This window comes from Lepisma saccharinum, chromosome 1, assembly GCF_977018435.1.
Source record: "Lepisma saccharinum chromosome 1, izLepSacc3.1, whole genome shotgun sequence".
NCBI classification, from domain to species: Eukaryota; Metazoa; Arthropoda; class Insecta; order Zygentoma; family Lepismatidae; genus Lepisma; species Lepisma saccharinum.
This window is the reverse complement of record NC_139229.1, coordinates 167,724,065-167,843,248: the sequence shown is the minus strand read 5'-3', so window position 1 is coordinate 167,843,248 and position 119,184 is coordinate 167,724,065. Positions and strand designations below refer to the sequence as shown.

General features: G+C 35.9%; 2 protein-coding genes across 2 annotated transcripts; both read left to right on the top strand.

Moving 5' to 3' along the window:
- The first annotated feature begins 29,871 nt into the window (after positions 1-29,871).
- LOC145986945 (uncharacterized) lies at positions 29,872-53,623 on the top strand. The gene is made up of 6 exons (XM_083121411.1): positions 29,872-29,909; positions 35,071-35,159; positions 36,772-36,905; positions 38,348-38,515; positions 39,763-39,999; positions 52,713-53,623. The coding sequence occupies exons 1-5, from the start codon at positions 29,872-29,874 to the stop codon at positions 39,967-39,969; spliced, it is 636 nt and encodes a 211-aa protein (XP_082977537.1). The 3' UTR covers positions 39,970-39,999; positions 52,713-53,623.
- Positions 53,624-91,079: 37,456 nt separating this feature from the next.
- LOC145989926 (uncharacterized) lies at positions 91,080-101,234 on the top strand. The gene is made up of 2 exons (XM_083125448.1): positions 91,080-91,145; positions 99,523-101,234. The coding sequence occupies exon 2, from the start codon at positions 99,539-99,541 to the stop codon at positions 100,598-100,600; it is 1,062 nt and encodes a 353-aa protein (XP_082981574.1). The 5' UTR covers positions 91,080-91,145; positions 99,523-99,538; the 3' UTR covers positions 100,601-101,234.
- Positions 101,235-119,184: the final 17,950 nt, after the last annotated feature.

The following is a 119,184-nucleotide window of genomic DNA, read 5'->3' as shown; positions in this document are numbered from 1 at the left end:
AAATTAATCTTTATTGAAACAACGTTCTGAAGAAATATCGCTTTTTTCGATTTTCGTAATTTAAGTTTTACGTTATAATCGTTGTTATCGTTTTTACGTTATTTTCGTTTTACTCGATTTTCGTTATTTTTAGTTTTTTATCGTTTTGACAGTTGGCAACTATGCTTGGAGAAGATGGCTGCCTTTTTGTTTACGCTGTCAGAAATGATCGTGGTTGTTTTTTAGGTTACAAATAAATATTTAAGTAATGTGCAGAATAGAATTTTATTTCACAAGGTAAGGGAAGGTATCAATTATACAGTTTTATTCACGGGTTAGTTACATTTTCCTTGTTTATAAAAACATTTGCTCACAGAGGTGAGAGAGATTGAAGTTGTGTCGGCCTTATCTGCGTTTTGCCGTTTGCAAACACTTGAGCTGGGATAAAAATTTTCTTTGTGATTCATAACACAGTTACAAATCATATCACCATCAAGCCCAAAGTTCATGTGGCATATGTGTGCCACTTTTAACGAAAGTTCTGTTTTTGTTCTGGGAAAAGAACGAATGCATTAAATATAGATGGTAGTTTTGCATGTAAATCACTAAATGATAAGCCACACTGTAACAATTTTGGATAATATTGTACATCGTGAAAAAACTTTCTCAATTTTCTTACTTGTCTCAAACTTATTCCAATGTTTCTTAATTCAAACCACTGCTTCCAGCTGTGTTTCACTTTTCGTTCGCTCTTTAGAATTTTAAAGCGATTAAAAATATTATCGAGAATATATCCTAAATTAAACGCTTGATGGGCTGAGTTGCTGTTGGCCTTAATAAATGCATTTGAGGCTCTGCGACAATTTTCTATGGCTTCATTTAACAGTAGATTATCGGGTACTATATAGGTGTTTGACTTACATCACGATCCTTCTTGAGAAACCCGACAAACGTTTCAAAATAATTTCGTACAGAAACTACTCATCGTTCGATATTGAGAGTTTTGAAACGGACGCTAAACATTTTCACTGGGACAATATTAAGCACTTGGAGAGTATTGACAAAAAAGTAAACTTTCTTAATAATGGTATTAAGACTATTTTCCATAAGCGTGCCCCTACACGTACTGCACGAATAGCCAAGAAAAAAGTACCGTGGGTAACCGACAATACCAAACTATTAATGAAACTTAGAGATAATGCTCTCAGAAAATATAAACTGACGAACAATCCGTCACATTGGGATTATTATAAAGAACTGCGGAATTTCACCACGTCGGTTATAAGACAGGAGAAGAAAGCCTACCTCTCGTTCCACATCAATAGAAACGTTCATGATTCGAAATTAATGTGGAAAGAGATAAAGAAATGTGGCATTTACGGAAAGGTGGAGCCGAGTGTCCCACACTTTTTAAATGATCCGCATCTGTTAAACACCCACTTTATTGACAGCGCCAGTCCCTCTAACCAAGAAACCGATCTCATCCTCGAAGAGTGCGAACGCTTCCTTACAACTACATTTACTGAAAACGGCGACACCTTCTTCTTTCGACCCATCAAAGAAGTAGAAATTGCACAACTCGTGTCCAAAATCCGTTCCAATTCCTGTGGCACAGACGGCATAAACCTAAAAATGATAAAGCTAATTCTTCCACACATTCTTTCACCTCTGACTCACTTGATAAATTTCTCGTTAGATAAGAACACCTTTCCCCTTGCATGGAAGGAGGCTAGAATCCTGCCCTTACCGAAGAAACGACACGTGACCGACATGAACGACTTACGACCAATTAGTATATTACCTGTCTTATCAAAAGTTATCGAGAAAGCAGTGTACAAGCAGATAGAAAGTTTTGTTACCAAAAATCAAATATTGCCTGCAGTACAGTCTGGTTTCCGACCTTCCCACAGCACCGCAACGGCGCTCATGAAAGTAACAGACGACATTTTACAAACACTAAACGAATGTAAGGCTGCAGTCTTGGTGTTGCTTGACTTGTCCAAGGCGTTTAATCTTGTATCTCATCAGCTACTCCTTTCAAAAATGAGTTACTACGGTTTATCGCCGGGAGCAATAAAATTGTTCCAGTCTTACCTTACTGGGCGAGTGCAATCGGTGACGCTTCCCTCAGGAGCTACATCGACTCCCCTTACGATACCCTCAGGGGTTGCGCAAGGAAGTATTCTAGGCCCTTTTCTATATTCCCTCTTCACCGCCGACCTACCCCTAAATGTACGACACAGTGTACCTCATTGTTATGCAGATGACACGCAGCTGATGATGCCAGTAGACCCCAAAAATGCAAAACCAGCAATTGGTCTCCTGAACCGTGACCTTCATGCTATTTACAAATGTTGTAAACTTAATGGTCTTGTAATCAACCCCTCTAAATGCTGCTTTACATTAATTGGTTCTAGCGCTGCCTTAAATAAAATTCAAATAAATGGGTTATCAATTAATATTAATGATGAGAGGGACCCACACTGCACAACTGTTAAGAACTTAGGTGTGATATTTAATGAGAAACTTGACTGGCAAAACCACGTAACGTCTCAGAGTTCAAAAGCTTATGGTATACTTAGATCACTATATAAATCATCGCACTTACTTTCGACTGATGTTAAATTGCGCCTTATGCAAGCTCTAGTTCTTCCAATTTTCGATTACTGTGACGTTGTTTACGGTGTTAATTTAACAAAAAAGAATGCTAAAATTGCACAAAAAGTACAGAATTCTTGTATACGTTTTGCATTTAGCTTGAAACGAAGGGATCACATACTGCCTTATTTAAATGACGTTAATTGGCTGAATATGACACGACGCAGAAAACTACATCTGGCCTGCACAATATTCAAAATTCTGCAAACAAAAACACCCACATACTTATACGACAGACTCCAATTTAGACACGACATACACAACTACACGACTCGACACTCTAAGAAACTTAATCTGGACAGATTCTCAAAATCCATATTCCTGTCATCCTTCAAAGCTGCTTCTGCATATTGTTGGAATGCGCTGCCACCAGATGTTACCTCATGTGCGACATATAACAGCTTTAAAAGGGCAGTAACAAAAGTACTTCTACATGAGCAAGGACAAATCCTCAGTACACATGATTAGATTCAGCATGCTTACGTTGAAATCAAAACAAAAAATGATCAGATTCGAACCCAAGATGAACATTTTGATGTGTGTGAATGAGAAAAATTGTTTTTTATCTTTTTAGTGTGTTAATTACTGAAAAGTGAAAATGTAATGGAATTCGTATGTTATAGTAGTAATTGTATTTTGTTTGTTTTATTGTAGTAGATTTTGCGGGTTAAGTGGTAGAGCAGCCACAGGCTGAACTTCGCCCATGAATAAAGAAATTCTAAATTCTAAATTCTAAAAATACACTAAATAAGTCTTAACTTTGTATTTTGCTAATATGTTCTATTGAAGCAAGCTGTGTAATTGCATGTTGTTGCCCCCTTCTAGTTTTACATGTGTAACACTGTTGTACTTATAATATGAAAGCTATGTATGTAGTTTTTAAAGTTATCTAGTTGTATGGGGTAATCCTGTAAGTTTATTAACCCAATTTGAAAACTTAATAGCATGTTGAAGATTGAGGCATTGATGAGAAATACCAATATCTGTGAAATGAAGTTAGGAATAAATAAGGTTTAAAGGGCATTGTTAATGTGCGTTGATTTCAAGTTTATTTGCTTGAATATTGTATATTATTTGGAATTTTGTCATTATTCATACCAATTTTGTGGATTCATGATAATGTGCATACATCTTTATTATTTTTCGCTGTGAACAAGGATGCTTATTTTTGTAATTGAGGCTTAATTTTCCCTGTTAATTTACTAATTTCTCTTATGCTGTATATCCATCCAGTTTTCTATGCTGACGATTTTCATTTATTCAAAAATATATTTACTAGCTGCTAATTTTGCTGAAATAACTAGAACTAGTCCAGAATTTCTGATATAGAGTTGGGCTAATCCATAATGTTTGAAGTAAGCTGCTTGGCTAGTTATGAGGATTAGGTTGAAGATGTCATTTGTACCTCCATACAGGATGTTTGTTTCTTGACAGTTACCTAGGTTTAGTGAAATATAGATTCCAAGAAATATTTTCCACAATGAAATAGATACGAACATAGTTCAAAATTAATTATTCTTTCATACAGGGTTTCTATAAATTACTTACACAAAAGTAACAGTTAATTGTGAAGAAAGTGTATTTGTAACGGGAATGTTTTATACATCAATGAATACAGCATATCTTCATATTTTCTCTACAAGTGTTCAATATGTGATCCTTTCATCACACTGCAAATGTCCCAGCGGTATTAGATTTCCTGCCAAACCTTTTGAAGCATGTCTGTGTCGATGGTCGCAGCTGCCTGTGTTATTCGGACCCATAGCTCATCGACGTTGCTGGGAAGATGGTGGGAACAAATACACTTTCTTTATGTAACCCCAGATAGATGAATCCATGGGGTCAAATCAGGCGAACAAGGTGGCCACGGAATCGTTCCTCGACCAATCCAAGTCTGTACTTCACGATTGAGGTAGGCGGTTACTTCTTTAAAAAATGCAAATCAGCACCCACATCTTCACGCAATTGTGACATTAGATAATTCTCAAGCATGTCCAGGTATGATATGCCTCTGACAGATAAGCAAAGGCTCACACCTCCAGTGGCAGCGTCTGAAACTAGCAACTGGAAGCAAATGACGTGCGACAATAAACTTGAAGGTATATTGTATTCATTGATGTATAAACCATTTCTGTTGCACATAAATTTCTTCACAATTAACGGTTACTTTTGTATAACTAATTTAGAGAGACCCTGTACATTGTGTATCGAAAAACCTGCAAAAGCTCTTCTCTCAAATATATTACGATAGAATTCTCCATTAAAATTCTAATGTTTGTGATTACTTGCATATTATGACCTGTAATTACCAAATGTCCCCATTTCTTATTCGTAAATACCCATGTCATGGACGTTTAAAATGTTATAGTCTCATTTGAGTTATGCATTAAAGTTGTTTCCCACTTCGGGAGTGGTGTTATCATGTGAAAGAGGCCATGGAAGCATCACTTGGGTTTTAGCAGAAAGCTCATTTTAAATTGAGGAAAATTAGAATATGCTTTCCAAAAAATGTCGCTTTAAGTCTCCATATGTTGAAAGCAGATCACGTGTACTGCCACAATTCTAATTATCCACATTGGTATTATAGGTTGTGTAGGTACATGTTTTTATCTAATGTTTCAATTTTCCATGCATAAGTCCTTAGGGTACAAAAGTGCAGTTAAAAATATTTTAGTTAAAGGAAAGAATGAAGGTGATTGATGTGGCACCACTATGCCAGCCTTCTTTATATTCTTTCTTATGTATATATTACTTGAAAGTTTAAATGTTGTGTGCAAGGTGAATAACAGATACAATTGTTTAGAAAGAATTTTCACTTAACTGACAGGAAAGTTATAACATACTGTTGTACTAATGTATATTTAGAATATTTGTTGATTAGTGTTGCTGAGAATAATCCTTGAATTGTTTTAAAAGAAATTTGTACTCATGATAGTGTAAGGAAGTGCAGCTTTACAAGCATGAAACATTCATATTTAGGAAATTATCAGTAAACCAGCTAGAATGTGGATTTTATTCAGATCATTCTAGTGATATATGGAAGACTCACTGAGAAATTTTGTGAATTGTCTGAAATTTCAATTTTTGTGTCGAAGAATAGTGTGTGCACAGCATATTTACTTTCAGGTGCACAATGCAAGCATTTCAATTGACATGTCTGCAACAATATTTTTTGGAGACCTATAAGGGTATAGGGAAGGGGGGCATAAGTTGATATACCACTTGCATCACTGCTGTTAGTAAACAGTTTCATCTATTGTTTTGCCCTCCTATAGCTAGGGATGGCTGGAAATGAGTAAAAAGTCTTCTTGTAGTTTATGCTACCTTGTTTTGTCTTTTTTGGATTTAGCCTTGTTTGCCCAAGTAGGTGGTGACTCAAATCTAGCAAAACACTGTGATTTTTACTCTGACCAGTGTTCAGCATTTGCAAGCCAACAACGGTTTAAAGAAAATTTGGTTAACATATAGTTGACATGGGTCTGGGTCATTCCTATTGTCAGAGCATAGCTTTTCTTTGTTTATCTGTAATAGAAACTAGGTTGTGCAAGAATTCAAATTTTCTTCTTGCTTGCCTTGTTTCTACGTCTGTATATGTGATCACAACATTCTTTTGTTTACGGAAAAGTGAATCTGCTGTGCTACATTTTGATTCCTATTTAATGGCAAGCTTTAAGACAATATTATCTCAAGTTGCTGCATTTCGTCTTGGAAATTGGGCTCATTTGATATGGAATAATGAAAGTTCCAATAGAACTTAAAGTTGGCCATTTCATGTTGTGAACATGCTTAATGGAACAGTTTATTTCCTTTGGTCATGTGAACTATAATATTCCCATGGATTAATACTCAATTTACCTTCACAAATTATATATTTTTATTTGTTATTTCGGGAATCTAACTAAAGCTCATATTACATGAAATTAGCTTTATCTTGGTCACACCCATGGTTTAATTTATTGAAATTATCATTCAACGCAAAATTTCTTTGTACCCACAACGTTACAGCATTGCCCTAGATTGAATTTTTGCATTGTACAAAATATGATGTAACTTTTAGGATCATGCTCCTAATGACATCCCCATTGATAAAATATGCAATTAGATTCACAAAACAATATGAAATGCCTGTGTTTTCCATGAAGTGCACATCTTTTTGCAAAATATTTGCCACATCTCACATGCACATAACATGGCAATTGAGGTTGTGTGTTTGCCTTGCATTTTTGCGTATCACTGTTGTCTGTTACATCCTTGCCTTAAAGAAATTCATGCAAACTATGTACACACACATTCTTCTGTTCTCATTTATCACACAGAACAGTCTGAAACATTTTTCCCACCACTGTTTTGTACCACAATTATAGCATTTTTAAATCTTATTTCTCAATAAAACATTGCCACCCCACACCCCCATCACCCTTACGTCCTTTCCATGACAACAGACTGTATAGGCTGGACCTCTTTCCATAACAAGCACATTATACAGAGATGAAATTCAGGTAGTTCTATGTAATGCCACAGCACACTAAGAAAGGAGGCTCTGGAACATGAAAACACAGCCAGTACATGGGATTTGTTTTCTGCATTGTATCCTTTCATCAGTTTTGTCTAATATCCCTATTGTTTCGGTGAGCCAAAACTGACAAATTTACTTTTAAATTCAAGTATACCAACAGAAATTAGTTACTGTCCTATGAAATGTTCCTTCTTGATCTGTAGCTGAACGAGCTGCTAATGCGTGGCAATACCATTTCAAAATGCCAAATTACATCCTTCCATGTGTCAATTTAAAATTTTGCAGACAACCTCGTGGAGGGAGTGGCATCAGTCTACTTCAGACAATACCTAGTTCCTTCTCTATTCCCTTGATTTCTGATGTACTAGGTTCGTTCAAGGTTGACCAGATTTCTATTGCGAGGGGAAATAATGGAAAGTCCTACAAGCACCATACTAAGCTGGTTTTTCAAGTATTTCCACAGAGCATCCAACCACAGTTGTCGTTCCCTGAATCCTTGGGCGTAGAAGGAAGTTGACTGCTGTCTTAACCACTGCAGGACATCTTTTGTGTCAGTGCTTCATCGTTCTTCAATTTCTACCCTCTTGTTTGCCTTTCCAAGGAGCTCAAGCAAAACTGATAATCTAATCACTGAGGGCTAAGTCCGGAGTGTACGAACATAACATCAAAACCTCCCAGTGCATTTCAGTGAGAGTTGTTGCATTCAAATTGACTGTGTGGGGCTGGGCATTGTCATGATGAAGAATGACATTTTCAGATAACATTCTCAGTATTTTTGTGAATTGAATTCCATATGTCATCCTTGATCAATGTGCAGTAGTACTGGGCATTAATTCTGACCCTTACTCCAAAAAAAATCCATATGAATAACATCTTGTTTGTACCAAACATGTCCATGTGGTTCATTCATCAGCAATTATCATTCTTTGCCAAACTACTGCAGTTCTTTTCCTTTTTACATTACTGATGCTATCTATATAGCAATCTTTGAATTTTTTAAAAAGTGTCTATTGAAACTCCAAATTAGCCCTCCTTTATAAGGAGAAACCATTTATTTCGGCAGGAAGTGAAGCAATTGCAACCATCCTCATTCATTTAGGATGTGATTTTTTATGTAAATTTTCACCCCCTTCCAAAATTGTGTTGATGTATGTGTGTGTTGTCAACAGTGTGGGCACTCAGATTTAAAGGAACACAAGCATATAAGTTCTCGGACGAAAGTAAGCAACCTGCTACGTAAAAGAAAAGTACTTTAGAAGTTCTGATTCTTTAAATCGATCGCTCAAATTTTTTAATTCAATTTTCAATACTATTAATTCTGAATTTAGTAGGAACTTAGGGCAGCAGCTTAATTGCTTATTTGCTGTTTTCCTTTAAGAACCTGAAGCCAAGAAGGTAGCAGCAGTGAATGACCCTTGTGGTGCTCAATTGGCTGCGTTAAGGCAGCAGCAACAACAGCAACAGCAGCAGCAACAACAACAGTCACAGTCACAAGGTGCAACAACGCCGCAACCAACGCAAAACCAACAGACACCACCACAGGCTGTGCAGGCTGCCCAACCTCGTGTAACGGGTGCAGCAGTCCCACATGCCGGCCTTGGTGGTGTCCAGTCAGAAGACATTCGGGTCCCGGACAAGATGGTTGGCTTGAGTGAGTATGCAAATGATTTTTTTTTTAATCCTCTCCAATTTCAGGGTAGCTTTGCAATTTCTGCCTTTTTTTTTTTTTTTTTGCAAAGAAAAGGACAAGTGATTAGTACCTGATAATTTGAGCACCGTTGTTTGTTGTCCAAATTTGTTAGCTCAAATCGTGGCTTCATAAAAGGAATATATGCTGTTCTATACATAAGATTGGTTTGATTTACATGCTTGACAGATCTGTTAGTAGTTTTCCTCTTATTTTTGTTACTTTTGAATATGAAAAGTATTACTGCTGTTTAATTAGCTGCACAGGCTGTTTTCCTTTAACTCTGGATGAGCATATGAAGACCAAAATATTATAACTTCCAGCACACTTAAGAAATTCCCTGTTGAATTTCTTGTGAATATACAGAGCAGATGTTCCATTCATATACCATAAGCTCGTCAAACAAAAGGTAAATTTTGGTATTTCCTCAAACTGTCGATCTTAATGTGGCTTTTTCTACTTCTCATAGTGCTAAGAATGTTAACTCACTCATAAATACTAATATTTCAGTCGTGCTCGGGAGCTTATAATGAATATTGTACATCAACGGAGTAGAACGGAAGGTCCAGGAGGAGGTGGCGGCGGTGGCGGAGGAGGTGGAGGAGGAATGTCTGATATGGGAGGAATGGGCAATCATGCTCAGGTAATCACACTGGTAAGTTGTAGCATTCCTCTGGGATAAGATGTCTGCTGTATGTAATTTAATTTTAGTACGTAAGATAAGTGTTTGTCAAAGGGCGTCCCTTTTATGATTTCTTGCTGCTGTATGACCAATAATTTATGCATATGTTTTTGGTGATAATCATTAATACTATCATTACTCGGATATTTCTTGAAAATAGAGATGGGATGGATTGGCACTTTATCTCTCTTCTGTCATCGGTAACATTGCTAATAATTTTATCTGCCAGATATATCTTGTACATCGCCTATAACTGCGAAATTCTAATTTTAAAATTATTATGGATATAAAGGTTTTTGAAAGTAAAAGGGACAAACTTTGGCAAGCCTTTATAGATTATATTTAGCACATTAAAAAAAATATTACATTTATCCTTAATTCAGTACAAATAAGACCAGAAAAAAGTTTTCTCAGGTTTACCAGCAATCTTCAGTTTTCATCTATAATTGATATGACATGGAAAGTACACATCTAACCAGGATCAAATTATTTTCGAAAAGGCTACTCCTAGTGTGTCCCATTTGAGCTGCACGAAATTTGCTGTCCGCCATTGGATCAAGTTGCACCGAAAGGTCTGGGCAATTTTGAAAAGATATCCAAAAACCTGAAAGTCTTGGCAAAATGAGGGGGAACCTTGTTCATAAGCATAATTGAAACAGTAATACATTTAATTAAAACATTTTTTACTTGTTTTGTTGGAATTGAGAATTAGTGATATTATGAACAAATTTTGCCATCAATAAGAATTATCACATGCCTTTCAACATGGAGCCACAGTAGTCTAGTCAGTTGGAATTTCTCTGGCCTTGTCCCAGCAGAAAGTAGCTCTGTGGCTCACCCAGCCTCAATAAATGGGTACCCCGGGGGACGTAAAGGTGGTTGGAGCACTGTGCTGATCACCTCCAAAATCGCAAGAGGTCAATGTGTGGGGCCCTATTGCCACATCCGCTAAATGTTCCTTCATGGCACAGTACAATATGCACAGGAAACTTTGTACTACCTTTCAACATAATGAAGCTAATACTTATTCACGTGTGTACATGCTAGAGGACACACTCTCCGAATGCTGAATTTTTCATTATCTTGTTTTCTGTTTCCTGGTAGACCGAATAGCAGGTAGTGCCTAATAGTGTCTTCAAACCTGTAAGTACAGTTTCATGAGCTGAACGTACACATGTAACCTCTAAAAATATGAGAGGGTGTTTTATTTCACCTCATTTCTTGCTCAAAATTTTCTTTTACACTTCATGTATATCAACACTTTCATGAATGTCCACATAACAGCATAAGATAATTTGAAAAGTATGAAAAACGTTTGTGCTTCAAAGTCTTTTGTCGTTTAACGTCCTCTTCTGTCCAATGTTTTGAACTTGTTTTCCACATTCTTCCTCAGGAGCCCCGGGTGTTATTGGGCTACTTTAATTCCTGGAACCTGGAAATAGGTCCAAATAAGTATGTATGTACATCCTTAGATTAGGTTTAGAATTCTGATGGACAGATTACATTAGGCACAGTTCATTACACTCTCGCAACAGAGAACAGGAACAATTATGAAGTCACCATCTTCCAAAGAACATCATTTTTTTTTTATTTAGCCATGAATCAAAAAGGATTTTAATTGTTTTGGTCGTGATCCAGGATGGTCCACAGCAAGAACAAGAGAAACCTCTGAGAATTAGTGGAGATCTTCAAAAAGTAGAGGTAAGGATACACCATGTGATTCTTTAATGATCGGTCTAGTATGGTTGACATCATATTTTAGTCTCGTTGTTCAACTGTGCATAAGCCGGTTTTCCCACTAACCTGCAATGTCAATTAAAGGCTGTACACTTATGGATATGGAACTTTTTACAAGTTGAACAGTGATTTGCGACTAAAGTGTTAAAAATATGCTTTATGTAGTAACTAGGGCTAATGTCATATTTCCACTTAACCTTTTGACGCCCAAGCCCTTTTTCAATAGTAAGCCTCGGTTGCCCAAGCCGATTTTGAGCAAAATGCAGAGTTTCAATTAAATGAGTGTAGTTCGGAAGCTAATTGCCCTAGAGAGATAAGTGATATACCGTTGTACGCGCAATGAACCAGAGATTCAGACTATATGAAATTTTTGCAAATTCGGCGTATATGTGGCGGGGGGGGGGAGGGGGCTAACTCTCAAAACGACCTGGACACAGCGTCTCGATCGAGACGCTTGGGCACCTAAAGGTTAAAGCTTATCACAGAATTATATGTGGGGGAAGGGGGTAGGATACATTGTCTTCAGCCTGTAAATTGTAACAATTCAAAATACTTAAAAATTTAATAAATTATCATTTTCTGGGGAAAGAAACTTGAGATAGCAAATTATTATACTGAAATGAAGTACATGCTTACCTGTGAAACTGTTGGAATTACATGATAGAAATCTACCAGCTTTGGTTGGGAATAGTCCTAGTTTCACATACTTCCAATGTATTACAAGTTCCATGTCTTCCCACAACGATGTTAGAAAAATAATGAAAAATATGAAATTTGCAGTTTCCATAACATTGACACACTATGGAAGTGTTGCAGGACATTTCTCTGGACCAAGATTCTCAGATTTGGGGAAAGTATTAGCCTATGTTGGTGTCACTTTCAGATCCTAATACTCGGCCTTCTAAAATTAAATTAAATTCTACATAGTTTTTCGGAATTAATTCTATGAAGTATTGTGTGGCATTTTTTTTTAACTTGGAAAAGTGTTTACAGATATCAGTGGTTAAATTTTAAGTAATACATCACCATTGGCTCAGACTTAATTTTAAATTTCTTCACCCCGGTCCCTTGAGAAACGTAAAATTAAGGTGTAAACAGAGTTGGGGTAAGTGAAAACACTACAGAATTATCTGGAAATTTGATATATCTAAGAAAATGTTTTTACATAAAAAGCAGGAACTCTGTTATAGTTGTTAAACTGATAGGATGTGTTAGATAAGTATTATAACTTGTACCAATAAAGCTGCAGGTCGACTTATAATAGCGCATTTTGTTTATCAGTTCTTGAGGTCTGAACCAATGCAAATTCTAATCAATGCTTATGACTTGGGCCCAGGACTTGGTTATAACATATTTTTTATTTGGCATCAGATCGTGTACTGGGACGAGATCTTTACATATCTGATGAAAATCATCTGAAGTAGACCAACTTGATAAAGCATATTTTTACATATTTTACCAATTTTGCTTCTTTACAAATTTCTTCAATTTTCTCGTAATAAGACATATTTCTGTATAATTTCGTAATTATCTTGCATATACTGTTGTTTTATAATTTAATTTTTCTTCATACATTTAGCACAACTGATAGTTCATATTATTGATGCTAGGATAAGAAAATGACGAATGAAGAATTTAAAAGCAGTTGCAGTCTTCTTTTACCAACTGAAAATAGAACAATAATACCCCCTTTTTTATCCCGCTGACAATTAATATTCATTGAAACATTATTGAGGGAAGATGTTATCTCATTGTTAGGGGCATGCATATTTCGTTTTTAATGAAAAAACTAAATTTGAAAAAAACATTGTAGTGTTAATTTTTCATGTTTTTGAAAGGTGTGAGATGCATTTTGTGACCATATTTTGTCACGAAATAATGCGAAATGAACTGCAAAAAGCGAAATTAACTCTTAAACACGAAATTCAGGGTTTATTCACCGACGCGACACCTTCTGAAGTCTGAAATAAACTTAATACTCTGGTAACTACATAAATGTGATATTAGAAGTGAAATGTTAATTCTGTGGAATAAGTGTAGTTTTTAAATCAAATTTAGGATTATATTCACAATTTTAAAACCAATATGTCTTTTTATATACCACTTTTCATCCATTTTTTCACCGCTATAACACCGATATTTTATTTTATTTACTGCTTTTGAACCCGAAATTGACTCCGTTTTTGTACCGATATTTTGCTTTTTTATTTACCAAAAATATGTGCCTCTACTCATTGTTGTGCAGGATTCTGGCTTCATTTAATACTCCACCCCCAGCCTAGTCTATCTTCCCTGGAAGATACTGAATCCCATGTTATGAGAAATTCAAAAGTACTGTAGTGCATATTTTTGGATTTACTAGGAATATTTCTACCTTTTTCTGACATATTTTTCAATTTTTGACATAATTACATATATATTTTACAGTTTTATAGAACATAACGTTCCGGGCCCTACTTATGGCCGTACTCTTGCAGATGTTGCTTATGCCAACACTTCAGTATTATAGAAATATACGGTGAGTCACATAATTATTCGGACAGATAAGATTTCTGAATATTTACTGACGTAGTCGTGATATAATACGATGATAAATATATAATATTTATTTAACAAACAAAACACAATATGAGCACACTGTTAATTATCTTCAATTATGTTTAATATAATATATTAGTAAAATATTTTCATTAAACAAAACAAACATTGTTTGTGGGTTAAACAAAATTATTCGGACACATGGAAGGAGAGACAGGAAAACACGCTTGAAAAGCAACGAACAGAAATGTCAGTATCTGGTAGGCATCCCTTTCAATTTTAATACCTCGGATAAACGATTTGGCATACTATCTACCAATTTTCTGGTGTACACTGGCGATATGTTGGCCCATTCATGTTGAAGTCTCTCCTTGAGGTCTGCCTTCGAGGTTATAGGTGTTTTCCTCACTTCTTTTTCCAACTTACACCAGAGGTGCTCAATGACGTTCAAGTCTGGAGACTGCGGTGGAGGATGGAGCACTTTTGGGCAGTTGTACAATAACCATTCTTGTACTACGCGGGAAGTGTGCTTCGGGTCATTATCTTGATAAAACATAAAGTTACAAAGAATGCCCATCATTTCAGCACTAGTCTTTAGATTTGACTTCAGAATGTCAAGGTAAAGGTACCTGTCCATTGTCTGTTCGATGAAAGCCAATTTACCAACGCCTTGGGCCGACATGCAGCCCCAAACCATTACGTGACCACCCCCGTGCTTCACTGTTGCTTGCAAATTTTTCCCTCGGAGCTCCTCATTTGGTTTACGCCACACTGTTACCCTCCCATCTGACTCACAAATATTGAATTTACTCTCGTCAGTGAAAATTACCCGATTCCAACATGTCTGATCCTTTCCTAAGTGTTCCTTTGCGAACACCAGTCTTTTTGTCCTGTTTGGCTTACTTACAAATGGCTTTCTCCTGGCTACACGGCCATGATAGTTTGCCCTTCTGAGCACTCTTCGTATAGTTTTAGGATGACTATGCTTTCCACACTCCTCAGCTATCTCAGCACACACCAATGGAGCACTCATCTTTGTTTTTTCTTTAATTTTCCTCAAGATTACTGTCTCTTCTCTGGGGGAGAAAATTCTTGGTCTCCCTGTATGACCATGGGACTCGATCCTGTCTTCATCTTTAAATCGCTTAATAATATCTGCAACTGTACTTTTTTTCATTTTCAACATTGAGGCAATTGTACGGTAAGTTTTACCCTTAGCGTGGTGCCATATCACTAACTGACGTTGTTCAAATGAACTTTCCTTTCCTCTTCGCCCTATTTCTACATAGAAAATGTTCTTATATCACAACTTTGTTAAACAAAACGCGATCGTAATTGCTACAGAAACCTACAGGAAACCAGAGTTAATATATATGAACAGAGTATGAATCAATTTGTAAATCGAAATTGTCACTGTATCGCAAACTTACGTTAACATTTACTATGTGTCCGAATAATTTTGTGGCACTATTTTTGCAACGGTAGGGATTCATCCTTCGTTATATTGTTGCTGATGTTCGTTTTTTAACCTTTTATCGACCAACATGACATTTTTTAAACGAAAATCAACTTCAACGCTGTACACAGATTTCACTCCCTTCCCGCTCATAAACGTTAGAAATTTACTGTGTGTCCGAATAATTATGTGACTCACTGTAAACTTAACATGAAGAACATGAAATATTAAAATAAGAGTATTACTAGATGGTCAACTAATCCTGACTGAGCTTTGCTAATTTACATATTTCTTCTGTGCATTTGTGGGTGTAACATACATGTAGTGTTTGCAGAATGGGCTTAGTTTAGTGTTTTTTCCTGCATTTAATGCTAAACCTGGCCTTGCCTTGAATTACCAGAATTCATGAATAATTTTTGTTTTTATTTTTTCCTCTTCCAGTATGCAAAACAGCTTGTGTATGACCTGATAGCAGAGAAAGAAATGCAGGTAAATATTCACTTCAGCACTATTTATTTCGCCTTGTAATGCCTGATGAAAAAGGTATGACTTCTGTTAAAAGTTTTATGTATTGCTTGATTTACCAGCTAGGAATTTTACAGATTATAGAAGTTCGTCACCTATTTTTTTAGTCATTTTTTGTGCACTGCTTGCCTTTGGCATTTTTATGAAACATACTTATGATGTGACATTAAGAATGTATTTTAATGTTATTGAAAGAGCATAAAAAATCACTTGTATAGTAGATCCAGGCCTATTTGTCAATAAATGGATTAGTTCATATTGTTGAAAGGTGTGCCTGGAGGACGTGTATTTTGGGTGCTATGCAGTTATTCTTGTAGGGTAGTTGAAGTACACTTATTTTCACATCCAGATTGTTATAATTTGAATAGGTATAAAGGTTACTTGTATGCTAAGGAAATTTGTGGTTAAATTGTTGCTCTGAAGAATGTAGCTTTATTGCTTAATACTTGTATCATGTGCTATCTTTAAGAATGATGAATAACATGCTTGCTTTGTCTATTTGGTTAGCTGCATAAGTAGGAGCAACTTGCATAATTTTTTAAAAAAATTAGGGTGTTGTCCCCAAGTGTGTTACGTAGTGGGAACTGTAGTTATGGTTCCCAACTATCCCTTCTCCAATACCTGCATTGGATGTTGGGAGCATGGTTTGCTTTTGTCCTTTGATAGTTTCGTTTCTCATCAGGCCTTTACCCGTGGTCAACGTGGGCCAAACCAAGGATTCAGTGAATACGGAGGTGGTCCCGATTCAGCAGAGGTAGGGGTTATAAGTATTGTTCAGTAATTGCAGCCGTTTCATGTATTACATTGTTTCTCGGTAATGCAAATCTCCTTACATGCCAGAGTTTCCCACAAGTTTTCTGATGCTGAAGGAAGTTTGTTTTTGTTTTGAAAATTGATTTCCTTCCCATTGAAATTGTGTATTAGCATGTTCAGGCATCTGAAGGAGTGTTGTCTGTGGTGCAGTTTAATGTTCTGGCATTCATTTTGTGCAACACTCCATTCTGCATGTTTATATTCTCTAATTGTATAATTTATTTATTATCTAAGGAAACCCGTGCATGTACATTCAGAAGTTTTTGACTTAGGATTATTATGTGACTATTGATAGGTGCGTGCATGAAGTTAAGGATGCAATGCAACATTCAATTGATTGCCCATAAACCCTGACAGAGGTTTTTTTACATATGTATGTATAGCATGTAGAGATGACCAAACACAAAATTTTGTGATAATTTTCTATCCCGAAATTTGATATTTTCATATTCAGATTATACAATTATCTGAAATACCTGAATGTATTGATTCTCTGGACAGTTTGTTATTTATCTGTTTTGGGGCTCCTCGCATATTGTCATATTAATCCTACTGTATAGATTCTCTCAAAGTCCTCTTCTAATCTATCTGTTTATTCATTTTATGGTTTCTCAGCAGATTTTTTAAATGTTTACCTTTTTTTTAAACTAAAACAGATCTATATCTACATTACTAAGGTCAGTGTAAATGCAGTTTTCCACCGTAACAAAAATGTAAAAGGGTTACAGTTAAGAATGTAACATTGTTTGATGTCCTGATCCTTTACATGGTAATTATTTTCTTAATTCCAGACCATTCTTCCCAGAATAACTTGCTGAACTTGAAAAAGTAAATAGCCATTTGCAGACACAGGTTATCTCAATACTTTGATATCAGGATATCTGATATCCAGATAGCTGTATTATCCAAATTATCTGTTGCATCCGAAATGGATATCAGATATTTTGAAATCTGGATTTTCTATAAACAAGAATCCTCTTGGATAATTTCTTAAGCTCAACAATTTTCAAATACAGTAGATTCTTGATCATATATTTTTAAATCACCTAGAAAACCTTCAAAACTTTTGAGGAAATCAACCTATGGGCGTAACAGCCAAGTCCGGATATATTGAAAATATACCCAGATGCCTGGAAACTTAAAAATCCAGTTGTTTTTGTTTTTTTTGGCCAAGATTAAGAAATGGAAAGAAATTTGCACTTTTTCTTGAACCAGCTTCTTAATGGAAGATATTCTACACAAAAATGTTAAAACGTGGTTGAAATGCCACCAAAAGATCTGCAAGTCTAAAATTGTCTAAATTACCTGTAGAAACCCAGGAATTTAGTTTTGTCAAAATAAGTAGGAAACCCTGTTAAGACCTTAACATATGGAAGGTTTTGTTGTATTGACACCATTAGGGAGTAAGGGGAATGTAAAATGGAGAATCCATGTGAATATTTATTGAATGCAACAAATAAGCTATTTCACAACTTCCTCCTTTTTACTTGTTATATTAGTGATATCAGTTTATTTTAAGAAATAGTGTAAGATGTTTTATTTTAAGTGGAATGCTACTTTGCATAAAAGTAACCCTTCCCTCAACATGAAAATACAGTAAATACATGCATGTCATAACTGCAGTTTTATTAGTTCCCATTTTCATTTTGGACTTTTTTTTTGTCAGTCACATGGTCCGAGTGCAATAGTTCATTTAGAATGTGATTGTGAGATGTATGTTTGTACACACACACACTTAACATGCTGTATATGTAAACACGTTAACGGTGAATAAAAGTTGAATGTACGTAAGAGTAGTTTTGTCATTTTGCATTGTTTTATGTATTCATATGGAGCTGCCTCTGGGGCAGTTCTGATCTGAGTATGCGAGTGCCCTCCGTAAATTTCATCTTAATCATTCATTCTCGTTATTCTAGTTAGCCAAAGTTGCTTAAAAGCAATGCTAAACATGGCAGGAATGCACCTTGTACCCTTTGAACTCTCCAATAATAAACGTTTGGGTGTATTCTCACATTGTGTTTGTCAAAAACAAATGTGTGTCCCCAGAATGTTTTCGTGTATGTGCACATCTCGATGTACATCTGCGAGTTTACTCCTGAAGAACTGAAAGAGGCTCATTCATACCAGAGATTGGGATACCATGGTAGCTTGGGTACCAATTTGCCTGAGCATAAGTGGACTTCAAAGTAGGACTCCTGAAGGTGTTATGTCCCTAAAGTAAGCAATATTTCATAATGATACCTTTAAAATGGAGAAATCATGCCATCTTTGTCTTTGAAAGACATGCACCACTTAAAATATTTTGTTTGTATTTTTTTTAAATTTTACAAACAAATCTCAATGATTTGCAATTACAGTGGAAGACTGATTTTTCCAGATTTTAAATTTCTCCACATTGTTTTACTTTCAAGGTCCCAAAAAAAGGTGACATTTTAAAAAAACTTCCTTATATATTACATGTTCCTACATGCTAAGTTCTTTAGTGTGTCCCCTGAAAAACACAAGGTTGCCCTGTAGTAGGATAGCAATTTGTACTTGTACATGTAAGATTTTTTTTTTCATTTAAAGATTAAGATTACTATTTTCAGATTTACATGTTTGTCTTGTTAGCAGTAGCATGTTAAAATGTGATATACAGTGGAACCTCAATTTTTAAGTTTTTCAAGGGACCAAGCTGGGAAATCAAAATGCAGGGAAATGTAAAATCAAGGAAAGTTTTAAAACATTTTGTTATGTTGGGGAGTTTGAAACCGGAAACGTAAAATTGGGGTTCCACTATATATATATATACACATTGGAACTTTGAATTTATGTTCCCAGATTTTACATTTTCATGCATTATACATTCAACCTTGATGGTCCCAACATGCAAAATGTTATATAATTTTTCTGCATTTCAAGTTTTTCCACCCTGGTCCCCTGAAAAATGTAAAATCGATGTTCCACTCTATTAGGTATTGCTATTCTTCCAAATAATATGTGGTAGAGTACTCTACCAGATTATTATATTTTCTTGTTATGCAATTTTTAAATGTCAACTAATGCATACCCATGCCAAACAAAGTGCTTATGTGCAGAAAGATTTTTTTTTTTACTATAACATGTCTGCTATTTGCTCTGGTGATGGACAACTACATATAACCAGTTTCATCAAAACTTTAAAAATTATTATTATAGTGGTGTTTTGCTGGGCTTTTGTGTGTAGAGCTATGGGTTAATCACTATCATCTACGAATAGACTTAAAATAGGTGGTGTAGCATTTCATTTGTCATAGTCTATTGATAGCACATTTTCTAATTAGTTCTTTTTTTGAGGTGAAATGTTTGGATCTCCTACAAAGTTCGTTCACAAAGGTCTGTTACTAACATTCCACTGACTGCTTCTGTAGTGCATTTCAAAACACAGGCATCATTGGCATCTTGTAACACTGCATGATCTGTAGGAGACTGGACCACTGCTTTCATGCCACAAAATCCGCCAAAATTGCACCGCTTTTCTCGGTGTTACAAAACATGGTCGTTACAATGTGAAAAATCATGGGAAATGGCCAGACTTGTATGGTTTTTAAAATTATAATTAATTGCTCAAGAAACCAAACCTGGTAATTTGTATTTGCACCTGTTAATATATACATGTTATATGCAGTGACATAGTGAAAACATGTGTAATTCCATGGGGCTGTCCAAATTCACAGTTTTTGGGTGCAAACATTTTGGAAATAAGTGCGCATTATACATGAGTAAATATGGTAAATAAATTTCCTTTTTTACCCTACCCCTTGCCCCTTTCATCATCCCTTAATATTTGGATTGTGGAAAGGGAATAACTAAAAAAAAAAGCATTCAGTAACAATTGGCTATTCCCTAACTACACTGCTCAAAATAATTAGGGGATCACGCAAAAATAAGTAGGAGATCAGACCAGATATCAAAACTCATGTAGGCATACTAATACCAGATCCTTTATTACATTCTGAGATTAGTTACAACAAGATATGCTGTCATGATACCTGATGTTAATGACATTAGTGACATGTGACACGATATGACAATTAGAGCATCAGTAGGACATCACAAAAAAGGGCACAAAAACAGACACAAACACTACAGCAGCTCTCCTCTAGTACGGTGTATGGTCTCCCCTAACGGCCAATACTGCTGCACACCTGCGTGGCATGCAATCAATGAGCTGTTGGGGGATACGTCGCCACTCTGCCAGAAGGGCAATTTCCAGCTCTGCACGAGTTGTGGGAGGTGCTGATCGAGCTGCAACTTGTCGGCCTGGTGCATCCCAGATGTGCTTGTTTGGGTTTAAGTCTGGAGAGCAAGCTGGCCAGGGCAGACGCTCGATACCCTCCTGGTCCAGCATGTCGTCCACCAACCCAGCTCGGTGTGGACGAGCATTATCATCCATGAAACGGAAAGAATCACCAATGGCACCAGCATAAGGCACGACATAAGGTCGGAGGATCTGGTCTCTATACCTTCGAGCTGTCAAGGTGCCTTCGCGGATGATGTGCAGGTCCGAATGTCCACCAATACTGATTCCTGCCCACACCATCAGTCCACCGCCACCATATCGGGAGCGTTCGTGCAAAAAGCTGGGTTGTTTCGTGTTCTGCGTTCCTTCCAGATGAGAACACGCCGACTGTCAGGTTCCACACTGAATCGCGACTCATCAGAGAACAGAACGGACCTCCATTCGGTATGTCCCCAACCACGATGTTCCTCAGCCCAGTTTCTACGGGCTATACGGTGTTGTAACATTAATGGAACACACACCATGGGCGTACGTGCATAGAGGCCACCTTCATGAAAACGATTATGGACAGTTTGAGATTACAATCTGCATCCTGTTGCTGTTTGCCAGGCACATTGCAGTAGCGTTGCATTCTGCCCCCTGTTCCGACGGGCTGTGATTAAGAGATAATGGTCCTCCCTCGATGTTGTTGCTTGTGGACGACCTTGGTCTTGTCTTCTGCGAACACGTCCTGTTGTTTCAAAACGATTCCATAGTCTGGAAATCACACTTTGCGACACTCCAATGGCGAGTGCTAGATGGCGTTGTGACTGCCCAACTTCAATCCTTCCTATGGCTCTCCAAGCCATAGCTTTAAGTAAATCACGTTGGTATGGCATTGCCTTTCTCACCTGAACCTTTGCCGTCCCCAACTGAACTGTATCGCTAACCAGAGACGACTAGCATACAACTCCAGCACGCACACACTCCTCCCCTCTACCCTTTGATATCACCAGTGCAAAGGTTACGTCATGTTTAATGCACTGGAACTTTAGTTTACGGGTCTTTAGCAGCTGATTGTAGCTCATACAGGCCCTGACAACATATCTGGTCTGATCCCCTACTTATTTTTGCCTGATCCCCTAATTATTTTGAGCAGTGTAGTTTGCCCCACCTTACCCATAAATGAACATGCTTTGTTAAATAACATGAAAAGATGTTATCTGTATTAATAATGTGTTGCTTTTGTGTGATAAGGTTCCTGTCCCACGGGCAGCGGTGGGTGTTGTCATTGGAAAGGGTGGTGACATGATTAAGAAGATACAGACTGAGACTGGAGCGTGGGTGCAGTTCCAGCAAGATTGTGACGATGGCCCTGGGGACAGGAGGTGTCTCTTAACAGGGCAGCCAGACCAAATAGAACAGGCTAGGAGACGGATTGAAGACCTCATCGACAGTGTGTTGGTAAGCAGTTACACACCTCCTGTAACCATTGCGAATGAAAGCAGATGGTCTTCATTCTTGGGAGGGCAACAGTAGTGTCGGGGAGACCTTATTGTGTGTGCCACAAATTCAGAATTCGCATGACAAAAAAGAAAAGGAAATAAAGTGAGACATGCTTGTTGCCTCGGATGACACGATGGCTTCGAAATTTTGCTTCATGCCCAAAAGTCAGTGGAATGTTTCAGAGCTTTTTCATTTTGTTTCGGTATTGTCATCTGGAATCCAGAATGTCTGCCAATGATTATGGGAATGTGGTGAGGCAGTCCCTGAAATTTGATGTGGATGTACCTGGGGGAAGGGGGTAAACTTTTAGTTTGCCACATTACCAGTTTCTTTTCGTCTTTCTCCCTCCTTGCACAAAGATGGTTGTCTTCAACTCCACAGTTTAAGTGGTGCTGATATTTCAGTCTGAAATGTGTAGCCAGAAACAAAGTGAAGAATGGATTTTGGATCATGCTTCTGGTAAAGTGCTTCTGAGAATGGAAGGTAAGACAGTGGCTACTACTTCATTCCTGTAAGCGTGCAAAACTGTTTTTGATCATTATCTTATAGTGTTAAAGCTAGAATTAGCACTATAGTTATATTCTCCTATAACAACATACGTTAAGTAATAGACAATTACTAAAGCAAGCAAGCATGTCGTTCGTTATTATTGAAATAGCACATGATAGAGAGGTCGTAAAATATCATATAAATGCTTATTCTGAAGATCCAGGTAATGGAATAGTGGCATAAGTCTGTGATATTATATATAATAAACTCTAGTTATAGAAACTGAAGCTCTAGTAGTGTGTGGGCGCATGCACATGCATGTGTATGGCACAGAGGGGTGCGATATAATATGTTGGGAGTAAATTGAGTAAATAGATATACACATTATGATGTATCTTAGTATACATGTTATAGATTTTTTTTTTTAGTCCTTAAGTTAAAATAATGTAGGCTACTAATGTACCTGTGATTTATATCTAGTAAATAATTTTGCAGTGAAATACAGTGTTGAAGCAAAAATAATCACATGGTAAATACATCATTACCACTATGTGATTATTTGATCAGCTTGGTTGTATTAAAGACTTCTTGAAACTGATGCATGCCAGCTTTCAGTATTAAAATAATAATTTATTAACTTAAGGAGATTACAATTGAAGCAAACTGTATAAATCAGGGATTTTTGTTTTCTTCATTATTGTTGTAACAATTACAAAGTTTTTCTGTTGTGTGCTGTACCACAAAGCTGTTTTTTTAACAATGGTTGCAAAAGTAGAGCTTTATCATTAATATACCGGTTGAAAATATAAAATGAAACAATTTAAAAAAAGTATGCACTAAACTGATTTCCTCTTTTTTATCTTTATACATGTGAAAAATGTGATTTAGGCAAGAATGCCTAACCTGTGAAAGCCTCTTGGTAAAAAATGAGTAATGATGTATGCAGTTCTAGCTTTCTTAAGAGATAATGTGACATAAGATCATGATTGCAACATTGTCTTTATTGCAATAAATGCATTTGCACAAACATTGAACACAACTTTTAAATTATCTTGGAAAAAATTCAGGTGGGCATTGTTTGTTGTATATGTATTTCTTCACAACCTTCTTAGGCCTTGGAGAGAAGCGGTGTGGAAGGACTAATTTCTTCATCTCCGGATCATAAAGATATGCCCAAATTTCATAAGGTCACCAGATCAGGAGAGAACTTTTCATGATTGGCTACAAGCTCGTCCAACAGATTAGAGCAGATATTCACTCTTATCCACTTTATTTTGGGTGTCGACTGGTACCAACTTTGCAAACACTTTACAATCTTCTGTCACCTTCTGCATCTCATTGAGACCACAGTCCAGTTGTGCACAAAGCTCTAGAATTCACATGACACTTATCTTCTCCCCTGGCTTATTCATGGCTTCCATTATCCTTCTGTTAATGTTTGTACAAAAACATCCTCTGCACCTTGTGAGATGCTGTACTAAACTTGTCTAGTCTGGTGTGCACTGTAATACTGGGTAAATTACAAGAGTGCTATTCGGAAATCAAACTTCCCGAGAGGCATGAAATAAGGAAAACATATATTTGTTATACATGAAAGTTGCACATGTGAACTATTTTACAACATAATTGCCATCTAAATTCATCAGGCATTTGTCAGTGAACGCACTTTCTTCTGTATACCCTCGTTGCCACCAGGGAATCTGCCATTCTCAAACACCATCCATCAGCTCCTAATTTTGGTACCCATCTTGCACAAAACTTGATAACCCAGCCTCACAGGCTGTCTCATAGAGGGGGTTGCCCAATTTCAGGAAATTCTTGACTCTTTGTGTACTGTATATTGTGAAGTGGCAGTATTCGTAAACCATGTTATCCACTCATTCAAGGTCATCCAGCACAACAGACTGTCTTCCTTGTCCTCCTTAATCACACACATGAGTTCTTCCCTCTTGAAATTTCCGGCACCATTTCCTGACACAACCTTCACTCATGACTTTCTCTCCATGCATGACACTCATTCTACAAATGATTTCAAGCTTCCAGCTGCGCTATGGGCTTGCACCTGCAAAACCATATTACACCATTAACCTCGCGGGAGCATCTATTGTACCAGCAATGGTTTTCTGCCCACTACACACCAAGCCTAAAAACACTGTGACCAACCACTTGACATGCCGTGAGTCAACACGTGACAGCTTATTTCTGTTCATGCACCTTCATCAGACATTTTTACAATATTATAACTGCAACATTCATGAAACTAAGAATAAATGTCTGATGGAGGAAGTATGTGTTCTTCCGAAAGGTTGTAAAATTTTGGGTTTATAACCTTGTACGAACCATAAACTACAGGAGAAGTAATTCTACAATACAAGCAACAGCAATACGTATATGAACGTATTTTTCGGCCGATTTTCCTGGGAAAAGGGTCATTACTTGGAGAGGGTCGTTATATTCGGGGACGTAGAATCGAGACTTGACTGTAATTGACATTCATAGATTATCGGTTTTTTGTTTTTGCAGGATGACTGGAGTCCTAGAACTGCAAAGTTACTTTGATAATCTTTAGATACTTCTTAGAGAAAAAAAAAACAATTAAAATCTTGCGTTGTTGCTTCGAAGGACATTTCCGAAATGAGTTTGTTAAATGTAGTAACAATATTTGACATTCCAGTATGTCATATCTTTATATGCATATAAATTAGAGATTGGACGGATTAATCGGTATGGGCTGATATAGGCATATTGGTGTATCAATTTATCGATAAAATTACCGATTATTTTACCGATCCGATATATCGATTATTATCTGATAATTTAGTGCAAAATTTTGCCATTTTGTTGTAATTTTTATGGATAATATCCATGCCCTACTTTCCAAAAAAGTAAATGTCTAAATACGCAATTTATCTTGCACTGCAGTCACCTTGAAACACACACTTATTAAAGAGGTCAGTGAACCTTTCAGGTTCTTCAAGGACAATTTCTAATTTTATATCGGATCGGTAGAATATTGGTATCGGTAAATTTTATATCTGTACTTTACCGGTATCTGCCAAAATTTCATATCGACCCATCCCTTATATAAATAAACAAAAAAGAGAAAACTATTTGTATATTTGCCATGTGGTTCTGGTTTTGTTCCAAACCAGCCATCCTGAAATGGTTAAATTTGTTTGAATGTAACCATTTTAAGATGTAGGACCATATAGTCTGTTGTTCAGAGACAACAGCTGAACCTAAATAGAAATCACTCCATGGTCCTCTATGTTGGTGCCATTTTCTTGCTTCGGCATGGAGTCAAAAACACATGCAAAGTTGTCTGGCTGTTATCACAAATTGGATGTTTTTTGTAAAATTTTCCCAGAGACATGTACAATATTTGCGAATTATGTTCACTAATAACTGTTAACGATATTCTTTCCAGCGCAGGGACAATGAGATGGGAAGAGGACGAGGTCGAGGTGGCCCTCCACCACCTTTTGATAGAATGGGTCGCGGAGGACCAGGGGGCGAGTATGGTCCCGGACCAGGAGGGCCCGGTGGTTGGGACAGAAGACCAGGAGGAATGCAGCCACCCAACCAAATGGGTGACAAGCAAGAAATTACTTTCACAGTACCTGCAGCCAAGTGTGGAATAATAATTGGGAGAGGTGTGTAGATACAAATATTTAAAATATGCTGTTGCCTATTTCATACATGTTTGCAAAACATCAAAAAATACAGTATTTCAGAGAGGCTTATGATTGGTTCTGAACCTTTGGCCATTTTTGTGCATTCTTATGATTGGTTCTGAACCTTTGACCATTTTTGTGCATTAATGCCAATGTATAGAACTGAAAAATTTGTACTGTTATCATTTCTGGTCCCATTGAAAGGAAGGGGAGGGGGTTCGTGCGGCATTAGTTCTTTACTAACAATTCCAGCCATCCTCCATGAATGAAATGCATAGGAATATTGGGCATCACTTATGCTACAATTTGGTTATTGATTGGTAAGTCTGTAATGTATTGGTAAAACCCATTGCTGTAATATATCTATAAATAGGCTATAATGTAGCACAAATTTGCCATTTAATTATTTTTATGAATAAAAGTATATTTAATATACCTGTTCTTGTAAGTACCGTATTTATAAGTTAATTACATGCAATTCCAGAAAAGTTCACATTGTACATGCACAAACACGGTTAATACTGAAAAAAAAAAATTGTTCAGAGACTAAAATATAGTACCCTTACAGTGATCCACATATTTCTGATTTTGTTTTTTTGGCCAAATTTCACCAAAATTGTTGTTCTTAATGTGCATCATGAGATATTGAAAATTATTAAAAAATAGTTTTTCTTGTATGTACGCATTGCTTGCATTGTAGAATTATTTTCCTGTAGTTTACGGTTATTACAAGCATAAGAAAACAGTTTTTCGTTGTGACGTTTCAGATGTGTTCAAAATATTTTTTTATCTGAAATAAAAATAAAACAGACTGCTTCTTTTCACAGTTAGGTTGCTATATTACAACAATGTAACATTGACAACATCCATTATATAACGGATTCTTTTTGTTGAAAAAATTGCTAACCATTGTTATAACTGTATCTTTAGTCAATATTAAAATAAATGATTAAGGAAGCGTGTGTTCTCCTGAGCAACTAAAAATTGTTTTCTTATGCTTGTAATGACCATAAACTACAGGAAAATAATTATTAAAAAATGTATTAGGATCATGCCAATAGGGGTGTTGGGTTGAAGCCCAATGTGAAAATGGGATAAATAAATATGCCCACATGCCAATAGGGGTGTTGGGTTGAAGCCCAATGTGAAAATGGGATAAATAAATAATATGCCCACATTAGGGGATTATGGATTGTTACCAACAATGTTATTGGTCTTTGTGCAGCATCATGTAGACAATTAGAGAAATACTTGGAAAGAAGTAGCAGGCTCCAAATTAAAAAAGAAAAGGGCACTTGGGAAGCCCTGGCCTTTAGGAGGCTACTACTGCACATGGAGTTTCATTTTAGTTTAGTTTAAGTGTGTAGATGAAATTGTTGAATAAATATTGATGCAGAATCATAGTTAGATCAGTCAATAGTGGAGAGATCTATAATCTGTATGAAGAAAGTATCAAGCATTTCCACCTGTGACTTAGTCATCTAGTAGGACACTAGTAAGTGTCTTGCCTGCAGGAAGGCTATATCAGGGTACTGAACTTCTAAAGTTAGTCAACTAAATTTAATAACTTTTCAGTTTCACTGAAATGTCACTACATTATATCCACAGTAAGACTGAAGCAGATTAATCAGGACAATATTGATCAGTCTTTATCAAAAATTTCTGTAATCTGAAACTTTCTCACATAAATGTGGTTTTATTTCTCCGGTATAAAACTAAAATTGGCCTACATTTTATGATTTTCTAAATAATGGATCTCATTTGTAGGACAAACTTCCACCAGAGTAAGTAATTACACATTTGAGTTAACTAATAATTGTGGATTGTATTTTGGTGTGTATATTATATTCTGTTTACTATTCCTCCATTAGGTGGTGAAACAATTAAGCAAATCAACCAACAAACAGGTGCACACTGTGAGCTGGACCGAAGGCCACCACCCAATCCTAACGAGAAAGTGTTTGTCATTCGAGGTGCTCCAGACCAGATAGAACATGCAAAGAGGCTCATTACAGAGAAGATAGGAATGGTAACTATTGAAATCTGTTGCATGCACACACAACATTCCCCCAATCTTGAAACTAGCACACTATTGGCTGAGAAAATGCCTTGGTATTTGTAAAGCGAGATAAATTATAAGTTCATGGTGTGGTGCAGTAATATCTTTCAGGATATTATATTAAAAATTGCTTTGGTTTTGAATGTTTTTTCTTATTCTTGTGATATAAATTTCAATCTCTGCTTTTGTTAACATAAATTATGGTCTAATCCATGTTGAGGAAGGCACCAAATCTAAATTAATGTTGCAAGAGTAAGAACAATATTTGTATTAAAATATATAGTCAAATGTACCCGGAGTAGTTGTTTATGAGTAGTAAGTATAGTTACAATTCTAGAATAACAATTTCTTAATCATATTGTAGCAGTTGTTTGGATAACTTTCCAAACACACCAACATAAAGCTTTACATATTACGATCCATATTCCAGTTTCTTTGCACAGACTATTACATGATAACAGTTTTTTTTTTCCTTCCTCTAGAGCAGTTTCCTAATAGTTATTATTTTATATTATTTATTGTTTTATTCCTAGTGTAACAATTTTGAAATGTTTTGCATTATATTTTAATTATGGCTGAGCCTATATCCATAAAAATGCCAAAACTCTTAGATTCCTTCTGATACTGAGTCTTGAAAATGTAACAGATAATATTATTGTGTATATATTGCATTCCAATTATATGCATCAACTTGCTTTAAAATATTCAAGAAGTAGCATCAAAATATTAAAATACCCAGTATATAAACAAAAAAAATGCATTTTTCTCCTCAATGTTGGTGCAAAATAAATGAAAGCTTCAAATTTTGCACAATTTCAAGGATAATAAGACTGAAAATGCTGTGCAGACATTGGAAAAGACACAAATGCCAGGCATCAGTATATAAGTTGCAACGGATACTTTCCTCCTCCTTACCTATGCACTGGCATTGATATTGGCTCATCCCCAACTGCTAATTCTTGTAAAGGCATAAACTTCTATTCATATATTCTCCATAATGTTTTGTGCTTATTGTAAGAAGAGAACTGATTTTGTAACCTTTTTTTTATTACACATATTTTTGTTTCACAAGATACTATGTCAAAACATAGTGAAGATGAATTTTGTCACTACTTTAATAACATGTGTAACATGTAAAAATTACTTAAATTTTACTCATTATAAGAAGGTAAAATAGCCTTCAGCAATACTAAAGAGTCCAGAGGTATGCCGATTATGTATTTGTTACCAGTTCCTATGGGAGCATGAACAGGCTGCTAAATTGAAGCAGAATGTGTATTTTCAGTCCCAGCCGGGGCCTGCCCCACCTCCGATGCAGTATCTTATTGGTCAGGGTCCTGGACCTGGTGGGTAAGTATCAAGACAGTCAATGTTGTTACTTTGAAATTTACATGTATAATTTGGTAAAGGTGTAGTGGTATCATGTAGGTTCATATAATCAGGGTGGCGGCAGACCTGGGAAACCGGGAAAAGGCAGGGAATTTTGTTTTGATTTTTTTTATGTGATTGAATGAATGTACCAGGCATTTGCTTTGAAAGATGTTATGAAGCATTACATGGGAACAGGAAATCTTGTTGCTAAGTCTGAGCATCAACTTTTAGGTCTCTTTTATACACAACACAATTACAGTGCCAGAAACTAGTGATGGGAGGTGGGGGGGAAGAGATTTCCAGAGGGGCAGAAAAAAAAACCTCTAAATGTTACGTGGGAAATGCATTGAATTATCATTTTTTTCTTGTCTGCATGGGAGTAGTAAGGGCACAGGACTGTCAACAAATAGAGGGGATGGGGGATGTCGTAGTATGGCATTTTGTCTGACATTCTGAAGGAACATGAAAACAAATAAGGGCACTACGCAACTCTGTAATTTGTCGAATGTCGTGATACAGCATTTGTCAGATTAGCATTTTAAGCTCAAATGATGTTGGTTTTTGTTGGATATCGCCATCCGACTAACATTGAACTTCGACAAAATGTCTCACTACAACATCGACAAAAATCACATGCATGACACTCTTATGAAATTGATTGTTTTTGGATGTCTTCAGACTGCAACATCTGACGAAAATGAGCCTTGTACATCAGTTTGTCTGCTGTTCTACCACATTTCATTGAACAAACGTTTTGGCTCTGTTTAAGCATGCAATTTTTGTCGAACGTAGCAGTTTGATATTTGTCATTCTGCGACATCCAACAAGAATTGCATGCATTGCGCTCTTACGAAACAGATGTTTCTTGGATGTTCCAGTATTGCTTTTGTTATCGTTTACGACGTTGTCAGATGGAACATCCAACAAAAATCACATGCATAAACTGAGCCTTAGTCTGCTGCTGGAATTTTATTACTCTTCTTTCTAATTTAACCTAATTTAATGTAGCAATCCCTACAAAGGTTTTTTTTCCCCTTGTCTTAATACTGGTTTTGCACAACTTACAATGCATTTACAACAACATTGAAGTATTCTTTGATATCAAGATGAATCCAACAAATCAAGATATATATATGTTGAATAGTATCACAAATAGGTGAAACAAAAATCTGCATTGGTAAACGTTATAAAAATTTGACAAGTGCATGTTTTCTGCAACATTCATATTACAATTAACACCCCCCCCCTCCTCTGTCCTGTCTGTTTAATCTCATGAGAGTTGGATATTAATCTGTCACTGAGTCAAGGTAATGTGCAATGTTATGAAATAAAATACTAACAATAAATATGTAAAATTTTAATATTATAATTACACAAATCAGTGTTAACTGCATATCACTTTCTTCAGTAATTGAAATTTCTCTGCCAGCCCTGCTAAATTGTCACATTTCATCTACTGATTTATACAAGGGACATGCATAAAGTAAGTTCCAATTAGCAGGTACATTGCTTGATTTTTTGCAAACGTGATAAAAGTGTAAAATGTTAATTGCTGCGAAGTAGTGTTTATGAATGTGCAGAGATGTCTGGACACATTTTCCACCCATTCAAAATAGTGAAATAATGTGAATATGGCATAAAATGTGAATTGTTGGCATTCTTCACCAATTTTAAAAACTACTTAACGAAAAAATATCTTGAAATGTAACGTTCTTTTATTATTTTAGGCTTATAGAAACAAAATGTGCCATATTTGTGTGTATAGAACGTGCAAGATTTCCAACATTTTTATCCAATAAAATACCATAATTCATGTTATACATTGAAGAATACCTATATACACATTAAATCTCATATTTCCCACGATTTTTTTAACTTCTATCAGAACAATTTGCTCCACAGAGCAAAGTATCGGGGTTCTGACAGGAGATCAAGTGCATATCTACAGTCACAGGGGAGTCGTAACACCGGCATGTGTAGAGCGAGAAATAATGGTAAATATCTTTGTTAAAAACTGTCGCGAAGATATGTAGACAATGTGACCTACAAAATAAAATGATTGTTTAAAAGCACAATGGAAGTGTACGTTTTGCTATGTTTGCAGGAAAATGTTTTAAAATAAACACAAATTTTGGTAAATATAAAACTAAAAAAAAACGAAGATAATGCTAATTTTTGGTGCCGTAATATATCGGTATGTCATGTAAGATTGATTTCTTTAAAATTGTGGGTGTGTTGCTACATATGGTCATTTTGCACCCTTCATTATATATCGAGGAAAATCCGCTTATCTAAAACCCTTAGCTTAAAATTTAAAAGGGGTATGGAAAATAACTTTCCCAAAATAACCCAAGGTATCAAACTCTCACAAAGAGGCATAGGTTATGTGACCTACAATTTGAAACAGTACTTTGAAAACACCATGAAAGTATGAATTTAGGTATATGCCAGAAATGCACTAAATTGAAAATGTAAATGGGAAAGGGGGGGGGGGAGAATGGCACAAATTTAGAAAAAATAAAGATCCCTACCGATTAGGCATAAATAAAACAAGAATATCAGTAGTTATTTATTTTACTTAGTTGATTTAGTTTATAATTGTCAGGGGAAAATTTAATTTTTGTCCTGGAAGAGTCCGGGAATTTCATTTCTGCTTGTTTGTAGCCACCCTAATAGATAATTATGCAATTGATTTCATTCAGTGTGTGGAACCTTTTACTGGCATGATATTATTTTTAGGATAGAAAATATCATTTATTGTGTTCCCATTAATGCATAAAGTTTACAAACCCCTTTCATGAAATTTTTTTCATGGTTTTGGTATCAGTACAATTCAAATAAGACACAATATACGATACATTTTCATTTTTACACTGTATGTAAGAGATACAGTGCGTCCGGTAAATCGGACACTGTGCACTACGATCACTTCCGTGTGTCCATTAAATCGGACACTGTGCACTACGATCACTTCCGTGTGATAAATAGCTGTCCCAAGGAAAAAGTATTGCTGTGCAAAATATGTAACCAAAAGAAAATAAAACACTTAAGATCAGTCATGTGCAGTGGCGGATATTGGGTTCCAAAACCGGGGGGGCAGAGGGGGCAAGGTGCCAAATGTAGGGGGGCAAAGACAGTATATTTCCCTTTGCAGATTAGGTTTATAATAGTGCAGGTGCAAAAGTGACGAAAAATGGGGGGCAACTACCCCCCTATTCGTCGCCACTGGTCATGTGTATGTTTGCATAAATACATACACATATTTCGAAGAAACAATACAAATGGAAACATTTGCAATAGAAATCAACAAATATACACAGAATTGTTATTATTACAGTATAGAACACAGTGGTCCGATATCAGATTGTATCTGTGCACAACTGGAAATCTATCATGTAACCACTACTAGAGCTTTTTTGCCCAGTTCTTGAACCCAAACTGGATCAACTTTCCTCTAATGAACTGTTTTGCGTAGTGCCTCCCGTAGTAAGGAATCATACTCTCATCGATGGAAAGTATTTCGTCCACACCCCAATGCTGTTCGAAAGATGAGGAAGAAAAGTTTCTCGAAATATGGCCGTATCTTGTACAGACGATCGGACTCATCTATTTGTGAATTGTCATTCAAATTAATATTATGCAGAATAGTCTCAAACCGACCACAAGGAATGATTTCAGAAAGTATCGAAGGAGTATATTTTTCTTTTGACCAAAACATACGTCTGTTTGAATATGTTGTAAAACCTGACAACAAGAGACCACCAAGAACAACAAGAAGTTCTTCTTTCGTCAAATCAAGACAATATTTTTTTGCGAAGCATACAATTTGGATTGATTTGTTATAAGATTTAGCATGTCCTCATCAAAAAATAAATTATAAAAGTCTAATGGTGATTCACAGTTTCGTGCTTCTTCAGATGGTTCAATAGAGCAGCACTCAGTTTGTAATTAGATTGAAGGTAGACTTTTCTTCCACAAGGGTCTTGATTTTGTCTGAAGACGTATTCTACTTTTTTTTGAAGCACCAGTGTTATGTGTAGTGGTAGATGTAGATGCTACATTACTGGATGAACCTTCACAATCAACACAACTTCATATCTTAGTTTGCACCTCACAAACACTCATTAGCGTATTTCGCCAAAAATTGTTTAGTTTGGCCGCATGCTCATTATCAGATTTATCACTGTCTTCGTCTGTATCCTTGCCATCCACTGGTGGTGTAACATAAATGAGTTGTTCCTCCTCCTCCTCCATATCTTCATTCTCCATAGTAGTCAAAATTTGATAACACACACACACTAAAGCACAAACACGCACACTAATGCACAAACACACACACATTCACAAACTAATGCATAAACACGCACACATTCACACACTAATGCATAAACATGCACACATACATGCATATATACATACACACACTAATGCACACACACACACACACACACACATAAACATACACACACTAATGCACAAACACACACACACACACACACACACACACACACATACACATATATAAACATTGACAATGTCTAAACATCAAAGGTATCGAAAATTTTACAGGAAATGGAAAATCTGCATAAAGTGCTCAATGAGCACAGAGTCCGATATATCGGACACTATATTTTCTCTCGCAATAGCAGCTCAGGGATAAAACTAATGCACAAATTAGTGTTAACATTTTTTATTACTAATGTCTCTTACGCATATTTGTCAAAACACATCTCGGATAAATGTCAACTACTACATATGAATTGAAATTAGCTTTCCCGTTACGCAGAAACGTATTACAGCTCACTCTCCATGCTTCAATCCCCTACAATTTGGCGGGAAATTTTCAATGTTGCCAAACCCGTGGGGTGACATATGCATCACAGAGGTACCAAAGAACTAGATTTGATAAATATAACCAATTAAAGTGAAACAGTGTTACAGAAAATGCAAATATGTCAGTGTCCGATTAATCGGACACCATGCATTAATGGGTTAAATGAAACAAATTTTCAACTACATTGCATCCGTAATAAAAGAAACTTGTCATGTGAAACTCAATTTGTATAGATAATATTCTGGATTTCCTGTACTATACAATCAGTTTTCATCATTAAAAATATGTATTTATTTTGTTTTGTAGCCAGCAGCCACCTCCACAGCATTATGCACCTCAAGGTTGGGGAAATGCATACCAGCATTGGCAGAATCAAGGACATCCTAATGATCCAAGTAAGAATCTTTTTACCCTTAAGATTTATTTTTGATGAACAGGTAAATAAGTGAACAAGTAAAAATATATGCAAACAAAGAAGCGTATCACTGCCGTATTGAAAATGTTGAACTTGAAGTTAATGCTTCACCAAGTTCAGTTATTGTGTGCAACTAAGCATGGATATTTTAGAAATGTGTCTGAAATTTTACTTCGGGCACCTTTCATTTCTTGGCCGAAACAGGTAGAGAAGGCACTCGGCCAACAAAACACTTTTTTGGCAAATTTTATTGCATCTGCACGGGTGGGAAACATATGAAGCGGGAAATGGGAGTTACGACATTTGTAAGAACGAGATTAAATTTTTGCATAAACCTATATGACAAAGCATTAAGCAGGTTGACGATCTTTAGTTGGCCTATGTGACATTGATTATCTGTACAGTTTCCCTTTTTTATGAAGTCCTACAGGTCACAAGAAACAAGTTTCGAATGAAAGTGGTTACTGGAAGTTGTCTGCGAACAGGTCAAGAGTTTCTCGCTCACGGGAAACTGCTGAATCTCAAGCTCGGAGCTAGATAGGTGGGCAAGACTTTCAGGTGCCACGAGTCTTTCTTTTGGAACAATTCTGCGATCTTATCGCTCATTTCTCATCTGGCACTGGTGAATATTTCCAAGGTGGCAACCTGCCATACACATCCAGCGGACATTTTAGGCTGCTTCCCCCAAGTAGTCAGAAGCTCTTAGGACAAGGAAACATGTCAAGGTCAAGTTAAAAAACATCCAAGCTCTCTCCACATTCAATCTTCTCTTGTTGACTTATGCAGGTGTCTACTTCGAATTAAGCGAAACCAGTTTTTCCAAAGTGTCTTCTTGTAAACAACTTATTAAAAATTATCCGTATTTTGATTTATCTATACCCAAATACATTAAAAATCCTATCTTATGGGGTGGGGAATGGGAAACACTTTGGATTAAAGGTCATTATCATCATCCTTCGCAGTTTCCTGCCTCTTGCTGGTGGTAGAGTACTGCGATTAAAGAAGGGCTAATTTGAAGCAGCCAAGCTTCTTCCTTCAGTTACAACTGGCGGAAAGAATCCAAGGTTTTTTTTTCCATATAACTTTCTTAAGTAGCTATCAGACTGAAGTTTCATATGGCATGGGGAGGTTCACACTAAAATGACAAACGACACTACCTACCACAAACCGCTTACAAATGGGATATGTATTTTCCCCTACAGTATGTATAAAGCATTCACTGAGAATGGTCCAGTTTTAGTGACAGGCAAGCAGGAAGAGACAGCAGGAGCTTATTACTCTGGTATGAAGGGTTGCATTTATTTATGAATATTCGTTTTGAAAGTGGCAAGTATTGCTTGTTGTTTGCCACTTGTCACTTGGGTCTGAAAGCTACCTTAGAAGAGGGGCAAAATGTGGGAATCTGCTGTTTTTTTTCTTGGGGGGGGGAGGACAAAGTAGGGAGATATAGACTTTCATTGTATGTGGATAAAACCAAATATTTTTGTAATGATATATAATGCCTATATATCACATTGTTTCTTGGTAGTTGTAAAGATTTACAGTTTAATGTGTCCTGTAAATGTAATATGTAAGGAACTTTTTCTTAATAGATGCTGGTGGACAGGTTCAGATCAACCCACAAACAGGACAGCCTGATTACAGTTCGCAGTGGGCTGAGTATTACCGGTCATTAGGAATGCGTAAAGAGGCTGAAATGATAGAACAGCAAGCAAAAGCTAACAAGGTAAGACACCAGTTCAGTAAAGTCTGTAGGTTAAGGCTCTGCGGGACCTTTGATCACCGCCAGGGCAATTTTTCAAAATTTTTCTCCTTTCGAAAAACCACTTATCACATTCCAAAATTTGAAAAATTACGTAAGCTTAGAATTTCTTCTAGAGCATTAACATGAAGTTCCGTGTGGTTTGCTTTTGCTGTTATCTAGATATTATCAATAGTTTTGTGATTACATAAGTCTATTAATCTATGAGAATATTTTGATAATAGCGAAAGCAAAACATCCAAAAATTCATATCAATGCTTCGGAAGAAATTGTAAGCTGATGTAACTTTTCAGATTTTGGAATGTGATGGTGGTTTTTCATAAGATGAAAATTTTAAAACATCTGCCCTGGTGGTGGCCAAAGGTCTAGCCGAGCCTTGTTGAAACTTTTCAGTTTTAACAAGTGTGATTTGTAGCATGCACAAGAATTCCTTTTTAAGAATGTTTTCCAGTATTTAATCATGATTTACATGGGTGATAAAATTAGATTCTGATCTGATAGGGTCACAATCATATTTTATGTTAAACAGAAACACCTATCGGATTAACAATTCTGGATTCTAGAACTTGGACTTCCAATTTAAAAATAAACCAGTAAACAGCACAAAAATTAATCAAAATTTAGTTTATTCAATTTTTTTCATGTGAGATTTCAATTTTTTATCATAAGAAAAGAAAGTGCAGGTATTTTTATTTTCCAAATGGCCACTCTCTTTGAAATTCTACAAATAAAATACTTGTGGTCTTTTTAAATACAATTCTTAATTTTCAGATTATCAAAAGGTTCTTCTTAACAATTTTGTGAAACAACTTTTTCCTGGGGTAGTCCTACAAATATGATGTGATGATGTCCTTTAAACTGTGGATGCAGAATTGAATAAGCTAAATTTTGATGTAACTTGTTCTTACATAGGCCTACTGGTTAGTTTTTAATTTGAGCTCAAACTAGAGTTTAATTTTTAATCTGATGGTAGTTTCACGAGTATGGTAGAAGCGTGTACTTCCTGCTTTTTAAAATAAAAAAAAAGAACATTTCTGTGATCATCAGTCCAGATGTGCATGTGTTTTAACCTCTCTTTATTTTGTTACCCTGATGATGGGGAGGGAATCTTTCCAATTGTTGATAGCATTGTGGCTTTTTATTTTTCACCCTTTTTCTTGTTTAACTCATAATATTCTACATGAGGAATCTTCTCACTTTTGGGGTTTTGTTTAAAGTGTGATCCGAACCACTGTGAGTATATTCTCATATTTGAAGCAATGTATGACTACATTTGTAGTCTATATGGTAGAAAATTGTGCTTTGAAGTACATTTGCATTTGGAAATAATGTGCTTTTAAAGTAATTCACTTGAATTGAAAAGTACATTATTCATAGTTGAGTTCTGTTGCATTGTTCTCCTTCAGAGTATGCAACCACAGCAGCCTCAGCAACAAATGCCACAACCAGGCCCTCAGCCAGCTGCCACCCAGAACGGCCAACCAGATTACAGTGCTCAGTGGGCCGAGTATTACAGGTCAATTGGCAAAATAAAAGAGGCAGAAGCAATCGAAGCGCAGATGAAGGCTGGAAAGGTAAGTACATGTCTCAGGTGGAATCCCATCTTGTGAAACCGCAATGATATATTGTGTGTTTACAAAAAGAAGCATGTGCTAACTCTTACCACGACAGAGACTGAAGTTTCACCACACTTTAAAAACCACAGCACATGGAAGTGGTGAATTGTTAGTTTTAATTAATTTTAATTAAAGGGTAGGGGAGAGTGCTGTGGTTTTTTAAGTGTGGTGTAAGTTTAGTCTCTGTCAAGGTATGAACAGTATTGAAATAGAAATTCGTTGCCTCTTTTTTTTAAAGTGCATCCACACTCGTCAGAAGGGGGTGATATTTTCTTTTGAGCAAGTTTTCCATGTCTTAACAACAGTAGAATATTGCCAGTGTTGTCATAATATTATGCCAGGGATCCTAGGTTGGCCGTGTGTTTGTGTCCTTTTATCAGTTAATTTCAAAACAACACCATTGTTAGGTTTTCTTTTACGAGAACTATCAATAGGATCCTCTTGTCATCGAAATTTTGAAAGGCATTGAAGTCTCTTTAAATATTTGATATTCAGCCAATATTCATTCATGCATTGGAAATCAATTTGTCACATCCTAAGGTACATGTCAAATACTTTACACAGTTTATACTTCCATAGTGAAGTCTAATGCAATGACAGTTTTAACAATAATATAGAATAGGATTGAACTGATCTTATTACAGAAGAACTTTCAGGCATTCTGAGCTTTCACGATCGCAAATGAGCTCTGTAACACTTCCATGGTGCCTAATTATTCTGGAAATCGTTGCTTTTTTTGTGTGTGTAAACACTGAATTTTGTGATTACATAGCATGTATTTTCCTATTCTGATGTAATTCTTGAATATTTTAAAACAAACCTCCCTGTAAATTGAGACACATAATTGGATTGGAATACTTGCACACTAATATCAATCAATATTTAAACAACTTTTTAAGTTTTACAATTTCTAAGTACAGTAAAACCTCGATTTTTACATTTTATATTTTTTTTTACATTTACTGAAAAAAAGGTGGGAAAATGTAAAATCGATGACAATTTTGTAACATTTTGTTATGTTGGGACCTTCAAGATTCAATGTATAATGCGGGAAAATGTAAATTAAGGTTCAACTGTATCAGCAGGAATCTCTAAGAGTATTGACATTAGTTGAGAGTAGTATCGGATCAGCCGATAGAACCATTCATTCACTGATATTCCAAATGTACGCGCCATACTTAATTTGAAATAATTATTTTCTGTAGAGCGGTCAGCAGCCTGCGGCTGGTCAAGCTCCACAGCAACCTGTTGCTCCAGCCGCTGGACAACATCAAGGTCAGATGCCTGCTCAACCCTACCAGCCATATGGTTATGGTGGTTACTATGGTGGACAACCACCTCAGAATCAACCATACAATTATCCTGGTTACGGTGGCTACGCTCAGCATCCACAGGGTCCGGAGAATCAATGAACTCGTCGCTCAAAGATCGACATTTGTATTGTAAGTAAATATAAAATATCTTATTGAGTTTTGCTAGTATAACACTAGATTGCTGGAATGGAGGTGTTATGTATTACTTTGGAAAATAGGCACCATTAATAGTAAGAATTTTGGAATCAACAAAGCAGACATTTTTTGAAATGTCATCACATGCATAGCAGCTACGAATCAACCCCCTCCCCCTTAAAAATCAGTTTGTGGTTTATTTTCATATATAAAATAAAACTTAGTTCGTTAGTTGATGGAAGAAGAGGTCTGTCTGTTGGCTCATTTAGGTAATACAAATGATTATCCCTCATTGATGACAAAATAGCATTGTTTTCACAACTTTTTTATAGAGGGACCACAAGGGAAAGAACCGTGGGGCAAAAGTCTCTCAATATAGTGAAGCTTGTAATTTTCTTATTCAGGACCATTTGTTCTCGACACTCAATACCTGTTTTATGGCTTTTGGAAAATTTGTGACTATCCCTTGGCAATTTTAAAGCCACTTGCTTAAATAGAATATGTTTACTGTTCAATAAATCTATTTTCACTACACACAGGAAAAACTCTGGGCAACATGCATGATGGGCTTCAAGAATATACATGTTGAGATTGGGTGTTTAGCTTATGGTGCTTTGCAATGTGTTCTGTCAAAACACTATTGGTTTGCCCCTTTCGACCATGCTATGAAACTGAAACTCTGCAAAACTTTTCAAGAATCCCCTGGGGAAATTATTCATCATTTGTTCTGAAGCAAGTAGGTAATTCTGTCGATGGGATCTAGAAAACTTTCTCCATCACAGATTTTCAGAAAGCCACAAAACTTGGTTCCTTGCAGTGAAAGGAAATGTCATTTACAAAATATCAAGTGTGCTGAGCAGATACAGACATGGAATCCAGTCATCGTAGAACCCTCAAAGAATGCAACATGACACTTTTCGCGGAGTGTAACCTGTCTGTTATGCAAAATGTACCCTCCCCCTCAGCCAACATTGTCACAATGGTGAATTTCACAATTAAAAAATTGTTTCAATTATTCTTTTAATGTATTTCTTTGAGGGATGGGCCAGTATGAAATTTTGGCCGATACCGATATTCTACCGATCCGATATAAAATTATAAATGGTCCTTGAAGAACCTGAAAGGTTCATTGACCTCCTTAATAAATTGTTTCAAGGTGACTGCAGTGCAAAAGAAGTTGCATATTTAGACATTTACTTTTTTAGAAAGTAGAGCATGGAGATTATCCATAATTACAACAAAATGGCAGAATTTTGCACTAATATATCAGATATTTATACCAATACACCGATATACCTATATCTGTTGATACCGATAGAGTGCCAATTAATCGGTTCCATCTCTAATTTCTTTGAACATATTAACACAAAAATCAGGTGGTTTGATGTGATGTGGTTACAATGGAATACTTAAAAATAAGTTGTTTTTTTTAAATACTGTCAACAAAACTTTTAATTACGTTATTCAAGCACAGATACAGTTATCTGTAGGAAATTTTAAAATTGCATTGCTTCAAAGTGGCATAGAATCAGCCCTAAAAATTGCCCTGTAAAAATGCTTGATATTCTTCCGAAAACCTTGTTTTGTGTAAACCATGCATTTGAAAGACATTAATTTTATTGGAAAGTTCCTGAAGATTTTTCCCAACTATCAAAGTGCAGCTTGTTGAAAAATCCCTGCAAATATAACATAACCATTTAGAACAGAGAAATGCTTTTGTCGTAATAGGAAATGCCAGTTACAAAGACAATTAATAGTTTGCCGGCCCCTGTGGTTAGCACATCCTGCTATGATGCCAGGGGTCCCAGGTTCGAATCTTGGCCAGGGCCTGGATGTTTGTGAGTGTCCATCATATCAACACTCATTCCCATCTTTGCAAATTAGCCAAAAGTGGCACAAAAGCGTAGTAAAAGAAAGCAAACCAATCAATCAATTTAATAGTTCACTGCATTACTGCATCTATATATAAGGAAATGAGAAACATATAAGCACTATCAGAGGTAAAAAGTGTGTTTCGTTCATTAGAACTGTTAACATTTGCACGATAATGCTCTGACATTCTTGACCCCCGGATGGATCTTTTTCACTTCGTAACTCGAAAGCCATTGATCTGCAGATGTGGTAATATGTTTGGTGATATTTTGAAGTAAGGAAACACTCGCCAGTCTAAGGAATTTTTTTTCCTATTTACTTTTCAATGTATCAAATTTGACCCCATGCTAAGCATGCATTTTGATAGCATATTTTTACTTCAGTATTCATATATTATCAGAATGTATATGAAAATACAGGTGTGCCAGCTTGTGGTGTGTATATATACACATGTCTTACAAGCAGGAACACCTTTATTATACATTTTTCATGGGTCTGTGGCTAAAAATTTTGTGGGAAATGAAAATTTCAGGAGGATTGTCTGAACTTGTAGCTTTATTGGCAGTAGGAGGTTAACATGGGGCTACGTAAAATTATTGGCAGTAGGTTAACATGGGGCTACGTAAAATGTGAGATTGTGTAACAACTATACTGTATTTTGTTCATGCGTGTATGCTCGTGCTTATGTATTATTGCTTTCCACATTCTTACGCTCTTGAAACTGAAATTAAGTGTATTTGTACAAATATTGCCATTGTGTATAGATGTAGGAGGGTGTGAGTGAGTTTAGATAATTCACATTGTGCTCACAGCTGTTCCATTTGGAATGTGCAAATGAACGTAATTACCAGAAGATTAAAATAATGGATGCTTCAGAGTTGGTAACTATGATTATTGCAGGAAAAGTTGTTCAGCTGGCATTAAGTATAACTCGAGAGAATGAACTGTTTACAATTTAAATTTTCATATTTGCATTATCAACAAAAGAATGCATTTGCCTTAGCTTTCTAATAGAGTTTTCTTAACTTGGTGTATATTGCCAAATGTCCAAAATGAGTTTGTGTAGATAATTTTGGCATGGATCAATTAGAAGAAGGTTTTCTTACTGTGATAATGCTAGTCTGGTTGCAAGTCTTTGTATTGTGGGAGTGTTAGTTGGTGTTTCGTTAATTTAATGCTACAGCCACAGCATTTGTGTAGACATGGATAAAAACAACTCTGAAATGCTGCTATGGAATTTTTTTTCACATCTTGCATAATGCTTAATGTGGTTGCTTCTAAACAGTTGTGCAGCAGGTGAGAATTGGTAAAGATTTTGTGGGCAACTTGGCAGTTGCGGAGATCTAGTGTCATTCATGTTACTCACATCTTAGGTAAATTTGGAACCTGGTTTATTCGTATTGATGCATACTCTCTTGACGGTAGGTTTGAAATTTCATGGATCGTGGGTCCTCATTTGCTGTCGGGATCTCGTTTTTTTAATATGACATTGGAAATGGTATGTTCAGTAATTGCACATGGTAAGGAGGAGAAGAAGCTAATGGAATACATTGTGCAACATTTCAGATTTGTAGATCTTTGTCATTTTTGTGATTTGAAACATTGATATAAACTATACTCCATTGCACTACTATCCTTAAAGAGCCAAGGCTTCAGAGTTCTTTTTCATTTGGTGATACGTGGACACTGAATAGTTTCATTGCTGCTGTTTTTCTGACATTGGAAACTAGGGTTTCCCAATTTTTCTCTATAGCTTGTCAACACAAATCCTGGGTCCGTTTTTACTAGGTTGATAATTATTGTTCATATGTGCTATCACTATCATGTCTGGGTAGTAATAATGGGGTGGTTAGAACCCAGAAGTGTCTGTGACTGTAATCCATGGGTTTTCATTGCATTTTTAAAAATCCTTGACCCATGTGAATAAAAGTGCCATCTCCCTGCAATTGAGAGAACTAATTCAACCAAAGTAGATTGTCGCAGAGAGGCTACATTGTAACACACTGTAAACGTGAATATTGTGAGTTAGAGATGAAATATTCATCCATAATGTCCATTATGTTCTATCAATATATATATATATATATAATGTAGTGCTTGTGGTGAGCTCTTGCGTTAGGTTGCAGTAGGTGTCTGCATTCATGCTGACTTTATGAGTAAGGCTAGGATTTTCATGACAGCATATTTTTTTTCTTTTTGGTAAGGGTGATGTGTTCCCTAAATATATAGAACTTCATATTGTGAAGAAACTAATTCAATTAAGGTGCTTTTTAAGGCCAAAATTTGGCATATTTGGCTATTTATATGTGATGGAGCATATTTTGATGGATTTTCGGTCATATTCAGCATATTTCAAATTGAACTAAAATTTTTTCGTATGTGAAAATATTTCAGCATATAGCCTATTAGATGTTGATGTTTGAAACAGTCCAGTTATAAGGTCATATTTTTCAAATTCTAGTGCATATTTTGTAAAATTTTAGGTCATAAAAATCCTAGCCCTATTTATAAGTAAGGAAGTCACCCGTTTTTCATAGTTTATTTGTCCAAAGAGATTCTTTGAGCATGAAGAGACTTACCACATTGTTTTGTAAAATTTAGTGGCTATTGCTGGCATACTCCCTCAGGCCAACCTTTTCTTCTTCTTTCTTAGTACTTAACGAAAACTTACGTTAGAGGCAATTGTAGAATTTGATGTCTAGTAACAATATGACTCGAAAATCAGAGGAAAAGTTAACACTGCGAAACCAAAAGGTGCCAGATTCTGTTGTCAAGTTCTGAATGTTTTGAAAACTGCATTAAGATGATAGTGAAGATACACTGAATTTTGCAAAAGAGAATTGGAACAAAGTAACAATCATGAAAAATTAGAACATGAAGTTGTTACTTGGCACCTAAAGTTTTCACATTTAACTCTTGTATCAAGTTTAATACATTAACAGTACTTTGTAATCTATTTTTTTTAAGTAATATATGTAGTGTAAATTAATTTAATGTGTCCAGAGACCAATTCCTCAAGTAGCTATTCACCCTGCACAAATAAAAGTTGTCACTCCTGCTCAAGAAAAACTGCATTCATCTAAACAATTGTAATGTGTAGTGTAATATTGATGCTCTAAATTGGTTATTTTCTTTCATTTTTTGTGACTAGTTTATCTTACCGTAGTTCTAATAGTGAACTTTGCACAGGCTGGAACTGTGTACTTTCATTGCCTCCACTTGAAACACATTAAGTTAATATGAGCACACAGTTGTGAAATAACTGAATAAGTATTGAAAATTGTGCCTTGACTTGGAGTGCTCTACTAAGCTAACTCCCATGATTTGTGGCTCTGTTGATAAGAGCACATGTATGACTTTGATCCCTGGTTCTCTGTGTGATCTAGCAACAATTTTCAGAACAAAATAGTAGCTACCTCAAAAAATGATTCTATAAATTTCCTTTTCTACTTAATTTTGTAAACAGGTGTGCAATGGACTCTTGGTTATGTAATATTAGTGCATACTTGATGATCAAATGTCCCATAAATTTACTAAGACAAAAGGTTCTTCTGTCAAATTTTGAATTGATTGTTGTTCCTCATAAAATTTCAGCATTAATTATATGTATTGCTCAGTTTTACTAACTCAACATACTTCAGCAAGAGACATGAAACCAAATTTGTATGTGCATACTCCCTATTGAATCTGACAAACCCTTTACTCTACTCAAATAGCAAGCAGAACAGTTTCATAAATTATTTGAATAAATTAATATACATGTTAGTTAAGGGTATTAGCAAGTGTAGTAAATAAATAATATAAAATGTGTATAACAGATCTCATTGTTTAAGTTCCCGAGTGCAACCTATGTACACTAAAACAAGATGATATAAAGGCTCCCACAGGTAAAATAAAATGCTTTGCAAAGTCCAGTATCAGTTTATCCGTAGGATCTTAAATATTGATGTCCTGGAAATATTACACTGCAATATGGAACATGGTGATATTTATATGTCTGTGTGGCATTGTGACACTTGACTTTATTCTTTCATTTATTCTTGAAAATAGATATATTCTGTGAATTTTTTGTTATACAAAATTGTATGTCATTTTGTGGACAGGGAAGAAATTCATACCTGCTCATAGACAAGTTCTTTTCACATCACGATGCTTACAGAACAATTGAGGTAGTGGCGAAATGATGTAAACTGATTACTATTTTGTTTGAAATATGAATATTGAAGGTATGTTTCTGTTGGAATAGTTACTTAGCCCTTTAACCAGGAATTTTATTATACAATATTTGTGAACTGTTTTCTGCACTGTTTCTGTGGTAGTGGTGCGAGGGGTGAACTATTTGCAGATATGTACATAGGTTTTTCCATATGTTCTAATAAGAACAGTAAAGGTTGCGGGGGTAGGGATTATGTGAACTATATATTAATTCATAATTATTCCTTCTTACACATGGGGGTACATCATGTAATCTGATCATGATGCTGAAACAAGATTAAATATTCTCAGATGGAAACAAACAAAAAGGGTTTAGAATTACACTTATATGTTGGAAATATTTCTGTAATTTTCAAGGAATGAATAACCTGAATTTAAAGAAAGAAAAAAGGTTAAAAATGTGAACACAAATCAGTAGCATGGCAGACATCGTTGTAATAAGTGAATGTTTTCAATTTGTAGAGATGTGCTTTCAAAGATGCAGACAAGAGCTATACATGAGCAGAATTCAATTTGTTAAGGCTCAGCCTTAAGGTAGGGCTTTCTACCCTAAAAATGAAGACACCCCCCCCCAAAAGAAAAAAAACAACTTGAAATCCTTCCCCAACATCCAGGCCAATCTTCACATGGATTGCACTCAACTTTGTCCTTATTTTGACTTAGTGCCATGAGACTAATGGAATACCTAGACAGCAACCCATACTGTTCACATAATGGGAGGAGTTGTTCAGATCTTAAAGCAGCAGAAGATTAATTTTCAATATTGGACGATAATCTAAAGGATAAATAGTTTGTTTTTTTCTGTAAAATGCACAAGCTTTTGCAGAAAAGTTCACATGAGCTGACAAAAAACATGCTAATTGACAAATGAGTCCATGATAATGTTGGTATGAACCTTTTTGAAACTGTTTACTTCTATTTAAAACTTAATAATTTTGATATTACTTGCTCCTTGAACAAACAAAAGAAACTGTTTGGAATGCACAGCTTAAACTTTGACGTGACATCACTCTGAAATTCAAAGCCTGGTCAGTGCATCAAGCTTCCACTGGGGATCAAGCTTGGGACTGCCTGAAATTATCATGTCTTAAATAGCTGTCATAGATAAACGTAACAATTGGTCACAAGTGAAAGGGAACTGGAATTTTTTTATTCAGAATTTTTTTGTCAGCTAGTATGAGCCACGGTAGCTCAATTGGTAGAGCTTCTTGACTACCAGCGGAAGACCTGGGTGTGAATCCCGTGACAGGTGATCTGGACCAGCAAATTTCCAAGTAATTTCTCTGTTTCTGCACAGCTCTGAGGCCCACCCAGCTTTGTAGAAATGTGTTCCTTGGGGGTTAAAGGTGGCTGGGCATTATGCTGATCACATCATCCGAATTATGGCTAAGATCAAGAATATGTGGAGCTGTACCTCCACATTTCCCCATGTCTTCATGGCATGTATGCATATACCTTTAAATAATTAAATTTAATTAAAACTTTCTTTTGGGATGTAAAGCTCATTCAGTTTCAAGCAACTTTTTTTATTGCAGGTTTGCCAATTGAAAGAAATTAATTTATGTACCTGGAGATTCCTTATATGGGTGTTCATTAGATTTACGTTATATAAAAAGCTGATAAATATTATGTATTTTTACTTTAAAAGAAAAATATTGCTTACAGAGATTCCCTTTGGTAATCATGGGTCTCTGTGGAAACACATTGCACAGTGAAACTGTAGGTTGTTCTAATGAGTATAAAATGAATTTGCACACTTAGAGGAGAGATTATCATCTACACATCAAAAACTTAAGGAGAGAGAGATTAGCATCTACTCATATCAAAAACGTAAGGACCACACAGTTATTGCTGACACTTACACATTGTAGTGGTTTTAACCTTTTGCAGCCCAAAGCGTTTTTCACATGTAAGCCTCTATATTGCCAGAGTCGATTTTGAGTAAAATGCAGAGTTTCAATTAAATGAGTGTAGATCGGAGGCTAATTGCCCTAGAGAGATGAGTGATATACCGTTGTATGCGGAATGAACCAGAGATTCATACTATATGAATTTGCAAATTCGGCATTTATGTGGTGGGGGGAGGGGGCTAACTCTCAAAATTCCAAAATTTCGGGGAAAAAAATTGGTTCCCCCACCCTCCCCCCAAGAAAAAAAGTACATGACAGTGTCGACATGCACATGGAAATGATCGCTGACATGTAAGGAACACAAAAATATTTGCATTATCATCATATGACCAATGTAACTTGAGTTGTACCCCAAAAGGAATGGTCGGCATGCCACTGATTCAAGCTTCAAAATGTAGCGGTACCTTGAAATGACCATAGCTCAGAAACTAAATGCCCTAGAGATATGAAAGATATACCGTTGTACGCAGAATGAATCACAGATTTAGACAATGTATAATTTATGCACATTCGGCGTATATATGGAGGGGGAAAGGGGGGAAATCCCCTGAAAATACTGTTTTTTTAAAAAAAAATGGGGCCCCCCCCACCGAAAAAAGGGATATGAAAAGTTCAAAATTAACATAGAAATTATCGCTGGCATGTAAGAAAGAGAAAATATTTGCATCCTTGTCGTATGACCAATGTAACTTGTTGTATCCCCAAAAGGAATGGTCGGCACGCCACTGATTCAAGCTTCAAAATGCAGCGGTACCTTGAAATGACTATAGCTCAGAAACTAAATGCCCTAGAGATATGAAAGATATACCGTTGTACGCAGAATGAATCGCAGATTCAGACGATATATAATTTATGCACATTCGGCGTACATATGGAGGGGGAAAGGGGGGAAATCCCCTCAAAAATACTTTTCTTAATAAAAAAAATTGTTTCCCCGCCCCCCTCGCCCCGAAAAAAAATGTCAATGCAAAAAATGCAAAATTTATGCAAATTTGGTGTGTATATATGGAGGGGGAAGGGAGGAAACCCCAAAAAATTATTTTAAAAAATTGACTTCACCTAAAAAATGTCCTCTCACTTGGGCACAAAACGACACCTACGCACAACATTCACGGACAAAAAGCTAGAACGTAGTGAAAAATGAACGCCAATTCTTGCAGCTGCTTGACATTCTATTTTTAGACCATGCTTGGTGACCTTTGTTCAACATTGTGGAACACTTGTGCTCAAAAAAACAAAGGTTTCCTTCAGCGCGCTTCGAATTCCCATTCTCACAACGCAGATTCAACAACCAGTTTTCCCCCTGCTTCCGCCCTCACGGAAAACTTTCATTTTGACATCGGATGCTTATAAACAAGCTTCCTTCGAATGCACTTAGCAGGAGGACGTGAAAAGCATTGCTTTAGAACAACAAAGCTGGTCTTCCTTTTGTCGGCAAAATTTGAGGTTGAAAAGAGCTGCAAAAGAGAAGTACCTTTTCCCCTCCATTTTCATGAAGACAAAAAAAATGCAAAAAACCATTTCTGTTAAATACATGTGTTAGGAACAATATAAAAAATAAAATCGAAATTCTAGCCAAAAGTAGAAAAGTTATAACGTAAAAGCTACGACCTTGACACAGCATCTCAATCGAGATGCTTGGTTCCGTGAGGGTTACTTTTGGGTATCTCGTTTGAGACACTTGGGCAGCAAAAGGTTAAGCCACCGGGTTAAGCATGGAATTTATATAACATTTTGGAGATTGAAGATATATTTTATGACGTTATTCCTGGGTTTCTTCAATTGTGTACCATTATTGGGGTCATCCTGAAAAATTTGGTAGCTGGTTTCCACACCAAGAAACGCCCTGTCAAGAGGTTGGTCTTTTTGTTCTTCTTGCCCCCCATAACTCAAGTTAATGCTTCTATGTTACTTTGTGCTTGCTGACACTGTTGTATGCCTTAATTGTAGAGTATATTCATTTCTTTTGCACATTAGGTTCATATTTTATTAAATATATATATTTATGCTTGAGATTTTAATGACTATTCATGTAGCATATACCCTGTTCTGTCTTATTTTTTTTTTAATATGGTGTTTTCCTCATGTCCTAGGTTATTTTCATTAATTTCTTTTGCCTTCTCATTAGACGTAGAAACTGAATCTCCTGGGGTCTGTTCAAAGAAATTGGGAGATTCTGCATGCTGGTATACTTTGCCATTTTCTATATTGTTCTGTGCATTTCTAAATGGAACTTGTATATGGGTTTCATGGTGTGATTTCTTTCCTGTGACATTTTTTCATAATCCATGCTGGCTTCTGCTTATGTCTCACTATACATAATTCACCGAACCTACATGTCGATGTGTGCCTTGTGTATATAGATAACACTAGTGCAATTGACTGTAGATGCCTGGGCCTTTTTTCTCAGCAACCAGACACTCCATCCAGGGCAACTCACGTAACAGCTGCTAAACGATGACTTCACGTTGGTAGCGAGAGCAACTGTTATTAGCCCTAAACGACCAGGGGTCATTGATGGCTGGCATTTGTAGGAATCTATTTAAGCGGAGATCAAACTGCATCGATAGTTCCCATCTTAGTGGAATCTTCCGTTGGTATCGCAAAAAATAAGCATCATGCGGGTGAGTCCTATCCAGTGTGAATTTTTCTGTGCTAATGTGATATGAGGAGCACCAGAAATATGTAGGCTTTTCCATATTTGTTTGTATATACATATGTGTATATATTTATACTTTTATCTTGCTCACCCAATAGAGGATGTATAGTGATCATGTAAGAAGGAATTTCAAGCTGATTTACAGTAATGTAAATTTAATGAATAGTAATGCAGTAATACACTTTTGAGTCTGACCACTAATTTGGCATGAATTCTATATACATTCATGGATTTGTTTATTTTGGAAGCTTAGGGGAAGTAACCTGTTATTTCTCGAATGTTTAAAGTTCTAGTTCTTTTAACTAATGCGTTCTTACATTCACGTATTTATAATAATGAGATAACGTCACATGCATATTCAGATATGAAGCAGTGTGGCTGGAAAAAGGGGCACTCCTTGTACGAAATAAATTACAGAAAAACATTAGTAAATAAGTTCTTATTTTTCTGTCATGAAGAAAGAAGTAATAAATTAAGGATAAAGCCATCAAATAAATATGTATGCAATGAAGGGGGGAAATCTGAAACTTGGAAGTTTGCGCTCAATGCCCAGCATCTGTATATAATTTCATTTTGTTTTTTTGTCGTTGTTTTGGTTCAATTTTCTGCATATGTTAAATTTGTACATCGTGCGAAATTGAATTAAGACGTGGTTCCTTTTTAAATTTGTAATTGCCGCTGTTTAATGTCAAATTTAAATTTCACCAGCTGTTGTATGTAAATACAAAGTGTTTTGAAGCCATTCTGGTAAGTCACATATTTACTGACTTGCATGGGAGCATGAATAATTTATATATTATACATATGCAACCTGAGAACATATTCCATTATTACTGAAGGACTACATTAATTAGTACTAATCCACAATCAAGTTCCCTATTATAGTTCATGTATGGCATTCTACCACTTAAATTTTAGATATTAAGGAAAAATGATGTAAATTGTTTGCATTTCTTGTATTCAGTTGTTGCAACTTTTTCTCTAGTGCTAGTGTTGAAAGTTGCAAAACTAAGAATCCTAGCTTTGAATGCCAAGTGAATCATTATTCATCCATAACTCAGTTACCCCAACCACACTCTCAGCTTAGAAAGATGTAATATTTTGCATCCGTGTGTGTCCCAAATATCAGCACAGAAATGAAAGTGGATAAACCTTTTGTAAAACATGCTTTTAATGGATTAAACTTCTCTTGTAAACATGAGATCATCCATTATGTATGTGGAATTTGTGAAAGTAAATTGGAAACATGGAAAAGAAATGTTTGAAGCTTCTGTGGTACCAATATGTCAACAACATAGTTTTTCGTAAGCCCAAACTTACATCTGCAGCGTGACAAAGAATACATTGAACAAAATATGAAATTCATTGCCATTTCCTGGACTACATGTCACCTTTTACAGAGTAATTTGAATGATTGTTTAGTGGAAGATTATTTGCAGTACATTAATTAATGCACATGTACTAGATTTTATACTTGAATTAGTAACAAGTAGTCTAATATATCAATATCTACGTATCCAACTTTAAGAAATAATAATTGCGCTTGTTTTATAACACCCTTTTTTCTACAGTACTTCATCTTTAAAGACTGATATTTGTAAGCTTACATGTTTCATTAGAAAGATGTGTGTATATATGTACATGTGTAAGTTTCTGATGGGATGTTTATGGTGCCTGTATTCCAAGTGTAACATGAGGTCTGTCTTATATTTGGAGTTTTGCAATTGCTTGTGTTCTGTTGTGGTTCTTGCTGTGCCCTTATTTACTAGCTAGGTGGGTATCTTGGAAATGGAAAGCAATACAACTTCCTGTTGCCAAAATATCAACTGATCCTGTTGTTCACAGGGCAACAAACAAGATGGCTACCTAATCTGTATTAGGATGGCCTCTTGGTGAGTATAGAATGAGGTAAATGTGAGTACCTTGTTTGAAATATTATGCTCAAATGTATCTCCCTGTATATAAAATGCTCATTCTTCTTATTTCAGGATATCCCACCTTTTACTTGCAATTGAATATGCATAAATGCTGTGTTTTTATGTTCTTTTCAGATATTTCCCCACGGTTGATCCCAGATCCTCCATCATATGTGATTCTGCATTATGGCGTGTGCCCCCAAACAGAATGTATTGTTTGCAAGTTGATGTTCCCATTTGTTAGATTAAGATGTAATGCCACTGATCATTTCAAGGGAACAGTGATACTAGTACTAGTGTATCGGCAGATATGAAGGCATACCTAATCTATATTGTGCTTGTGTAAATTAAGAATTTTGTCATTGAACTGTGACGATGCATTTTTGCCAGCAGTGGTTATTTTTTTTGTTCACGAATTGTCTGTTCTTGCACTTCATAGGGAGGTCTGTACTACACTTTTAGAGCATTCGAAGGCAGGTGATGTCTTGGCTCTGTGCATATAATTTTTTTTTCCTTCTATTGAACAATTGTATAGAAATATAACCTTAGTACAAAACAAAAGAATGCAACCCAAGGGGAAGAAACTATGATTGGGGTGGTCGGGTTGGGGAATCTTATCTTGATAGCCCTTGAAAGGCACTGGGATATATATGTGTGTGTATATATTCTTGTTTTTTTGGAAGGTCATTTCGCTGTTATCTTACAGAGAAAATCCATGACTGGCACCAATTTTTATAGCCTTAGCATAAACTATTTACCTAGATAAAATAGAATGCCTCTTTAATTTTTCATCTGTGTGTTTTGGTTAGAGATTTCTGTTTTGTTGTATGTTTAATATTACTTGTGCTGACAGTAGTTTTGAGATGTTTTATAATGTGTTTTCGACATAAACATTCCTTTGATATACCATTTAGCATAATTCTGTGCATTGAAGTTTTTCATAAAGTGATTATTTATATTTATTTCAAAGTTGGTTGTTTTACTGTTCTGATCCTCATATTTCCAGTTCATAAAAAACAGCCAGCTCCAAACTAGAGAGGAACAACCCATTTTTTGATTCAATATTTGATGAACAAAATTTTTTTCTGCTTTGTTCTGTCTCTCTTTCTCTCTCCAATTTTTAAATGTTTTGTAGTGATTTGACTGATACATGTTTATTATCCTGTTTGCATCATGTTCGTGTTATTAAATACTGATATGCAATTGTTTCTTTAAATATATGTATAATGAATCTTCACTAGACTAACTTAATGCTCTAGCAATGTTTCCATTGCATGCCATGTGCTACGCGTTAAATCAATCCGTATGCCAAAAAACAGTTTCTCCTAGTTTTATTTTTTCAGGCATCTATCGAAGGGGGAGAGCGACTAGTTGTGGAGGCGACTGGTACAGGGCAAAATTTCATGTTCTTTTTTATATTTTGCAATGTTCTTTTTTAATATAAAAATATCCTTGTGTGCATATATCGATTTTCGCATTTGCAAATGTTTTGATGCAGAGAATTAATACAACCCCATTACTACTTCAGTGACTTGTTTTGTTTTATTTAAATTGTCATAGAATGATTTAAATTTCTATTGCAACATGTTTCTTTCAGCAGAAACTGCATTTAAAATGGATTGCCAGTCATGGTTCGTTTCTCACTCGATACAGTGAAGATTGGATACCTCTTTGGCTCTTACAAATTTTTCATTGTTCTGTTACGTTAGTAATTTTTCTTAACAGGTGAGTTGTTTAGTTTTTTGCCTAAAAATTAGCCTTCTTTTTTTTGTCCTACTTGTATTCTTGCTATGTCATACCTTATTGCATATGTCAAGGGCTGTTACGTTTGAATATTGGATGTGTTTGTGCTGCTGAATGTCATTCCAGGGCGAAAAGTTACAAAATAGGGGAGGGACGTGGGCCCAGAATGCAAGAAGAGGAACACCAGGAAGGTGGCAGCAGCGGAGAATTGGGTCATGTAAGGATACTTTGAGGAGACGGTCTCTTTGACGTGTCGTCCACAGATGTTCATGTATCTAATCTCAGCGCCCACCACCTCAGTGGCCTGAGTTGAGTGCATCCGTAATACAGAAAAAAGAAAGAAAAAACTAGTGTTGTGCAGTAATCACTACATTCCAAAAACCCTACCAGGATGGTGAAAAGTGACACTAATCAGGCAAAGGAGACAAGGGTAAGGGGGGGGTAGGGAATGGGCTGAAACGTGATTATTCACACAGACAATGTAAGGACATATTTTACTGTAAACATTTTGTGTAGTATCTTGTCACATAATAAAAAAAAAATATTAAATATTTTGTGTATTTTTTTTCAGATCAAACAATATATATCCTAGCCATGATAGAAGTAGAGAGCATTGGATTGTAGTGTAGTGTAGCAGAAGCAGGGAGCATGTTGGGAACAGCTGTTTCAACATTAAGGCTTAGCTGTATTTTTGGCCTGTGCCAGGCCAGCTTCTTCCTCTTTTCGAAAAACTGCTAGGATAAAAGAAAAATACATGTTTAGAATTCCTTCTAGAGCATTCACGAGAATTTTCAGGTGGTTTTCTTTCGCTGTTGCCTAGATATTATCAGTAGTGTCGTGATTATGTAAGTCTATTAAAGCATTGATAATATCTAGACAACAGAGAAAGCAAACCATACGAAAATTATCATGAATGCTCTAGAAGGAATTCTACACAGATAAAATTTTTCAGATTTTCGAATATCATACAGGTTTTTGCGAAAAGAAGGGAGGATGCCCTGGTATGGGCCAAAGGTCCAGCCTAGCGTTAAGGTCAAGAAAGTGTTCCTTCATGTTCAGCTCAGGCCTCCTTCATTTCAGCAAAAACCTTTTCAAGAAAATTAACAAAGGCAAAAAATACTGAAAATGATCTAAAAGCCAAAAAGTGGTTGGCAAACACAAAAAAATGTTTCTGGTTCTATCTGAAGGAAAACTGGCAGATATCAGGTTTAGCATTGTTTTGAAGGCTCAGAAAGGATGATTATTCTTCTTCTATTTCCAAGCCCTAGTCGGCATGTTCATGGTTTGACCAAATACTCTGTTGGAATATGACAACAATTGACACTTTTCGATCCAAATTGATGAACGTTCCTATTGCTTTTTAAATAATAAAAATAATTAGGAGTAAATGGTAATAATAATCAAGGATATGTTGTGTGAATTAGTTACAAAATAATTGCAGACTTATCACATGTTTGAAGTAAATCTCATCTCTAAATTGTATACCTTACTGCCAGAAAAAAAAATCGCAAGAATAATTCTGAAATAAAATGTTTCAACTTAATTACTAAACTCCGTACTCAACATATCTGAATGTCGTACAAAAAAAAAAAACCATTCCAAGGGGAAAAATAATTAAACACGAGATGCCAAATATGCTAAGTTTTTTGTCATTTAAATCTGACGTGAGTATTTTACCTATACTCGACAACGTCGCTGTTAAACTTACATTGAAACGTGTTGATTGCACAAGCTACCACTTTTCTATGCAACAAACATTTATTTTCATTCGTTGGACAGTACTTTGCAAGGTGGTGTTATATTTAAGTGTATAAACTCTCGTAATTATACCCTTTTGTGTTCAAACTGGCCACATATTTCCTCCAGGTGGACCACGAGCGAGTTCAGTTTCCAACCTCTCATGTTTCTCCGATTCCAATTTTAACATACCGAATCGTGAGTATTCTCTTAAATTATTCCTCATACTTCAGTTTTCCATTTTTGTTCTCTACTAATATATTGGACGAATATAGCTTGACTTCATGCTATAAACAAGAAAGTAAATCTTTTACCACAGGGTTTCTTGCCTAGTAGAGGGACATGCAGTAAAGTTGGCTACTCTCAGCTGTTTCTCAAGAGCTATGTTCCCAAATTAACGATTTCTGGACTTGGAAAATCTTTCGGTGTGGTCAGGTAATATTTGGAGAAGTGTACATGAAGCTAATGTTTAAATTCCCAGTTATCGATTAACAAAACGTTGAGAAAATAAAACCTAAAGTGTGTGAATATGTTTTCAGGTGGTTGAGAGAGATTTTTTGTGTTTCTGAATTGGGAATTTAAAAATCTTGATAGAATAACATTAACAAGGAGAGGCTACAGCTGGGGAAATTGACTTTGAGATGCGTTCCTTGAGTGGTAGGATACAAGGTGCTAGATTACACTAGCCAGCCATTTCTGAGAAAATAACACTCCTTAGTTTCGAAGCTTTACAAGCCTCCCTCATTAGAAGATATTGTCTGGCTGCCAGGTTTGAAGTTCTGTCCCAAACTTAATTTCCCAAGCTGTAACCTGTCCTTGTAAATGTTACACAACACAAAATACAAAATATGTTGGAAAAATTTAACATGAATTAGACCCTCAATGTTCTGGTCAATGAGTTTTCCAAAATCTGCAGCAGCTTGTTATTCATGGTGAAGTAGGTAAAGGTTTGATTCAAAGGAGATTGTCAAGTCTTAGTTTACTATAGGTCTCACGCCACAACTTTAGCTCTGAGGAGAAAGTATTAGTTGACCACGGAGGCAGTGACAACCCTCATAATGAGTTCTCCGCCCTTCAAATGTAGTGTTTGCAACCACACTCATTTCTTGCTATTCACAATATATTACCAGAATGCCTGTGATAACGAAGAGCATCTCTTAGCAAAGCTGTATGTATATACACTAAGTTCTTTTAATTGAAAAAAAAAGTATCTACCTTCCAACCTATTACAGCCATGTTTGCTTTGTATGCAATGCTGTGAGCTCCTCTTCACCCCCCATTTCCTTCTCTCGTTTTTCGTAATGGATTAAAACATCTGTCCATCCCTCTGATGTCATCAATGTGTATACACGTACGTCTCTTCTTGATGTATTTTTTCACTAAGGCCCCAAATATTTTACTTGGGAAAGGCCACACGAAACTGTGCTACATCGATGGTTGCCATTAGAAGTCTCTTCTTCCTTCTCCACTTGGTGGTAAAGGCCTTACAATGTCTTTGTCACACTGCCACATTTTAGCACCGTGTGATGTTCGTTTGTGTCTTGTTTAAATAGTACACTGGTCTTCAGTGTTTGGGAAGTCATGAATTTCTCAAAGAAATCAGCGTGCACAACAATAATATCTGGTTTCTCCATCAAAACCTCCTACTGGTTTCAGTTCTTTAATAAGGGAAATAAAGATCAAGTAAACATTTCAATAATGTGACCCCAAATCTAAAATTGATTTTTTTTCTCAACTTTTGTGATAGGTGTAGGTACAGTATTGTCCCCAACGTAAGAATCCCTTGCAAGCTTTCTAATGACCCCTTTTTACGGTTTGTGGCGGAGTGATTAGCACAGTGTGCTTCATTGTCATAGGTCCTGGGTTTGAATCCTGGCTTGAGCATGGATGTTCTTTGTGATTGTCAGTTTCGTCTTATCAGTCATCCTGATCTTCGTGATTAGCCAGAAGTGGCAGAAAAGCGAAGTAAAATAAATAAAATCAATCAATCCATTAATAACAGTTTATCCAATTTGGATTCATTCATTTGGTTTATTTTACTTCGCTTTTTGCCACCTCTGGCTAGTCGTGACAATGAATGATGATATTGATGAAGGGACACGCACAGAAACACTACCATCTACAAGCCGGAATTCAAACCCGGGCTACCTCATGTTGTAGCACACTGTGCTAACCACTCCGCAACGGATATCGGCGAGTATCTTCGGAAATGGGGCTTCTCCCACATTTCTCGCCTGGCTTCGCAATGCAGAACCCCTTTTTTCCCCGAATTATGCAAATTACATCTAAACTGAGTGACCGGTTAATTGTTTATGTCTGTAGATGGCAACATTGGAATTTGCTCCACCAGCCTGCCTTTTTCTTGACAAAACCCACTTTCCCCAGAGCTCAAGTTGTGGCGGGAGATCTATATCACTCTAGGGCCGATATGTTTGACAGTTTTGGCTTTTGACCTTGTGTCTGAAATAGAATTCATGGTACTTGAGTATCTTAGATATCAGCATGCCAAACATAGCTGTCATTGTGTTTTATCATGCATGGAAGTTTGCTTCTCAGGGTTTTAAGATTTCAGCCAGAACTTCCATGTTTTTGTAAGCGCGCCAACTGCAAGATAAGGTAAAAGTGGAGAGAGCTAGAACAAAGCATCAACTTTTAGTTTGATACGGTTTTCAAATATGAACAAGGAAAAATAAATTATAAGTACATGAATTGCTGAACGGTGGAAGTCTTTCCTAAAGCCAACATCCTATTGCTGGAGAAAATGGATGACACCAATTGTTTTTCCTGAAGGGATGAATTTATTGAAGGCAAGCTACAATTTTGCACATTTCTTCCCACAGTTTTGACAAAGTATCATAAATTATCTTTCACGTGAAATTCTAAGCACTGTAACTAAAATTTTATTGTGACATTTTGATAATACAACCTTCGATCAGCACATAAGAAAGATACAGCTGTCCCCGTTGTGGAATGGGTGAGCTGCATGGACCCCATAATGTTCTCTGTTCTAAAATTTTGTATAATCTCTGAAATTAACACATTCGTTCAGGTGAGCACTGAATAGCGTATCGTACCCAAGGTATTGGGCAAGAAGTATAAAGTCTTAGCATAGCAGCTATCAGAGAAAGGAATGCTGAATAAGTAATCAGGCAAAGGTCGAGTGATTGACTTGGAAGGCGCATGGGGCATGAGTGTTGGAATTGTCAGGAGGTGTAATCAGTTGGCGAGAATAGGAGAGAGAGTAAGGTCTGCGGATTGTGAGAGAGGAGCAAAGTGGAGAACGATTATTGGACGATGGTGTGTGATAGATTCGATGTCTGACAGGGAGGTCAGACAAGCGATAGTTGAGAGGACAAGCTAGGAACAATCTCCATATATTTGTAAGGCAAGTAATATCCTTTCATTAACCAATCCATATCGATTCAGTCATGGAGAGTATAAAACCCATATTTAATCTAAGCTAATTTCTATCGCCATTCCTTTAAAAGGTAACCTCTTGCATTTATCACATTTAGGCCAAGCGAGTGATAACCATCTAAGAGATGAATGAGGAATAGCTACATCACCCAATTAAATCTAGAGGTTCTTGGTTCGATCCCAAACGCAGCTTGGGAGTTGCGTTACGTGGTGGAGGCTGCTTAGGGCTTCTCATCCATTTTTTTGCAAATGCGATGCGAAAACACTGCAGTACGTGAAATGCTGCGATTTTCATCTATTTCATCCCGAAATATGATGAAAATAATAGAGCCTTCTAGCTTTTCAAATTAAGTACGGGAGATATGGCGCCGGAATTTTCACTTGTTAGCGCTTCACGTTGTGTTAATTATCAATTGTTACCAAATATCAAGAAAAGATAGCAAGAGGTAGGCCTAGCAATATGCTACGCGGCAAGGCACAAATAAATAAGAGTAGAGTTTTAACTAGGTTATTCGGCTATTGGCTTGTGAAAAGATGAGAATTAACATTAGGATGTTGCATAAAGGTTGGTTAAATATTTTAAAGATGTGTTCGGTACTGTCGTCACTCTGTTACGCGATTGTTGAACCTAACTTATCAAAATTCCGGGAGAGTAAACAATTGAATTGCTGATAATGTCCTGTCAAAGCCACGGGGGATGAGAAATGAAAACAAGAAACTTAGTGCTAATTTTAAGCTAATCAAGCATTTTTCCTGCGCATAGGCTAATCATAGAATCATGGCGCAATCTAGATTTATTCACCCCAACATTCTCGAAACTATCCAGTTTCAAGGTAACATTCAGGAGGATGTATTAAAATTCATTGACAAATTTGAAAGTTTAGCTATTCTTAATGAGTGGAATGACTTAAAGAAAAGGCAATTGCTACCGGCATTTTTGGGTGATTCAGCATTGGAATGGTTCAATACTTGGAGTCGAACTCAGGAAGCACAGGATATAGATTTTGTAACTTTAAAAACTAAAATTGTGGAAGAATTTACGGAACCGGGGGACACTTTTCAATTAGAGGAACAAATCAGATTACGCTTCCATCAGGAAAATGAACCTGTTTCAAAATATGTGAGAGAAAAACAGTTATTGTTATTAAAATTAGATCCTGCCATGGACATTAGTGAGCAAATTAAGCAAATAAGCGGGGGTTTACAACCTAACTTTATGAAAGAAGTTTATAACAGGGAATATGATTCAGTGCATGAAATGTTACGAGACCTGAAACATGTTGAACAATTCAAATATCTTGTGCAAAAACGTAAAATTCTAGAAACTGAATGTGAGACAATGAAAGCTCTGTCGTATTCTGAATCGAGTCGAGCCTACATGCCGACTCAGCAAGCTATCCCGTTGCAGCGCACGGTCAATGGTCATGTTGACATAACATATTCTCAGGCTAATCGGGAGATCGAGGAAAGATTAAATGCATTGCAACAAGACCTTGATCAATTACAGTCGAACGCGGGACTCCAGTCTCATGAGTCAGATTTAGTTTCGCAATTTCAGAATCTTGAGGCTAAAGTAAATGCACTTGCAGAACATCGGAAAAAACATTCATTTACTGAGTCATCATTCTCATATCCAGTTAGAGAATATGAACATAGAGATAGAAACAATAGGGGAACCTATTATAATAATAGTAACACTAGAGCCCACACACAGTGGCAGAATAGAAATATTTGGCATAACAACCACAATAATAATCTCGACACACAGTCGCAACGTTCGCGTAGGGGGCGATGGCGCAATGGCAGTAACCCTCGATTTCAGCGTTCGCATCTTTCATCTTCATCGCCGCGAACATTTTTGGAGCAACAACAGGGGCGCGAAGATCCAAATAACCATACTAATCAGGTTGTTAATGAAAATTACTCTACTTTTCGTAAGAACAGAAGCAATTTTAAACGAATAAGACCTGCATATGACGGGGACCTAGGTGTAGGACCTACGGGGAAAACTCTAACGGTCTCTACTTTTCCTTCTGAAGATTTGATTTACATCAATGTGAAAGTAGATGGGGAAATTCGACAGTTCATCCTGGATAGTGGAAGTCAAATTTCGGTAACGGGAGATAAGAACATACCAGTCAATGCCAAGCGATTTAATATAAATACTGCGATTAAGGGGGTCACTAATAGTCAACTGACAGTTAAGGAAATTGTGTTGCTACCATTTTCTATACATAACCAAACATTTTTTTCATCCATTTAGAATCGTTAAGGATTTTAATCAAGTTACCATATTAGGAACTGATTTCTTGAAGGGACAAAAGGCTAAGTTAGATTTTGAGGAAAATAAGCTTACCTTGCATAGATTTGGCAAATTAATTAAAAATGAGAATAAGAAAGCTTTTGACGTGTCAATCAAAGTTTCCCATTTGTTACATCATGTTTTGCAACCAGAATTTGTAGCTGCTAAAAAGATAAAAGTGAAACCAATGACACATTTGTGCATTCCATTGAAATTGGCTAATTCATATGACAAAGATAGGACACTCTTGGAACCGGACCTACAGTTTCAAGAGAAAACGGGATTGATGGTTGCCAGAGCAATTATTAATCCGGATTCGAATCTCATTTGGATCACAAATCCTTTAAATTATAATGTTACAATTAAGAAAGGCACTATTATCGGGAAAGCTGAAACATGGGATAGGCCAATCATGAGTAACAATAATGATGGGAATAAGGATGAAATTGGTGAACAGGCACAGGTTTTTGCGACGGAAGAGTTAGGGAACGTCAATGACGCACGGGCGGACCCTAGTCGGTTTGATGTGAATCCGAATTTAGAACCCCAGCAAAAGGAGCAACTTTTGGCTGTTTTAATGAAATATCCACATGTTTTTGCGTGGTCAAAGGATGATATAGGTAGAGCCACGAATTATAAACATAGAATTCAACTAAAAGATGACACAGAATTTCACTTAAAATCCTACCCGATTCCAGTTCACCTTCGTGATGAAATTAAAGATCAGATTGAGACTTTATTAAAGCAAGGTGTTATTTCTCCTACAAAATCACCCTTTAACTCTCCAGTTATCCTTGTAAAGAAGGCAAAGGGGGGTTATAGATTATGCCAGGATTATCGCAGATTGAATGTTTCGTCTGTATTTGACGCTCTGGGTGTGAATAACATCAATGAAATATTATACAATATGGGGGGCAAGAAATATTACTGTACGGCAGACTTGAAGAGCGGATTCTTTAATATTCCTCTCACCGAGGACAGTAAGAAATATACAGCATTTACAATACCAGGAATGTCACAGTATCAAATGAACGTCGTGCCACAGGGCCACGTCAGTTCATCAAGTGCAATGACTCGTTGCATTCACCTAGCGTGCTCAAATTTAGATCCCAATCACTTTGCCCATTATGTGGACGATTTGTTTTGCTTTGGAAATACTTTTGAAGAAATGCTCATAACTCTGGAGAAAATGTTACAATGTTTACAGGCAGCGGGATTAAAACTTGCGATAGAAAAATGTCACTTCGGCTACACTGAGGTTATTGCTTTAGGACATAAAATTTCGAAATTTGGCTATCGGATCAATGACAAAATCATTGATTCTATCAAGAAATATAAGACACCGACAACTGTGAAACAAGTTCGCACATTTCTCGGATTAACATCTTATGTCAGGAAGTTTTTAAAATCATATTCCGAGATGGCACTTCCCTTGCAAAAATTGATAGGAAAAAAGAAGAAATTTCTCTGGGGGAAGAACAGCAAATTGCGTTTGAGAGGTTGAAAGAAGCTTTACTTACAGCTCCTGTATTAATGGCATATGATCCATCAAAAGAAGTAAGGGTATATACGGATGCAAGCAGTAAGGCTATTGGCGCGGCGATTTTACAACCGAATGCGAACGGTGATTTTCAGCCTATTTCCTATTGCAGTAGAGTGTTAAAAGACCATGAAACTCGACTTTCAACCATCGAGCAAGAATTGTTGGCAATCATATATGCATTTAAGTCATTCAGATTCTTCTTACTTGGGAGACATTTCGAATTATTTACCGACAACCAAGCAATCACATTCATTCGCTCCTCAACGCAACTTTCAAACAAATTATTTAGATGGTACACGTTGATGGCAGACTTCGATTTTACGCCAATTCACTGCAAAACTACACAAAATATGGCGGATGCTATCAGCAGAGAAACAGAACATGATCCACAGGGAGCAGACGAGGAGCTTCCAGAGCCACATACATTGTTATTGTTAGATGAGACAATTGATGTTGCTATACACCAACGAGAGGATTCTTATTTTGGAAATATCATAAATATTTTGGAAGGAAAAGAAGACGAGGGGGGCAACAACCCACCTAACCCCTCCCTGCAGAGGCAAGCTTGCTATTATGTTATGGAAAATGGACTTCTTTATAGACAACATAAACTGGGAGCTACGACTAAGAAATTATTATGCATACCGAAGTCACTTCGCAACACTGTCATTGAGACATTGCATAGTTTACCAGCTGGAGGAGCACATTATGGCTTCACTAAAACATACAAAAATGCGTTGGATAGGATTTACTTTCCATTCATGAAGAACCATATTCAGAAAATGGTCAAGGAATGTGTAATTTGTCAGCAGAATAAACGCATAAAAGGAGCACCATATGGAGAACTTTTAACGTTCAACTCACAGAAACCATTCGATAGAATCGCTTTAGATTTTAGCGGACCGTATCCACCAAGTGGTTTGCTCCGCCATAAATATATACTAAGTGCAATCGATCATGGTACTCGATTTTTAATTGCTCAATCAGTAGCAGATACTTCAAGTGAGACAGCAGCTAACTTCCTTTTTGAAAATGTAATTCTACGCTTTGGATGTCCTTCTCGTATAGATACGGACAGAGGTACTTCATTCACAGCTAATTTATTTCAAGAACTATCGGAGAAATGTGGAATCCATCTTAAATTCGCTCCAGCAGCTAATCACAATTTAATTGGATTATTGGAACGATCACATGCTATTTTACAGGGACTTATGAAAAACTTCGTGAACTCAAAACACACAGATTGGCTTTTATACTTGCAATCGGCCGTGTGGTCGTACAATGTTAATTACCAGGAGAATTTGAAGAACAGTCCATTTTTTCTTCTTCATGGATTTACGCCTAGATTAGTCTGGGAGAGCGGACTACATTTAACGCCCAGTGTGAATGTAAACAACGAGATGAGATTCAAGATTCTCGAAAAAGCACGAGAAGCAGCTTATGAGTCTCTACAGAAACGCCACCGACAAGCAAAGAAGTACTACGATAAACGTCATCAGTCCATTGAATTTACACCAGGAGAATTGGTTCTAGTATACGATGGCAGTCATCGTGTACACACCGCTAAATGCTTTTCGGGAATATATAAAGGACCTTGTAAAATTATAGCAAAAGAAAATCCCAATGTTTACAAAGTGGAATATAAGACAAAACGAGGACAGACAATCGTGGACTCAATTTCGGTTCAGAGATTGAAAAAATACTATGCTTCAGAATACGGTAGCGGCGATGAGAATGTAAATTGTGATGATGAGAATGAAGAACAGCAACAGCAGGAGTGAATGAGTGAGAACATACCTTTTACCCTGTATGTAACTTACTTTTCAGTACTCTGATGCACTACATAAATTTTACATCTTGCAAATATTTTTTTTTAAACTAACAAACACTAAAATTATGTGAAATATTATTGTTTAGCCCTTAATAATTGCACGGAAGTGTAAAACTAGTTATTACCACACTAAAATCATTAGTTATAAATCGTAGTCATCGAGGTTTCATAATAATGAACAACAAGTACAGTAACGCGCAAAAATAATAATAATTAATATTATTGTATTCACGGATAGTGAACAAAGGGAATGGTGATGAATATAAATTGCGCGCAAGGAATTTTCCTCAGATTTTTGTAGGCCTGTAGAGAACTGATGGAAATAATCTTTTGTGAAATACAAAAGATAAATAGTGTAAGTCAATAATAGACTTTAGTATTTTTTATGAATAAAATGTGTTAAACACATTCGGAAAGGAAAATGAGAATTAAAATCCTCTATGATTCAGCGTGGTTAGTCAAAATAGGGTTAAACAAGTACATATTTTAATATTTCAATTGTTAAATTTAAGTTAATTACATTTATAATTTTAATAACTAAATAAATGACAGAAATATGAGATTATCAGTTTTATAAGATTTAAATAACGTTAAATAAAGAGAACAGTTATAATAAGAGCTGACTAGGCATACAGCCAGTAAATTATTCAATTAAACGAACTACAGATCAATAATAACTAAATAAGTACTGCGATAATAATAATTATAATATAGATAATAATAATACGAAGAGAATAGTGAATATTTTGGTGCTTAGATAATTATAAAGTTCAAACAAAATGTATCACATGGAAATATAAATATTAAGATTACCTTTATAATTATACGCATATTACATTGAGATTTAATTATTTTGTATATTTTTCTTACATAACTTTACATAAAAGCTAGACTTAAAATCTAATATGAAGAGTAATAAGTCAATTAAGAGCATAGAAGAAATAAGTAGTATTTTACACATACAGTTACGACCATGAGTTATCAGCAACCACTTGTCACATTTTATTAACAATTTAACGACACAGTCATGAGATGAATTACGACAGTTTTGAAGAAGTAAAGTATCTTTTATTAAACATGTAGACATTACATTGATCCATCTAATTTGGGATATTTCATTCCAAATACGACTCGATTAGTTTATTGAATGTTATATCAAGTTACTTAGAGTACTTCCTAATTTTTCTTCCGCATGGTAGAAATTTCCCATCTTGTAAAATTCTCATTTAAAATTTCCCTCAAATGTATTTCACACTTCTCGAAACGATATCCAAAGTCAATTTCAAATGCCTTCATGGTAAAATGTCTTTCGTCAGCAAAAGGATAAAGTTCAACCGGGGTGCAACGGAAATGTCCTTCCTCCTTAAGCAATGGGGAAACTTGAGTTACATTCAGAAAGACAGAACAACTGACGAAATATGCAAGTTAGGCATTCTATTCGTTTCTTGCGGCAACGATATCTACCTACATCGGCAGGAGCAAAATTCTCTCTTGACATGAAGTAACCAACACGTTGCAAATTAAACAGCAGATATCTCACATTCCACATTAGCGGGGAACTGAATGAACTGCCGACAGAGCATTCTTTCAACTCAGGCTATCGACTTCAAGGATACAAAAGAACATGCAACCTTATGTCCGTTCAGAACGATATTTCTTCATCTGGCAACATTTGGAATATAAATTGCAATTACGTTTTCATTTTTATGTCATTTAATTTTAGGTGATTATATATCTAGTTAAACACCACCAATTGTCAACTTTTTTTTTCTCTCCATATTTTTTTTTGTATACACAATTGTATATTATTTTCCTTGAATATTCTTAGGCTGATTGCAATATCATTAGGGGAGAAAGAGTCAATAATGGACAACGAAACTTCGGATTCTTAGAATATTATCTGATGTATTTCAATTTATGTGGACAATATTAGCAAGTGCAAAGGAAATTTTACAATTACTCTTTATTAATGACGATATTTTATCAATATTATACTAACAGAAGGACGATTGATCAACACATTATTTTTTAGTAATATTTAAAGTACTTCATTCAATTCAATTGTTATTTATAAATATTTTCAGTTAATTTAAGTATTCATATATTTTCAGACATCAATTATAATTTAAATTTTGCAGTAGTATACAGTATACACTCACAAAATCTTCAAGAGTATTTACAGCATTACATTCCATTCATATATAAAGTTCAATTGCTTTTAGTAATTATTAGTAGTTATATTTATTTATTTATTTTTCTCATTTCAAGATTCTAAATTATATTTGGTGTGTAAAGGATGGCATTAATTAGAATTTGGGTAATTTATAGTAAGAGTAAATGTTATGACTGAATCGGTACTCCTTTTCAAATTCCATTTCTTAAACTATAACAACCCTCAACTACAAGATTTTTCATACTTGTAATATTTACAAGTACTACTTTCTTAAAATAAGGGTGACTTAGAGGCGCCCTTGTCTCAACAAAACCTCTACACATACCGACATATTAAGTTCTCTCACGAACAACATTACACTAACGATCAGGAGGAAATGCCTGTTCGATATATGAAGCAAATTTCCTTTCCAAAACCTACCTAAATTGCCTCACAGATAATTCAAATTTTAACGGTGAAATGAACATTTTAACAATATTATGAAACCATGTTAACAGTCCTCAGTTCAACTTTTTCACAGATGTCAACGTCTAGAGATGGTCACCAGCTAAAACCTTGGAGAAATAAGAAATCAACACGAATTACACCTGAAGGACGCAGAGGAATTATTTGTCCTACGATTTTTTTTTTTGATAATTTCTCAAGATTTTTATTTCTGAGATTTTTCTTTTAATTTTTCGACACGTGGAAACATGAATTACAATTAGACCTTTCATCAGTTTTAATTACGCAGTTCAGCGAAATCAGTTGATAAGCACCAAATCGTTTAACACGGATCTCCTTCATTCTATTTTAATTAACTCCTACTGAAGTCAATTAGTAGTGAGACCTGATATTCAACGCTGATAATACATACATCGATTTGGAGGAATATTTACATACAACTAAATACTTCACATTAACAATGCAGTTCTCTACTGTACGTTTTTCATCATTGACAATATTTGTAGCTACAAAGTTAATGCATCAAAGTGAAAAACCATTTTCACTGCCACAAGGAACTAATATATACATATATACATGGTTTGGTTCAAGAAGAAACTTCATTGCTATACGCAGAGACTATTAAGTGCTATTAACAAGAGTAAAATTATGGTATTTTACTTGAACTCTTTGTGAGAATCAGAATCACTCAAGCATTAATTTTATGGACAAATGCTGGTGCTGCGATTTTATCTATCGAACACTATTATATTCTTATTTTCAAATACATAAATTCATGTACATATATTATTACTCAAGGACAGTTACTGATACAGTGTATATATTTTGATTAACTTCAAGTTTTCTAATTAAATATTTACTGCGATACTTGACATATATTATAAATAAAAACAACAGCCATATTTACATGATACACTAAAGTAAGAGACGGTGAAATTTACATCGATAATATGACATATATGTGCAAGTGTAACTCGGATGAGTATCACAAACTTTGCTGATTTTGTAAATATTAACTTTAAAATATTTCATAGTGTTGTGCAGTGTCAGTGTTTACAGGATTGATTGCATACTACCTCGTTAGTGTGTTACTGTGCCATACACCTTTTAAATAAGTCAATACTGATGGAACAATAACCTTATAATTATGTCACGTGGTGTGTATTTACATATTTTAGGCATGGACAATCATAACTTCAACGTGTGACACGTAAGACTCACAATCATTGCATGCATGAGTCAGCATAACAAACTCACATGTCAGTGTTTATCTTTCATACGCTGACAAGTATTGTTTATTTATCTTGTTTATTTATTGGTTATTTTTCTCCATTCCTTTCTTTTCTTTTTAAAGAACTATATTAATCAAATTACATATTTTTGGTTATGGTATGTTAATCCAATAATTTTGGGACTATATTTTATAATAAAAAAAAATCTCTCCATAGAAAGGATCGGTATGGAATGCAACTTTAAATCTTTCATATTTAAGTGAAAATCAAAAGATTTTCTTTAGGGGGTAGAGGAGCGTATCGTACCCAAGGTATTGGGCAAGAAGTATAAAGTCTTAGCATAGCAGCTATCAGAGAAAGGAATGCTGAATAAGTAATCAGGCAAAGGTCGGATGATTGACTTGGAAGGCGCATGTGGCATGAGTGTTGGAATTGTCAGGAGGTGTAATCAGTTGGCGAGAATAGGAGAGAGAGTAAGGTCTGCGGATTGTGAGAGAGGAGCAAAGTGGAGAACGATTATTGGACGATGGTGTGTGATAGATTCGATGTCTGACAGGGAGGTCAGACAAGCGATAGTTGAGAGGACAAGCTAGGAACAATCTCCATATATTTGTAAGGCAAGTAATATCCTTTCATTAACCAATCCATATCGATTCAGTCATGGAGAGTATAAAACCCATATTTAATCTAAGCTAATTTCTATCGCCATTCCTTTAAAAGGTAACCTCTTGCATTTATCACATTTAGGCCAAGCGAGTGATAACCATCTAAGAGATGAATGAGGAATAGCTACATCACCCAATTAAATCTAGAGGTTCTTGGTTCGATCCCAAACGCAGCTTGGGAGTTGCGTTACGATAGAATGGTGTCCCCTTTTTGTCGGTGAACTTGGAATGCATATCAACAGATTTAGACTGTCACAGATTAGGATTACCAGATCGCTGTAAGGGAAATGTAGGACACAAAACATTCTCAATAAATAATGCATATTTCTAGAGAACACGTTAGAAAGTAGTTGAAAATTACAGTTTTCACTTTTAAAAAAATGAATTTTTAAATGCAAAATTTCAAGACTTGCAATCATACTAATCATGATTTAAGTGGTACTCCTCTGAGGAGACAATTTTTATCAAAATTTCAGGTTTAGTCAAATTATATTTGTTATAGGAACTAACAGATATTTTACAGACTATGAAAAGATAATGGTATTAGTTTACTATCCTTCGGACAAATTTAATTATTTTTATAGAAGAAACTACTTACCGTAATAAGTTCCTGTAGCATTGTCGAACATCGGGAAAGTGTTTTATGTGATGTGGGAATGTTTCATAGCCGAAATTCATGTTGTTCGTTGAAAATTAATTCTCCGACGGAGAATAGCTAGCCCCACGAACCATTGGCGCGTGGATAGGTTAGTTCTGTTAGGTTAGGAAACATAGTTAAAATTTGGTGTCGTGTTAGTATCAGGGTCTAGAAATTGGAAATAATTGCGAACCATTGGTGCGTGGTTAGGTTAGTTCTGTTAGGTTAGGAAACATAGTTCAAATTTCATCAAAACAACGTTGATACACCTTCAGGAATGTTCCGCGAAGCAGATACGTAAGTACGAATGTCAAAAATTGACGAATCGAAAAAATTAGAGGTGTCCGAAGGATAGTAAATTTTTACGAAAATAATTTCTCTCGTTAGTTTGTTGGGCTGATGGTAATAAAAGTACCCCCTGAACATTTTAATTATGACCTGCAGTGACGTGCACTGAGGAGTAGCTAGTCTAGCAGAGATAGATCAATCAATCAATCTCACGTCTCTAATTATTTTCAAATCTCATGAATTTATTGTCTGGAAGCCTCAGTTCATATGCAATACTTCTTTCCATGCGCTTCTCGTCCCTCGATGTGATCAGCTGGCAAGGCTGGATACCCTAGCTGGCTCTTCTTCCGCCTTACCAGTTTCAGGTATAGACAACTGCCCGAAGGGAAAGAGAAGATTTCTGCCTGTACTTCCCTTGCCCCCTCGCCACCCGCTTCAATGGTTGAAAGCCCGTGGTTTCAGGTCCTCCAGTCTATCTCCTATAGGACAGATAGAGAAATTGTTTTGCCTTCGATTCCTTTGTAAATCCTCTTGGAGGAAAATTTTCAGTATGTTCTCTTTATTTACACAACCTTTTAAACGTTGTACAATATGTATGTATAATATGGGATGTAGTTTTATTTGTATCTATATGAATGGGAACGTACTCGTATAGGGGCTATCCACGAGTAAACAAAAACATATCGAACGGCACAATCGATTGTCGAACTGTAGCACAACAACTTCCGGTTCACGGCGGCCGGGTAATTCAAGCGCGTACTTGTGGCATTTCTTCTCGTTTTGTATACCGGATGAAATGGATCATATAAAAGCACTTGACAACGAGGAGAATAAGAGATATCAGGGCAAAGTAGAGGCCTTTGCATATCAATTGGATGAGCAACTAGGAAGTAATACGGCATTATTCCAAGATGAGATCCATTTGCTGATCGTCGTTTCATTGGCGATATTTGTAGCCTACATATTAAATAGAAAGTAATTTTTCCTACAGAGCGAGAGCGCTTAAATGCATACATTTATGTTTTAAGTGAAAAAGTGCGAGATGTACGGACATATAAAAAACGGAAAAAGGCGCTTCTTTTCTTCTTTCTTCAGTCAGGACTAGTCAGAGGGATGCGATAATGCACACTTGCTGGTTTCGTTCTCGTTTGAACGCAGAAATACAAAACGCTCATTGTTATTTTAAGTCAATTTTCTGCTATTTGTGTTAAACATGACGATGAAGATGAATAATAAACTGGAAAAATTAATGATGGGACAAACACAATGACACACCATTGCCTCACCATGGTGTTCAAACCTAGGACCTCTTCTCCATCAATGTTGATTTGATTGATTGAGTTGGTGTTTTAAGTCCACTTTGTGCACAGTAAGGCTAATCGGGACTGGACCTACAGTTTAAATTGGGATCCGAACCACTATATGCCTCCACCGAGAATCGAACCCGGAACCCTTTGATTACAAGGCGACGAGGCTAACACTGCGCCATCGGGGAGACACTCTATCTATCAATGTTGAAAAGATTCCCATTGCAAAAGACGAAAATTAATAATAGTACCCGCACTTAATTTTCTGGCTACACAAAAAAAATATTTCCTCTGGTTGCACAAAAATTTATTTCCTCTGGTTACAAACACACAAAAAAAATCTGGTTACACAAAAATTTAATACAGTTCGTGTATACTTCAAGAACGTAACGTGTAACCTAGCTGACTATGACCGAGCATCTTTTGAAATGAAAAGTAATATTTTTGCTCATATCACTAAAACAGAGAGAAAATCGAGATTTGAATGATTTCTCTTCTACCTTTAATGAAGTGCAAGGGGTGCGGGACGCAAAATTTTTGGTTGGGAAGGAAACAGGGCGGGGTATTTTTAAAGTCCTGACGTACAAAACGGTAAAAATAATGTTATTTCCCGACTAAATTGGGTGATTATAGGAGCGGAAAATATTCAGCATTACCCGATACTAAAAAAAATGTTAATTATACACACAATTTTACCCTCGGGTGATGAATTACTTTGCATTTCTGGAATAAAAACTGCTAATAAATTTCGGACATTTAGTACAAAAAAAATGTAGGGAATAAACTACTTTTAAACTATAATTTTTTCCGAAGTCTGGATCGGAATGTCTTTTTTTTTTTTTAGGTCCCGACATGTTGGGTTTTTGCACATCCGTTGTCATTACTGCGCAGCAGTGTTGCCACATGAAGGGAAATTTCCCTTTTTGAAGGGAAATTTCGAGCTAATTTTAAGTGAAAACGGAAAAGGGAAATTCGATGAAAAATAGCGAATTTTCAGGGAAATTTTAAGACAGACTAAACATTAATTATATTAAACATTATAAAAGATTCCAGTTTTGAAAATGAGAACTTATTATTTTTTTTATTTTGTCGTATACTTTGTTCTGAGAGGAAGGGTGGAATTTGGGTTGACACACATCTGGCTACCGTTTGGGGCCGGAGGTCTTTGGCCATTCACCCTTATGGGAGTGGGAGTCCGAGGGTATTGTTTATTTAAGCTTTCCCCGGTTCTCTGAATTTTGCCTCAAACACTACACGTGCAAACCATAAAGTAATCTTTGTCGCAAACCTATCTTTACTTCAAATGGACACTGTGTGGGTTATTCGTCGTGTGCGAGTGTTTGGTGGAAGACTGTGCCCGTCTTGGACGACGGGAGAACAAGGGAAGCAAAGCAAACTATCTGCAACTCCAGAATATATTAGAAAACGTCGTGGAGAACGGAAGATGAAAAAACACCGCGGAAACAAGTTTAAAAATTCCGTGCAGAGTGGCAAGAAGTGACCAACAATGGATTAAATTTTAATAAAAAAACTTGCTGTCTTTTAGAAGTTTCCACCTAAAATGTGAAATTTACCAGAATAGAACATTTGATCAGGTATGAACTATATATCTTTTTTGATAAAACGCGTATATCTATGCGCCGAACTTAACATTTTTATGGGGAGGCAAAAAAGTGATTTTCCACACAAACTCTTCATATGTGCGCCTTACTAGAACAGCATTTTGTGTAGAACATTTTTAATTTTCTTCTTCCCTAAATCCAATCTCTGTTTGTTTGTTTTGCTTTTTACTGATGAAAATCTTCAGTTGCCAACTATAACATAGTTTTAGGTTTCATCTCAAAACAAAAAAATTAGCTTGGTTTAGAAATAAAATCTAAATCTTCCAAAAAACATTTACAAGTTATTGTTTATTGATTTGGTTTATTTTACTTCGCTTTTCTGCCACTTTTGGCTGATTGCAAATATGGGGATGAGTATTGATATGATGAAATTTATGAATGGACACTCACAAACAGCCATGCCCAGACCGGGATTCGAACCCGGTACTCCTGGCGTCGAAGCATTTACAAGTTAAATTGATTAACATTTTATACATACATATGAACATGGGTCAACGATAATATTTTATTATTATTATTATTAATAATAATAATTAATAATAATAATAATACTTCTTTAGATGAAGGGAAAAAATGGGCGAAAAAGGGAAATTTTACCCCTTGGAAAGGGAAATTGTGCTTACAGATTGTGGCAACACTGCTGCGCAGTCTACTCCTGCTGATGGTCTTCCAATTTTCACGCTTGACAGCTTGAATGCAATAATTTGGTGCCTAGATCTCGAGGAAATGGATGAAGAGAGATCCATGAAAGATTATTTAGCCCTGATCGTAGTTTACATCTTCCTTGTACACACTCATTCGTTCCTTTCATACATGACACAATCTCAGCTCCCTTTAGCGGCATGTTGTGAGCCTACGAACCGGAAGTTGTTGTGCTACAAATATGGCGTCCGCGCGAAGGCACTTCCTTCCAGTGGATAGCCCCTATTAAGTGCAGACAAAAATGTTATGGTTTCTTTTCTCTTTTTTTTCAAATATGGAATATATAATGATTAAATAACAAATATTTGCTCACGCTCGCTCTCGTTTTAGTAGTATTTCATTTAAATATACTAATAATTTAGCGTCCAATAAAAATACGGGTAAGCTAAACAGTCATAAATACGGATGTATTAATTTGGGAGTAGTATAGTAAATGTTACTACGAGCTCACCTAAAATTAAGGGACAATTTTAATCCCAAAAACCATCAAAAACAATAACCCACCCACCAAATTTTTGCACATTTAACTAAAAATAATACCCTTAACCTTATAAAAAAAAACACGAGCTCACCTAAATTTAAGTAGCACCTTTTCACCCAAAAACCATCAAAAACAACCACCCATCCAACAAATTTTAACACATTTTACTAAAGAATACATCCCCTTAAACTGTCAATTTATTCTTGGCGCACCCCCAATTAAGAGCTAACAAAAAACAGTACCACGCGCCCAAAATTTAACACATGCTTTCAAATCCTACCGCATCGCTTTAAATTTCTAAAAAAACATTAGGGCAATTCAATTAAGGGCACATTTATAACAAAAAAGATATGATTTTTAGGGTAAACTTTCCAAAACCACCTATTTTCAAGCCAGACAAAAAGTTAGGAAATAATATAATAAAACAGAGACCCTTGTGCATTCCTTAAAATATATTGGTGCTTTCTGATTTAGGGCTAAATAAAAAAAAACAAAAAAAAAACAGGTACCTATACAATTAATAAATTTTACCCTTTTTACTAGTCAAAATATAAAAAAATCATCCCTTTAGATTGATTTATTTAATTTATGGGTCTATTTCCCCAAATGAGCATCTTAATCTATTTCCATGAATCTTTCTTACTTAATACACCTAACTTTAATATACTTGTAAATCTATATTATTCACCAGTTTATCAACACCCAACGCCTTTTCCTCATGAATCACAAGCCTGATTAAATCAATTTGTGACAATACCATACAGCACTTCAGTAGTTATGTACCCGCGTTGAGTCCGATAAATCAATTGATTGGAAAAGATCGATCAAAGATCAATTGATGACGCAGCAGTTTTTTTATGACGTCATAAAAGGGGCGTGGCTTATTTTGTAAGGATGAATTTGATTGGTTGTGACGTCATAAATGGGCGGGGCGTATTTTGTAAGGAGCTTTTTGATTGGTTGGAGGAATTCGGGTTTTTCCCGTGACGTCGGGAGTTTCCGGCGTCTGAAAACAGATGGCGTTGAGTCAGAAAGTCTGGGTTGGGAGGAGGAAAAGTAGGCGACGCGGTTGGTTTTCTGGTAATTGGAGTACGTGTTTCCGGTGTCTGAAAACAGATGGCGTTGATGAGTCAGAAAGTCTGGGTTGGGAGGAGGAAAAGTAAGCGACGCGGTGACGGTAGGTTTTCTGGTAATTGGAGTACGTGTTTCCGGTGTCTGACAACAGATGGCGTTGATGAGTCAGAAAGTCTGGGAATTTTGTTGTTTCCGTTGTTTGAAGAGAGATGGCGTTCATGAGTCATTGATCTTTGATCGATTTTTGCCAATCAATTGATTTATCGGACTCAACGGGGGTACATAATCGTGGGAGTCACGTGACTTTGTGACGTCACAAGATGGAAATCACGTGACCAGATTATATTATTAAATTATTATTAATTAAAATATTAGGATTATTATTATTATGAAGTGTTTTAATTTCTGGGACGCCATTTTGTTTTTGTTATGTTATTTTGGTGTGTGACATCATATATAAATTGGAGTACGTGTTTCCGGTGTTTGAAAACAGATGGCGTTGATGAGTCTGAAATTCTCGGATTATTATTATTATTAATTGTTTTTATTTCTGTGACGACATTTTGTTTTGGTTATGTTATTTTGGTTTGTGACGTCATATATAAATTGGAGTACGTGTTTCCGGTGTTTGAAAACAGATGGCGTTGATGAGTCTGAAATTCCCGGATTATTATTATTATTATTATTATGAAATGTTTTAATTCACGTGACTTTGTGACGTCACAAAATGGAAGTCACGGGACCAGATTATATTAGTAAATTATTATTAATTGAAATATTAGGATTATTATTATTATTATTATTATTATGAAGTGTTTTAATTTCTGGGACGCCATTTTGTTTTTGTTATGTTATTTTGGTGTGTGACATCATATATAAATTGGAGTACGTGTTTCCAGTGTTTGAAAACAGATGGCGTTGATGAGTCTGAAATTCTCGGATTATTATTAATATTATTATTAATTGTTTTTATTTCTGTGAAGACATTTTGTTTTGGTTATGTTATTTTGGTCTGTGACGTCATATATAAATTGGAGTACGTGTTTCCAGTGTTTGAAAACAGATGGCGTTGATGAGTCTGAAATTCTCGGATTATTATTATTATTATTATTATTATGAAATGTTTTTATTTCTGTGACGTCATTTTGTTTTTGTTACGCTATTTTGGCGTGTGACGTCATATATAAATTGGAGTATGTGTTTCCGATGTTTGAAAACAGATGGCGTTGATGAGTCATTCTGGGAAATTCCCCAGTTTTCGTCCTGTTGTTTGCATAAAGAAAACCCGGATTCGAATCCCACTCAGGTATGGTTGCGAATGTCGACGGAGGCCCTGGATTCGAATCCTCCAATTAACTAAGGTTCCCTAAAAACATGTTTGATTCTGCTCAGGTATGGTTGTGAAATGTAAAAGGCTACTTACAAAAATCTTGGCCATCCATGTTGCTGCCTAGATGAAAAGGAGATGAACTGGAGGGAAGGATGCCTGCAGAAGGAATTCTATCCACTTCCTTATAGAGACACACATCTGCAATTATTTTTTGCAACGTACGTTAGAAGTTGCATATGAGATCACGACGTTTTTGTGAGGCACAACAGTTCCTTGATAATTTTCACAGAAGTTCCTTGTTCCCTGTCAGCCCATGTTCTTCGAACAAGACTTCCTTATAGAGACGGACATCTGGTATCATTTTTTGCAACGCGGCCCAGATGAAAAGGAGATGAACTGGAGGGAAGGATGCCTGCAGAAGGAATTCTATCCACTTCCTTATAGAGACACACATCTGCAATTATATTTTGCAACGTACGTTAGAAGTCTGCATATGAGATCACGACGTTTTTGTGAGGCACAACAGTTCCTTAAGGAATTTCACAGAAGTTCCTTGTTCCGTGTCAGCACATGTTCTACGAACAAGACTTCCTTATAGAGACGGACATCTGGTATCATGTTTTGCAACGCAGCCCAGATGAAAAGGAGATGAACTGGAGGGAAGGATGCCTGCAGAAGGAATTCTAACCACTTCCTTATAGAGACACACATCTGCAATTATTTTTTGCAACGTACGTTAGAAGTCTGCATATGAGATCACGACGTTTTTGTGAACCACAACAGTTCCTTGATGAATTTCACAGAAGTTCCTTGTTCCGTGCCAGCACATGTTCTACGAACAAGACTTCCTTATAGAGACGGACATCTGGTATCATTTTTTGCAACGCGGTTGCCTAATTTGTTTATTTGCCACCTTCCGACCACTCTAACGAAAGGTCTCGACGTGCAGATTACGAATATGTAATCAGATCCGCTCTACGTCAATTAGGGGAGGAGCTAGAGCGATTTGAAAATTTCGATTTTTTTTTTTTTTTTTTTTTACCTTTTCTTCTGCGAAAATTTAAAATCGCTGTAGCTCGGCTCCTGATTGACCTAGGAGGGTGATCGATAGCTTGTCGGACTCGGAGTGAAGTCCTCTTTCCGGTGAACCAGGTTTCATTGTTCTAGGACCGGTGGTTTCCTACTTTCTTTATTTGAAATCGTAGGCCAACCTTCCGAACACTCTAACGTAAGGTCTCGACGTGCAGATTACAAATATGTAATCCGATCCGCTCTACGTCAATTAGGGGAGGAGCTAGAGCGATTTGAAAATTTCGATTTTTTTTTTTTTACCTTTTTTCTGCGAAAATTTAAAATTGCTGTAGCTCGGCTTCTAATTGAGCTAGGAGGGTGATCGATAGCTTGTCGGACTCGGAGTGAAGTCCTTTTTCCGGTGAACCAGGTTTCATTGTTCTAGGGACGGTGGTTTCCTACTTTCTTTACTTGAAATCACACTATTATTAAAAACAAAAAACAACCAAAAATAATAGAAATTTGAACCACCATTCATAAAGAACTATTAAATCTCAAAAGGATTAAAAATATAAAATAAAAAATATATTTTAACATTTCAATAATACAAAAGAATTAAAATAATCATTACCATGAGTCCGCGTAATTGATACTATAATAGATAGACCAATTAGGCCCACCTTCCGACCACTCTAACGAAAGGTCTCGACATGCAGATTACAAATATGTAATCCGATCCGCTCTACGTCAATTAGGGGAGGAGCTAGAGCGATTTGAAAATTTCGATTTTTTTTTTTTTACCTTTTTTTTCTGCGAAAATTTAAAATCGCTGAAGCTCGGCTCCTCATTGAGCTAGGAGGGTGATCGATAGCTTGTCGGACTCGGAGTGAAGTCCTCTTTCCGGTGAACCAGGTTTCATTGTTCTAGGACCGGTGGTTTCCTACTTTCTTTATTTGAAATCGTAGGCCCACCTTCCGACCACTCTAACGAAAGGTCTCGACGTGCAGATTACAAATATGTAATCAGATCCGTTCTACGTCAATTAGGTTAGGAGCTAGAGCGATTTGAAAATCTCGATTTTTTTTTTTACTTTTTTTTTACCTTTTTTTCTGCGAAAATTTAAAATCGCTGTAGCTCGGCTCCTAATTGGGCTAGGAGGGTGATCGATACTTTGCGGACTCGGAGTGAAGTCCTTTTTCCGGTGAACCAGGTTTCATTGTTCTAGGACCGATGGTTTCCTACTTTCTTTATTTGAAATCGTAGGCCCACCTTCCGACACTCTAACGAAAGGTCTCGACGTGCAGATTACAAATATGTAATCAGATTCGCTCTACGTCAATTAGGGCAGGAGCTAGAGCGATTTGAAAATTTCGATTTTTGCAACTCATATGAGTCAGGAAGACATCTGCGTTGAATAACAGAATGTGTCACTGCTAAAAACCATCTTGTAAAGACGGTTAATTGATTCCGAGAATTTACATGAGCCTTCGTATCAGTCAGAAAAACATCTGCTGAAGACGTTTGACGATATCTGAGAATTTTACTGGTAGCATGTAGATTAAAATGTGTAAGTCGTGTCCACGTAATAAATAGAGCGTTGCACTATACTATGAATATTGTAAGAAATAATGCTGATTTAGAAGCCGTAAAATGTAGCATAATACTGATGGACCCCGCTGTACATAGGGTTTTTAAAATGAAAATAACTTTTGGTAGTAGGAATTCACAATCCGCTAATCCTTTTTATACCACCCTTCCGATCTACGTCATCGATACACATTGCTCGCATCCGTTCCCGCAAAGCGTCCAACGCCCACGTGCCTCTCCTATCTTCCTGTCCTGGTACACTATACACAGTCACTTCTTCCGCGAAACCTACTCGTTTTGCTCTCTTTGTTTTCTTTACATCTAGACTCTCTGGCTCCTTTTTCTCTTTTTGCTGTTTTTCCTCCATTATATGCTAACAGACTTTTATTCTCCTTTTCTTTGACAGTATGATGATGTCATAACCTCTTCTTAATCACCAGACACTTTACCATTCCACCCACCCATCCCAACAAACACGCCACACATATCAGTCACTAATTCCAAGAATTGTAGCTATACACTCATACACCATCTGCTCTCATCCATTAACACCATGGAAAACATATCACCACACGGACAAAGACATCACACCAAAGCCGTTCGTAACAAACACCATTTGTTCTTGTCCATTAACAGTCTGCAACCCTTGGCTCCATTCCAAGGTCTAGGGTCAAGAAGTATATATTACATACGTATATATATTTATAGAATAGTTTTTCCGCAAATTATATAACCGATATTATAATATGCACCCTTATTAGTGGAGAGCTCAGTGCATAAAACGGATTTTCAACATCAGTTCAATCCGGCACCCGATAGATCGGACACTTTATACCATGCCCTCGTATATTTCTGTACAGATCAGCCTCGGTGCATAAAACGGATTTCAAATACCAGTTGAACCCGTCATTCGTTAAGAGTCTGGATATGAGATCACGGCGTTTTTGTGTGAGGCACAACAGTTCCTTGATGGTGTTTGCAGGAGTTCCTTGATGATTGTCGCAGGAGTTCCTTGTTCCGTGTCGACTCAACTTCTTCAACGAGGAACGAGTGATGCCTCTTAAATGAATATAACGTAAAATGTGAAATGTCCTACGGATTGAACTGATGTTTGTAATCCGTTTTATGCACCATAAAGTAGAATGTGTAAAATGTTCTGAATTTTCAAGCTCTTATTTTGCCGAATAAAATACAGCATAATACTTATTGAGCCCGCTGTACATGGTGTTCTTAAAAAGAAAACAAATATTGGTAGTATGCATTGTAAATTGAGTAAAATGTGTAAGTTTTTTCTGAATTTTGAATCTTTTATTTCGTCGAATAAAAGACAGCATAATACTTATGGAGCCCGCTGTACATGGTGTTCTTAAAATGAAAACAAATATTGGTAGTATGTATTGTAAATAGAGTAAAATGTGTAAGTCTTGTCCAAGTAATAAATAGAGCGGTGTTTACATACAAAAGTAATATTATTATTGCGTTGCACTATATTATGAATATTGTAAGAAATAATGCTGATTTAGAAGCCGCTTTTAATTTTGAAGCTCTTATTTCGTTGAATAAAATACAGCAAGATACTTATGGAGCCCACTGTACATGGTGTTCTTAAAATGAAAACAAATATTGGTAGTATGTATTGTAAATAGAGTTAAATGTGTAAGTCGTGTCCAAGTAATAAATAGAGCGGTGTTTACATACAAAAGTAATGTTATTATTATTGCGTTGCACTATACTATGAATATTGTAAGAAATAATGCTGATTTAGAAGCCGCTTTTAATTTTGGGGTTCTGATTTCGTCGAACAAAATGTAGCATAATACTCATGGACCCCACTGTACATGGTGTTTTTAAAATGAAAATAACTATTGGTAGTATGAATTGTAAACGATGATAACGTTGTTGTAACGTTGATAGTGCAACGCTCTATTTATTACGTGGACACGACTTACACATTTTAATCTACATGCTACCAGTAAAATTCTCAGATATCGTCAAACGTCTTCAGCAGATGTTTTTCTGACTGATACGAAGGCTCATGTAAATTCTCGGAATCAATTAACCGTCTTTACAAGATGGTTTTTAGCAGTGACACATTCTGTTATTCAACGCAGATGTCTTCCTGACTCATATGAGTTGCAAAAATCGAAATTTTCAAATCGCTCTAGCTCCTGCCCTAATTGACGTAGAGCGAATCTGATTACATATTTGTAATCTGCACGTCGAGACCTTTCGTTAGAGTGTCGGAAGGTGGGCCTACGATTTCAAATAAAGAAAGTAGGAAACCATCGGTCCTAGAACAATGAAACCTGGTTCACCGGAAAGAGGACTTCACTCCGAGTCCGACAAGCTATCGATCACCCTCCTAGCTCAATTAGGAGCCGAGCTACAGCGATTTTAAATTTTCGCAGAAAAAAAAGGTAAAAAATAAAAAAGAAATAAAAAAAAAATCGAAATTTTCAAATCGCTCTAGCTCCTCCCCTAATTGACGTAGAGCGGATCGGATTACATATTTGTAATCTGCACGTCGAGACCTTTCGTTAGAGTTGTCGGAAGGTGGGCCTACGATTTCAAATAAAGAAAGTAGGAAACCACCGGTCCTAGAACAATGAAACCTGGTTCACCGGAAAGAGGACTTCACTCCGAGTCCGACAAGCTATCGATCACCCTCCTAGCTCAATGAGGAGCCGAGCTACAGCGATTTTAAATTTTCGCAGAAAAAAAAGGTAAAAAAAAAAAAAAAAATCGAAATTTTCAAATCGCTCTAGCTCCTCCCCTAATTGACGTAGAGCGGATCTGATTACATATTCGTAATCTGCACGTCGAGACCTTTCGTTAGAGTGCTCGGAAGGTGGGTCTACGATTGCAAATAAACAAATTAGGCAACCGCGTTGCAAAAAATGATACCAGATGTCCGTCTCTATAAGGAAGTCTTGTTCGTAGAACATGTGCTGGCACGGAACAAGGAACTTCTGTGAAATTCATCAAGGAACTGTTGTGGTTCACAAAAACGTCGTGATCTCATATGCAGACTTCTAACGTACGTTGCAAAAAATAATTGCAGATGTGTGTCTCTATAAGGAAGTGGTTAGAATTCCTTCTGCAGGCATCCTTCCCTCCAGTTCATCTCCTTTTCATCTGGGCCGCGTTGCTAAACATGATACCAGATGTCCGTCTCTATAAGGAAGTCTTGTTCGTAGAACATGTGCTGACACGGAACAAGGAACTTCTGTGAAATTCCTCAAGGAACTGTTGTGCCTCACAAAAACGTCGTGATCTCATATGCAGACTTCTAACGTACGTTGCAAAATATAATTGCAGATGTGTGTCTCTATAAGGAAGTGCATAGAATTCCTTCTGCAGGCATCCTTCCCTCCAGTTCATCTCCTTTCCATCTAGGCAGCAACATGGATGGCCAAGATTTATTACATATTGTAAGTAGCCTTTTACATTTCACAACCATACCTGAGCAGAATCAAACATGTTTTTAGGGAACCTTAGTTAATTGGAGGATTCGAATCCAGGGTCTCCGTCGACATTCGCAACCATACCTGAGTGGGATTCGAATCCGGGTTTTCTTTATGCAAACAACAGGACGAAAACTGGGGAATTTCCCAGAATGACTCATCAACGCCATCTGTTTTCAAACATCGGAAACACATACTCCAATTTATATATGACGTCACACGCCAAAATAGCGTAACAAAAACAAAATGACGTCACAGAAATAAAAACATTTCATAATTATAATAATAATAATAATCCGAGAATTTCAGACTCATCAACGCCATCTGTTTTCAAACACTGGAAACACGTACTCCAATTTATATATGATGTCACACACCAAAATAACATAACAAAAACAAAATGGCGTCCCAGAAATTAAAACACTTCATAATAATAATAATAATAATAATCCTAATATTTCAATTAATAATAATTTACTAATATAATCTGGTCCCGTGACTTCCATTTTGTGACGTCACAAAGTCACGTGAATTAAAACATTTCATAATAATAATAATAATAATAATAATAATCCGGGAATTTCAGACTCATCAACGCCATCTGTTTTCAAACACCGGAAACACGTACTCCCATTTATATATGACGTCACAAACCAAAATAACATAACCAAAACAAAATGTCGTCACAGAAATAAAAACAATTAATAATAATAATAATCCGAGAATTTCAGACTCATCAACGCCATCTGTTTTCAAACACCGGAAACACGTACTCCAATTTATATATGATGTCACACACCAAAATAACATAACAAAAACAAAATGGCGTCCCAGAAATTAAAACACTTCATAATAATAATAATCCTAATATTTTAATTAATAATAATTTAATAATATAATCTGGTCACGTGACTTCCATCTTGTGACGTCACAAAGTCACGTGACTCCAACGGTTATGTACCCCCGTTGAGTCCGATAAATCAATTGATTGGCAAAAATCGATCAAAGATCAATGACTCATGAACGCCATCTCTCTTCAAACAACGGAAACAACAAAATTCCCAGACTTTCTGACTCATCAACGCCATCTGTTTTCAGACACCGGAAACACGTACTCCAATTACCAGAAAACCTACCGTCACCGCGTCGCTTACTTTTCCTCCTCCCAACCCAGACTTTCTGACTCATCAACGCCATCTGTTTTCAGACACCGGAAACACGTACTCCAATTACCAGAAAACCAACCGCGTCGCCTACTTTTCCTCCTCCCAACCCAGACTTTCTGACTCAACGCCATCTGTTTTCAGACGCCGGAAACTCCCGACGTCACGGGAAAAACCAGAATTCCTCGAACCAATGAAAACGCTCCTTACAAAATACGCCCCGCCCATTTATGACGTCACAACCAATCAAAATCATCCTTACAAAATAAGCCACGCCCCTTTTTATGACGTCATCAAAAAAAAAAAAAAAAAAAGAACAATAGCGCTACGTCATCAATTGATCTTTGATCGATCTTTTCGAATCAATTGATTTATCGGACTCAACGCGGGTACATAACTACTACTTCACTCAATTTTACATTATGGCTGCTGAGATTGTTACATTTAATGCAACTATTGAGGCATATATTACTGAATGTGTAAGAGTGGGGCAAGTGATACCTGTAGAAGAAAGTTCGTGGATTATCAAAACAAAAAGTGAAAAGTATTTACAAAAACTTAAAACGGAAGACCAGAAGGAACGAGACCTAAGCAACAGCCTACGGGAATTATTGGAAAATTTAACCAAAGGATTGATGCAGTACCATAGTGATGTTTCAAACACCTATATAGTACCCGATAATCTACTGTTAAATGAAGCCATAGAAAATTGTCGCAGAGCCTCAAATGCATTTATTAAGGCCAACAGCAACTCAGCCCATCAAGCGTTTAATTTAGGATATATTCTCGATAATATTTTTAATCGCTTTAAAATTCTAAAGAGCGAACGAAAAGTGAAACACAGCTGGAAGCAGTGGTTTGAATTAAGAAACATTGGAATAAGTTTGAGACAAGTAAGAAAATTGAGAAAGTTTTTTCACGATGTACAATATTATCCAAAATTGTTACAGTGTGGCTTATCATTTAGTGATTTACATGCGAAACTACCATCTATATTTAATGCATTCGTTCTTTTCCCAGAACAAAAACAGAACTTTCGTTAAAAGTGGCACAGATATGCCACATGAACTTTGGGCTTGATGGTGATATGATTTGTAACTGTGTTATGAATCACAAGGAAAATTTTTATCCCAGCTCAAGTGTTTGCAAACGGCAAAACGCAGATAAGGCCGACACAACTTCAATCTCTCTCACCTCTGTGAGCAAATGTTTTTATAAACAAGGAAAATGTAACTAACCCGTGAATAAAACTGTATAATTTATACCTTCCCTTACCTTGTGAAATAAAATTATATTCTGTACATTACTTAAATATTTATTTGTAACCTAAAAAACAACCACGATCATTTCTGACAGCGTAAACAAAAAGGCAGCCATCTTCTCCAAGCATAGTTGCCAACTGTCAAAACGATAAAAAACTAAAAATAACGAAAATCGAGTAAAACGAAAATAACGTAAAAACGATAACAACGATTATAACGTAAAACTTAAATTACGAAAATCGAAAAAAGCGATATTTCTTCAGAACGTTGTTTCAATAAAGAATAATTTCATTATGGCGCTTGCCGCTTGCATCAACGCTAAAATCCAATGTTGCCGTTTCGTTAATTTTGATGTTAGTTGCTATTACTTTTTAAATTTTTTAATTATTTCCGTAACATTCGTCTGTTTTTTAAAAATAAGGGAAGTTTTTATTAACACCATAATACAATATACAAAAGGTAAAAATTTAGATTTTGTGACAGAGTGGTAGGATTAGGATTTAATATTTTTGTGTGTTGGCAACACAGATCAGCTGTTTTCAGCATAGACATACTACTACAAGATATTACAGCTGCGGGTTAAAAATGGTTGACAGTATGGCAGCACTGGAAGGTCGTTTCCTCGCGACCACCGACGGCATCACCATCGGGGGAAAACAGATGACGAACGCTATGCGCAAGCACGCGCAGATTGCTCCAAACGACAAAACATTATCGTGTGCCGTACCATTCACTATCCGAATGGTTTCTAACTGCGTTCAAGCGATTTGCGTGTATAATAAATTATACGTGCAAATTGACTGAACGTAGTTAGAAAGGGGCGGAAATTAATTATATGCAATGCTTTCGTTTCATTGCAAACTTTTCGCATTAAAATTGATTTCTATCACAAAAATAAAAGTATATGAAAATTATATGGAAAACGTTCTATTACCAAAACTTCCTGAAATTGCACTATTACTTTGAGCGGAAATACATAATTTCCTCTAAAGGCATTTTTAAAAACATTCTTCATCATACGAAAATGACCGTCTTAAAATAGGTGACTTTTTTTCTTGGTGGAGAAATGGAATGAAATAAGTATACAAGAATTCAGAACGATTTATGTCATGCTAATCCATATTTGCAAAAAAAAAAAAAAAAAAATCCTGGTTGATCCTTCGGCTATACAGGATTGTATTGCAAGATTTTACACCAATCAATGAAAAATATTTTGTTTGCCACATATTAAAACGGAAAAAATGACTGCATACAGCAACTATGCTCCATTCGATAATAAAAATTTCAATACTGTCAGGGATCAGTTCACATACCTTATGGCCATGGACGTTCGAAAGGGGGGGCCTCGCCCCCCCCCCGGGAAAATGAATGTCCGACAAAAGGTATATATATGTCGCACATAAATTCATTTCAGTCAGTAATTTATGTTAATTATTATAAGGGCGTTGAAGGAACATAATAATATCAGACTGAAGCAGTGTTTTTTGAAGGGACATCACTATTATGGGGGAAAATATGCCTCCTTTGCCCCCTGGAAAAAAATTGCCTTACTTGCCCCTCCCTGGAAAAAATCCTGCGGACGCCCATGCTTATGCCACTGATTAGAAATAGGTTAGTCTGCACAGAAAAAAATATAATAATTACCAAGAGAATGCTAGGAAGTTTTCTCAAAAATCAAATAAATAAAAAGTACTAGGTTGAATGCTATGAAAAGGTTCAGCCTTTAACACAAATTTACTGTCATGACACTGACCATTAAGTTGAAGTGAAATTTCATACCTTATTGTAGCAAGTGCAGCAGCACCTACTATACTATTTAAAAAAAAAAAAACAGAAAATATTAACAAAAATAATATCTACTTAATGATGTTACATAAAACAGCTTATTTAAAAACCAAATACTCATCATTTACTAAATAGCTGAACATGAATGAAGAAATAAATGGTGATTTATTTCCCTCCACGATGAACTTTGTGCCAGCTGATACGAGACTTAAACAGAGAAGTGCTATTTTTATTACACTTCCCACGTCCAAGTCCCATACCGGACTTTGCATCTGTATCTCTTCTATCTTGATGTGTGCATAAAACATGCACACAGGTGGATAATTCCTAGAAATTAAATAAATGCTCTACAGTGATGTACAGTGGGATTAATTTTCTTGCATTTTCATGTTCAAATACTATTAAAAAAAATGTACTGGGAACTGCCCAATGGGTAACATAGTTTCCCTGGTAACACTAACATTTCAGTAGGAAACATGCTAGAGTGATCACCACATACGTAAATGAGAGTACACTTTGAAAAAATAAAGTTGATCGAAGCTATGGCAAACAAAAATAATGTACTTAATGTACTCAGAAATGAGTGACTTCATTATCAACTTTGGCTGATTTATCCTAAGGACATACGAGCACCGTTACAAAAATTAAAAATTCATATTGGACCTTGCTACTCCATGCCTCCTTTCTGTAGTTATTACGCATAGTTTTAAAACATGAGCAACTAATATTTAATGAAGTACAGCATAAACAGTGTGCAGCAGAGACTACTTACTTTCATACATTTCACTGGACTTGATTAATCTGTTATATCAGTAACTACTGTACTGTGTGTACCATGATACATGCATGTTACTGAACACAAAAATGTTCATCTTAAAATAGATAAATTGTGGAAATGAAGTGTTTTTTTTTTCCACACAAAGGTTTCTCCGAACTGCAAAGTTATTCCCACAGTTGTTTGCAGTACTGAAAGCACCATTTCATTCTCTTGTATAGCTTCTAAAAAAAATCACACAATGGGAACCATGATTTTCAGTAATTATTCTCAAAATAAAAAAAAATGTGCAACTACATTCATGAGGTGTTGAGACTAGCAGAACAAGTTATTTTTACCAGTTTTTTTATTTTTTATTATGGTACCAGTTTCATACATCGGAGACACATTTCTTCATTTTTACAGAAGAAACTACTTACGGAAATGAGTTTGTCTAAGGTTTCCAACGTTAGTCGAGGTATTTTCTTTCATCGTGGTATCTATTTGACCAGGAAATCATGTCAGTGTTTCCAACCCCCCTTTTTTTAACTATGCTTGCCTAACCTAACCAAACCTAACCTTATCGGAATGGTTCGTGGGGCTGTCCGTCAGCTTCACGTGCATAATGCACAATTTGCACACGTGACGAAACGATAGTAGGTATTTTTCGGTAAAGAAGGTTGGAAAACACGGATATTCGAAAACAAAAGAAGCGATATCGTTCAGAAAGGAAGCGATAATGCACCGTTACATGCTTTCAGTAGCACTTAGACAAATGCGTTTTTTCAGTAGAAAAGTGTTTGTTTTCATGTAAAAAGCATAATGGCACCTTGAACTATGTTCCGCAATACACAATTGGTAAGTACGAACCATGCAAAACACAAAATATCTGATTTTAATGTGTCTCCGATCTATGAAACTGGTACCACTGGTACCTTTATTATTAAGTACAGATGCTATTATATTTCACACATTGTCAATTTTTGCAAGTTAAATCACTCAACTAACCACAGAGCTTAACACAAATTAAAAATGCTGATTATTGATTATTATTACCACTTTTTAGAGAGAGCAGTGATATCACATGGTATAGATGATTATTTTTTGAGACATAGAACCTAACAAGCAATGCAAAACAAAATCTTACAAGAGAACATAAATGTTTTATAAAATAAAATAATTCCCACATTGTGAGGAATCATGAGTTTAGGTTTAGCACAAATAGGTAACGAGGTTGACCACTTGGTGAAAATAGGGTAATAGTAACTGAAAATATGCTGCTTTCAATACAAAGTTGCATTTACCTCAAATGATCCTTAAGCATTAGCTACATACAAATAAAAAGAGGCTGTGACTATTTTCACCAGGTGGTGAGAATAGCATGTAGAGTTATTTTCACTAACAAAATAATTACCGGAATCATAACATAAGTAGGTTAGGATCATTAGGTTTAATTATCTGATTATTTCCGCGCGTGTGTATAATTATAAAAGTAAGAGAACCAAACCTGGTCCACCTAAACCACTCAAGCAAGTAAATACGAGTGGAATTAAAAAACAAGTTATTGTAGAAGCATAACATCACAGATTAAGTTATACACACGGAACTTGGCCCTTACAGAACAGTATATAATATTATTACCATTTCATTAAAATTCCTGATTTTTTTGTCGCTTACTTCTCGTTTCAATTCGGTGCTAACTTCACGGACGTGAGAAAACCACTCAAGCAAGTAAATACGAGTGGAATTAAAAAATAAGTTATTGTAGAAGCATAACATCACAGATTAAGTTATACACACGGAACTTGGCCCTTACAGAACAGTATATAATATTATTACCATTTCATTAAAATTCCTGATTTTTTTATTTTATTTTAAACAACAAATGATACGCAATTACAATCAGGAAGTTCGATTTTGATACTGAATGCAAGCCTGTACTGATGTATGAAATGAACGGAATTTGGTTCGCGTTTGGCGATACTTCTTTATCACTATTTGAAAAAAAGCTTTGATACGTATTACGCAGTGATTTCATACAATGTTAAATTACGATTTCATTAACTACAATAGGCAACACTTACCGCATCCCCAAAATAATATTCTAATGACAAGAATTAAGCAGATTGGTCGGCCGGATGAAGCTACTTATCCAAATTAGAAACTAAATATTGTGTAAATGAAAGAGTTGTAGAATACGTACATTGCTGGTACTATTTGTAAATATTACACGTATTCTACTCACATTCTCGAAATAAAATTTAGTAGAAAAAAAGGTTCGTGAATATGGACACGAATTTGACTTCAGCCGGTTCGCGAGGAACAGTAGAAACACAGAATACTGGAGAGGCAATTGGATCCATAGAACACATGATGTTTGAATGCATCTTTCATCAACACGAAAGAGACATACTCATTGCAAGATTAACTCAACTGAAAATTCCAACACCCACGGAACTAAATACACTTATTTTTACACAAAACCCACACATACTAAACAGCATTAGTAAGTTTATAAAGAAATCCCAAATCACTATATAATAAGGAAAAAAAAACCCCCAAAAAAAAACACAACAACATGGACATCTAGGTAATAAAATGTAACCCTGTGTATATAATTTGTCTACATTTTTTGTTTTTTTTATCCCTACCAGGGCACAAGATACCCAGTAAGAAGACTCCTCGGTGTGCCTCGAAGGAGTGAAGAATAGTAAATGTTTAACTATACTAACATTCCCAAACTGTGTGATCGTCTAGAATCAACTAACAGAACTACCCAACACACAATTTAGATCGAAAAAAAAGAAAGAAAAAAAAACGTAATAAGAAAAGTGAGAGTCTGAACTTGGCCAAAAGTCACCAAAACAGGTGAAGGCCATTAATGAAACCAAGCAAGCAAGCAAGCAACACAGAATACTAACTACGGTCAACCAATCTCCCATTAGACTGAAACAGCCAGTTCAGCTAGTTTGCTTTTTGCTTCACTGTTGTTGAGCTTAAAGTACTGTAAAATAGTAAGTTTGTTTTTATTTCTTCTATTTTTTAAAAATTTAATGGTCTAAATTATTAAACTCATAAAGCGTATTGCGTATTAACTTAATAATTAATACATACTAACTTATAAGGGTAAAAATTGACGTTGTTTAGAGTAGGCTTACGAGTACCCCAGCTTTTTCAACACGTCTTTCGTTCAGTACCCAGATGTAGTCTTTTGCTATAGGAAAATAATGCTGACTTGGTAAAAATTTACTATCCTTCGGACACCTCTATTTTTTTGGTTTCGTCAATTTTTGACATTGATACTTACGTATCTGCTTCGCGGAACATTCCTGAAGGTGTATTAACGTTGTTTTGATGAAATTAATTGCAATTTTTCACATTACCAGAACGTCTTTCTGGTAGGTGTTTTTCCTTGCCTGAGACACAATATCGCGAGTACACCTTCCTACATAATTGCGCGTCCGGCTTCTCTTTTGCCAAATTTTTGACATTCGAACTTACGTATCTGCTTCGCGGAACATTCCTGAACGTGTATTGACGTTGTTTTGATGAAAGTAAGAGCAATTTTTCACCTTACGATTACTTCTTCCTCCTACATTTCCGTTTGCCTCACACACAACATGGCGCGGACACCTTCGTAAATAATAACGCGTAGGAATGACGCATCGGCCTTGTTTTTTCTCGATTTTCAATTGTTATGCAGTGTTTCAACCTTCGGAACCCAAGAAATGCCCGTCGACAAACTTAATCAGATCTATTTCTTTTTAACTTTATTTTTCGCGTTCTGACACCAAATTTTAACTATGTATCCCAACCTAACTGAACTAACCTATCCACGCACCAATGGTTCGTGGGGCTAGCGCCAATGGTTCGTTGGACTATCCGAGAATGGTGTGTGGGGCTACGAATATGTTTTTCGAAACCAATTTTTAACTATTGAAACCTTTGCGTGGCCCTACTAACCTATCCACGTGCCAATGGTTCATGGGGCTAGCGCCAATGGTTCGTGGGGCTATCTTTTTCACTATTGAAACCTTTGCGTGGCCCTACTAACCTATCCATGTGCCAATGGTTTTTGGGGCTAGCGCCAATGGTTCGTGGGCTATCTTTTTCACTATTGAAACCTTTGCGTGGCCCTACTAACCTATCCATGCACCAATGGTTCGTGGGGCTAGCGCCAATGGTTTGTCCACACCCAGCGCAAACTTTACAACACACCCACCACACGTCATTCTCCAAACCCTCGATCCACAGTTCTAACTCTCGTCGCAAACGCAGGCAGTTCGAAGCACTGGATACCAACAAAACACAATCACGACACGTCATGATAGTCACGACGGTGTATGAAGGTGATGGTGTATGAAGGTGTACGAACTTCATGGTATACGCAGATGTACGCGCCAAACGCTATCTCCGTCGGAGAATTAATTTTCAACGAACAACATGAATTTCAGCTATGAAACATTGCAACATCACACAAAACACCTTCTCGATGTTTGACAATGCTACAGGAACTTATTACGGTTGTAGTCTCTTCTGTACAAATAAATAAATGTGTCCGAAGGATAGTCAACTAGTACCAAATAGGTCTATATAGAAGGAGAGAGAACCACCCTTTCTTCTATAACTTCTGCTTTTGTGTAGTCTTCCAATACCAAAGCCAACATATTCGGGTCTTTGTTGCCGGTCCATTAAAATAAATTAAAAGGTACCTTACAGAGGGTTACAGAGCAAGCAAGAAGAGCGTTTAAGTAAACAGTAGCCTAGCCAGCATTTAAATATAGAAAAAAATGACACTGATGCTTAGCCATTGTTTGGCTCTCCCCCTACAAAGCAAGCAACACAAAATGAACAAATTACTGTCAACAATATAGGTACCATACAGTACATCATATCATATGATATGATATGATTTATTTCATTCCTTTGACCATTGTACAGTGGTTGTTTTCCACACATGGTATGGAACATGTCAGCACATTACAGTTAATAATTATTTTCAAATAGGTACAAGTGTGAAGATATTATACATAACATTTAAAAAACATTGATTACATTATAATTGATTCTCCTTGTTCTTGCTGTTAGCTGCAAGGTTTACAGTAATTTACATACATATAATAGATAAGAAATCAATACATACATATACATGTCCTAGGAGTTCATTTAGGATGTTACAATTTGCAATTTATTGTCAGGTACTCTTTAACAGAATAAAAACAATGATCTAATAGGTATTTTTTTACATGCTTTTTATATGAGGTAGCTGATTGTATTATTTTTATGTCACTTGGAAGGTTATTGAAACAGTGAACAGCCATGTATTTAGGTCCTTTCTCAAATCACAAAACATTTTAGTGAGCTCGTGTCCAACATTATACTGTATTATAGCTATTATGTTAATTATTGTGATTCGCTCTAAGTACCAGCGCTTCATAATCATGTACCATTAGCATTGTCATTGACTTACTGTGGTACTAGCACATGTCCATGCGCCAGCGTATCTGTACTACCAGGAATTAGAGATCTTTTATCATCTTTCCAACTGAGTGACTTCTTATTTAACTCTTCTGTATAAATTTCATGTTTATGACTCCTAATAACATGCTGTTTATGCAAGCACTCTTTTTGATTGAATAAGCAATTTTTATAGTCCTCAAATTGGATTTCTTTCTTTAATACAGCTTTTTTAATTCCTTTCAATCGTTTGTCTACCTTATCATCAGTTCTATATGCATACATTTTACTCCTTAACCCAATAAATTCTAACATTGGTTTGCCATTTAATTCGTCTTTCATTTTTCCAATTACTTTTTTATTTTTTTCACTATATAATTCGCTATCCTTAGGATAATCACTCGTATCAAATAAATCAGAATTATTTTTCATAAAAGTATAATAATCGTGATTTTTGAGTTCAAATATGTATGCGTCGGTGTCTATGTATAATAATTTTATATCAGTATCAAATTCATTCTTTAATATATTATAGTAAAAATCATACATTAGAGCTTTAGATAAATCTAGCACAGCCTGCCCAATATAAATAGGTTTATCAAATTTAACTGATGTTTTATAATTATGAACTGCAACCAAGTATTTACTAAAAATGGTTCTAGACTTAAAATTAGGTTTATTTATTGCTTTCTGGACTTTATTGTCATCACAGTATAATTTAATATTTTGTTGTTTTCTAACTGACTGCATAGATTTACCAAATACACTATTAGACATTAATTTCCAAAAATCTTTTTCAAAGTCATTTTTTGCTTTCTGTCGCTGTTCAGTATTAAATTTAATATATGGGGCAATAAAATCAGATTGAGTAAATTTAATTCCTCTGTGAATTTTTGTTATTTTCATTCCCAATTCTGTATATAGTTTTAATATTTTATAGTGAACAACATAATTCTTTTTATCATAGAAGTGACATAGCAACTTTGGTACTTTACCACCTGGGGGTATTGCATTCTCGGGTGCAAGTGGAAGGTCATTGAACTTATTTTGAAGATCTTTTGGTAAAGATAAATCTACTTCTAATAGATAACCAGTTTTATCATCAGAATTTAAAATATGTGCAGCAGAGCGCCCAGTAGGGCTAGCACTTCGTGTGCTGCTTGTTAGTGACTTTTCTAAATTATTTAATTCTTCTTCAGTCATCCATTTAAAATTCTTTTGTGGTAATTTCTGTGATAATGAGTGACCATATAAATTATTCATATCATTATAGTGAATTTGTGTGTTCGTGTCTGCTTTAGAATATCTATTGGAGCACTGACTTATTCCACCTCTTATTCCTTTTTCGAAAAACAGATACATTTCATAATCAGTTAATTGTTTTAATTGAACCTTGGTATATTTAAGCATACAATCCCAAGCTAAAGCTGGTGTTGTATAGTACCAAACAGGATCTAACCCATATGAACTATTTAATCCTAAGTCTCTAAAATTTTCAAATACATCTGCTAATAATAAAACGTCTAATTTTAAATATAAATCATGCCATTCGCCTAAATATTTAATTTTTAATTTATTCCATACTTTTTGAGCATGGTCATAGTCACTCCAAGAAATATTTTCTTTGGTTAAATTAGAATAAAATTTTTCAATTGCTGGTAATTTTGTATCATTAAACTTAGCGAAGCTGTCCATATATTCGTAAGCATAAATTCCTTTTCTTATAGTTCGATTATCTTGCTTCCTAAATATTATATTTAATTCTTCATTTGAAAAGTATTTTATTATTTCTCTTAGCTGTTCCGGTACTAAATTCGATGAGAGATTATCTAAACTGCTGGCTAAAAATCTAAAAGAATCAATAAATCTTAGTTCAATTAAACCTTCATTTGTCCTCAATACTTTACTAAACGAGATATATTTTTCTTCATTATTTGGAATTAGTTTTAGTTTTGATTTAGACGACCACCCAGCGTCCTTTGGACTTAGCCCTCCGGGGGCCTCCTCTCCCAGATTTTTTATAAACAGATGGCAATCATATGAGGACAAGTTATGAAATAAAATTGGAATAAAAAGTGGTTGTTTGTATTTTAAATTACAATTATTACAAGCAGCCCCTCTGTATTTTCCAGTAAAATGATCATGATCTCTTACTTTTGGATTATCTTTGGTAAATTCATTATTACACAAATAACATACTGTAGCTGTTAAATGTTTAATTTTTATTTTGTTTGTGAATTTCATATCTTCATTTTTCTTTAATAATTTTTGTATTGTTATTGCATTTTCAGTTATCTTATTTATAAAGCATTTATCAGCAGTTTCACACTTATGTATGTGTAAAGGATTTTCTATGTTTCCGTAAACGCTTTTTACATAAAGTCCATAACTACAAGGAATATGAAGTTGTATCTTATTGGTATATGATTCACTAGGGTTTGGTTCACATGTCTGAATTGGCTTTAAGATTGATTCAAAATCACAGTAAATTACATATGGGTGTCTAAGCATTCTTTGAAAATTTTTAAATGATATTGTAGGTTTAATTTCTGTTCCATTTTCTATAATTTTAGATTTTGGCATAACAGGCAAGCAGGTTTCATTGTTATTACATATTACTTGATGTTTCTTAACAGCTTCTTCAGTTCTAGCACTATAATTTAAACATCTTCTGCAGAAATATTTTTTATTATTATTAATTTTTAATTGGTTATTTAATAAACAACTTAAATTTTTATCCAACAGTAATGGTTTTTGGTGCTGTTACCAAAATAAAGCAGGTCAATATTATTTTCAAACTCTTGTTTTTTATTATGATATAATGGGTATATGCTACCATTTTCATACCCAAATACAGTTACATTAATTTTATTCTTTGCTTCAAATTTAGGTATCTGATCAATAGTAACCGGATATTTTACACAATCAAAATCTAAGTTATGATTAATGTTTTTATATTTCGATGGCCTTTCTTTATTTTTTACTGGTTCCTATAAACAAGATAACACACTATATTTAAAGCACTCATTATCAACATTTTTAACATTAATACAAGCTTGCTTAGCTTCTATCCATTCAGGTAATTTTATATATGAACTTCCACTTAATGGTTTATATTTATTAATATTAATTCTTAAATTGTTTATTCTGCTTATAGCCCAGCCTTTCGCTTCTAATTCATCACATCTGGCTATAAATAAATCTCTTTGTGTATCCCAGAAATTATTAAGTTCTTCCAACGATCTGATTATTACATTAGGTAGTTGAAACTTATGAACCATTTCATGTTCTAAATTTTTAAAATCACATTCTAACTCTAAATTAATTTTAATATTTTTATGAATTTCTAAAGCATTTTTAATAAGATTATTCGCTTTATTCTTAATTGAGTCCATATAGTAAAACAAATCAGAATCTCCTTCTTTATTGTTATGTTGATAAGTTAATAACCTACCTTTAAAAGCAACTTCAACTAAAATAAAATCAGGTTCAGGATTATGTTTAGCTTTATGAAGCTGTAGCCTTGTTTCTTTAATATACTTACCACAAACATCACATTTTATTTGTTTTATTCTTTTTTCTTTGGAGGTGCTATTATGTCTTGATCAAATGGAAATAAATCATTATTTTTTTTGTTTTCTTTTTCTCTTTTCCTTCTTTCATATTGCCTGATTATCTGTATAATCAGATCAGCTTTTTTATATCTTGTAATATATTGTATTTTTAAAAGTTTTGCAATGTTATATAATTCTGGTAGTTTAAGTTTATTTAAACGTTCTTCCATTTTAAGACAACCAATTTATTATAAAAAAAAATATTCAATAAACACCTACCCCCTTATTATGCAATTTAGTTTTTAAGTGTCTTTGATAGTGTGTTTTGGTATAATATCTTCCACATTCACATAACAAACGTTCATAATTTGAAAGTATTTTGCATTGTTTACATCTTCTATCAACATATTTACCGTTGTAAAATTCATCTGGATGTTTAAATAGTAAACAAACAGAACAACGAAGCGCAGCGAGACTACTTGAAGGATCAAGGTTGTCCATTTATTTCGGAAAAGATATTTTCAATAAAACGCACCGAAGGTGCTAAGCGGGCAGCCGCAGCTTGACCGCGCCTAATCTAGCTAAAGTTATTATTTTATTCTCGTGTTCTTTAAATTGTGCGTTCATATTTCTAATCATAATTCTTTCAAACTCATTGGTTGCAGAATCTTCTGATCTGTATAAACCTTTCATTCTTCTTTGAAATTCAGCGATCTGTGTTGTGTCAACTTGATTCATTTATTTATACCCAATATTTTTTCAATTTAGAAATTTATTGCAAATTAGGTTTACAAATAAAATTGTATTAAATACCTTGACATTTTGTTGTACAATTATTTATGTATGCTATAAAATAAACTTAGATAATAAGTAATATATGTAAATCTTAGAAATTATCTCTTATTTTATTTTCCCATTGATAAGATTTTTTTATAAAAATCTTTTAACTTTACCGTTAATTATATTTTTCCCTTCAGGAATATTAACTATTTGGATTTTTTCAATATCTTTAAATGTTGGACCTTTTTTACTAGTTTTCATTTCTAATAATTCTTTTTTAGAATATTCATTAATACCTTTCTTCTCAAATATAGGTTTAAAATCATCTTGAAACTTTATATCTTTTAAAGTTTTATTCATATATCTACTTATCTTCTTATTGTCTTTTGTTTCTATTATCATCATACTAAACATTTTGTTCATTTCGTCTATACCACTTTCGTCATTGTGTTTAGATGCTTGTTTTGTTATAATTTTTTTATATTCCTGTTCTCGGGCTAATAATTTATCAATTATTTCTTGATTTCTAAAATTGGAGTATTTATATATTTCTTTAGTAATATGTGTGTTACTCAATGCTTTAAAAAATTTTATTATCATTTCTTTATATGAATCTGGAAGACGTTTTAGGTTTTTAACACCATTATTGATAGTTTGAATATTATAACCCGATTCTTCAATTAATTCTTGTAATTCAGGTACATTGGTTATTAAATTATCTAAACCTATTAATTCACTCTCACTGGGGGTAAATAATTTGATTTGTTTTTCCATTTATATATATATTTTATTTTAGAATATTTACCTTACCACATTTCTTTACCTTACTATATTACGGGATTTCTTTACCTTACTATATTACTGTATTACCTTACTATTTTGCAATACCATACCTTACAGTATTACTGTATAATAAAAATACATAAATATACATAAATAAAAGATGTCAAGACCGATTACTCCAGATGAATTTGTTAAACTTTTAAAATCTTATAATTTCTTAAATAATTCAATTAATTCTTTTTGCAACAAATATAAAGTTAATTCTAAAACTGTAGTAAAATATTTAAAAGCCAATAATATATCCTATAATCAAAAAGGAGTTGTTAATTTACCACCCCGAGATAATTATGGGCGTTTTATGTTAAATTTAAAGGTTAAATCACAAATTATAGTAAAACCTAAATCTAATACAAATAATGAAGCTGGGTTAAATAATGTAAAATGCAAGGAAGTTATATTTCAAGAACCATTGAAAAAATGTCGATCACTAAAAGACTTGAATAATCTTTAATTAGTTTAAATATTCAGTTTCATAATTACAATTTCTCATTTGTGTAATTTTTGAATTTCTTATACTAGCCAGAAAAAGGGAAAGGCTGTGATTTAGATGTGGTGTAGTGACATTTTGTTAAAATTTAAGATTCTAAATTTTAGACATGGTGCTATGGTTTTTGTCATTGCAATAACTTTTAGGTATCATATTTTAGATCGTAAGACTTTAGTTTTAGAGATAAATCCCCTTCTACCAGTGAAATTGATATCTCCATATTATACTGCCTGTTTTTCCTGAGGTAGTTTATAATTTTTTCTTTCTCAGGTCCAACCTAGGCAAGATGGGTTTTTTTGATGACGTAGTTGCCAACTACAAGAAAGACAACTTCAGGATTCTAGAGTTTCTACAGTCTAGACCACCGAGTACTCCACAAGAGGCTGTGGCCCCCATGAAGGACTTTAATGTGGTTCTTTTCCATGACTGTGTCATTCACAATATTTTAGAGCAACGCCTGGAGCTAGAGCCTAGCACTACACAAAAGTTGATTGAATTTTTGAGAGGGGACTTCAATGACATCACCAAACGAATCACACTTCAAGTGATGATACACTACACTAAGATGGATGTAGAACTCCAATATCGTAAATATCTTATTCGCGGTGACATGGATAAGTTACCAGAAGCTGAAAGATTAACAAAGGCCAACTTTTTTGATGAGTGTATAGAGTCATTTGTGACTCATGCAAATATGGATTGCGGAGTTGATGGAGTAGTGTGGTTATTGCCCGAATATACAAAGAAGGACATTCAGAATGCTCTCTGTAGCAAAGCAATGATAAGTGCATTTGAGGAAGCCATGAAAAAGCTGGACAGCACACCCATTCCAGATTTTGGCAAAGAAATTGCTAATCTGAAGATATACGGTGTTAAGAATTTTGCTCCCTTGAGGAACTTGCGTGGAGCCTGCTTAGTAGATGGGATCCTGCTTTGCATCAACAATTTGGCGGGATATGAAGGAACTGCTATTAATAAGGCTGACATGATAACACTTTCCGCGCATGAATGTACCCATTTTTTAGGACGTCTTATGTTCAATGATTTTAACTTTTCAAGCCCAAGCAAATGTTTGAGTGATGATTGTCAAAAACGACTTGATCAAGTTCTTCCAGATACATCCTTAGAAATGGGACGGCATACAGAGCTACTTTTATTTGAAGGGGTCCAACCAAACTGGGATGCATCCACAGAAGAAGTCGCTACAATATTTAACACCCGTTTGCATACCTATACAACCTATCCAATTATTAGGTCAACTGAGCGGAAGACACTAGGCTTAAGAATCCGTACACCTGCTTCTCCACCATTTGGAATCGATATTGAAGACAAAGACTACTTTTGCTAGTTTTATTGTTAAGTGGGACAACACAGCTCCTGTTGGAGACTTTAATATTGTTTGAAACGAAAGCATTCAACAAGCGTTGCAAATCGCCAAGCAGTTTGATTAACGGTTTGCAAATAATGAGTATGTGTACATTAGGTATAAATGAAATATCTCTATGGGTTCTGGAATACAATACTATATGTACAAAATTATGAAACTCCTTGTGTGGGATTTGTGTGATCCTTGAAAAAGTCTTCTGCACTTACATAATTAATATTTTTTGTAACCGGGTTTGTGTGTGCATAAATTCCTGATTGGGATTTGTCTTGAAAGATAGGGGTGGCAAACCCTACAATTGTTTTGGTTTTCTTGTATGTTGTGTTACGTTGAATGAAGGACCATTGCACCATGTTTCAGTACATTATATCATTTTGAAACTCATGTAATATATCTTCAAATGATTTGGTAGAGTAAACAGAACATTTGAGTTGGAAGAAGCTATTTGAAAATAATTATGAACTATGGAAGTGAAAGATATGGATGTATAAGATATTCCAAAAACACATTTCCAATGCATGGTATATCCGGAGCATTTTTTGTTGTTGTTTTGACGTCTACTTTCTTGATGATTCTAAATATAATATTGTTGAGCTAAGTTAGTCTGTTTATTCATTTTTGTACCTGACGAATTTGTAAATGGATTCTGGATGTACAGGTGGTAGACCAGCAACAGCTGAACCTCGCCCAGCAATAAAGTCCAATTCAATTCAATTCAATTCAATTCATAGTAATTCTGAAAATTCAGCTCTTTTCATGTCCATTATAAGAATATTGCGATAAGCAAAGTATATAATTGTGATTTAGAGAAAGTCGAGACGAAGGGTGAGAAAAAAAATATCCTGGCCAGCATGGGGGTCGAACCCACGACCTCCGCGTTATCAGCATTCAGAATGGCTCTAACCAACTGAGCTAACGTGCCTACTTGACGGCAACACTGGATTTTAGCATTGATGCAAGCGGCAAGCGCCATAATGAAATTAATCTTTATTGAATCAACGTTCTGAAGAAATATCGCTTTTTTCGATTTTCGTAATTTAAGTTTTACGTTATAATCGTTGTTATCGTTTTTACGTTATTTTCGTTTTACTCGATTTTCGTTATTTTTAGTTTTCTATCGTTTTGACAGTTGGCAACTATGCTTGGAGAAGATGGCTGCCTTTTTGTTTACGCTGTCAGAAATGATCGTGGTTGTTTTTTAGGTTACAAATAAATATTTAAGTAATGTGCAGAATAGAATTTTATTTCACACGGTAAGGGAAGGTATAAATTATACAGTTTTATTCACGGGTTAGTTACATTTTCCTTGTTTATAAAAACATTTGCTCACAGAGGTGAGAGAGATTGAAGTTGTGTCGGCCTTATCTGCGTTTTGCCGTTTGCAAACACTTGAGCTGAGATAAAAATTTTCTTTGTGATTCATAACACAGTTACAAATCATATCACCATCAAGCCCAAAGTTCATGTGGCATGTGGCATTGACAAAAAAGTAAACTTTCTTAATAATGGTATTAAGACTATTTTCGATAAGCATGCCCCTACACGTACTGCACGAATAGCCAAGAAAAAAGTACCGTGGGTAACCGACAATACCAAACTATTAATGAAACTTAGAGATAATGCTCTCAGAAAATATAAACTGACGAACAATCCGTCACATTGGGATTATTATATAGAACTGCGGAATTTCACCACGTCGGTTATAAGACAGGAGAAGAAAGCCTACCTCTCGTTCCACATCAATAGAAACGTTCATGATTCGAAATTAATGTGGAAAGAGATAAAGAAATGTGGCATTTACGGAAAGGTGGAGCCGAGTGTCCCACACTTTTTAAATGATCCGCATCTGTTAAACACCCACTTTATTGACAGCGCCAGTCCCTCTAACCAAGAAACCGATCTCATCCTCGAAGAGTGCGAACGCTTCCTTACAACTACATTTACTGAAAACGGTGACACCTTCTTCTTTTGACCCGTCAAAGAAGTAGAAATTGCACAACTCGTGTCCAAAATCCATTCCAATTCCTGTGGCACAGACGGCATAAACCTAAAAATGATAATTCTTCCACACATTCTTTCACCTCTGACTCACTTGATAAATTTCTCGTTAGATAAGAACACCTTTCCCCTTGCATGGAAGGAGGCTAGAATCCTGCCCTTACCGAAGAAACGACACGTGACCGACATGAACGACTTACGACCAATTAGTATATTACCTGTCTTATCAAAAGTTATCGAGAAAGCAGTGTACAAGCAGATAGAAAGTTTTGTTACCAAAAATCAAATATTGCCTGCAGTACAGTCTGGTTTCCGACCTTCCCACAGCACCGCAACGGCGCTCATGAAAGTAACAGACGACATTTTACAAACACTAAACAAAAGTAAGGCTGCAGTCTTGGTGTTGCTTCACTTGTCCAAGGCGTTTAATCTTGTATCTCATCAGCTACTCCTTTCAAAAATGAGTTACTACGGTTTATCGCCGGGAGCAATAAAATTGTTCCAGTCTTACCTTACTGGGCGAGTGCAATCGGTGACGCTTCCCTCAGGAGCTACATCGACTCCCCTTACGATACCCTCAGGGGTTGCGCAAGGAAGTATTCTAGGCCCTTTTCTATATTCCCTCTTCACCGCCGACCTACCCCTAAATGTACGACACAATGTACCTCATTGTTATGCAGATGACACGCAGCTGATGATGCCAGTAGACCCCAAAAATGCAAAACCAGCAATTGGTCTCCTGAACCGTGACCTTCATGCTATTTACAAATGGTGTAAACGTAATGGTCTTGTAATGAACCCCTCTAAATGCTGCTTTACATTAATTGGTTCTAGCGCTGCCTTAAATAAAATTCAAATAAATGGGTTATCAATTAATATTAATGATGAGAGGGTCCCACACTGCACAACTGTTAAGAACTTAGGTGTGATATTTAATGAGAAACTTGACTGGCAAAACCACGTAACGTCTCAGAGTTCAAAAGCTTATGGTATACTTAGATCACTATATAAATCATCGCACTTACTTTCGACTGATGTTAAATTGCGCCTTATGCAAGCTCTAGTTCTTCCAATTTTCGATTACTGTGACGTTGTTTACGGTGTTAATTTAACAAAAAAGAATGCTAAAATTGCACAAAAAGTACAGAATTCTTGTATACGTTTTGCATTTAGCTTGAAACGAAGGGATCACATACTGCCTTATTTAAATGACGTTAATTGGCTGAATATGACACGACGCAGAAAACTACATCTGGCCTGCACAATATTCAAAATTCTGCAAACAAAAACACCCACATACTTATACGACAGACTCCAATTTAGACACGACATACACAACTACACGACTCGACACTCTAAGAAACTTAATCTGGACAGATTCTCAAAATCCATATTCCTGTCATCCTTCAAAGCTGCTTCTGCATATTGTTGGAATGCGCTGCCACCAGATGTTACCTCGTGTGCGACATATAACAGCTTTAAAAGGGCAGTAACAAAAGTACTTCTACATGAGCAAGGACAAATCCTCAGTACACATGATTAGATTCAGCATGCTTACGTTGAAATCAAAACAAAAAATGATCAGATTCGAACCCAAGATGAACATTTTGATGTGTGTGAATGAGAAAAATTGTTTTTTATCTTTTTAGTGTGTTAATTACTGAAAAGTGAAAATGTAATGGAATTCGTATGTTATAGTAGTAATTGTATTTTGTTTGTTTTATTGTAGTAGATTTTGCGGGTTAAGTGGTAGAGCAGCCACAGGCTGAACTTCGCCCATGAATAAAGAAATTCTAAATTCTAAATTCTAAAAATACACTAAATAAGTCTTAACTTTGTATTTTGCTAATATGTTCTATTGAAGCAAGCTGTGTAATTGCATGTTGTTGCCCCCTTCTAGTTTTACATGTGTAACACTGTTGTACTTATAATATGAAAGCTATGTATGTAGTTTTTAAAGTTATCTAGTTGTATGGGGTAATCCTGTAAGTTTATTAACCCAATTTGAAAACTTAATAGCATGTTGAAGATTGAGGCATTGATGAGAAATACCAATATCTGTGAAATGAAGTTAGGAATAAATAAGGTTTAAAGGGCATTGTTAATGTGCATTGATTTCAAGTTTATTTGCTTGAATATTGTATATTATTTGGAATTTTGTCATTATTCATACCAATTTTGTGGATTCATGATAATGTGCATACAGCTTTATTATTTTTCGCTGTGAACAAGGCTGCTTATTTTTGTAATTGAGGCTTAATTTTCCCTGTTAATTTACTAATTTCTCTTATGCTGTATATTCATCCAGTCTTCTATGCTGACGATTTTCATTTATTCAAAAATATATTTACTAGCTGCTAATTTTGCTGAAATAACTAGAACTAGTCCAGAATTTCTGATATAGAGTTGGGCTAATCCATAATGTTTGAAGTAAGCTGCTTGGCTAGTTATGAAGATTAGGTTGAAGATGTCATTTGTACCTCCATACAGGATGTTTGTTTCTTGACAGTTACCTAGGTTTAGTGAAATATAGATTCCAAGAAATATTTTCCACAATGAAATAGATACGAACATAGTTCAAAATTAATTATTCTTTTATACAGGGTTTCTATAAATTACTTACACAAAAGTAACAGTTAATTGTGAAGAATGTGTATTTGTAACAGAAATGTTTTATACATCAATGAATACAGCATATCTTCATATTTTCTCTACAAGTGTTCAATATGTGATCCTTTCATCACACTGCAAATGTCCCAGCGGTATTAGATTTCCTGCCAAACCTTTTGAAGCATGTCTGCGTCGATGGTCGCAGCTGCCTGCGTTATTCGGACCCATAGCTCATCGACGTTGCTGGGAAGATGGTGGGAACAAATACACTTTCTTTATGTAACCCCAGATAGATGAATCCATGGGGTCAAATCAGGCGAACAAGGTGGCCACGGAATCGTTCCTCGACCAATCCAAGTCTGTACTTCACGATTGAGGTAGGCGGTTACTTCTTTAAAAAATGCAAATCAGCACCCACATCTTCACGCAATTGTGACATTAGATAATTCTCAAGCATGTCCAGGTATGATATGCCTCTGACAGATAAGCAAAGGCTCACACCTCCAGTGGCAGCATCTGAAACTAGCAACTGGAAGCAAATGACGTGCGACAATAAACTTGAAGGTATATTGTATTCATTGATGTATAAACCATTTCTGTTGCACATAAATTTCTTCACAATTAACGGTTACTTTTGTATAACTAATTTAGAGAGACCCTGTACATTGTGTATCGAAAAACCTGCAAAAGCTCTTCTCTCAAATATATTACGATAGAATTCTCCATTAAAATTCTAATGTTTGTGATTACTTGCATATTATGACCTGTAATTACCAAATGTCCCCATTTCTTATTCGTAAATACCCATGTCATGGACGTTTAAAATGTTATAGTCTCATTTGAGTTATGCATTAAAGTTGTTTCCCACTTTGGGAGTGGTGTTATCATGTGAAAGAGGCCATGGAAGCATCACTTGGGTTTTAGCAGAAAGCTCATTTTAAATTGAGGAAAATTAGAATATGCTTTCCAAAAAATGTCGCTTTAAGTCTCCATATGTTGAAAGCAGATCACGTGTACTGCCACAATTCTAATTATCCACATTGGTATTATAGGTTGTGTAGGTACATGTTTTTATCTAATGTTTCAATTTTCCATGCATAAGTCCTTAGGGTACAAAAGTGCAGTTAAAAATATTTTAGTTAAAGGAAAGAATGAAGGTGATTGATGTGGCACCACTATGCCAGCCTTCTTTATATTCTTTCTTATGTATATATTACTTGAAAGTTTAAATGTTGTGTGCAAGGTGAATAACAGATACAATTGTTTAGAAAGAATTTTCACTTAACTGACAGGAAAGTTATAACATACTGTTGTATTCATGATTGGGAAAAGAGAGACGCGGTAGTATACAGGGTGTTGCAAAATACCTGTTACAACGCTTGGGAGGTGATTCTACAAGTAAAAACAAGGAAAAAATGTCATGTGAAAAAATGTCGAAATCGGCACCGTTTTCGAGTGACAGGCGTGCGAAAATCGCCTCACACCATGTGTAAAGTACAATAACTCAAGAAGGAAGAAATATATCAATGTCGGAATAAAATAATACAAACAAAATCGTACCTGGTGAATACAATGGTGCATCAATTGAGGCCCAGTGTAAATTGCGCAAGGGGACTCTCAAAGAAAGTGGGGAATCCCCTGATGGAAAATACAAGAAATTTACTACTATCTTCTACATAATGTTGAGATCGGAATGTAGCCAGTAAAAAATGGCGACGTATGTCCACATGTCCCACTACTGCTGGGACACCGTCCCACACCCGGGAAATAGGAAAATAACTGCAAATCTCCTGTTGTACACGGTTCACATTGCGGTTCGAAGAAAAGAAACCAATTTGTCGCATGTCTCACTACTGCTGGGACACCATCCCAAATGGAAAAAAATACTGGAAAATCATAAAAAAAAAGTTTTCAATCCCTTAATGTTGACACACTACTTTGCAGTACGAAAAACAAAAGTTAAACAATGGCCACATGTCGTTAGGCTGTACATATACTACAAGAGAGCTCCCCAAAGAAAGTGGGTAATCCTCGAAGGAATGAAGACGGAGAATGGCGAGAAAACGCACACAATGGCATGTAACATTTCCAGGCACAGCACATCTGGAAGGGATTCCACTGAGAAGCGCACAACCTCCGCACATGCAGATCGACGGTATGAAGTACAGCGATATCCAGCATCTTCACTCGTACCTTTCACTAAAGGACACTATGTGGTGCTGATAGGGGCTCACACAAACACCGGTATACTCAGAGACGTTGTTGAAAATGTCCGCCATTGACTTCAAGACAAAGATGGCATCGGCGAAGCACTGATTGTCTGGTACGTGCAAATACCTCTGGCATGTCACCAATTGTCCCAGCAGCGGCACTAACACGAGCAACGAGATCCTCAGCACTTTCCACAGGGGTTTCATACACGAGCCTTTTCATTTCTCCCCACACAAAGAAATCCAGTGGTGTGAGGTCGGGGGAACGAGGTGGCCACGGTAAAGGTCCACCCCTGCCAATCCAACGATCGCCGAAAATATCGTTGAGTAAGGCTCTGGCTCCCCGGTCGAAATGTGCGGGGGCGCCGTCGTGTTGAAACCAGATACGTTGTCTACCTGCCAGTGGCACGTTTTCCAAAAGTTCAGGTAATACGTCATGTAGAAACACCCGATAATTCCCACCACACAAAGTAGATGGCAAAATGTACGGGCCTATCAAGTGGTCACCTACTACGCCACACCACACATTCACTGCGAACCTATGTTGATGATGGCGCACAATGATTGCATGCGGATTGTCCATATCCCAGACGTGGCTGTTGTGGCTATTGAACATGCCGTCCCTGGTGAACATTGCCTCATCGGTCCACAAAACTATTGTTGGGAACTCTGGAATGGAAAGAGTTTGTTGCACGTACCATTGGCAGAAATCCATGCGTAGGGGAAAGTCCGTGGGCAGTATGTGGTGCACCTTATGCAATTTGTATGGGTGCAATCCCTCCTCTCGAAGAACGCGGAACACATTGCTATGGTGGGTTTGTTGAGTACGAGCAATGACACGTGTGCTGGTGTCAGGACGGTCTCGTATCGCGTCCAACACGTCCTCTTCAAATTGCACAGTGCGCACAGTGCGGGGTCTTCCACAATCCCACCTACGGGGTAGTAGAGATCCAGTTTCACGCAGTCGAGCATCAAGTCTTTGAAAGAGTGCATGTGCTGGTAATCGCCTATTGGGAAAACGTTCGTGATACAAACGACGTGCTTCACGGCTGTTTCGGTTTGCCTCTCCATAAACGAGATGCATATCAGCAAGCTCGTGGGTAGAGTACTCCACCATTGTCTTGTTCGAGAACTGCCCAGAAACAGGGGCACTTTCCCTCCGAGTGACGGATCACAACTACCGTGATTAGCACCCACGTAATGTCACACAGGTGTCCACGCAGTTGTTGCAAACCGAGAAAGAACACGGGAATACGTACTCTACGTACAGTATTCCTTAGCGCAATTCAACCATACACACACGCCAGACTAAACTCCACGCTGCGAGACGCAGAACAAGACAGGAAAAACAACGGTCGACTACAGTCTCTACGTAGTATCCACCAACACTAATACGTAACAGGTGACATACACTCACAGCGCCTCTAGTGGAGCTTTCTGTACCAATTAGCTGAAATCAATCTGAGCGTAATTTGACGGCATAGCGTCATTTTCGAGTGAATTTCCTATTTCCCGAGTGTGGGACGGTGTCCCAGCAGTAGTGGGACATGTGGACATACGTCGTCATTTTTTACTGCCTACATTCCGATCTCAACATTATGTAGAAAATAGTAGTAAATTTCCTATATTTTCCATCGGGATTCCCCACTTTCTTTGAGAGTCACCTTGCGCAATTTACACTGGGCCTCAATTGCTGCACCATTGTATTCGTCAGGCACGATTTTGTTTGTATTCTTTTATTCCGACATTGATATCTTTCTTCCTTCTTGAGTTATTGTACTTTACGCATGGTGTGAGGCGATTTTCGCACGCCTGTCACTCGCAAACGGTGCCGATTTCGACATTTTTTCACATGACATTTTTTCCTCGTTTTTACTTGTCGAACCACCTCCCAAGCGTTGTAACAGGTATTTTGCAACACCCTGTATAAATACGGAGAAACTAGTACTCACCTTTATCCGCAAAGCTGTTTTTTCTTTTTCGATTAATTTCAGTGGCCACTGCCACCATCCTCGTTGGAACTTGCTGCACTGTTGCTTGGCGTGCGTCTTTTGTTCGTAGTTCTCTGGCTGCCGTTAGGTGCGCTGTGCGTCTTGGTGCGTCGTCTGCTATTTCCGGGCGATAACTGCTGCAGTAGTGGAATCCAAGTATGGTGCGCTTGCCCGCTAACGATGTTTAGTTCGTGCGGGAAGTGCATTATGGCGTGCGTTTCCTTGATTTTGGTGTCTATGAGCGTGTGGGTAGTGTGTTTGACTCGAACCTTTTGAATTTTATGGCTATTGTATTTGATATGTCTAGCAAGACCAGCACCTAGCAGATGCGAAAAAAGCCCAACCCACTACTGGTCTTGCTAGACATAGCCTGGTTTGCCCAAGTAGGTGGTGACTCAAATCTAACAAAACACTGTGATTTTTACTCTGACCAGTGTTCAGCATTTGCAAGCCAACAACGGTTTAAAGAAAATTTGGTTAACATATATGATATGATATGATTTATTTGCATCCAAGGACTACAATTTTGTACAAATAGGTACATCTGTAGTATAGGACATGTCAAGTAGAAGTACATGATAATAACATTTGGTAATTTTAACATAAGATACACGAATATATATTGGTGTATTATAACCCTTGCATATCAAGATATTATACTATACAATTTCAGTTTGATGTGCAACATCAAGCCCTGAATGTATGGTAACTAACCATACCTTTTAACATTTATTCTGGTTACACATAGAATTATAGAACATGTGAATTAGAAATACATGATAATAAAGTTTAGTAAATTTAACATAAGATACATTGCATATAAAATATTATACTTGAAAAATTCCAGTTTGATGTGCAACAACAAGCTCTGCACATATGGTAACTAACCTAACCATACCTTTTAAAATTTATTCTGGTTACAGATACACAAGACCTTCAAAAGATGAGTGTTGCCTCTGTATATTCTTGTATGCTGTAAAATGAATGTTTAATTAGCATGGTTTTGATTTTGTTTTTAAACTTTTCCACTTTGGGTTCGTGTCTTAACTCTCTGGGCAACTTGTTATACAGGGCAACTGCTGAGTTTTTAGGTCCCTTCTTGTAGAGAGTAAGACGGCATGTCTTCATTCGAATTTTATCTTTATTTCTCGTGTTCAGGCTATGGATATCTTCATTGGTTTTGAAAGTACTAATATTTTGTTTGATGTATACCAGACATTCATAAATATACAAACAGGGTAATGTCAGTAAGCGGAAGTTACGGAAGAGATTTCTGCATGAATATTTCCCATTGACCCCTGCCACAATTCGAAGTGCTCTTTTTTGTAATTTAAAGAGTATGGAGCTATGTGCCTTGTTTCCCCAGCTCATGATTCCATACCTTATTACTGATTCAAAGTTTGCTACATACAGACTTCTGACAGACCAAAAGCTGGTAATATTTACCATTACACGCAGTGCAAAGCAGACTTTACTTAATTTTTGTTGAAGCATGTCGATGTGGTTTGAAAATTTCAAGTGTTCATCTAAAACAATACCCAAAAATGTAGATTCTTTTGCGTGCATTAAGTCTGTATTTTGGGACTTAACATTAATATTTAAGTGTTTCTTAGTTTGAGAGGCAGTAAAATTTATGTAATTTGTTTTGCTTGTATTTAGAATTAAATTATTTCCTTGAAACCAGCTATCAAGCTTTAGCAATGTGTTGTTTACTTTATTTTTTAAGGCATGCTCACAGTGATCTGTTAATATAATGTTTGTGTCATCTGCATACAATATAGCCTGTGCCTCATCCAAAAGTTTTGACATTTCGTTTACGTAGAGCAGGAATAGAAAAGGTCCAAGTATGCTGCCTTGGGGAACTCCACAATTTATTTTTTGAACTGGAGATTGATTATATATTGTATTTCCATCAGCATTTAAGTAACATATTTCTACAAATTGTTTTCTTTCATGAAGATATGATCTAAACCATTTATGTGCTAGTCCTCGCATGCCATAATTTTCTAGTTTGTTTAGGAGAATTTCGTGATTGACTGAGTCAAAGGCTTTTGTCAGGTCACAGAAAATCCCAAGTGTGTGTTTGCAGTTATCAAGTGATTCACCTACTTGTTCAATGAGATCAATCAGGGCTGAATTTGTGCTTTTTTGCTTTGTAAAACTGTGTTGTGTCTTGCTTAGTACTGAATACTTTTCACAGAATTTTTCAACTTTTATTAGCATTGCACGTTCAAAAATTTTTGAGAACACAGAAAGTTGTGATATAGGTCTGTAATTGGCTACATCTTTTGGATCATTTTTCTTGTATATTGGTTTTACAATTGCAATTTTTAGTCTGTCAGGAAAGATACCTGTTTCAAAGGAATGATTTATGATGTGTAACAGAGGTTTACAAAGCTGTTTGTAGCAACCTTTAATCAGAAAATCTGGTATTTCGTCAAATCCAAATGAGTGCTTTTTTTTAATGATCTGAATATTTCCCTTAATTCTAGTTCAGAAATGGGTGATATGAAGATTGATTTTTCATTTTTCAGAGCTGTTAAAGCCTTTGCGCCTGTCTTGGTCATCTTTTTATTCTTATTTTGGCCAGCACATGGTACCGAGTTTATAAAGAAGGTGTTGAATACATTTGCTACATCATATGGACTACTTAATTCTTTGCCTTTTACATTTAATGTTATGTTTTTTCTTGTGTTTGAGTGTGGACATGTTACACTTCGGATTATATCCCACATGGCTTTGCATTTGTTATCCGATGTTTGTATCCTTATGTCATTATGTCTGATTTTTGCCTGTTTTAATACTGATTGATATGTTTTCTTATACATTTTGTAGTAGGCTATAAAATTTGGGTCATTATTTACTTTACTTTCTGCATGAAGTAATTTTATATTTCTGCTAGATATTTTTATTCCATTTGTTATCCAGGATTTTTCTTTATTTCTTATATTTACTTGTTTTACAGGAAAGCATTCATTGTGGAGTAGGCAAATTTTATTTAGGAGGACATTGAATTTCGTATTTGTGCAGGGTAGTTGATAAATGACATCCCACCTTTCTTCCCCTAATTTCTGCATGAATATATCAATTGTCTCCTTTGTGTATAGTCTTTTTTGTATTTTCTTTGTTGCTTTTAACTCAGTTATTTTTTTGTTTCTACACTCTAGTGAAAGAAATTGTGCTTCATGATCAGAATAGTGTACACTTACATTTTTACACTGGTACTTTTTTGCTTCTTTGTGGATGATCATGTGGTCTATCAACGAAACTGAGTTTGGTGTTATTCGTGTAGGTGAGTTGATTACTTGTTTGAGGCCATATGTGTTTAGTGTCCTCACAAAGTGTACCTTACGCCCTGTGTCTTTTAGGAAGTCAATGTTCAGATCCCCACATATTATAAATTCTGATTCTAGTGTTTTTAGTTCATCCAAAAGCATTGTGAGTTTTTGTATAAAAGTTGCATAATCTCCATCTGGTGTTCTATAGCAACAGATAACTAAAATTTTGAGGTCAAGGAGATATATGACGCTGAATTCAAAGTGTTTTTCAATAGCTTGAACTCTTTTTGGGATAATTCCTTTCACTCTTACACCTTGTTTAACAAATATGCTGGTACCTCCGCGCTTAATCATTGATCTACGGGAGAAGCTTATTAATTGATAATTATAAATTTGTGCAAATTTGATTTCATCTTTTGAGAGCCAGTGCTCTGTAATGCAAAGAACATGTACCATTTCAGTTTCTTCTTTTATGAGAAGATCCAAATTTAGCATTTTACCTGATATACCCTGAACATTTAAGTGATATACATTTACACAGTTTCTATAATTATTGTCGTCTACATAGTAACTATCTCTTATTGGTGGATTTTTGTTCTCATTTATGCCACTTATATTATTTACCATAAAAAATCGTCACTGTACTTTTTGGGCTTACATTTCTTCCTGATTGCTACTCGGGGAGTTTTTTCCGTTGGATTTTCACTGTACACTTCATTATCTTTTCCATCAATCACCACTTCACTATTTTCCCTAACTTTCATGACTTCACTATCTTTCCCATCATTCACCACATCACTACCTTTTCCATCATTCACTACTTCACTACCGTTTTCACATGAGACTGATGCACTTGAGTGAGTTACGTCTTTTCCTGGTTCGTTCCTTGTTACTTCTTTTCTTATATCTTGCATGATCTTGATGGTGGAGGTTGGTTGTTTCTCCTTGGAGTTATTTGGAAGTGGTGCCGGTAGAGGTATGGGATGCTCAATTTTATGGAGAGTTACTGTATTGTTTATCAGCAGATATAGTTTTTCACATATAATGTTTTTGCCTTTGGCATTTAGGTGTTGGCCATGATTTGTGTGGCCAGCTCTTCCAACTTCATTCACATCTAAGAGCTGAACTAAGGGGAAAGATCTGCAGACTTTGGCAACTTTTGAGTTTGCAGTGTCTACTTCAAGGTTAACACATGATGATGGGATTAGATCGTATCTTTTGGGGATAGCACAGACAATTACATTTGTATGTTGTACTGTGTCAAGGGATTTTTTTAGTGTTTGTATTGCCGTTTTGGTTTGATTTTTTGCCACATCATATGACCCCCCCATTATAATTATGTAGTCTTCTTTACCAGAATCCTTGCACTTGGATGCTAGTGAACTTAACACTTCCCTCATTGGGGCCCCTGGTTTCGTGAATCCAGACACTTGGTACTTATTCTCAACAGATTTTTCTGCTAGTCTTCCTGCTATGCCACGGCTGTGGCTATCCCCTAAAATCAACAATTTGCCCTTGTACTTTTGGTTTTCATGTTCTTTCTTTCTTTTATCAGTCTTTCGTGGATGGTTATATCTTATGTTACTATTATCCATTAAGCTACATTTACGTGTGTTGTGTCTGTTGTTCACCGCATCAGGCATTTCCCTTCCATTCTTTTCCAAATGCGATTTTTTCGAGATTTTAGGTATGGGAGTTACGGTGTCAAGTTCTGCACTAACTAGCACATTAAATACGTTTCTATGCACAAACTTGTTCTGTACACTGTGAGCATCCTCTTCTTCCCTGGTGGATTTGTTAGCAGATTTGCAAATTATGTTGTGTTTGACAACTTCTGTCCATTTTTTGGGATGTTTTGCGTCCTCTAGTTCCTCTTTTTGTCTCTTTTCTTCTCGTTGCATTTCTAGTTTGTCCATTTGAAGTAATTGTATAATTTCATTTTTGGTAGCAAGTTCCAGTTGTAAGTTCTCGAGCTTCCTTTTTACTTTGTCACATTCCGGGCAGACAGGCATTTTTTTTTTTTCACTTTCACTATCACTTCCGCGGTTTAGACAATTTTGTTTAGTTTGTAAAAACTTTCCGGTATCTGCTTATTGTTTAGAATAATTTTATATTGTAAGCCTTCTTACCTTACGAGTGTGTCTTTTTTTTTTTTTTTGAACTCACCAACGGACGACTACACGGGTGCCGCCATGATAGGATTATAACAAAATCACGGACCGAAGCTCCTTTTTTCCGAAGTTTCTTGAAAAACTGTTACTTGGGGTGGGACGAAAATACTTATATTACCCACCGGGTATCTTTGGAAACACAAAATGAAGCTTGAAAAGTTCTACTTATCTGATTTTCCTTTCCTAAACTGGATAAATCCGAGAGGTCAATACACTAGTCACATAGCAAAGACGCCATTTTTTTTTTTTTTTTTTTTTTTTTTTTTGACATGGGTCTGGGTCATTCCTATTGTCAGAGCATAGCTTTTCTTTGTTTATCTGTAATAGAAACTAGGTTGTGCAAGAATTCAAATTTTCTTCTCGCTTGCCTTGTTTCTACGTCTGTATATGTGATCACAACATTCTTTTGTTTACGGAAAAGTGAATCTGCTGTGCTACATTTTGATTCCTATTTAATGGCAAGCTTTAAGACAATATTATCTCAAGTTGCTGCATTTCGTCTTGGAAATTGGGCTCATTTGATATGGAATAATGAAAGTTCCAATAGAACTTAAAGTTGGCCATTTCATGTTGTGAACATGCTTAATGGAACAGTTTATTTCCTTTGGTCATGTGAACTATAATATTCCCATGGATTAATACTCAATTTACCTTCACAAATTATATATTTTGATTTGTTATTTCGGGAATCTAACTAAAGCTCATATTACATGAAATTAGTTTTATCTTGGTCACACCCATGGTTTAATTTATTGAAATTATCATTCAACGCAAAATTTCTATGTACCCACAACGTTACAGCATTGCCCTAGATTGAATTTTTGCATTGTACAAAATATGATGTAACTTTTAGGATCATGCTCCTAATGACATCCCCATTGATAAAATATGCAATTAGATTCACAAAACAATATGAAATGCCTGTGTTTTCCATGAAGTGCACATCTTTTTGCAAAATATTTGCCACATCTCACATGCACATAACATGGCAATTGAGGTTGTGTGTTTGCCTTGCATTTTTGCGTATCACTGTTGTCTGTTACATCCTTGCTTTAAAGAAATTCATGCAAACTATGTACACACACACATTCTTCTGTTCTCATTTATCACACAGAACAGTCTGAAACATTTTTTCCACCACTGTTTTGTACCACAATTATAGCATTTTTAAATCTTATTTCTCAATAAAACATTGCCACCCCACACCCCCATCACCCTTACGTCCTTTCCATGACAACAGACTGTATAGGCTGGACCTCTTTCCATAACAAGCACATTATACAGAGATGAAATTCCGGTAGTTCTATGTAATGCCACAGCACACTAAGAAAGGAGGCTCTGGAACATGAAAACACAGCCAGTACATGGGATTTGTTTTCTGCATTGTATCCTTTCATCAGTTTTGTCTAGTCTAATATCCCTATTGTTTCGGTGAGCCAAAACTGACAAATTTACTTTTAAATTCAAGTATACCAACAGAAATTAGTTACTGTCCTATGAAATGTTCCTTCTTGATCTGTAGCTGAACGAGCTGCTAATGCGTGGCAATACCATTTCAAAATGCCAAATTACATCCTTCCGTGTGTCAATTTAAAATTTTGCAGACAACCTCGTGGAGGGAGTGGCATCAGTCTACTTCAGACAATACCTAGTTCCTTCTCTATTCCCTTGATTTCTGATGTACTAGGTTCGTTCAAGGTTGACCAGATTTCTATTGCGAGGGGAAATAATGGAAAGTCCTACAAGCACCATACTAAGCTGGTTTTTCAAGTATTTCCACAGAGCATCCAACCACAGTTGTCGTTCCCTGAATCCTTGGGCGTAGAAGGAAGTTGACTGCTGTCTTAACCACTGCAGGACATCTTTTGTGTCAGTGCTTCATCGTTCTTCAATTTCTACCCTCTTGTTTGCCTTTCCAAGGAGCTCAAGGAAAACTGATAATCTAATCACTGAGGGCTAAGTCCGGAGTGTACGAACATAACATCAAAACCTCCCAGTGCATTTCAGTGAGCGTTGTTGCATTCAAATTGACTGTGTGGGGCTGTGCATTGTCATGATGAAGAATGACATTTTCAGATAACATTCTCAGTATTTTTGTGAATTGCATTCCATATGTCATCCTTGATCAATGTGCAGTAGTACTGGGCATTAATTCTGACCCTTACTCCAAAAAAATCCATATGAATAACATCTTGTTTGTACCAAACATGTCCATGAGGTTCATTCATCAGCAATTATCATTCTTTGCCAAACTACTGCAGTTCTTTTCCTTTTTACATTACTGATGCTATCTATATAGCAATCTTTAAATTTTTTAAAAAGTGTCTATTGAAACTCCAAATTAGCCCTCCTTTATAAGGAGAAACCATTTATTTCGGCAGGAAGTGAAGCAATTGCAACCATCCTCATTCATTTAGGATGTGATTTTTTATGTAAATTTTCACCCCCTTCCAAAATTGTGTTGATGTATGTGTGTGTTGTCAACAGTGTGGGCACTCAGATTTAAAGGAACACAAGCATATAAGTTCTCGGACGAAAGTAAGCAACCTGCTACGTAAAAGAAAAGTACTTTAGAAGATCTGATTCTTTAAATCGATCGCTCAAAATTTTTTAATTCAATTTTCAATACTATTAATTCTGAATTTAGTAGGTACTTAGGGCAGCAGCTTAATTGCTTATTTGCTGTTTTCCTTTAAGAACCTGAAGCCAAGAAGGTAGCAGCAGTGAATGACCCTTGTGGTGCTCAATTGGCTGCGTTAAGGCAGCAGCAACAACAGCAACAGCAGCAGCAACAACAACAGTCACAGTCACAAGGTGCAACAACGCCGCAACCAACGCAAAACCAACAGACACCACCACAGGCTGTGCAGGCTGCCCAACCTCGTGTACCGGGTGCAGCAGTCCCACATGCCGGCCTTGGTGGTGTCCAGTCAGAAGACATTCAGGTCCCGGACAAGATGGTTGGCTTGAGTGAGTATGCAAATGAATTTTTTTTTTAATCCTCTCCAATTTCAGAGTAGCTTTGCAATTTCTGCCTTGTTTTTTTTTTTTTTTTTTTCAAAGAAAAGGACAAGTGATTAGTACCTGATAATTTGAGCACCGTTGTTTGTTGTCCAAATTTGTTAGCTCAAATCGTGGCTTCATAAAAGGAATATATGCTGTTCTATACATAAGATTGGTTTGATTTACATGCTTGACAGATCTGTTAGTAGTTTTCCTCTTATTTTTGTTACTTTTGAATATGAAAAGTATTACTGCTGTTTAATTAGCTGCACAGGCTGTTTTTCTTTAACTCTGGATGAGCATATGAAGACCAAAATATTATAACTTCCAGCACACTTAAGAAATTCCCTGTTGAATTTCTTGTGAATATACAGAGCAGATGTTCCATTCATCTACCATAAACTCGTCAAACAAAAGGTAAATTTTGGTATTTCCTCAAACTGTCGATCTTAATGTGGCTTTTTCTACTTCTCATAGTGCTAAGAATGTTAACTCACTCATAAATACTAATATTTCAGTCGTGCTCGGGAGCTTATAATGAATATTGTACATCAACGGAGTAGAACGGAAGGTCCAGGAGGAGGTGGCGGCGGTGGCGGAGGAGGAGGAGGAGGAATGTCTGATATGGGAGGAATGGGCAATCATGCTCAGGTAAGCACACTGGTAAGTTGTAGCATTCCTCTGGGATAAGATGTCTGCTGTATGTAATTTAATTTTAGTACGTAAGATAAGTGTTTGTCAAAGGGCGTCCCTTTTATGATTTCTTGCTGCTGTATGACCAATAATTTATGCATATGTTTTTGGTGATAATCATTAATACTATCATTACTCGGATATTTCTTGAAAATAGAGATGGGATGGATTGGCACTTTATCTCTCTTCTGTCATCGGTAACATTGCTAATAATTTTATCTGCCAGATATATCTTGTACATCGCCTATAACTGCGAAATTCTAATTTTAAAATTATTATGGATATAAAGGTTTTTGAAAGTAAAAGGGACAAACTTTGGCAAGCCTTTATAGATTATAGTTAGTACATTAAAAAAATATTACATTTATCCTTAATTCAGTACAAATAAGACCAGAAAAAAGTTTTCTCAGGTTTACCAGCAATCTTCAGTTTTCATCTATAATTGATATGACATGGAAAGTACACATCTAACCAGGATCAAATTATTTTCGAAAAGGCTACTCCTAGTGTGTCCCATTTGAGCTGCACGAAATTTGCTGTCCGCCATTGGATCAAGTTGAATTGAAAGGTCTGGGCAATTTTGAAAAGATATCC

Excerpts from the sequence above, each read along its gene's own strand:
- LOC145989926 (XM_083125448.1), top strand. The coding sequence starts at position 99,539 with ATGGGTTTTTTTGATGACGTAGTTGCCAACTACAAGAAAGACAACTTC.
- LOC145986945 (XM_083121411.1), top strand. The coding sequence starts at position 29,872 with ATGCAGTATCTTATTGGTCAGGGTCCTGGACCTGGTGG. Across the intron at positions 29,910-35,070 it reads CAGGGTCCTGGACCTGGTGG|CCAGCAGCCACCTCCACAGC; the intron begins GTAAGTATCAAG and ends TTTGTTTTGTAG. Across the intron at positions 35,160-36,771 it reads AGGACATCCTAATGATCCAA|ATGCTGGTGGACAGGTTCAG; the intron begins GTAAGAATCTTT and ends TTTTCTTAATAG.